This window comes from Pholcus phalangioides, unplaced genomic scaffold (genome assembly GCF_987345545.1).
Source record: "Pholcus phalangioides strain wild (caught in Gottingen) unplaced genomic scaffold, Ppha-v1.0 ptg000013l_1, whole genome shotgun sequence".
NCBI lineage: Eukaryota > Metazoa > Arthropoda > Arachnida > Araneae > Pholcidae > Pholcus > Pholcus phalangioides.
Genome location: NW_028301606.1, coordinates 6,376,251 through 6,520,429, shown reverse-complemented (window position 1 = coordinate 6,520,429; position 144,179 = coordinate 6,376,251). Strand labels below are relative to the sequence as shown.

The 144,179-nt window shown below is 35.9% G+C and overlaps 4 protein-coding genes across 4 annotated transcripts in view; 3 read left to right on the top strand and 1 right to left on the bottom strand.

Moving 5' to 3' along the window:
* LOC149078507 (uncharacterized) overlaps positions 1 to 851 on the top strand; it is a 15,954-nt gene extending 15,103 nt beyond the window's left edge. The window contains exon 2 of the mRNA XM_089240617.1: positions 1 to 851. This exon is cut by the window's left edge and continues 1,651 nt beyond it. The gene's annotated coding sequence lies outside the window, so the exon portion shown is untranslated.
* A 44,973-nt stretch (positions 852 to 45,824) lies between these two features.
* Positions 45,825 to 98,482, top strand: LOC149078506 (A disintegrin and metalloproteinase with thrombospondin motifs 16-like). Its single transcript, XM_089240616.1, has 23 exons — positions 45,825 to 45,919; positions 75,689 to 75,749; positions 77,811 to 78,163; positions 82,069 to 82,246; positions 87,272 to 87,483; positions 87,580 to 87,663; positions 87,761 to 87,920; positions 88,223 to 88,328; positions 89,297 to 89,437; positions 90,315 to 90,468; positions 90,727 to 90,825; positions 90,917 to 91,065; positions 91,330 to 91,393; positions 92,885 to 92,996; positions 93,084 to 93,214; positions 93,327 to 93,450; positions 93,963 to 94,207; positions 95,136 to 95,247; positions 95,356 to 95,479; positions 95,689 to 95,881; positions 96,674 to 96,856; positions 96,951 to 97,107; positions 98,254 to 98,482. The coding sequence occupies exons 1-23, from the start codon at positions 45,863 to 45,865 to the stop codon at positions 98,364 to 98,366; spliced, it is 3,312 nt and encodes a 1,103-aa protein (XP_089096742.1). The 5' UTR covers positions 45,825 to 45,862; the 3' UTR covers positions 98,367 to 98,482.
* A 1,747-nt stretch (positions 98,483 to 100,229) lies between these two features.
* On the bottom strand, positions 100,230 to 112,338 carry LOC149078505 (GMP reductase 2-like). Its single transcript, XM_089240615.1, has 7 exons — positions 112,184 to 112,338; positions 109,823 to 109,942; positions 106,745 to 106,828; positions 106,442 to 106,615; positions 105,265 to 105,453; positions 103,254 to 103,456; positions 100,230 to 100,989 (listed from the first exon to the last, which is right to left on the bottom strand). The coding sequence occupies exons 1-7, from the start codon at positions 112,268 to 112,270 to the stop codon at positions 100,791 to 100,793; spliced, it is 1,056 nt and encodes a 351-aa protein (XP_089096741.1). The 5' UTR covers positions 112,271 to 112,338; the 3' UTR covers positions 100,230 to 100,790.
* Positions 112,339 to 114,189: 1,851 nt separating this feature from the next.
* Positions 114,190 to 121,433, top strand: LOC149078504 (uncharacterized). Its single transcript, XM_089240614.1, has 2 exons — positions 114,190 to 114,302; positions 118,799 to 121,433. Exons 1-2 carry the CDS (start codon positions 114,236 to 114,238, stop codon positions 120,472 to 120,474), a joined length of 1,743 nt encoding a protein of 580 aa, XP_089096740.1. The 5' UTR covers positions 114,190 to 114,235; the 3' UTR covers positions 120,475 to 121,433.
* Positions 121,434 to 144,179: the final 22,746 nt, after the last annotated feature.

Genomic DNA, 144,179 nt, shown 5'->3' with positions numbered 1-144,179 from the left:
TTGAAACCAATAATATAGCATGGATATTCAACTCAAAAGTGTGTGAGAGTCCGCCTAATTATTTTATATTTAGTTTTCTGGGCTTTGAATCTCAAAGCGAACTCAAAACCATTCGCTACCTATTTCAAAAACCAAGAATTCAATTCAATTTTTAAAATTCTTGATCTGGCGGAAAACCCAATTAAATTTCCGCATTTCTAAAGTAAAATCGGCAATTTTAACATTGGTTTCTACGGGGGAATATCCTATGCCTATCCATTAAAGTGATGCTGATTATGACGTCTATGCCTAAAGTCTCATGGAAAGTGAACTATCTGTCATATTTTTTGAAATAAAGTTAGTTGTTGGTTTCACACACACACACAAACCGGTATGCACACACAGCATGAAAACGAACAATATATGTTATGATGCCATATGTTATAAATTTTCATGCTGCATACCGTTGTAAATATAATGCGCCTAAATATCTGTTAATATGTTTTTATGTTTAACGCTAGATTACTTTTTGAAAAGACCCAAAAGCACAGTAACTATTATTTTGGGGCAAAAAATTTACACTGGAATGAAAACTTACAATGGTAAAAAAATATAGTTTCATGCCACATGTTGTTCATTTTTACTCAGCATTAACCATTTTATTCTAAGAATTATGACAGATAGTTTTGTTTTTTATATTATAGGTGGCAACAGCTGTCCAAGCTTAACGCAGTTTTTCGTATTTGTAAGGGGTCGTTCAAGTATTACGTCATCATCGATGGGGGGGGGGTTTCCGATTTGCTGACTTTTGATAACAACCACCCTTTATGAAAATATGAGTTAGGATTCAGAGGGGCAGAGCTGATGACGAAATTTTGCTGACAAAGGGGGGGGGGGAGGGGGTCAGCGTTTTACTGACTTATGCTGACAAGGAGGGGGAGGGGGTCAAAAATGGCTAAAAATTTGCTTACGTAATACTTGAACGGCCCATAATAGCAAAGTATATATAAATATAAAAAAAATTTACTTAATTAGATCCAGTAGTAATATTTTTCGGGAACTCAAAATATTGTGATTCGGGCATCTAATTATTTTAATAAAGATTTGTCCAGCCCTGGTCCAAACCCGTAACAAGAAAACATTCAATTTCTCTTCCTGTGATTTTCTTTTTTTAGACATCTTTTTTTGTAACTTATCTGGAGGACGATACCACACCGAAAAGTCAATATTCCATATAAACTTTAGACAAAAAAAAAGTAGAGACTTTTTATATAATTTTTATACAAAAGATTTAGAATTTTTTATGTTATTTTAACTAACTGAATCTCAAGAAAATGATATCAAGTCATAGCTTATAAAAATGCTGAGCATCGATGACAAATATATTGCTCTTGCATGCATTTTATAAATGATGTTCGATCTTTTCTTATATTTTGGTTATTCTGAAGAATAATTGTTTCTTGCGAAATTTTGTCCACTTTTATATAGGTAGATCAGAAAGAAAAGAAAGGTTCCAAAGTATAATGTGGCGTTTGCGATAAGAAAAAATTGATGTGGTAATTTTTTTTTACAAATCACAATTTTCAAAGTATAAACGTGATCAATATCGTATATGTACAGTAGTGTATTTGTGGTAGGGGTAATTTCTCTGCAGCTTCTTTATATTCAGAAGCATAATTGCCTCATAACATCTCAAAGAGCAGCTTTAGCTTCTGCCTTATCTCAAGTACATTTGTGGGATGCATAAACATCACGAGGAGCAGCTTCTGTAGCCTCTTTATGTTTAATTGATTTATAAACATCGCAGAGAGCAGTTTCCGAACCTTCTTGATGCCATGTAGAATTGCTGCATAAACATTACGAAGTAAAAATGTTTAGCTCCTAAATGTTTAGACGTGTAATTGCTTCATATACATCATAAGGAACAGCTTCTGAAGCTTCTTGACGCTCAGAAGTAATTGCTTCATAAACATCACGAAGAGCAGCTTCTGTAGTCCCTTTATTATAAGCGTAATTGCTTTATAAGCATCGCAGAGAGCAGGTTCCAAAGCTTTTTAATGTCGAGTAAAAAGAATTAATGCATAAACATTTTACGAAGGGCTGCTCTTCAATGTTTAGAAGTGTAATTTCTTCATAAACATCATAAGAAGCAACTTCTGAAGCTTCTTGATGCTCAAAATTACAATATATAATTGCTTCAAAAACATTACGAAGAGGGCTGCTCAATGTTCAGAAGTAGAATTACTGCATAAACATCACAGGGAGCGGCTTCTGAATTTTCTTGAATGCCAAGCAGAATTGCTGCATAAGTTCAATAAAGATGAGAAACTTGCCGCTCCTCGATGTTAAAAAGTAGAATTTTAATATGAATATATCAAGTGCAACTTCTGCAGGTCCTCGATATCAGGTATAATTGCTGCATAAATATCGCGATCAGCAACATCTACAGCTCCTCGATGTTTTGAGTAGGATTGCTGCATGAACATCGCGAAGAGCAGCTTTTTTGATGCCCAGAAGTTAAATTGCTGAATAAAAATTACGAAGAGCATCTTCTTGATGTTTGGAAGTAAAACTGCTTCATAAATATTAAAATTGTTATGATTCTCTCTGCATCATCAATTTACTAACTTTGTTTTCTTCTTATAAGCATGAAGTTTACACATATAAAATATTTTCTGATTTACTCTTTTGTCTTGATCAATGCACCAAAGAAGTCATTAATGACTTCCGATTTTCAACTGCAAAGCCTGATATGGCGAGTATACGAAACCTCTAAGTGAATAAATAAACACGAATCGATATAAACTGTATAATATACAGTAAAACCTCTCTCTTGCAGTCACCGGCTGGGCAAAAAACATCATCCTTAAAACACGGGTGACCGTTAATCAGGGGTTTGAAATGCGTACTTTTATTATGCAAGGGGAAATTATTATTCACCGTAAAAGAGGGACGTCTGTAATGAGGGATTTTTACTGTAAAATCGATGTAAAGTGAAATAACTCTAATAAAATGAAAAACTTTTGTAAAAAACAACGAAATGAGAATGGAAACAAATAAATAAACACGTTCTGTATATCACTGTGATGAAGAAGAAATAAAAACGGGTTGAAATATTTCAACGAAGATGTCATTCATCGTGACAGGACGGTCTGGTCTCTTGGCCTAGCCGCCATTATTTATATCCTTTTTTTTAAATAGGAGTGACATGTCACACACAGAGATATCTTAGAAGGGGGAAAATAGTAAGAAACTGGGCACACTTGGGACTGACGAGCAAAGATTAATGTCCGCAAAGTGGAATGTGACAGCAAACGCGTGCCTCGGACTCCGCATCTATTTTCCATTATCAGCCGAAACCGATGGAAAGGATCGGCATCTTGTGAATATTCTTTTCTTTTGGGCGGGAAATTCCAAGACAACGTTTTAGTATGAAAATGAAAATTTCAATGATAAGTAAATGGTAATTTTATATATGCAAGATGTCCCGTAATTTCGTAAATAGTTTAAAAATGCATAAAAGCTGAAGCAATTTGTGTATTTCAATGTGGTTTGCGAAAAAGTTGTTCTCCCGAAGGGGGATTTTTATTTGGCACAGAGAAAAAATTTAGTGCAAATTCTCTGTCGATAGAGTGCACTGCACGAAAGCAAATCACTGGAAATGTGCAAATCAAAGCCCTATAATATACGAGGCGTACGATCCACAGTTCATTTTTGAATTTTCCTGTTACTGGCGCTTAGCGCTTATACATAGGGTTTTCAGTGTGATGTTGGCATCGGTGGATAAAGCATGGTTAGTGAAGTCGTTTTATCTCAGCCATGAATTGCCGGCTGAATCTTAACAAACGTTTCAGATACAGAAGAGATTGAAGAAAGGTTCAGAATCGAATCACTCTTGCCGTTCAGCGCTCTCTATCGATAAAAAGCTTGACTAATTTTTCTTTTCTGTTCAAAAAAATAATAAATAAATAAAATCCCCTGTTCGTGAGAACAACTTTTTTCGAAAAAAGATTCGAATATACCATTCCTTCAAATTTTATGTGATTTTTCAAACTATTTAAGATTTATTGGATACCCTGTATGCAAGTTAGCTAAATATGGGGAGAGGAGGGCACATCACTTCAATTTGCTGAATGGTCCGTGATTTTGAGACAGCCTTATTAATTTAAGAATTCATAAAAATTGAAGGAATTGGTTTTGAATGCGGTTTGCGAAAAAGTTATTCCCATTGGTGGAAAGATGAGATGAACAAAAAAGTTAAAATTTTTATCGATAGAGAGCGAGTTGCGAAGCAAATCATTGAATTTTTTACCTGGGCCTCTCTTCAATCTCTTCTGCGTCCGAAACGTTCGTAAATCTTTCGCCGGTGATTCATGGTTGAGGTAAACCAACTTTACCAACTGTATTTCATCCATCAATGGTCGAGATCACAATGAAAACCTTACGTAAGTGGCTATGAGAGGGAAAATACAGAAATTAGTTATTAATAGTTATAGTGACTATAGCTATATTAATAGTTATATTAGTTATAGTGACGGACTCGCGATGCGAGGATCCGGGTTCGAACCCCACAGTGGTGGTCGGCTGAAGTTGGTTTTCTGTGGTTCCCAACTTCAAGGCGCAAATGCGAGCCGATCTCCCTGTTAAAAAGTCTCGCCACAGAGAGCAACAGTCCTACAACGATAAATCATTCAATCATAACACTTCACTCATAGTTAGAAAAAAAACTGGTGGCAGATGGCAGCACTACACATAACAAACATTACATAGAAACAAACTTTACGTCAGGTTGCACTACACATACACGCACATTCCCGCATGTACAGGTTCGTTGGGGGGTTCCGTGGGGGGGTACATTTGGGGTGTAGCAGTAGTAGGTAGGGCCTCCAAAAAATGGCTCGGGGATCCATGATGTTCTTAAGTCAGCCACCTCGTTGGGCAATTTGCCTGTTGTGGCGTTGTATTTGTATTTGTATTTGTATTTGTAATTATTTGCGTATTCCCAGTAATTTGTTTTTGTGCTGCGCTCTCTATCGAAAAAAACTTAAACTAATTTTATTTTTCTCTTCCCAAAAACAATAAAAATAAAATTAAAAAATAAATTTTTCGCAAGTCGTATTCAAATATGCAAATTCCTTCATTTTTTATGAATAATTTACGTATTTATGGGATACCCTGTACTAGAAACTCGAACAAAGCAAATTGAATTTTAAAATATATCTATTGGTGTCGAAATTTCTTTAAATTTCATTTAAAAATGTTGAAAAAAAACACAAGGAAAAGGTTTTTTCTGATCTTACAATTCATAAAAAATGGAATAGAAATGAAGAAAAAAATCTTTAAAAAAAATTTTTACTTCATGATTTCTATAATTTCTTTACACGTATCTTCAATCTGTTGCTCATTCAAGCATCAAGTGCTCAAAAAGAAGAAAAAATGATAATAATTGCTTAAAAAAATTTATCATTAAAAAAACCGGAAAATTTTTGTTAAAAAAATTCATTAAAAATAAATTCCATCAAATTGTAATAAAACATATACGAAAACGCTTTCAAACGGTCCAATTCGAACATGCGTAATATATGAAGATGTATTATTGTATGGTAATATACATATTTGTATGATTTATTATGATTATATCCATAATCTCTATTTTATTTATTTATTTTATTTATTCAAATATATATCATTATAATATTCAAGATGCTTCCGGTTTTTACATTATTCTACTCAAATACGTCAACTGACGCTCATTGCATAAGCTTGCTATTATTTTGTCTATGCATTATATGGTTTTTATTGAATATCGATTATACATATATTTATTATACATAGATTTGTATGACAAACAGTAAATAAAATACTTTTTCACTTTATCAAAATAATTATTTTTGAGTTTTTTTCATTTATCAAAGACTTGCATGTTAAATAATGCCGTAATGAATCACAGCGAGACCTCGCTACAACGATACCGCTGCATCTATATAAATCCCTCTACAACAATATTTTTTCCAAATCTTGTGTGTGTGTGTGTGTGTTTGGAATCGCCTATTATCTGATGTTGTAACTCCCCTCAATACAACGATATTCTCTGCTATGATAAAATGATAAATCTCTCTATAATAATATTTTTTAAGATATGTATTTCGATACTAAAGAACGATATTTTTTGAAGATTTTTTCCGATTCCACAGCAGTGATATTTTTTGAAGATATTTTGACACCACAAAAACGATATCTTTTTTGAGTTTTTCGATACCACAACGATATATTTGAAGGTATTTCGATATCACAACAACGATTTTTTTGAAGATACAGCCCCCGCCACTTGATGCGATCACATCGGGACTTGGGGTTTCTAATAACAAAAACGAAATGATAACTATATCCGAAAAAAGTCCCGTTTGCAAGTACAGTGACCATACCTCCCGTTTAGTTGAACGGAACGTATTTTAAATGGAAATAGGTAAAACGGGACAACTCTGTTTTTTATTTTGCACATAATGTTGCGAAACAACGGGGTGGGTGGACTGGATACATCGGTTAAATGAAATACACTAATCACAAAAGGAAACGCACGTCCTCCATCATCACACTTTATTTACGGGAAACCATTAAACTTAACATGATGCCAAAGGGGGAACTACAATACTCTTCATGCTTTTGGCATAACCAGCCATTATAAAGGCTTCACATTAGTAGATCAGTTGTCGTGGGTTCGAATCCCGAAAGGTCACTAAAATAGTTTTTTTTCCAAATAAATAGGACCAACCGCGATTTTGAAAATATATCAGACATTTCCCAGGCGACAAGTAGTGTGGTTCGAGAGGTGCGAAATCCGGAAAAAAATGGAAGTCGGTCAAAAACGCGCGAAAAAAAAAAAAAAAAATATATATATATATATATATATGTATCTCTCGAAAGCAATTCCAGTGGCGCCATCTAGCGGCGGAAATTGGCACTTCCGGCGGTAAAGCGCCGCGTAGACTACTCACATTTATATCGTAACAATAATTGGTAACAAAAAATGGCCACTGACTCCTCATTATTCTATTTCTTTTATTCCATTCTAAAACAGGACTTTTTCCATTCAGCATTCCGGCAATTCCGTTGTTCAACCATTATGAGGCGTTAAAATGGATCTATCTAATGTGTATCACGAATTGAGATTTTTTTTTATGTACACAATACGTTTAAAAGATTCCCTTGAGAAATTGTCTCGAAAAAATAAATTTGATTCGGGTCAACTGAAAGACATTGATCAAAAACTGAACGAAAGAGCTTTTTTGTCATGCATTTGTCATGCTTCTCTATTGAAAAGCTATTGTAATATCAGCTCCACACGTACATGGATAACAGTGGGCATTGATCACTGCCGACCACAGACTAAGAATTTATATCTTTAGTCTATGCTATGGACTGATTAGCACATTGAGTACGGAAATTTTTTGTCAACAAGGGAGGGAAGGGGGAGGGAAGAACACCTTTTCTAGCCTCCTCTATATTCTTGCGGCCTGATAACAATAACTTACGGGGGGAAAGAAGTTTGGTTAAACTTCAGCTTCAGAATCGAATGAGCATAAAAAAACTATCGATGGAAAAAAAAAATCTGATAACATTATCTAAAGCAACGATAACTAAAACGAATTTTTTCTCATGATATGATATCGATTCGTTCCGTTCTTCGCAGAGATTATAACAATACCCGAATGATTACATTATAAATCATTATAATAAGTGGCGTGTCGACTGTGTATGTACACTCATGTCCATAAATTAATGATAATTCAGAATCACACGGAAATCGAAATCTAAAGTAAAAATTTCACCTGTAGAATTATCACACACATCTGCAAGAATGATATGCAAATTTCAGGAAGCCACCAGATGATGCCGATAGTACGTCACAATGACGAGAGTGTAGGGGGGGGGGTATAGAAGGAATGGTGGCAAAGAAGTGAAATTGTTCACAAGAGTTCTGTAAGGCGCTCAGTGCCATAAGCGAATAGTTATGACACAGAGGACGCATGTGGATGATTTTTTACGTGGTAGAATTATCGGCCGCCTGGAATGTGGGCGTACTCAGATGGAAGTATCCGAGGAACTTGGAATTGCCCAAAGTGTCATTTCTAGGCTTTGGCAACGATTCCAAGATAACGGAAATGTCAGCAGACGTTACACTACAGGTCGCCCCCGAGTTACAACGCCGAATGAAGACCGGTATGTGGCAGTAACTGCCAAAAGAAGCAGACGGAGCACAGCATCCGACCTGTCTCGTCAGCTATCCGCAGCCACGGGTACCACAGTTCCAAGGCAAACCGTGTACAGACGTTTGGGAGATATTGGTCTATATGCTCGCAGCCCTGTCAGATGTGTTCCGCTCACGGCAACTCACTGTCTGCAGCAATTAGCCTGGAGAACATGCAATGTGGACATCGTCACAGTGGGCTTGTGTGATGTTTCCCGACGAGTCCAGGTTTAGCTTGCAGTCTGATTCACGTCGGACGTTCATATGGGGAACGCCAGGTACACGTTACCAACAAGACGAGATCATTGAATGACACCGTTACGGTGGTGCAGCATTGCTCGTTTGGGGTGGAATTATAATGGGTTCCAGAACAGATCTGCATGTTCAAATCGGAACCATGAAAGCCCAAATTTATCGGGACATCATTCTGGAACAACATGTGCGTTTGTTTACGGGTGCCATGGGCGCAGAATTTGTGTTTATGGATGACAACGCCCGTCCTCACCGAGCAAACATCGTAAACGAATGCCTTGAATCTGAGGATATAACCCGTATGGAATGGCCAGCATTCTCACCTGACTTGAATCCGATAGAGCATGTGTGGGACATGCTTGGCCGACGAGTTGCAGCCCGTCAACCACCTCCTACATGTGTACCGGAACTTCGGAGAGCATTGCTTGCTGAGTGGACTGATCTTCCCCAAGATCAGATCGATAATTTGATACTCAGCATGCCTAGGCGTTGTACGGCCTGTATTTCATCGCATGGGAGACATACAATGTATCTATATGTATACAATGTATCTATCATACCAACCATGTAATAGTAAGTTTTTGTAAAGGAGATATTTTTTACAATTGCTCCAGGGAGCGAAAATCGTAGTTTTTATGAATGGTATCATACATACACCATCGTTTTTGTTCTTTATCTTTTGTTTAATAAATGGGCTTTATGAATAAGTAACGTTTGTTTTGTTTCTGAACCTTTATTTGCCAGAGCTGCCATTATCCTCAATTTATGGACATGAGTGTAGATACCGCAACAACAGTATTTTTTGAAGATATTTCGAAATTACAAGCAACGATATTTTTGCTCAAAAGTCACCTTCAATATATTTCTAAATTTCTCACCAGTTTTTGTTCTTTCGAGGATGATTACTAGGTGGGGGAAAACAAAGTTCTTCCCACAAATGATAGGTAGCGCCAGACGGGATTCAGTAGTCATGTTTACAGTCTAATTGCATAATCACGATAGTTTTGGAAACATTAAAGTGTGTTCTAGTAGTACGCAAAATTTTGTTCGCTGTTTGCAACTTTTAGGTGTAATACGGAACGTGTGAAACGTCTGTTGAGAAATCTAAAATACGTCACATCATTTGGTTAAACTGAAAATCTGAATTTGGTGCTTTCAGGACTGCAACCGCGATAAATTCCGTCTTAGGGCAGTCCACTGCAAGTGGACAGTAGGATACTGCTTCTACTATGGACATTCCCTTCGACAATCCAGCTGGAAATTGTCCGGCGCGAGAGCAAAAAAGGTCGCCAGCACACAAGAAGGTCGTATTGTTCGTCTGGAACAATCTTTTATGATTTTCTTCCGAAAAGATATTTCTTGCTTTTTTTCCTGTATCCTTTTTATCCAAACAATAAATTTCTGGTAAAAAGTTTGTTCCCCACCTAATATATTAACATCGGTATTTTTGCCCTATCTATCCTTCAGAAGGGTTCATTGAGTTGCCGTGAAGCTGCTTTTCGTGTGGTACAAAACAGTATTGTGTCGCAAACTACTAACAACTAACTTAATTATGCATATAGACATGCCCTCTCCACTTGTTAATGCAAGATTCATTGAAAAACTGGTTATTTCTGGTGATGAAGATCTTCATCCCCACAAATGAAGTCTTTCAACGAATCTTGTATTAACAAGTGGAGAGGACATTTCTATAATGCATTTGGCCATCTGGTGGCCTGTCATTCACGGTCTTTCAATGAATCTTGTATTTTATATATATATAACTTAATGATGTTATCAACTGCAGTATTTTTTTTTTTTTTTTGCTGCGAACAAAACTTATAAATGCATTTTATGTTGCTAACAACACCAATTCACAGAAGAGTTGCCAACATGAATCTGGCGAGGGCCTGATGACGATGCTACCTCTCGATATAACGAGATAATCCCTTCTACAACGATATTTTTTCTTGTTCCGCAGAGTATCGTTATATCGAGGTTTCATTGCAATGACATTCGAGTTCGGACTATTCTGGGTTGTTCGGATCGAATTACTGGTATACAATGGAAAGGTATCTTGATGAATGCGCGTCTGAGAATTCAATAACACGTACATCGCAACCTCTTTCGAAGATAATTTTTTTTTCTTCAATTTTATATGCTCCAGAAGAACGTGCGCAACCTGTAAGTACACGAGATGCCATTTCGGATGACTGTAAAATAAAGAAAGAAAGAAAAAATTGTACTAAATAGAAGTGATGTTATTTGGAGCAAGCACAAGGAGCAGCAGTTTGAATGTTTTGCGGTTTAATGGCAGGATGCCATCGCAATCATCCAAGAATAGCCGGAATGGCACGCAGTGAGTTGAACAAGTGGAAATGCGCGTCAGAAAAATAACAGGTGGTTGTGCGCCGTTGCCGAAAAAAAAAAATCGATGCTCTTAAAAGATTATACGCTTGATTATGGGATCAAAAATTTTCGAAACATCCTCTGCATGTCTTAAAAACTAAATCAAGAAGTCCCACGGATGGATGGAAGTCCATTTCATATCATCATCATCAACCATTTTCTATCCACTGCTGGATGTAGTTATCCTCTAAAGTTTTCCATTTTACTCTGTATGGGAGCTTTTGCCATCCCGTTGAATCCAGCCACTTTCCGGATCTCGTCGATCCATCTTGCGTTTGAACGCTTTCTCGGAATCCAGAATAGTTGTGGTCCATCTGGCGTCCTGTCTTCTTGCAATATGTCCAGCCCATTTTCATTTTAAACGCTTAATTCTTTCCATGGTATCATATACCTTTGTGTGGCTTCTTATCCAAGTGATTCGTTTTCTGTCTCGCCTTGGGACGCTTAATCCTTTGTGTTGTCTGTAGCCTTTGTATCGTCTTGCTTGTTTACTTGTGTGTGTGTGTTCATGTTTTAGATCCATGAGTCAGTGCTGGTAAACACTTTTAGAGGGGTTAGGAAACACTCGTTAAACACTTTTCTTTTCATTCATAATGGAATGTGGCTCTTCAGAATTACACACTTTTGCCAAAATTGCTCCATCTCCAATCCTGATCCTTCTGTTTATTTCATTAATGATTCCGTTGTCCATGTAATTTCTTGTCCCAGGTATGCATATCTTTGTACTTCTTCTATTTGTGTGTTGTTGAGCAAGATCTTCTTCAAAGCAATGAAGTTGAACATAACTTTAGTCTTTTGCAGAGTAATTTTCAAGCCCTCCTGAATACTGGCCTCCACAAGTTCTTGTATCTTGTTCTTTTTATCAGCCACCTCGTTGGGCATTTTGCCTGTTGTGACGTTGTTTTTGTATTTGTATTTATTTGTATTTGTATCATTTCTTCTAATTTGTCTGCATTACTGCTGATAATAACAATGTCGTCGGCAAAAAGCAAATGCTTCAGAGATTCTCCGTTTTTATTCCTTTCTCATCTCAATCCAGTTTTCTAAATACTTCTTCTAAAACAGCGGTAAACAACTTTGATGAGATAGCCCTATAGGACTTCTTTCCCAAGTTTAATCTTTTTGTTTGCTTTTTATCCATTTCACGTACAAATACATAAATAAATCTTATTAATGCAGGGAGTCCTGTAAGTTCTACCGTTCTAAAAGTAAGGTTGTCTTTTAAAAAAATGCTCAAAATGTGTTCAGAAATCACTCTCTACCAGTTTCAAGAGTGAAAATACAGTGTGTCACAAAATAAATGTAAATTTTTACACGATCCCCTGTTCTCAAACTTCTAATTAGAAAACTATTGCTCTGTCTCCCCTGTGGCCAACAAAAAAATTTCAAGTTTCTAAGTGCAACATTAGCCGAGATATTTGAATAAAAAAATCGAAAACAGTTTGGAAAGGTGAACGTAAGCAAACGGGAAACGCTGCTTTTCCTCATTTATGCTGTTCTTTGTCTACTTTTTCAAAATTTTCGAATTCAAATATCTCAGCGAATATTGCACTTAGAAAGATGAATTTTTTTTGTTGGCCTCAAGAGAAACAGGGTAACGACTTTCTAATTGGAAGTTAGAGGACAGGGTCGACCGATCAAAAAAAATTTTTTATTTTATTTTATTTTATTTTACGAAACGCTGTGTTTTTACACTCGAAACTGGTACAGAGTGATCTCTGAACACATTTCTAGCATTTTTTTGCAACTAGAACAATACCTCTATGACGGTAAAGGCTGAACAAGGGCTTTCAGGAGACCCGGTATATAACTATTTCCAATCGTTATGGACGGCCATTATTTTATTTTGAAATTAAAAAAATTGAAAAAAAAAAACTCATGAATATTTTTTTGTCATGCCATTCACACAAGATTGTGTTGAATGCTTTCCTGCAAAGCTTTGCGGTGATTATCGGGGATCGGATTTTTATGACGTGCCATATTTCCCTAGGAATCATATTTTATGAATTTTCGAGTAATAGCTTACTTTTTTGGTCACTCTATCGCTGAAAGTTTTAATCTGCCGTCATAGTAATATGCAGTAGTACGTACTTGCAATGAATTCTTGTCTTTCTCTCTCTTTCCTCTTTTTTTCCCCTGGAAACTGGAAAAGAACGTTTGCATTTCCAGGAACAATTTCTTTCTTTTCGGAGGATCCGCTTGCCATGTTTTTGAAGGGAAACTCTGTTGTTATTTATTCGGACACATGAAATCTTCACGTTCAATGCCTTTTTATCATGGCTAAACACAACAAATATTGACACTGTAGCACGGGGTAAGTTCCCATTTCGGCGTCCCCCTCCTCATAAGTTTAAACGAACAAAAAGCAAACTTGTGTTTCTTGCTGGTCCAGAAAGCGCCCGGAGTACCAGACTCTCCCTGCCCTCCCGTACTTACGACTCTGCCTACAACTGTACAAATATTCAAACATTACACTTCGCTCACGATTCGAAATATAGATGGCAGCACAAGCGTCACACACAACACTAGATGCGCACGTAGATTTTTGGGCTTATTATGCATCAGTTAGGTTTTGACATGCGCGCACACTTTTGGTACAAATCACTTATTTCTGAAAGGGGGTAAAACTGTTGTAAACTGCTTAATGACGGTAGGCCGAAGTCGGTTTAAAAGGACCCTATAGCGCTACTCTATCGTATATTGTTAAATGTGTTAAACTAGCAGCACAAAACCGATTTAATATGCAGCAATATTGTAATTCAGCTTAAGGAACAAGCAACAAGTTTGCAGGACTCAGATATCTGACAAGCCTTTTGAAAATATTTGGTATCCTTTTTTCAGCCACATCGATGGGCATTTTGTCTGTCGTGGCCTTTGTATTTGTACAGTCGAATTCCGTTATAATGAAGGCCAAGAGACCGGAGAAATCACTTCGTTAAAACGAAATTTCGTTATAAAGCAATTCCAGGTTACCTATAACATTGTTCTTACGTAAACGTATTTGGGGCATTAGAAAAGTGTTCGTTAAAACGAGAATTTTCGCTATAACGGTATTCGTTGAAACGGGATTCGACTGTATATGTTAGCCGTGGTTTCCATTCGAATTTGGTGAGAGAATTTTGACTAGGAAGGTAAATGGATGAACTTTTCTGTTAATTTTTTGACTTAATAAGATAAGAAGCAATAACAGGTGAAATAATTCAAGAGTTATAAGGCCATATTTTTAAATTTTAAGGTCATACGTCTATATTTTTAGGTCATGAAAATCCGAGCCGTAGTCATACAAAATTTATTGTCGAATTGAAAATTCAAAATAAATTTTAATTAACCAAAGAGTTTTTTTTTTCTTTTCTTGTTAATAAAATATTGCAAAAACTTTCCCAATTTCTAATCTTAAGATATTTTTCAGCTTTGATCATTTCGGAACTTGTCTCTTCTTATTTTATCCTTAAGAGCGTGTGTCTTCAATCGCATTTCTTACATATGTATGTATATATATATTTTTTCCTTTAACTTCTCCGAAGACATATGTTTTCACAACACGGAGGTTAAAGGGAAGGGTATCTCGAAATTTGATATAGCGGGGTGTGGAATACGGTCTCGATCCTCCCTTTAACGCAATAACAGCTTATCTATCTATAACGCACGAGCCAAGAAAACTTTAAAAAAAAAAAAAATTTACCGCTCGTGCTTTCTTAGTAAAGTGCTAGTTTTGCCGCCCATGGTGTCTTCTTATTTTTATTTCCTTCAGTACTAACTTGTTGATGACACGATGATCTTTTTTTTCTGCCTTTGCAACGTACAACCAACGAGACGAAATTGACTCGCCACGCTATCATCTTTATATAACGTCTTGATTCTCCCCAGAGAGGCTCAGGATCAACACGCGGTTCACTTTAAAAGATGCCCGGTGATTTTTTTATTTTAATGTTTATGGACACTTTCTCTGAGTTTTGACCACAGAGCATGTACTGAAATATTTATAACTCGACCCGTCGTTTCAGACATCACGCTAGATAACACTCGAAAGGATTTTACCGGGTTATTTGACAATTAACTGTTTTAGTTTAATTCGGTTATGTCATATCCATTCATGTCACGAGTCATTTACTATGTGAGCGTGGCTCATGTGTGCGAGAGATATATATGTGATTCTCAGTCTCCTAGTTGCTAAGGCTAGAAAGAAAGAGACGCTAATAAATTTTTGGATGACTATGGATAAGGCTGGGATTACAATATAAAAGTTTTATGAAAGTAATTTTATAAAACTTGAAAAATGCGACCAATGATTTGTCGTTATAATTCGAGAAAATGCAATACCGAGTAAGCTTATTGGTTGCATTTGTCAAGTTTTATAAAAGAAACTTCTATAAAACTTTTATAGTGTAATCTCGGCCTTTGGGTAGCAGGACCACACTTGTGATTCAAATAAAGAATTTATTCGTTTTTCTGTAATAATTGAACAATGAAAACCATGAATTTTTCAAAATTTGAATAGTAGAGTACTATATGAAGAGAAAAAAATTATAGGTGAATTTTTTTTTTTTTTTTTTTTTGCATAATTCGCACCGGATTAATCCTAATTTAATGCGGAAAAACCGTTTTACCCGAATTTAACGCTGTTCTTCCCCAAATTTCCTCCGTTTTTTGGAATTAGAATCTCTCTGCGAATATTGCACTTAGAAACATGGAATTCGTTCTGTTGGCATCAAGAGAGACAGGGCAACTTTCTAATTCGAAGTTAGAGCGCAGGGGGACCGTATAAAAATTTAGATTTTTTTTATTTTGTTACCCACTGCATTTTCACTCTCAAAACTGGTACAGGATAATTTTTTAACGCCTGTTGAGCATTTTTACAATTAGAATCATACCTCTATGAAGAACGATTGATCACATAAAGGCCATGGTAGCACTTACAGGACACCATGCATACATATGGAAAACGTCATCGAACTTGAACTACTGCTGTCACCTATGGAATAAAAAATACAACTAATGTGCTTCTTCGATTGAAATTAATACCGGTTTTTGATTAGCGTGCCGCGATAGAAAACTCAATGCAGTGTGATATTCACAAACATTTTCTGAACAATAATATTAGTCGAACTGTCAAATTTGCTGGAACATTTTTAACAGTTACTGTTTTTGTGCGGTAAATTAACGTTAGTAAGATGCTCATGGCCTTCCGCTATCGATGGTGTTGTTAGAACCCGCGTCAGCTGAAAGCAATTACAGGACTTTAGGGAAGAAAAAATATGGTTCAAAGTTTATGAGAGAAACAACACTCTTAGATAAATTATTAAATACCGTTTATTACTTCAATGTAAAAACCTGAGAATTAGAGAATTATGACAAAATATATGCATTTTTAATTTTAATTTTTTTCGTAAATTTTTAATTGATTTTTTTTTATCTTTTTTCCTCAATAAAATTTTTATTGATTTTTTTCATTACATTAATTATTGATTTTAATGTATATTTCTAATTCTTTTATAAAGACTTCTATTTATAATATCTGTCATTTTGATTTATACTTATTATTTTCATTTATAGAAACAGATATTTTCTGGATATTATACCGAGATGAACTCGGAAAGAAAAGTCATCTGGTCTCCACAGGAACTCGAATCCAGATCCTCTTGCAAACCAGGCTAGCATGCAACTATCTACACCTTTGAAGACACCTTAACTGCCTTAATTCATTTTGATTTATAATTAAAATTTTAATTTATATCATTTTAATTATATGCATTTTAATTATATGCATTTCATTTTTCACCCTTTACTATAATTTATATTTCTAATTTTAGTTCTTTTGGTCTCTGTAAACAAAATTTAACTTTAAATCAAACAGCTCTCGTTCTTCATACAAATGTACAAATTAGTAACAAGCTAATATACTGCATGCATCATCTTTGCATTGGTCAATTTTTTTGCAGTATTATTATATGTACTCCATTATACAATTCGAAACGACATTTATTGTCGAATCAATACGCACACATTCCAATAACAATAATAGCTCACGATATACCTGTATAAATAGAAAAATGTTGAACTTTTAGTCTTAAAATTCTTGTTGGTGGCATATGCTTTTTCGGATTTGGCAACATCGATTTTTGATTCGAAATGATTGGCTGACCACTCTGAATAAAAACTCGAAATAATGGTTGCTATTTTTATTTTTATGTGGTTTTTCATATCTTTTGATTGTTTACTGATTTTTTTTTTGTCATTTGGTCATAACAGGGAATAACAAAAGAGAAGATCAATATAGCTTCACCAGCTTTTTATGTCGAAAACAACAATTTCGAAACATACCTCTCTGTGTTTTGAATGGTACTTTACATTTTCCTATAAAAATTTTTTTCTCTCAAAAAGAGAAGAAACCTATCTTGTTTTCTTTGGATTCAAATAAAATATATGATTGCGACTTATTAGACTGAATTGATCTCTGTTTTCAAAATTTAAATTTTTTTAGAATTTTCAAATTCAAAAATTTTTATAATTCTGAGTGTATAAGCACACACACACACACACACACACACACACATTCGATTAAACACACGAATTATGTGTGTGTGAAAAACAATATTTCACTACTTTACAAAATTTAGGTTCCTCTAAATACTGCTTTGGAAAAAATCCTCAAATATAAAGTATATAAAAATTAATTATTTGAAATAATTACATGTGCGTATTCGCAGGGCGTAACTAGGAGTTTTGCCGCCCGAGGCAAACATTTATTTGCTCCCCCAACTTAAAAATTCAACAATTTTGTAACGGTGTTCTTTGTTTCCACCTAAAATTGCCACCCAGGGCAGTCCCCCCCCCCCCCCCAGTTATAGTCCTAATATATGTAATATATTTTCCTAGTGTTTTCAAACTACGAAGAAAAAAAACTTGATAATAAGAAATTATTAGAAATTTTACCTATGATTCTACGCGCTATTTATCATCTCATACGTGATTATATAATTTTTATCCCTACCTTTTTAATTTTTTACAATTCCATGTGAAAAGTAGTTTGTATTTCTTTAAATTTTGATTGTACTCCATGAGTAAATTATTTTATTCATCAATTTATTTTCTCCTGCAGTATTTATTTCATATAATTTCACAATCTATTTGGAAAACTGAAAAATTTTCTCAGATTAAATTACCGCAGAATACTTACTGCTTTGATTTTTTTCCCATCTAATTGAAAATTTATTATTTAACCTAATTGTTCAAAATGCATTTCCCTTCAGTTTTTAAACATTGATCATTGATAACTGAAATTTAGTTATTAGTGATTTTACCTGAAATTTTCTTAACATTGTTTGTTATCTTCCATTATTGTCATTTTTACTAATGCTTTTAAAAACTAGTGTATTTTTTCTAATTAATATTGATTACACTTTCAGTAGTCATTATACTTATTTATTTTCTTGCACTTATTTCGTATAATATAGCTATTGAGATGGAAAATAAAAATCCCATATTTTCAAGAATTCAGTAATGTAATCTAATATGATTCAAAAATAAATCAACAAAAAACTATTTAGTTTTAAATTTTTGTCTAATAATTGCATACCATTTTATTTTTTGTTAATACAGGGTGATTGTAATTAAAGTTCCCGTGTGTACGCTAAGTAATTTTTCTCAACAACTATTTATTTTTTGGCCTCAGAAGAGCGAAGGAGTTAGAGCGAAGTTAGAGGACAGGGAACAATATAAAAATTTAGTTTTTTTATTTTGTTACACACTGTATTTTCACTCTCAAAACTGGTGCAGAGAAATTTTTGAACGCCTTTTCAGCATTTTTTCAAATTGAAACTATACCTCTACGACGGACGGTTGATGAGATAAAGACCGCATTAGCACTTGCAGGACACCCTTTATATACCGGACTATACATAAATTTACTTAATAGACAAATTATTTTAATTAGAAAACTTAATAATTTTTCTTTCGAATTTAATTTTTTGTTTATGGCTTTTTTTTAAAATGGATAAATATAGTTTATACATATAGAACGAAGGAGAGTGATTATTGTATATTCTTAAGCATCGGATGTTACTATGCTCGTCATTGCCAAAAGCAGATGTGGAATTTCAAAGTTCGCCAGGCCAACCAATCCCATTGGCTTTTTGAGGATGTCAAGACCAGGGACGGAATAAACAGTTGATGAAAGAGATCTAGCAAATGTGCATAAACACTGAACATCCTGTGTTTCCATGTACTCGTGGACATTGCCTTCCATTTTCTTTGCCTCTTTTACTAGTGTGTATAGTAATTCTTCCCTTTTTAAAACATACTATTTTTTATTTTTATTTTACGATAAACAATTATCTCTTGAAAGGAGCAAGAACCACACGCATATCCGTTAGTTTTATTTTTTACCATGAAAACCCTCTTCTATACGGAGGCCGTTTACGGTAAATTGAAACTGGACAGACGGAATTTTTAAAGATAGAGAGGAAATGATAACTTGAAATTTTTTATCAATAGATTTTTATCTACATTGAGAAACGTTAGAATTATTTAGGAAACGGGTGCACGACCTTTTCAGTCCGCGGGCCAGATATGCGGTAATCATCGCCCCCCAACATCCTGAAGAAGGGCCCCCCCTAGGCCAGAATTTTACAGACACCCAACTGGCCCGCGGCACATTTGTAGATCACTTAAGTGACTTGCGGTGGTGCTCCAGATCACTTTAGTTGCCCCGGACACATTTTAAAACTAGTGAAGTGCCCCGCACTCTCTTTAATGTTGAGCACCATTGATTTAGGCCCCGAGCTCATTCAGACGGATCTATATACAACGAATGCCAACACATAAAATGGCATTGAACATTGAAAGAAGGACCGGACACACTTCGCTTATCTTAGAGAGATATCGAAGCGGTCCCTAAGGATGGGTGTATCCGGAATTTTGACCAGTCCATGGGTTAGAAATGCGGTAATTTTGCCTCTCGCGGGTTAGAAATTTGTACATGTAGAATGATCTCTGAATGATTTGTGCATGAATGAATGTATTTTATGGAATATTTCCGTAATTTTGGCTGCCCTAATTTTTTCATGAAATGTCCTGTTTTCTTCCTTATTTTCAACAAGGCTTGCCCGAATTTTTCGGATGAAGAATTTAAATTATTTTCATGACATAAATTAAATGTTTCAAATCCTTTTTTTTTTGCTTTAATTTGTAATTTTACTCGTCTTTGGCACTTTTCTTCGACTACAATTGGTGACTTTACTTACGTTTAAAATTTTTTTTTTCTGTAATTGACAACTTTGTTCGCCTTTGACAATTTTTTTTGGCTGCAATTGGGAACTTCACTTGCCTTTGTCAGTTTTTTGGCTGTAACTGAGAACTTTACTCACCTTTGACACTTTTTTGGCTGTAATTGTGTGACATATTTACTTGCTTTAACAATTTATTCGGTTGCAAATGCAAGATTTACTTGCTTTTGACAATTTATTCGACTGCAAATGCAAGATTTACTTGCCTTTGACATTTTTTTCTTCTCAAAATGGAAACTTCAATTGCCTATGACAATTTTGTGGCAATAATTGACAACTTTACGCGCCTTTGACAATTTTTTTGGTTGAAGTTGGCAACTTTACACTAGCCTTTGAAAATCTTTTGGTTGAAGTTGGCAACTTTACACTAGCCTTTGACAATTTCTTGATATGTAATTGGCAACTTTACTTAGTTTCACCAATTACAGCCAAAAAAATTGTCAATGTTACATGCCTTCGATAATTTTTTTGAGCTATAATTTTGGCAACTTTACTTGCCACCGATAATTTTTCGCCGATAAATAATTGGTGATAACCCGTATGGATCTCCATTTCTTCAATTTTTATGAAGGAAAAATATATGCCCAGCTTATAGTCATTTATCGTGCATTAATACTTTTCTACGACTTTGACGGACCTGATGGAACCCCTTGACGTTCCGCATTCGGCCCGGGGACCAGAGGTTATGTCGCCCTGCTGTACAAAATAAAACAAAGACCTTAATTCAAACGTGCTCTTGCTCAGAGCGTCAGTAGCATTCCTTTTCCAAAAAGTCTTACCCACTTTTAGGTGCATTCTTCGAAAGTGGGAGTCATGGGCCTCTCACTCTCTCTTCTAAATATAGAATAAATCCAAAGAAAGGATCCAACAAAGATCGGGAGAGGTTGATAGAACGTCATAAAGAAACGAACATGTTTTGCAAGATACAAAAAAAAAATGCAAAAAAGAGAAGCTGGAATAGGGTGCACGCGCACGAATGCAAAAACCTCATCTTGGCTACTTGTGGATTGAAGAAATCCTCATGACTCGAAATCTTGGCTATCATCCCAGTCTTTATTGTATAATTCGCTATTTTCAAACAAAGGCGAGTTCATGGTTCTACCGCGGTGCAAATTTTGCCGCTTTTCTTTCTATGTCAGTCTAATTTTGTAAAATCAGTGCTTTTGTAAAATCAATAGCCAAAATTTGCCGATTGGGAGGAGGGGGGACTTTGGCCTCTGCTCAGCTTCACTCCTTTCCCGTGAATACGCCTTTGAATCCATGCCGAATCAACTTCATTCCTCAGAGGGCCCGTTTACATGTACAAGATTGCGGGTCACTTTGGTGATTATTACCTGCATGGCAACTTTTTTCCTCATGGGAGAAAAAGGAGGGACGAAGATCCGTCGAATCCCATCTTTGTTGCGGAATAATGGTGGGTGACTCCGACATCCTTTCCCATAATTCTTTGTGCCGCGAAAACTGTAAGTTCCGTCAGCCATCTTGAACCAACCACTTCCGTTCAACCCACGTAACCAGTGATGACTTCCGGAAAGAAGAGCGGGGAAATACCGGCATAAATTGACTCCATGTAAACGGTTTGTAGCGAATCCTAGTCCCTGTTACGGGTAATTTCCCGGGATATTTTATTGCACATGTGAACGGGGCTTACATGTGCAATAATTGCGGTAGCAATGAGCAGGGCCGCAACTAGGGGGGGGGGAGCAGACCGGTTTCGTGTCCCGGGCGCTGGACCCGAGGGGGCGCAAATTTCATTCCGAAACCTCTCCTTTAACATTACAAGGGGGCGTAAAAATGCGCGCTTGCCCCGGGTGACCAAGCATCTAGTTGCGGCCCTGGCAATGAGAGTTCTAACACCCGCTTGACGACTTTTTTTCGGCTCGTAGGGAAAGAAATGGGGGGAGCAGGAATCGGCCCTTCTTTGTTGGGGATACTTGGGGAGTGTAACATCTTTTCTTTTGGGCGGTGAATTGAAGCGGCCGACCCACGGGACGTCTGACGACATCTAGAAAGTGGGGTGGAAGTGCCGGTCCGTGTAAACGGGTTTTAGTGAAAATCCTTGAAGCGGGTTTTAAATCAATTTCTTCCATTTCCTACGTAAACGGGGCTTCACCAAGTCAAAGCCCGTTTTTAATATGTTAATTAACAAACCATGAGCTTATTATTTCGTGACGCTGATCAAGCAATAATTAATAATTAATAATTGCAATCAAGCAATCATCATTAATTAATAATTGATTAATTAATTTGCTTCAACTGTAAAATACCGTTTTAATGAATTATTTTACCATCATGAATTAATTAGTTTCTGAAGTTCATTAATTAATTAATCGGTTAATAATTATAATTATTTAATATGATTTCATTAAAATGGGTTTTCAATGTTCGGAATTAATTAATTTCTCCGAATAATACGAATTTAAATCAATTTATTAATTCTATAATGATAATTGACTTCCTGAAGCTGAATAGGTCGATTACCATCATAAAATTAATATATTGATTTAAATTCGTATTATTCGAAGTAAATTAATTAATTTATTTATTCCGAACATTAAAAACCCATTTTAATGAAATCATATTAAATAATTATAATATTATATAATTATTTCCTGAAGCTGAATAAGTCAATTTTATGGTGGTTAAATAATTAATTAGCTAATTATGAATTAATTTGCAAATATTAAATAATTATAATTATTAATTAATTTATAACCGTCTGGAACTTACAAGTTCAACTAGTCTGAAATGAAAACGTTTACAAGCATATTTCGGGCTTTTATCAACTCGTTCTGGTAAAACATAGGTCTGAACGGTAAAAACGTAGGTCCTACCGGTCTTTTACCGCGACATATATTTGAATTTACAGTACATGGCAAATACAGCCAAACTCGGTTATAATGTCTTCGAAAATTTCATGGATTTCATCGTTATAACCGAGGTGCTCTTACAACCGAGGTTAACGTTTTTAAGACCTTTTTTTTTTGTCGAAGAATATAATCAGATGGACAATCAAATGCTGGGAATGTAATTTTCATTTATTTTTTTATTAAGGTGACCATATTTCATGGAAAAAAATACGGGACATCACTATTCTCCCCAAGCTTGTTTCGTAATTTTTCTTATAAATAATCCTTTGGCGAGTAATACAGAGCTACAGAAAGTTTTCTAAAATGTATTTCATGGGAAGAAAGAACTTTTCAAATATGTGAGCTGAATATTCATGGTCATATTCATAATGGGAAAAATTTATAAACTGTGCAAATTATCTCCATTCCTGATTCTAGTGAAGATTGGAAATTAAAGCGACCTTCGTAGTACAAACAAATACTGCCAAAGTGCGGCCAATTCGCGAATTGGCCGAGAAATATATATATATATATTAGCCAAAGTTCGATTTGCAGAAATGGTTCGGGCTTTGGCCGACCAGTTGGCGAATCGGCCGTAGATCCACTGGCCAAAGTTCGTTGTGCCGATCGATGTAAAACGGTCCGGTAGGCACCAAATCCAATTTTTTTCTCCGCCAACGTGTGACACATGGCTATATATATATAGTAACTATATTGGATTAGCTTCATGCAACAAGAGAAAAAAAAAATAAAATTGAGAAAAAAACTATAAAAAAATACATAGGTATAATAATATTTTTCCTGTCAAAGAAAAAAACATAATTACCGCATCGTGACTGCAGTTTGATGAGTTGCATAGTTATTTAACGGGAGTATAATTATCATGAAAAAAATACGCCAACCTGGCGACGACACCGAATCATGTATTTTGTTACCGGAATTTAGCTAGGGATCTCTGACCACTTCACACGAACTGGCTGGCCAAAGTTGGAAATTCGGGCATCGACCAGGTCAGTTTACGACGAAATTGGCCAATTTCGGGTTCTTGGCAGTAACATTATACAATTTACACTATTAATTCAGTACTTCTTTCTTTCATTTTGAAAGAAATTAACAGATTGACACGAAATATTTAGCATTTGACGTGCGATTCAATGAAACATTTTTTTAAAGCCATTTTATAAAAATCGACTTCAGCGGTCGTGGAATTTCTTAATCTTAAGAATTTCTTTGGAAAACGTCATTCAAAGGGAACCAAAAATGACGAAAAGTTTGTCATTACTTCGTAGGCGGTAGCCTATCATCGACATTATAAGCGAAGTTTATTAACATTGTTCTCTATATAAATCAGTTCGAACCACCAATTATTGACGTTATAGCCGAAGTCGTTAAGTTTGACTGTAGGCTACATGGTTAAAAAAGTCCTTTATGCCGTTGTCTCTTTTCTCAATATTGTTACTATTTATCTCATTTCAGTGCAAAACATAGCTATGTAAGTACAATACTGTTTTTCCTTGAAAGTGTCATTTTTCGAGAGCTGCTGAAATTTTAAGCGCTCAAAGATTTATAAAGTGGGTCGCTTTGGCGCTCTGGAACTGTGCTGTCGTGATGTGTGAATATGCCGCGGTGGGGGGGGGGGTCCTTTCATAATCGTTAAATATGTGCTGCAGGCTCAGTGGCATGCAAATTTACTGCAGACCTCTTAAATGTGATCTGGAACTCAGCCGCAGGACTCCTAAGTGATCTATAAATGTGACGCAAATAACTTCAGTGCCCTGGAACTCTGTTTCGGGTCGCTTTAGCGATCTGTTAGTGTGCCGAAGGTCGCTTTGATGATCTTGAAATCTGCCGCGAGCCGCTCGAGTTATCCGTAACTGTTCCGTGGGCCACTTAAGTGATCTGCAAAATTTGCACATTTAATGTCATCTTTACAAAACATACAAACATGACTCTGAGGGCCACGTTTGTCCCGCGGGTCGTTGGTTGAGCATGTATGATGGTATAGCGTATAGTTTCCTAAACGTTTTTGGTCCATCGCCCCCTTCTACAGAATTTTTTTTCTTTCATCGCCCCCTACTCTAGCGAACCCATCGATCCCATGTTAAACCAGTAGCTTCTATCGCTCCCCCAGGATCATTCCATCACCCACCAGGGGATAAACTGGTATTATAGTGCGTTTTTGACAATATAATTTGCCTTGTACAGTATATTCATATGAACCTTAGAAGGTTAAAGAAAAGCAAGCACCAAAAAAAGCAATTGTACCTACTCCCTTCCTCCGTTAGGAACATAACAAAAAAAATGGCAAAAATGAAAAATATAATTTTTTCTGTCCAGGAAATTATCAATAGTGCCATCTAGTGTATCATTATCCAGATTCAAATGACTTTTGTCTTCTCGATTTTCTTCCGTAATTCAAAGATGGCAGCACGATCGATATGTTTCAAAATGTGAAAGAATTTTTCTTTCTATTTTTGGTGAACAACATTTTTTCAATCCGCGGGCCAGATTTGCGGTAAATCTGCCGCTCGCGGGTCAAAGGCTTTTATACGTACGATCTCTGCATTTTACGGGATACTCCCGTAATTTTGATCATCTCAACTTTTTTTTTATAAAATATCCCGTTTTCTTGTTTATTTTCCACACGAGTTACGCGAATTTTTCAAATGAAGAATTACAATTATTTTCATAATTTATTCGTATAAATTAGAATATGATAATCAGGGCCGAATTTTGAATCCTGCGAGCTACGTGGCAGAAAAAGGTACCAACTGAAACTGACTGAATTTTTTGGGTACCAACAGTGCCGTCTTAACGCATGGGCCGGCCCGGCGTCGAGAGAAGAGGGCCTCACAAAAAATAAGATCCGGTTGAAATTTTTCAGAATTTATCAGGTAGGGCCTCAGAAAAACCACTTGGCCCGGGGCCCCATGATGCTCTTAAGGGGTTTGTTACCTGGGTACCAACTGAAAGGAAAGGGGAGATTTTTTATCACCGAAAAATATCATTGGCTTACGCTGAGGCTGACCATATTTGCTCGAGGAAAAATACGTGAAATTGAGCTTCGGAAACGTGAAAATATGGGACATTGCCAAGTATTGGCAAAAAGTAAGCAAAGTTGCCAACTCGTGCTAAAATCACAGAAAAGTCACCAATCGAGGGAAATTGAAGCGTCACTTCAAATTGCAGCGAATTAAAAAAAAAATATGACAAATTAACTTATGACGTGATTAACTTCACGTCAGGTTTCACTACACGTACACGCACATTCCCGCATGTACCGATTCGTTGGGGGGTTCCGGGGGGGTGTGGGTGGGGCGCATGTGTGGTGTAGTAGTAGTAGGTAGGGCCTCCAAAAAAATGGCTCGGGGATCCATGATGCTCTTAAGTCAGCCACCTCGTTGGGCAATTTGCCTGTTGTGGCGTTGTATTTGTATTTGTATGTGAAATAAATATTCTTATTTGTAGTCGTAAATATCGTTATGTATTAGCTGAGTTCTGAAGATGATTTTAGTTGTTGATTTGAAGAATAAAAGGGAAGTTACTCCGTTGAAAATAAGGAAAAACCAGGAGATTTCTACAAAAAAGTCTGGTTCTATTCTGAATTCTATTCTAATTCTGGTTTCAACAACAACCAGAAAAAAACTTGGACTTTCTCGGAAAATGCGGGACGTATGGTTGGTCACCCTACCTACACTTGAAAATTGTCTAGAATCGGCCCTGATGATAATTATGACTCATTTATTAATCTCACATACTTGTCAAACCTATTTTGTGAATTTACTCATTGCGAATTTCAGTAGCTTATTGCCATTGGCAGTTTTTTAAAAGCGTCTCCTAACACTAAACGATCTATCATCTGTATGAATGCGCATGCGGCAATCCGTATGATTGCTTTAAATGTTGCTTAGAATCTGACTTTTGATTGGCGCCAAGATTTTTCAGCAGGTAGAGGGCTTTTTTCCTCAGCCCAAGATATATAAAGGAAACATTTTATTTTCTGGATATTATGCTGAGGTGAACTCGGAAAGAAAAGTCATCTTGTCTCCGCCGGGACTCTCTCGAACCCAGGCCCTCTTGCATACCGGGCAAGCATGCTACCATCTACACCACCTATGTTTATACTGAAATTCAATTAACTGAACAGAACTGCGAATAAAGAAAACTAATAATTTAATAATTTAAGTAATTTTCCAATCGGCGGGATGCTTGAAACACAGTTGATGTATCAGAAAAATCCCTGGATTAGGGTATTTCTGAGCGTACCAAGAGGCAGAGTAGCAGCGACCAAGAGGATTAGCGACGAAAACGACAATAATTATATTGTTCTACACTGTACATACTCACGAGTACGAGCAGAAAGAGAGAAAGAGGCCACTCAATGGTGCGCGACTCGAACGAACCTGTTTGTTTTCACCTCGTTCTGCTGATCGGCCCGTTTCTCCCTCCCCCCCCCCTTTCTGCGGAGGGATCATCACACCCTTACATATTTCAGAACCCCTCCTCCTTTTCTATCTTCCTCCTCCTCCTTGACTATACGTGAAAAAGGACGTCTTTTTCTCCACCCCCTATGAAATATTTTCCTTCCTAGTCACAATTCTTGTATCACGCACCTGTTCGTTCCACTATGTGTTCGGTCCAAGTCAGACTTATTAATAGGGTTCGGATGACCTAACAATGATACGTCATTGCTGATAGGTTAGAAAACCAGAATTCCAAGTTTTTAACCGATCAGCAACGATGTTTCATCCTTAGATCATAAAAAATCCCAGCCCTACTTATTAGGCCAGGAAATAACGAGAAAAATTCTGTTCTGAGCTGTGACTTTGTTCTCGCGCGCCACGGAGTAGCTTTCAATTAAGCTCGCTTAGGCAATTAGATGGAGCGGCCATTTGTTGTAAGTGATTTATCAATCCATTACGGTACAAGACCCCCACTTTATTCTATACGATGTGTTCTTCAATAGCTGTTTAACACAGGGTGCACTACCTTCTCAGGCCGCGGGCCCATAGACTTGGAATTCTGGGGGGGGGGCACGATCATTATTGCTGGGGAGCACGATGATGACGATATCAATTCATATATACATATATACGTTAGATCAATCGACTCCACCTTTGAGCTGGGAGGGGGAATGTTCCCCATGGCCACCCCGTATCTCCGCGCATGCACGGGCCAGAAACTACGGCGAACAAATGACCAGTATTTTATGGAATATTTCCGTAATTTCGGCCGTCCAGATTTTTTTATAAATGTCCCGATTTTCAACGAATCTTATTCAAATTCCGATTTTTTACTGAAGTAATGGAGGTTATAAGATGTGTGATTATAATTATGACTGTAATTATCAAAATTATTTGTATATAGTCAGAAAAATATACATTTCACATAATTTTCAAACATATAGGCCTACACCTGTATGTATAAGGTAAACTGAGGCAATGGAACTGCTTTTTTCATCAACCTAGCACCTACATGAGAGAAGTCAATGAAGATTCTTGAAAATATGGCAGCAGGTTCTTTGAATCATTCTATTTTTAGGGCTAGGCCTTAACCACATTTTTTTTTTCAGTATCCCCTTTTTCAAGATTGATTTTTAGTGAAGAGTTGGCTCTACTTGCCTCCTTGAGGGGGGACAAATGGAACCTGACGCTGATTGTGCTTTATAAAACCATTCATAAAACGATTAATGACACCTGGAGTGCGCAGAAAGCTCGTAAAGTTGATAAATAACTTTGGGGCCGTTGAAGTATTACGCCATCATCGATGGGAGAGGGGATTTCTGATTGGCTGACTTTTGATGACAGGGAAGGGGGTGGGGGTTTGGATAATGCTTACGTCATCAACCACCTATTATTGAAAATATGAAATATTTTTAATGAAATCTTACTCGGTGCGCCAAAAACGAGGAAAACCTTTCGATAGTTTGTGGGCACTCGCAGAAACATTCCTCCTCCCCCCCCCCCATTTATAAGTGCCCCACAGAGCCACTTTAGTGATCTCTAAACTTTTCGCGGATCCAAGTGATCTTGAAATGTGTCCGGGCCATTTAAGTGCTCTGGAACTGTGCCACGTATCACTCAAGTGATCGGTAATTATATGCCACGGATCACTTAAATAATCTGAGAATGTGCCGCGGGTAACTTGAGTGATGTAGAACCGCATTGGGGGCCACTTAAGAGCTCTAAAACTACGTCACATGTCACTCAAGGGATCTCTAAATGTTTCACGGATCGCTTAAGTGTTATGGAACTGTGTCCCGGGTCATTTAAGTGATCTGAAAATGTGTCACGGGCCGTTTAAATGTTCTGGAATTGTACCACGGGACACTTGAGCGATCTGTAAATGTGCCGCTTAGTTCATTTTTACAAAATTAGGTTTGAGGAGGACAGGCCACATCAGATAACCTCTAGGGCCGTATTTGTTCCGCGGGCCAAGGGCCTTTATGCGATTTATCATTGTATGGCTTGGAGGGTGGGTCGCAATGAATTTGTTAAACATAAACTTTGAGTTCATAGCCTTCAAATAACATTGAAATTAACAGAAACTGATTATAACAACATATAAAGGGATTTTCTTCCGAAATTTCAATTACAAAACAATATTTTTTTGCATTACAAAAAATCAATTTTTTGATCGTCGGGGGGCGGGGGCGCGAACCCCCTATGCGCCCCCCCCCACCTGTGTACGTCTCTGATCCCACTAATATGCGTTAGTTTCCAGAGGGGCAGAGCTGATGACGAAACTTTGCTGACAGGGGGGGGGGGATCAAAAATGGCTAAAACTTTGCTTACGTAATACTTGAACGGTCCCTTTCGAATGTAGATAGATAGATAGAACCGCTCATGACCCCGCGGACTGATACAAAGAACTTACTTCCGTTACCTCATAAGAGTCAGAGTTGTGTCGGAAAAGTTAGCAGAGATTTATAGTGGTGACTTCGATTGTCCCGCGCGCGCGCAAGTATCGAATCACTCGCGTCGTTCTCCCAATGAAGACAGCCATAAACTCGACGCAACGCACAAGCCATTTGACTAAAATGTATAGCTGAACCCAATGATTAGGGAGAAAAGTTGCACGTGTGCCACTAGGGGCACGTGCAATTTTTCTCCCTAATCATTGGGTTCGAATGTAGATAACATCCTCCAGTCAAAGGTGAAACCGACTGATCTAATGTATATGCGTATATATATATGAATTGGTATCATCATCATGCTTCCCCCCCCCCCGAAACTTTCACGTCTATCCTGCCTATGGATTAGGCCATAGTCTAAGGTATTTTCAGGCATCTTCTGAGGTTACGTAGGTTTCTGCGACAGGCGAGATATATCCATCATTTTAATACAATTAAAATAACTTCCTCGCACAAATCACTCAAGAGGGACCCATTCCCAGATCATTTGAGTGGCCCAAGGCACATTTACAAACCACTTTAGTGACTTGCGGTATATTTACAGATCACTCAAGTGACCTGCAGCACACACATTTACAGATCCCCTAATTAAATGACTAGTTTTTTCAAATAAATGAAGTAGCCCCGCAGTCGCTTAGAGGTTGAACACCCTTGCTTTATAGTCTTTTCAACCAAAAATCTACTTATTCAGCTTGTTTTTATAATCAGAGAAGACGTGCGTGTATTTCGTACATTGCCAAATAACCAGGGGTTGATGGAACCGTGAAGAAGAACATTTGTTTCACTTCTTGCTAAGGTTGTCACGGCACGAGTCCAACAAAAGCAAGACAACTTTGTACACTTTCAATATGACATGAAAAGAGGAAATTGTCATTTATATCCCTAAATGAGCTCATTTCATGCGGTGTCACGTCTTGTCTTTGCCATCCCATTCCTTCTTGCACAAGCCGTTTGATTTTATTTCGCTAACGATTTCAGCGTGTCTTCCACAATTTGCAGGGGGGGGGGGGATCGTGCTGAAAATTATGTAGGGTATAAGTGTGTGTACGTCGAGAGACTAGTAAGCTAGTCTTCCCACGTGAGAAGGATACAGGGTGTCCTGTAAGTATTACGTCAGTATCGAGGTGGGGGAGGGGTTTTCGGATTTGCTGACTTTTGGTGACGGGGGGGGGGGAAAGGGGGGGTTTGAAGGTTGCTTACGTCATCAACCATCCCTTTTTGAAGATATGAAATATTCTCAGCCGCTGACGAAATTTTGCTGACAGGGGGGGGGGGTAAAAAATGGCTAAAAATCTGCTTACGTAATACTTGAAGACCCCTAAGTGCTAATACAGCATTTATCTCAAAAACCGTTCGTCGTAACGGTACTTGTTGTCCTGTCTTTCCTGAGTCCAACACTCAGATATTCGAATTCGAAAATCGGAGAAAATTTGGGAAAGGACAGCATAAATGAGGGAAAGCAGCGTTGTGTCAGTTAACTTTTGATGTTCATTCACATCTTTTCTGCGATTTTTCAATTCATGCATCTTAGCGAATGAATATTCCCCTTAGAAACATGGAATTATTTTATTGGCATGATACAGGGCAACAACTTTCTAATTGGAAGTTAGAGGACAAGGGGACCGTATGAAAATTTAGATTTTTTTTTTATTTTGTTGCAAACTGTAGTTTCCACTCGCAAAACTGGTACAGGTTTATTTTTGAACGCCTGCTGAACATTTTCAAAATTGGAATCATACCTCTACGACGGACGGTTGATGAGATAAAGGTCGTGCTAGCACTTACAGGACACCTTGCGTTGTAACTAATTATATTTTTCAGCCGTATATAAATGTTGTAATTTTTGGAAATCTTCCTGACGGGTTCGAAAAAATTAATTGATTACATTCGTTGGAAGGGATCGTCTATCATGTCCGTAGGCGGAGATAGACTTGGAAGTCTAGGGGGGCACGGTCATTATTACTGAGGGGGGGGGGCAAGATGATGATGATGATGTCAGTTCATATATACATATATCCATTAGATCAGTCGACTCCACCTTTGACGCTGGGGGGGGGCATTCTCCCCCCCCCCGTATCGCCGCCCATGATCATGTCTGATAGTGGTAGGAACCGAGAGAAACCCGGGCTCTTTCACACTCGTTGATGTAAGCACATTGTCCCTGGGTGCCTCCGGGAAACCTAACCATTTATTCAGCTTGAAAAAGAGATATATATATATATACATGGGCAGGTGCCATTATGCACATCGCCAGTACAAAATTCATGTTCGAAAAATGGTGATTGAGGTAAATAAATCACAATTGTGAATCACATAATCGTCTGCTAAGGGTGACGGTTGCGCATCTGACTCCCTATTGATGAGACATAGTTGATATTTAATTATGAGGTTATAAAGAAGATATATTTATACAGGTACATATTTACATTAGATTAAAACAGAGAAAGACGACGTGGATGCATCTCGTGTGAGAGCTGGAGATGATCTGGTGTTCTCACACACATTTTAAAGTTTTATCCGACATCAACCCATGCCTGTCAAAGGATGACTTATTGCCTGCTACCCCTGGTTGAAGCGTAAAAAGGCTTCCATCACACTCCGGAGTCTCAGACACCTGCATGGGCGACGTCCCTCCAAGCATCTGATTGCCCAGACCATTCCATCAGGTTGCCCAGTGGGTATTCCTCAGCTCACCTCTCGGCTGTACAACGGTCTCCCCAGGACTGTTTAGTGAATTAAAAATCGGTACATACAAAAATAGGCATCAGCTGAAACAGCACATCGCAGGACCTACGCAAATTCCAGATTATATGAAGATATTTACAAAGAATATAGGTATTGACTGTGTGGGGAGGATTTTTTTGTTGAGTATAATTCCTGTTGGTGGGGCCCATCCAGACACCAAGTTCTCACACACACACATGGTGCTTCGGACCCTTCAAATTGTTTCAGTAAGTTCAAAGTACAGAATGTACTAAGATTCTTTCACGTGACCAGAGCGTGCTTAGTATGAGATTAAGATTTTATATTCGAATTAAGATTTAATATGGAATATATAGGATTATATGCTCGATTTCCGATTGTATACGTAGATTGTGATCTCGCAACTGATTTTATACTTAGATTATGATTTTATAGTTGTGATTGTAATGTATGCTTTATATGAATAAATTGCCAGAGGTATCCAGTCCGTGAGGACCATGAGCCGATGTTGCCATATGGCGATGTGGCCTGGGTATCTTTCGGTTTGACGGTAAGAGAGCCAATGTGCAAAGTATAATAACAATAATACATAAAACAATATTGAGGCTTTACATGTCATAATCGAGAATAGTTCTTGGTAAAATTTGATCTTGCTTCTCTTCAGGGATTTTCATTGACACTTTTGATTGGTTGGTTGGTTGTTCCGTAGTACGTACTCAGTTGGGCAATAAGATGGACGTGGTCAGAAATCCGCGTTTGTTAGTGTTGTTTTGAACTTCCAGTTGAATAACCGCGAGTTTTTTTGTTTTGTTTTTTCCGGAATCGAACCCGATTTCAGATAAATAAAAATAAAAAATGAAGATTTGACGGCGCAGCAAAAATCATTTCGCGGATGCCGCTGAAACGAATGCCATTCGTTAAGCAAACAGAAATCGCTTCCCTGAAGCGTAAATTAATGGCGTTGAGTACGAGCCGCGATCGGTCATTTACGTGACCGATCAGCTCGTGATTAACGTGTTCAAAACAAAAATCGAATGTGATTTCTACACGTGTTAATGGCCGAGTTTGTTTCATTTACGCATTTATTTTTCATGAACGCATTCTACGTTATAGCGAATGATTCTGAATGTAGGTGTCATATGATAATTACGCTGTCAGCCATTTCGTAATCGATATTGTTGTTGTCTATTTAGTACATATGTTACGGTAAATGTGATAAGTTGGTTATTATGCATACTTATCAATCGTCTTGGTACTTGTGATAAATTTATTTCTTTTTACTGGTGAATATGTATAATACCCAAGCGTCGTTCGTAAATTTGATAAATATTAAAAACATTATCTCACTTTTATCGGTGATTATCCATAATAACCAAGTGTCGGTGGTAAATTTTATAGGTACATGAAATTTATCGTCTTTATCTGTGATTATGCAATATACCCTTGTGTAATTGGTGAACTGATAAATATTGAAAATATTCCAAATGAGTGTAGTATGTGTGATGAATACAGTGATTTATATCATGTTTACCAACGACGAGATGCTTGGGTATTATGCATAATCACCGGTAAAAGAGATAATTTTTTAGTACTTATTAAATTTACTGACGACGCTTGTGTGGGTCGCATGCGATGGTTATTATATATATATATGTGTGTAACAACAGAATTAGTCACTCTTACCATAACACATACATGCTGAATCCAGGGTTCGCGTGCTGAATATGATCCTCGGGCTCATCTGATGTGGCCGCGACCTCCTCAAACCTAATTTTGTAAAAATGAACACATTTACCTATCACTCAAGTTACTCACGGTGTAGTTCCACATCACTTGTTTCGCTGAACATTTACAGATCACTTGAGTAACCCACTGCACACTTCCAGATTACACAAGTGGCTTACAGTACATTAATAGATCACTTCAATGGAACTCGGTGCACGTCCAGATCACTTAAATGCCTCACGAATTATATTATTACGAATCACTTCAGTGATCCGTGGACCAGTTAGAGATCACTTAAGTGACCACAACATATTTACAGGTCACTTAAGTGACACACAGCATACATGCATTATATGCATACCACAGTGGCAGAGCACATGAGTGACCCGTGACACATTCAGCTTATTTAGGTGACCCGTGGCACAGTTCCAGGTAACTTAAGTGACCCGCAGCCTATTAAACAGACCACGCCATAAGTACATTTATAACCGGATAAGAGTACGACTCATATATTTAGAAAAAACACTCAGATACGGCTCTCATAGGCAGCTTCTGCAAATCGAATTTCGGTCGTGACGCATAGCTCAAGAATCCTTGGCTGTAAATGAATTCGTGCGACCCTTTTCGAAAGACCCTGCAAATCAAGTTTGTGTGGTGACCCATAGCTCAACCAATTGGTCGTGATCCAAACTTGAGTCTTAGACTCCGGAATAGGTCGTTCAAATTCCATTAACAACCAGGGGTTTTTGAGATTCGTCTAACTCAGTGTTTCTCAACCGGGGGCCATATGGCCCCCTTGTGGTACTGGGATACTTCAGGGGGGCCACGGAAGAAAATGGAAAAAGGGGCCATGACAGGTGGTTTGGAGAACTGAGGAGAAAAATTAAGGTGTGAAGAAATAAAGATTTTATATTAGTGACTAACACTTACAGTGAGAGAGAGAGAATCCAACAAAACCACTCATAAAACCAGGGCCTTCTTCAGGGCATGGAGCCACCCAGGCCTCACCGCCTACATTTTGCACCAAGTTCCTTAGGATGGGGTTTTCCTCAAGTCACCGGCTAAATTTTTTAGACCCCCTTTTCTATATGAAATTTATTGTATGAAAAACAAAAAAAATTATGAAAACCATATTAGGCCCCGGGCTGTAGCTTTGTCAGTCCCACTCTTGTAAGGGATCATGTCCAGGGGCGTCATGCCCATAAGTGACCCCACTTTATGATATTTTGTATAGTGCAATTAATTTTGAAAATAAGTAGGAACTATGTAGGCTGTTTATTTCCAGCTAAAGTATGGGACTACCATAGCATCACTTTGCCTAAGGTGGAGGCCCCATGATGTTGAGACGGTCCTGATAGAACTCGGACTAGCGGGGAGATCAATAAATTCTAGGCCAGTGGTCTGGAGGCCAATTTTCTTTGCAAAATTTTCGTTCAGTATAAATTCACTGAAAAAAATCATTTCAATACGTATAAAGTGTCTTGCTTCTAGATGAGAGTTGAAAACTCTGGGTAAGACAGGGGAGCCACGAGAAAAAAATATGGTTCAAAGGGGACCACGGGCAAAAAAAGGTTAAGAAACACTGGTCTAACTTAATCCCTCTTTTCTCCGGCACGATTACCCCCCCCCCCCCCGGGGTACTGAGCCTATAACGCAATAGTGACAGACAGAGTCTGGTCGTGCTCCGTTCAACAACAACAACCCAAGCTTGATTATCACGGGCTTTCGAGATGGGTCTTACAAATTCACTTACAGCCGGGGATTCTTGAGCTATGAACTTTGAATTAACCAAGTTTAACATCGAATTAACTAAGAGTTAGATGAGTCAACTGATGAACAATATGTAGACCACGGGTTCTTAACCTCTTTGTCAGTCGCAACCCAAAATCAACAAGTTCAGCTTCACGACATACGGGACTGCTTTTTTTTTTCGGAATTAGAGAAACCAGTGACGCAATAAGTACATTTATAACAGGACTGTGGATTTGTGTGACACATATAGGAAACCCACTCCCCCGTGATTCCAATTTGATTTGTGACCCATAGCTCAAGAACACTCGGCTGTAAGTGGGTTTGTACGACCCATCTAGGATGCCACTGCGAATCAAGTTCGGGTCGTAACCCATAGATTAAGGATCCTTGGCTGTGAATGGTTTTCTGCACCTATCTCGGATGTCCCTGCCAATCAAGTTTGGATCGTGACCCATAGCTCAAGAATCCTCAAATATTCAGTCATTACACTTCATTCACTTCACTTCTGAGATATAGATGGCAGCACTGAAAAATCATAGACAACACTAAATATGCACTCAGACTGTTAGGTACACATACTTACACTTCTGGCACAACTCACTAGGTAGTAAATTTCCCATGGCGATAGACCTGAGTTGTGCTCGGCTGGAAAAAAAACTCGAGAATCATTTGCCATAAATAGATTTTTATGACTCATTTTGAAAGCTCCCTATGAATAAATTTTAGGTCGTGCCCCATAGTTTGAAGAATAATCGACTGTAAGTGAGTTTACGTATATGACCCATCTCACATGGCCCTGCGAATCAAGTTTGAGACGTGACCCATAGCTCCAGAATTTTTCGATACTTTGATTATACACATCATCTTGAATCTTCCTGCCTCTGTCACACTCTTTTTTTTTTTACCCCGGCGGTGGCCTATCGGTTAGAAATTCTCCGGAATATGGACTGGGTCACCGTTTCGGTTAGTAAGTAAGCTCCAGAATCCCTTGCCATGAGTGGATTTTTATGACTCATTTTGCAAGGCCTGGCGAATCAATTTTGGTTCGTGACTAATAGGTCAAGAATATTCGGCTGTAAATGGGTTTATACAACTCATTTTGGAAATCAATTTTGAATCGTGACCCATAGCTCAAGAGTACGCGGCTATGAGTGGGTTTACACGACCCATCTGAAAACCCTTGTGACCCCAAGTTTGTGTTGCGACACGTAGGTTAAGAACCCAAGACGAGTCCCTGATTAGAAAGAGTCCCTCTATCACGAATTGTGTGGACCTACCTTCACTCTCCGCTTAGTCAACAACCAGCTGTTGTTTTCGAATCTTTGGTATCTACAATTCAGGTTAACGATCTCACATATTAGCCAGCAATGAAACTTTTCTCCATTCGTGGAATTCGTGCATTCCAACAGGTACCTGAGGCACCTTTGGACAAAGTACTATATGGCCCCTTTCGCCCCTCTCATTTGCCAGACAGGTATGAATGAAACTGATAACGAAGAGTCTGAGGATAAAAAACACCTTATCAGCGGATGTTAGTTAAGGCAAAGTACCACTTGAAAGAGGGACTTCCTCCCACCCTCGTGGGTTATAGTTCAGTCACTGGTACCACACACGGCATTTTTAAGTATCATTTCTAGGGCTAGGATTCTTTGACTTGTATACATATTAGGCTATTTTTACGTGGTAAAGCATTTATTCACGATTTTCAGCAATTTTAAAGCATATTTTCACGTTTCCCGAACACTTGTTTTCGTGTCTGGAAAATTTACCGCCGGAAAATTCACCTCTAAGAAAATTCATTGCTGGGAAAATTCATTGCTGGGAAAATTCACCGACAACAGTTCGCCATGAGTGAGTGAATGATCCAGTGAGCAATTGAACGAGCGAGTTAATGAATAATCGAGTGAGTGAAGGAGTGATTGAACGAGTGAATGAGTGAGTGAACAAACGGGTGAGGCCACTCACTTATATATACTCACCATGTCACTCACTCAAAATGTTGCTCACTATGTCACTCGATCAGTCTGTCAGTAGGTCGGTCACTGATTTGACCTCTAGGTCACTAATTTACTCTCACTTGGTCTAGAATCTAATCACTCACTATATAAATCATAGATATATCTAATCTGATATCTAAATCACTCACTTTGCCATTCTTTTACCAAGTCTTTTTTTTTTCGTTCTTTCACTGGGTTACTCACTTTGTCATTCTTTCACTAGGTCACTCATTCTATCATCAACTCACTAGGCTACTCACTCTGTTACATAATCAATCACGTTGTTGCTCACTCTGGTACATACTCAATCACGTAGTTGCTCACTCTGTCTCTTCCACATTCACTAACTAAATCGCATACTCTGTTACTCCCTCACTGAATCGTTCATTCTATCATCAACTCACCAGGTCACTCACTCTGCCACTCCCTCACCCACTTACCAACACTAGCCACTCTGGCACTCGCTCACTCACTCACCAACGCTAGCCGCTCTGTCACTCGATCATTCACTCACGAACACTAGTCGCTATGTCACTCGCTCACTAACTACTGTATCATTTACTTGACTCACTCACTCGGTCATTCCCCGCTCACTTACTACAGTAGCTCACTGACTCGTGTCGAATAGTCGTCGGTAAAATGATGATCGGTGAATTTCCCTAGTGGTGAATTACACAGCGGTGAATTGTTGTCCGTGAATTTTCTGTAAACAATTTATTTTGCGTGTTTCAGCATTTGCAATGAATTTTTTTCCCCAGAAAATATCTATTTCCTTGATATTTTGGGTTGAGAAAAAAATGTCGTCTATCTCCTTCTATCGCCCCACCTGGGGACCATTTGCTGAAATTAAGAGAGACCACTAATGTCTCTACTTCAGCGCCTCAAGCCAGAGTGTTTGAAATAAGGAATGCAGGATCATGTCTTCAGTGGTGTAGATAGTAACATGCTTTCCCGGTTTGCAAGAGGGCCCTGGGTTCGAGTCCAGGGAAAGACGAGGTGACTTTTCTTTCCGACTTCGCCTCGGCATGGTATCTAGAATATGTCTGTTTCCTTCATTAGTAGAAATAGTTGAAGAATAAATAAAATTCATTCAACTAATAATGAAAATAATGGAAAAATATCAATTAATAATGGTAGCTTCGGAATCAATAATGGAAACAATTTAGAATCAATGAAAAATAAGAATTATCAATGGAAAAAATTCAGAATTAATAATGAAAAAAATTCAGAATTAATAATGGAAAAAATTCAGAATTAATAATGAAAAAAATTCAGAATTAATAATGGAAAAAATTCGGAATTAATAATGGAAAAAATTCAGAATTAATAATGGAAAAAATTCAGAATCAATAAAAATTTAGAAATAATAATAAAAATAATTTAGAAATAATAATAAAAATAATTTAGAAATAATAATAAAAATATTTTAGAAATAATAATAAAAATAATTTAGAAATAATAATAAAAATAATTTAGAAATAATAATAAAAATAACTTAGAATTATTTTTATTATTATTTCTGAATTTTATAATTACAATTTAGAAATTCTGAATGAATAATAGAAACTTTTCTCAGAAAATTAATAAAAAAAATGAACTAAGAATTGATAAAATTTCAGAATTTTTTTTGTTAATAGAAATAATTTAGAATCAATGAAAATTTAGAATCAATGAAAATTTAGAATCAATGAAAATTTAGAATCAATGAAAATTTAGAATCAATGAAAATTTAGAATCAATGAAAATTTAGAATCAATGAAAATTTAGAATCAATGAAAATTCAGAATCAATAACGGAAATGTTTCAGAACAAATAATGGAAATGTTTCAGAACAAATAATGGAAATGTTTCAGAACAAATAATGGAAATGTTTCAGAATTAATAATGGAAAATTTCAGAATTAATAATGGAAAATTTCAGAATTAATAATGGAAAATTTCAGAATTAATAATGGAAAATTTCAGAATTAATAATGTAAGTTCATATTTAATAATGGAAATTCATAATTAATAATGACAAGGATTCAAATTTAATAAAATTTCAGAATTGCTAATAGAATCAATAATAGACGTAATTCAGAACCGCAGCAAAACCCATCTGTTTTTATGTCACACGACTTTCGTCCAGGAAACCCCATATACGGTCCCAAAGTCGAAGACTTCATCAACGTCAAAAAACAAATAAAAATCTCATATATAGAATGAGGAAAAAATTAATATTATGACATTTTGAACTACGTCTCATTCAATAATAATAATAATCAAAGTCTGGTTAGTGGCAAGATTAAGTAGAACTATATTAATATTGTTTGCTTTTCTTCTCCCAATTCAGGTTTCCCCATATTGCACTCTATATGCTAAGAAACTGAAGTTTTTTGTTTTTTTGAAGAGAACTTGATGTTTTTGTTTCTGGTATCGGGGAAAAAAAAGGGCCCTTAAAAAACAAAAAAACACACACACACACACTTCATATCATTTTTCGTTAATAGCCACATCTTGGCCTTTTAACCTCGTTTATACAGGGATTAACATTGTTTTTTCCCGAGATGTTGTTTGCTTCCACTTCTTTTATAATTTGCCAAGTGCCGACGTCACTTGAAAAAAGACAAATCGTTTTGGTGGTGAATTGTTCGGCACATTGGAGAGGAGGAGATCGTGAGATCGGATAAAAAGAGAGAGAAGCTTTCTGCTCACAGCTACTGAGCCCGTTTTTTGATTCTTGGGAGGACTTTCAACTATAGAAACATCAAGGTCCTGGTAAGAATACTACCGAGCGAAAAGAAACACCGTAGTAGAAAAATAAAGTGTTGTTGCTGCTGCTACTGCGAACGCTGGAATATAAAGAGAACATGGTTCGGCAACTATATAGTTCCAAAGCTCTGAAGTTTTCTGAAGGACACACACAAGAGGTTCCATGCAACATATAATACCGTACTCTACGCGAGAAGGAGAGTCCTCCTTTCTTTGCCTGATGGATAGGAAAAGCGCTTTGAACCGTCAACCAGTGTTCTTGCCGAATTAATTATTGTTAGATCATCCTCTCGTTCGAGAAATGAAACATGCCGACTCGACCTATTAAACGACGAGATCTGGGCCCCCGTTAACCGATACCACCGGGAGAAAAAACGGCCACGGGTGGAAATCAAGTGGAAGCGGACCCATCACCGGTAGTTAAGAGGGGCACAGAGAGCTGTGAAAAAAAATTTAGGTTTGAAAAATGTGCGCGAGAACTCGCGTGACAGAAGTGAAATTTACAGATAGAATTTGAAAAAAAACCTCATATTTTATTCTGTCTATCTTGGGTTTTTAAGTTGTGAAATGATGCAAGCAAAACATGATTTTCACGTCACCGATTAGATCACATTAATTGGGGGGGGGGGGGGTTCCCGTGTGAAATATGGGGCTCTGAAATTACTGAAAGTTTTCACTATATCTGAAATTATGTTTTGCATAAGTTCGCACATTTTCATCAATTTTAAAGGTACTTCTCTCATTGATTTCCGATTATTTTACAAATTACATATTAACACAATTTACAAATTACATATTATACATAAATAATTAAATATAAAGGAAAGAAGCTGCACACAAAATCAGCTTGCTAAAACAAATTATTTATATAATAAATATAAAAATTTAAAAATAAAATTTAAAAATTTATAAATAAAATTTAAAAATTTATAAATAAAATTTAAAAATTTATAAATAAAATTTAAAAATTTATAATAAAATTTAAAAATATATAATAAAATTTAAAAATTTGTTTTTCGTTCATGAATTATATTAAATTTATTTATTCATTGATTTTGGAGAATATACTAAAATTCAAAATTCATGGAAGAACAAAAAATTTGACATTACTTTCAGCCGGTCAAAATTTTCATCAGTTCTTAAGGTAATTTGAAATTTTCCTTAATTTTTGTTTTATTCGTTCATATTTTATGTGGCCGCAGTGTTTCGCTGATTGTGCTCGTGATAATCGATAGAACCTTCGCACTAATCGAACTTTGTTTATCTTCAAAAACCGTACGTGACCGGAGTTCCATAGACATCCCCTTCCCTACCATCACCAATCCAACGCAATTCCGTCTACGGAACCAGTTTTTGAATTAAAGGAAAGCTTACGTCATTTCCGTTTCTCCGTTTCACTTTTTGCCATTTGGGGGGGGGAGGTTACGTCATTTCCGTTTCACTTTTTCTGACGTGCATTTGAAAACAGGCTCCTCCCTAATGAATTTTCAAAAAAAAATTATATTGAAAATCAAAGCCTTTCAGTGAAATATGGTGAGAGAAGCGTAAGTACACCTTCAGTATTCTGCATAACTATCTGTAGAAAAAGCACTCAACGTGCATAAAGGGGACCTCATGTCAATACTTACATGATGAATTCTGGTTTTTGAAATCGGATTTTTCTGAATTTGAACTCACCGGAGTACGCGGCCCTCAGACCATCAGTTTGCTGGGGGTAGGTATGATTCTAAGACTGTCCAATTTGGGCATAGGACCTCCTCTCAAAGAAGGAAGCTGACTGAAATCTAGCGTCTAGCCCAGGGGTCCTGAGATCAATCTTATTTATACAATTTTTACTCACTGTTTGTTCAGAAAATGCATTCAATAAGTGAGAAGAGCCTCGTTCCTGGATGAACAATAGGTTCCTGGATAAGACTAGAAATCAAAACAGAAGAAAATATGGTTCAGGGAAGGGCATGAGCGAATAAAGGTTGAGGTCTAGAGCACTTTGCAAAGTTCGCAACTTTTCATCAAATTTTATTTATTTTTATTATTGTTCATTTATTTTTAATTTTTTATTAATGACTTTATTTTTTTTATTGAAAACTTTTCTGATGAAACTTCATCGGAAATTAACAATGAAATAAATGGAATTAAATTTCTGCATCAAAATAAGGCCGGGGTCATTTTGACGCATGGACCAATCCGGCATGACCTGGGTTGGGAACTTATATGAAGAGATTGATTTCAAAGATTAAGTATTTAAATATGTAAACACTGTAACTTTCAGCTAAGTACGCCCCCAACCCTAGTTGCCTGAATTGTTTAGACGGCAACAAGTAATCTCATTGAAATTTTTTCAGGGGGGGGGAGGGGAGACTTAAAAATTTGTAGAATTTTTGTTCACTTCAAATTTATCAAAAAACTCAATTATAAGCCTAAGATGCTGTTTAGATGCTGCTCTCAACATCATGGGCGCCCGTGAACGTGCCATTTTAGAGCACCCCAACTTAGTAGTGTGTCCAGTTTACATACTTACTCCCGCAAATCCTAACATCAAATGTCATCACGAGGCCTACCTGTGCACTTGAGGCATCAGGGCCGGGTGCTAAGACCCACGAAGATCCCAGTCTAGGGGCCCTGCCACCATTAAGGGGCAATGAAGACGATATCACGGGGTGGAAGACAAGCTACTAACCTTATTTATAAAATTTTTGTTCACTATAAATTTTCCGAAATATTTAATTGAATGATAGAAATTCCACTCTTAGAGAATAAGAAGCCTCGGAGAAGAAGGCAGGAGGCCACGAGAAGAAATTTTGTCCCAAAGAGGATTCCAATGGGTAAAAGAAGAATCAAGAAACAATGCTCTACAAAGCACTGGTTCCCAACCTGTGTACGCTTCTCCCTGCCGTTCGTTCAAAAAGTATGAAAACGAACTAAACAATAATAATAATTAGCAATGGCACAAGAAAGCCAGAACAATGGCACCGACCTTATCCCTGTGGTGGGACCATATGTAATTTCATACAGCATTGGGCGTGCATGTGCACGATATTTTCGTGTTAAATCATATTTATATAGTGAATTATATTGGGACACCGGATAAACTTCAAAAAGAGCGCGAACGATATTGTGTTTGAAGTAATTTGCATGTGAAAGAATTCGAACGTGCCTTAGCATTGAATTACAGTTAGCATTTTATGAGAAATCCACATCCATGAAATTGTGTAAAGTCTGGTCTCGTGAAACGGTTTACGGATGGATGGAGAATTATTCGAGCCTGATTTATGCACGGGCAAGAGGAGCGCACTTGCTATGGTTTTCTGTTTTCCCATGATTTCACGCAGGGACCAAATTTAAACAACATATTGACGTTGATTGAACAAACATCTTTGACCAAGCCATGTAGACAACCGTGTAGCCGTGCTTTGATATTTTGCGGCTTTCTAAAATATTTCGATACACACCTGTCTGAGTACCGCTTAGAGAAAAACCGAGAGAACTAAGGGCCTCTTCTTTTTTTGAGCTGGAGGGCCAACAACAAGCGATACTGCAGTGTCTAGATTCGCGCAGTGTTATTTTTTCATCAAGTATGACTTTTCTCATCGATTCTGGAATTATTTTTCCATTGAATACGAATTTTCCTTTGATTCTGAAACTATTTTTTCATCAAATATGGTTTTCCATTATAATTCTGAAATTATTTGTCATTATAAATATGAATATTCGTTAAAATATGAATTTTCGTTAATTTGCAATTATTTTTCCCGTCAAATATGCATTTCAACCGATTCCAAAATTATTTTTCATTAAATATGAATTTTCATTAATTCTGCAATTATTAGAGATAGATGGGTTTTTTTTTTCAGCTCAAGGAAACAGTTATTTTCCAGATATTATGCTGAGGTGAACCGGGGAAGGAAAGTCATCAGTGGTGTTGATGGTAGCATTCCTCCCCGGTATGCAAGAAGGCCTGGGTTCGAGTCCCGGCGGAAACGTGATGACTTTTCTTTCCGAGTTCCCTTCAGCCTAATATCCGGAAAATAACTGTTCTCTGCAATTATTGTTCATTAAATATTAAGTTTCATCATTTCTGCAATTAATTTTCATTAATTGTGGAGTTATTTCTCTTTAATTTTGAAATTATTTCTAATTAATTATGAAATTATTTATCATTAATTATGAAATTATTCCTCATTAATTATGAAATTATTCCTCATTAATTATGGAATTATTTCTCATTGATTATGAAATTATTTCTCATTAATTATGAAATTATTCCTCATTAATTATGAAATTATTCCTCATTAATTATGGAATTATTTCTCATTGATTATGAAATTATTCTTCATAAATTATGAAATTATTCCTCAAAATTATGGAATTAGTTCTGAAATTATTTCTCATTAATTCTCAAAGTATTACTTTCACACATTTTGGAGTGCATTTCTTCATCGAGGTTTTTTTTACAATATTTCTGTGAATTCTGTAACTTAAATTTCCGTTGGTGGGCCTCCGCAAAAACCTTGATACAATGAGGACCCCAGCCTTAAAAAGTAAAATTTCAATTTAATTTTTTTTCTTCATATCAGCAGGTGCTCGACCTCAAAGAAAACTCAGACAAACCCTGTTTAAGGGTGAAAAAAACAACCACTGGGGTTTTCCCAAAGTACATAAAGCGTCTGATTCCAGTCAAAACACAGACTCCTTCCAGACAAAATCCTACGATATATCTACGATCATCGCATCCAAAATTAGAGGTCATCCATCTATTTCTCGTGGGGCCCCGTAGTTAGTTTATAAGGTTGCATTTAAATAAATAAATAAATAAAATTTCTACTTTTTTTTTTTTTCTTTCCGGCTATTTTTTACCACAGAGCCCTACCGCTATTTATCTGATTTATTTGCTTTTATTCTCCCGCAGTTTAACGTACGCGCCGCTAGGTGTCGCTGCGGACTCTAATCCCCGCGAAATTCGCTCTCTTCTCTCTGTGTGTCCCCCATCCATTTCTTCCTCATTCATCTCTTGATCAGTGAAAGATGAGGAGCAGCGGAATTGTTTCTCTGTTTTATTTATGGATGCCCTGTTTGGCTCAGGTAAGCAGGAATTGTTTGTAAATAAATCGATTGTACAATTGATTGTTAATTAACCCTTTTAGGCGGCAATTAGAAATCTCTAAACACCCCTTTGAAAATGCCATGTTTTTTTTTTTTTTAATGAAGTAGGTTTTCTTTTGATTTTCAGAAAGTGCAAATTAAGGGGCTTAGGGAAAAGTTTTCCATTGAGAAATCTTTTTGCAAATTATCTGAGCTTGCCCATGTTAAAAGGCTTTTATAGAGGCGAGATATCTCGTCATTGCCGCTGAAATGGTTAGAGTAAATCCCAGTTTGTAAGTAAATCTATTATGGCACACACAGGGGTTAAACTTTTCCCAGCCACCATCCAAAATCATCAAAAAATATTGGAAAATTATCTTATTATCACTTGATTTTTTGTTATTAGGTTATCGCGAACCACATGGGACTGTTTTCCGAAATCAGATTTACAATTTTTCGAAAATTTTTTATCTGACTTATCTCGGAAGCGCCTGTGAATCAAGTTTGGGTTGGGACCAATAAATGAACAATTCCCGACTGAATGTGGATTTCTGTGACTCTTCTCGAAAAACCCCACTCGACCCATAGCTCAAGAATCCCTGGCTATATGTGGATTTTTTACGACCCATCTCGGAATCCCATGCGAATTAGGCCTACAGGAATCCCTGTAATTAGATTTGTACGACCTCCTCCCGGAATGGCCTGCGACCCTTGTTTGGGTCACGACCCATAGGTTAAGAACCCCTGTAACGATAAATGTGTTAAATCGATTATTATGCATCTCAAATAGTCTCGGTAAGGTGCATAAATTTATCACTTTTAGAGGTGAGTATACACAATACCCAAGCGTCGTTGTTTATAGTCGAGTTGTAGTTAAAGTTGTTAAATGAGAGTTCATTATATCGGGGTACAATGGTAAAAATTTGTTAAATAGGAGCTCGTTATATTGAGAATTCCTCAAAAAGGGCTTAATTTATCATAGCGGGGTCCAATTGTAGAATGAGTGGAGTTTGATATATTGAGTCATTAAGTAGGAGTTTGTTATATTCAATCTGATTGTATATATGCACAAAAACTTTTCAAAATTCGTTAAATCAGAAAGTTTGCTGAATGAGAGTTCGTTATAACAGGGTACAATCGTATAAGTTTTTTGTTAAATGCGATTTCATTATATCGGGGTACGATCGTGAAATTTGTTAAATCAAAAACCATGTCAATGTGAGATCATAAAATTTGTTAAATGATAGTCCGTTATATCGAAGTGCGATCGTAAAATTCATTAAATATGAGCTCGTTATATCGAGGTTCGATTAGAGTCTGTCAAATAGGAATTAATTCTGGGGGGTTCATATCCGGTTCATATCCTAGCACATACGTACGGTCATATAAATAATCTTATGACAATTAAGAACAATTTATCATATTTACCAATATAAGCTGGTGATTATGCATAATAACGGTCCAAAATGTGATTAATTTTTACAACTAATAATTTTAATTTGTATTTTATTAATTAATCTATATATATAAAATTGATTTTCTGTGTGTGTGTGTATGTTCTCTATACAAATCTTCAATTTTAGATCGATCGTCGCCAAATTTTGCATATATACCAAATGGGACCCGACTTGAACGATAGGCTACTTTAAAATTTCGTCAGACCAGGGCAAATGCCCCAAATGGGCAAAAAAACCGTAGGGCAACAATGGTTTTTGGGCCTCAACAATCACTTTCCGAACGTTTACTTTGGTTACCGTGGTTCCCTAGCAATGCGTTTAAGACGTGTATATGCCTTTGCAATGGTTTGCCGTTTCTTTAATGCTGTACGTATATGTATAATATTTATGCCTTTATAATGGTTTGCCACTTTATTCAATCCTCCCAGTAATGAGAGTTTTTTGAATAGACACCATCATCAGCATCACTTTGAGGGTAAGGCAAAGGATGATGCCCCACAGAAATCAGTGTTAAAATTGCCGATTTTACTGTAGAAATGCTGAAATTTTGTGGAGTTTTCTGTCACATACATAATTTTAAAAATTGTGTTGAATTCTAGATTTTGGAAATATCGAGTTTGATTAGAGATATACGAAGCCCAGGAGATCAAATATGAAGTAATTAGCCGGACCTACTTTTGAGTTGGACATTCATGCAATAACATTGATTTCAACTTTTTATTTATATCTTCTCAAGCGAAAATTAATGTCTCCGTAGTGTCTTTTGATATTCAACTGCATAAATTCATAGTTTAGGATGTTTTAAAATTAATTATGGGCCCGTAAAGTACATCGAAGAAATTCCACAGCTTCAATTAAGCATTTTTGAAAGCTGAAACAGGCAGATGGAGAACTTAAAGTTCGGGGGGGGGGGGGGTGATCGAAATACCTAGCACCCCTTAAAAAAGAAAAATATATATATTCGTTTCTATGTTCCTTTAAATCTAGATTTGTTCATGAAGTCACGCAGGAAGCCGCCATATTGGTTAACTTAGACACGGTTTGCATGTCCCTCAAAGAAAGAGGGAGATATCACGTGATCCAAAAAAGCCTCATTGAAGAAAACCCGGGCAACGCCGGGTATTATAGCTAGTCTTTAATAAAAGTGATAAATTCGGGGAGATTTATCAAACTTACCAAAATGATCAGCGATTATGCGTAATAACCGGATTTATCACATTTACTGTAAAATATCCATTAAAGCAGAGATTGTAGTAAATCTCAGGTCACCATGGTAACTAGAAAATTGGTATTAGCGCCTAAAATTTTCTATATGCGATTCCCAATTTAGAGTTTAAGGCTGACACAAAATTTTCTGATTTCATTACAGTGCATCTTTTAATAAGGGAAGAAGTTACAATGTCCCGGAGAAGTCGAAAAAAACGTTATTTAGGGCTCTTTTTCTTGAACAAAAACCATGCTTGGCTCTTAATAAATTTAGCGGACCCCTTTATATTTGTTCGTTTAAGCCAGGTTTTCCTAGAAGTAGGTTTCTACAGCGCTTGCAGCGTGAAAACTCTGATTGGTCAAAATAACCTGAATTTCCAGTTTTTAACCAATCAGCGTTTTAACGCTGCACACTGCGCAGATTTTCTACTCCTAGGAAAACCCGGCTTTAGCCCTGCATTGAAGTGCGTTCTCTTATGGTAGATAGGTTTGAAAACTTTTGTCGCGATCCATTACATTATATGTACGAAATCATAAGCTAAGATATATTTGAAGGTCTGGGTTTGCACGATAATGGTCTCAATACGTATACAGTCAAACTCGGTTATAACGACGACACCGAATGAATGAACGCCAGAACTTTGCCACTGAACTTATCACGTTGCCGAGATCTCTTCCAGCCCAGCTTCGTGGCAGAATCCGAAACACTTTATTGTGAGTCAAAAAAGGGGAAAAAACATACACAATTTTTACAATAATTGTGTAATTTCACCAGACAATTGGGTACTGTTGCGAAAACAAATTTTGTGGTGGTTAGAGACAAGATGGGGTTGGGAGTTGGAGAAAAGTTCATTGGTTTCGTTAAGAAGGGATGAATGTACGTACATATATTAGAATGAAGGTACATTTTAGAAGCAATTAATTTGCTCGGTGGTTCGAGTGGTTCCCGTCTGATGTTCCCTGTGTACACGCCCGTGAATATGTCACTTGTGCTGTTGGCGATCCTCTTGGCTAAGTGAGTCCGCCAGCCATGCAACAATAGAAAACGGCCATCAAAATTCTGATTAGGACGCTTGGCCATTCCACGTCCAAACTACATTCAATGGTAAAGGGTCAATTCTGGTTATAACAACACTAAAGATTCCACGGACGTTACAACCGAGATTGACGTTTTCAAGACCTTTTTAGGTATATGAAATATAATCAGATGATATATATATCAAAACGCTGTACGCGAAGTTGTTATTTCAGTATGAATTACATTCATTTATCGGAATGACCATACTTCAGGGAGAAAAAATACGGGATATTGCCAATTTTCAGGAAAATTGCAATTATTGCATATTAATTTTGCAACCCATGGGGGAAAATAAAATGCTGCAGCAAGTATGCGGTAACATAGAATGCATTTTATGACAGAAAATGAACACGACAGATATGGAATATGAACACTGTCATATTTCATTGTAAAAAATATAATTTCTAAATTATGTAAATTATCTCCCGATTTTAGTAAAGATCGTGAAAACACCCGTGTCCTTATCCTTTCCCCCCTCCAGGTTTTATCCCTTACTATAATTTAAAAAAAAAAAAATTCTGGGGCAGTGCAGCACTCGTCATTTTCAATGGAAAATGTGTATTTCTACTCGTAATTATCACTCTAAAATTTTCATCCTCAAGTTTTCGAGATATGTGACGATTCCTAAAACTTTTTCCACCACTTTATATACAGGGTGCATAGCAAACGGGGGGTAATGGCATTTTACTGGTGAGCCGTTGACCTGAGAGGTATACTTCCAGTTATGAAAAGTTTTAAAGAACGTTCAGTACACTCAGAGATACAAATACATAAATACAAATACAGCGCCACAACAGGCAAATTGCCCAACGAGGTGGCTGACTTAAGAACATCATGGATCCCCGAGCCCCTACTGCTACACCCCACATGCACCCCCCCCCGGAACCCCCCAACGAATCGGTACATGCGGGAATGTGCGTGTACGTGTAGTGCAACCTGACGTAAAGTTTGTTTCTGTGTAATGCTTGTTATGTGTAGTGCTGTCATCTGCCCCCAGTTTTACAAACTATGAGTGAAGTGTTATGGTTGAATGATTTACCGTTGTAGGACTGTTGCTCTCTGTGGCGAGACTTTTTAACGGGGAGATCGGCTCGCATTTGCGCCTTGAAGTTGGGAACCACAGAAAACCAACTTCAGCCGACCACCACTGTGGGGTTCGAACCCGGATCCTCGCATCACGAGTCCGGCACTATAACCACTCGACCACCACATGATGTCATTCATGTTTTAAGGGGTTGTATAGTTATTAAAATAAAAAATTTTAACTTTTTATAGTGTCTCCCAGTGCGAGCCAAAACCCAGTTAGAAAGTTGTTGCTCTTTCTCTCCTGATGCCAACGGAAAAAAAATCCCATGTTTTTAAGTGAATGTTCACTGAATTCGAAAAATAGACAAAATTTTGGGAAAAAACAAGGTTATATGAGGGGGGTAAAACGGGTTTTCCGTATTAGAGCTTTTTTTTCCTCCCCATGATTTTCTCTATTTTTTGAATTCGAGTATCAGTGAATTCACTAAGAAACATGAATTTTTTTGTTGGCATCAGGAGAGACAGGGCAACAACTTTCTAACTGGATTTCGGAGCACAGAGTCATTATAAAAAGTTAATTTTTTTTATTTTAATAACTATATAACCCCTTGCAACATGAATGACATATTTGGGTACTGCACGTTATTTGGATACTTTTTCTAATTGGAAGTATACCTCTAGCATCAACGGTTCGCTAGTAAAATGTCCTGCGCCCTGTATGTCCATAGCATTATTAATGAAAATTTACGGTACTAATGTTTTCCATCTTGTTTTGGGTAAATTTCGTGTTTTTAGCCGTCAAAGTTAATGAAATGAGTTCATTTTATTTGGATGAAAATGGTTCATCTCAACTGTATAGTGTTCTCGTCAGTATTTATATTATGGCCCAAAACAGTTATTTTCCTTGCAATATGGGTCCTGAAACCCAAAATCTCTCCTCAAACTTGGGTGATCGCCGTTGAACCACGTTCTAACTGCAGAGCAGCTTGGAGTCTCTCTCTCAATACTTCCCGTGAATGTTGCTTTTCTGTAAGGCATGGCGATCTTGCCGCTGATCCACTCTGTTCATGTCATTCACATTTTACTTAAAGTAAGATGAAATTATGGGTCAAAGGGTGAGCAAAAAAAGGGAATCTTGACAGGATTTGACGAATGAACAATCATAATCTCAGTGTGGTGTCTAACATTCGTACGTAATGGCAATAGCATTCGTAGGAAGGAAAAAAACCCTTCAAATGCCAAAACTTGAGGGGAAAATAAAGAATACTACCAGTGTGTGAGCTTTAAGGCTTTGTCATGATGAAAAATCTGCTCATTGTTCTCTGGCTTGTCTTGCTGATAATACTTTGATGCTCGTCTTCGTATCAACGAAGGAACCTTGTAACCTGACATTGGAAAATTGACCAGAAGGGTCACGATTATTTTTCTCTTGTTGGATTTTGTTTTGAAATTTACCTAAACGTTCATTTTTCTTTTCGCTCATGTCATTCAGTCACTTCCACAATATTTTTAGAAACAACAAAACCACTTGTTCGCAGTGACGTCTAAACGCAAGGGCATACCCGGTTACCCAGAGAACATGCATGTGTCCCTCGCTTTACGCGATTAATTGGTTCCGCAGAAAATAGTCGCATAAGACGAAATCAAGTAAAATGAGTTGAATTTTACATGGAAAAGATAAAGATGGGGGGGGGGGAAAGGTTATTTTCTTCAGAAGAATTAGACAACTGAACCCAACACCAAGGAACTTTCTTTAATGAATTAATTATTCAAACTCTCAAATGTGTGAATTAATTTAATTCATTCATATCGCCTAAAGTTAATACTTTTTTGTCTTCACTGCTTCTAATTGATTCTAGTGAGTGTGGATGTTTTCTTTCCTGAAAAACCTGTTGTTATAGCCTGATAAATCTTTTTAATGAAAGTGTGGATTCGGCTGAGGGGGGTCATTCAAGTATTACATCAACATCGAGGGGAGGGGGGGGAAAGGGGATTTCGGATTTGCTGACTTTTGATAAGAGGGGAGGGGGGTTTGAAGGTTGCTTACGTCATCAACCAACCCTTTTTGAAGATTTGAAATATTCTAAGCTGCTGACGGGGAGGGGGGTCAGTGTTTTGCTGACGGGGGGGGGGGCGTCAAAAATGGCTGAAAATCTGCTTACGTAATACTTGAATGGCCCCTGAGAAGCAGCATTTTTCGTCTCCTTATAAAAACTTTAGCAAAAATGTCGCATACATAATTTCGCATGTATAAAAATTCCAGTTTTATTTACTAGAATCGTTATTTTCGATCAAATCTCTCATGGCATTGTAAATGTGTTACCAAACGTTGTTCATTATTGAGATCTGGCGAGTTGTATCTGTGAATTTATCTTTCTCTCAGTCACATCATCAAATCCTATGTATTTCATCGTCAAAGGATTTAACTATGTTGTAAATCATTCAATCATAACACTTCACTCATAGTTAGAAAATCTGGGGGCAGATGACAGCACTACACGTACACGCACATTCCCGCATGTACCGATTCGTTGGGGGGTTCCGCGGGGGAGGGGGGTGCATGTGTGGTGTAGCAGTAGTAGGTGGGGCCTCCAAAAAATGGCTCGGGGATCCATGATGTTCTTAAGTCAGCCACCTCGTTGGGCGGTTTGCCTGTTGTGGCGTTGTATTTGTATTTGTATTTATCTTCAATTTGCAAGCTCATTTCCAGAATTAAAGTTAAACACCAGCCGAATTTTGCAGGTTGGAATTTAATATCAACTTTTAAAAATCACGTTATAGCGAAGGATACCTACACTAACAAACCTATACTTGTAACGACTATGGGGGAAATTAAAATCCCGTGCAATTAGTGAAAAAGGCAGCAATACTTTCTTGGAGGTAAAGATAAAGGCTAAATGATGGTTTTTGCCCTTTATCTGCCTTTCTATCTAACGTTTTTACAGTCTATACGGAAACGTCCCTTGAAATATGGATCATTTGTCACCCTAATAATTTACAGATAAACTCGGGAAATAATGTTTAGAGTGTCTCACCATCTCATGGAGTTGGAATAAGTTTCCGGTTTAAAAATTCAATATAAAAAATCCTACATATTTTATCATTGAACAGAAGAATGATTTGAAGAAAAAAAACTAGTGCAATGTCTTAGGAAAAAAAAGTAGAAGAAATATTGTTTCTCAGTTTAATCATCCAAATGGTCTGAGTTTGTCACAATTTTATCAAAAAAATAAATAAGGGGTCGTTCAAGTATTACGCCATCATCGATGGGGGGAGGGGGGTTTCCGATTTGCTGACTTTTGATGGGGGGGGGTTTGGATAATGCTTACGTAATCAACCACCCCTTATGAAAATATGACTTAGGATTCAGAGGGGCAGAGCTGATGACGAAATTTTGTTGACAAGTGGGGGGAGGGGGGTCAAAAATGGCTAAAAATTTGCTTACGTAATACTTGAACGTCCCCTAACAGCTGATATACAACTGCCACATCAGTATATAAGTTACAAGAAATTTTTTATTTTCCTTAGAAGCTCTCTGGGTTCCAGGATTTCTAGGGGGGTTCTATGACGTTTGATTCCACGAAACCCCCAAAAAAGCTCTCACTGTACCCCCAGGGTTCCACGGAACACCAGCTGGAAATCTATGTTCTACGAAAACATTATATCTCGGTTGATATAATGAGGAAAACGGGTTGGTTTTCAAGTTCTTGTTTCGTAGCCATTCATCATCTTAATTCAATTAAATAAAAATCATTGGAAGAAGCAGCAATAGTCCTCCCACGTATCTGTCTTTGTCAACCATTTTTCTTCTCTTCATAATGACTGAAGGCTTTCGGTTGGGTCAAAAACCGCTTTCCAAAGAATGGATAAGACTAGAAGGAGAGAGAGAAAAGAGGAAAACCTAAGGTATGTGGATTAGTTCTTGACATTTTATCTGATAAGAAAGCTTCGCGACGTTGCAGCAAATTGACAATACCTCGGAAGAAGAAGAGGAAAAGGTAATGTGAGGACCTGTTGGAAAAGTAACCTCGTCGCATGAATAATCCATCAAGAGCAAGAGCAATCTCTGCTATCTTTACACGAGTGAAAAGTGTCCTTTATGATTAGAGACAAGAAACGTGCTCGGAAATCGTATTATATCTGTATATACATTTAAAAAAAATTCCATGCTCTCCCTGATGACCTTTCTATAGAGAGAGAGGAGATGGACGTTTTACTCAATCAAAAACTCTCTCCTTATTTTTTCAAAGTCAAAGGCTCTCTCTGTTCAATGTCCCTTACACCTTATTTCCCCTCTTAATATATTTTCTTCCCTTAACACGAATGGATCTAAAACAGGTTTAGATGATTATTATTATTATATAGTGCTTTTTATACGCAGATGTGCAAAACTGACGAGTTTCATTATAGACCAGCAAAAATAGACGTGTGAAAATTCTATTATATAAGACGCGTTCATGTTCAAACCCCGTAATGTCCCCCCTTCCCCCAAGTAACTAGGTGAAGCTAATGGTTTATCCATTATGCATCCTGTATTATAATATGCTGACTCGCGACGACTGTCCGAATTCTGACGGGTTAGTGGTGAATGTTTTGCTGATGCAAATACAGGATGAACTGTGTGATGGCTATGTAGTTGATGCGGCAGCTTTCAGCAATTAAAGACGGAGAAACTTCGAAGAATTCTGGGCGATAGTACGGAATAAAGAGAATATACCGCCAAGTATCATTCGATGAATTGGATATTTAGAGAGGTTCCGAGAATAATCTTACGATTTCATTGCTGATGATGTGTTAGCAGGTTTCTAATTCTTTTTCTACATTATTCCTCTTATACTTCATCTTGCTACTTTTATGTGAGTACGTCTACTGAATCGGCTACCTGATCGAACTGGTTACATTTCCGAGACCTCTCTAAATGTCTACCAATATAATGATCAATTAGTAAACCTCTAACTTTACCCGACCCTTTTTCGCTGCAATGGTCGGGAACGTTGGGAATAGCCGTTTTAGAAGGGAGCCGTCGGTAAATGATACTGGAGCCATGGGGGTTCAGGTAAATGTTTGTGAAGTAAAGTAAAATCAAAGTAAATTGTGACAGCCATTATTAAAATAAGGCAAGCTGAGTAAACGATGACTATCCAATACCGCTGGTAAACGAGTAAGACTGGTGGTAAATGATGTCCACGAAAAACCGCTAACAAACGATAGCTGGATGTGGTGACTAGTAAATGATAGCAGAGTTAATGATGATCAAGGTAAGAAAGCTGCTAGTAAATGATCGCTAGGGCATGGAGGCAGCTGAGGCAAAAAGTTTGAAATCCACTGCCTTATGAGTAGAGTACCTCTTGGCTTCAAAGGCCTACTGCACGGTAACGACGTGCAAAAGACGTATTCTCGTTCAAACTTGCGGCAGTGATAATGAACCCTACCCCCGCCTCCAAATTTTTTATTTTTTTCGTTACGGAGCAACAAATATATTGTCCCACTTGCCTGACGAAGGCATATATATATATATATATGAAAAAATTTACACTTCCGTTTTTTACTTTTTTCATCGACGATAACGGAAGTGTTCCTACACCCAGGCGTGAAATTTCGCAGAAATGCTTTCTCGGCAGCTATGGTGCAAATATGTATTCAACGTATTTTGTGTGATCAATTTTCACGATCTTATATTCAGCAGCCCAGTGGGGTCCTGGGCCCTCATATACTGCAACTGGGCTGTTTGAAAACCAGACTTCCAGCGAAATAATATACCCTGATGGTATTCATGGAAGGACAGCAAAGACTTCATAGTTTGCATAAAAAATGTAAAAAGATATTTTTTTCAAAATTATATTATATACATATGGCTTATATACAGCAAATAATATAAAAGTATAGCCCATTACACTACACAACACACACACAGTATATAATGTTTCCAAAAGGGATGAATATTCTGCCATTGACTCTAAAAATTCAGAAAATATTTATGCTCATTTCTTCTTTACACAAAGATATGGGACCTCTACGTCCCCCCCTGTCAAATAAAAAGTAAACTGTTATAACTTTTTAAGTGAAGTAGGTTGTTAGTTTTATACCGGTACGCAGCATGTAAACGAATAAATACTATGAATATTATTTGTTTTAACGCTGCATGCCTGTGTAAATTTTACGCACCAAAATACCAGTTAATATATTTTTATATTTACCACTAAATTACTTTTTATAAACACTAAAAAGCATATTAACCGGTATTATGGCGTATAAAATATACACCGATATGCAGCATAGAAACAAAAATATAGTCCTACCACATGTTGTCCATTTTCATTCTGCACACACATTGGTTTGAAATCAACAACCATTTCTTTAAAGAATTATAGCAGATAGTTTTTTTTTTAATTCAATAGGTGACAACCGTGTTTTTCCTGCTTAACGTATTTTTTCCTGAAACATTATTTCTGTGAAACATAAAAAATCAAAAAAATTAGGAAATTTCCACCCAATATTTTTTTTTACCGGTTCGTAAATTATTTCTCCCGTTCATGTCAGTTAACGAAAATTTTCACTTAATTCTAGTGGTCTACAAATATGAAAAGGTTGAACACAATTAACTAAACCGTACAAAGCCCGGGCACTATAATGCCCTCTTGAAATTGTTTTTCGAGCTGTCCCGATTTTTTTTTATCGGGATTTCTCTCACTTTCTCAGTCGCATGATCTGGCCACCCTATTCTATGTCCGCTCCGACAGGACTAAGTCCTGTGCTATACCGTAAATCAGCTATGATTCTTTTAGTGAGGGGAATTGTAACAGTGACTTCTTTTTTCGACGCAGCACGAAAAATTATAATTAGCGATTTGACTAATTTTATATTCTTTCTTGTGACCATAATCAATTACACGACTTTCGATATTTTTTATGCAAATAAATCAATTTGTTTTTAAAATTAGTCGGACAATATTTTTCGGTCATGTAAAATTTTTGCTCCGGCATTTATTATTTAAAGTCATGTATCCGATCGGGCATGTAAATTTTTGAAGATTTGTCTTTTTTGTATATTTAAGCCATAAATATTTGAAGATTTAAGTGATAGATTGAAGATTTTTGAATGACATACAGTGCATGTTATACATGGATGTCAACTCCAAGTTCTAATTGGAGATCTAAAGAACAGTGTTTCATATCCCTTCCAGACCCGAGCAATCATTTTTTGGAAATTTTCAAAATGTTTTTGCATTTTTGATAGTCAAAAAATGCTTTAAAAATATAAATGTCAGTGAACTTTTATTTTTTTCAAATTTTCAATTTTATTCATTTGGTTTTTTTTTTTTGCGAAAAAAAAAATTCACTTCGTTCAAATTTTTTCAGCCAAGATGATCATTCATCTTCGCATACAATTTTTTTTTTCAGAATTTTATTGATATATTTTATGCAATAAATGAACTTTTCATGGAGGAATTTTCTCCTGGAAGCCATTTTAAAAAACCCCTTAAGTACTTATAAGTCTAAGTCATAGGCGTAGATAGACTTGGAAGTCTGGGGGGGGGGAGGCAAGATGATGTCAATTCATATATACATTAGATCAGTTGACTCCACCTTTGACGCTGGGGGGCAATGCCCCCCCCCCCGTATCTCCGCCCATGCTTAAAGTTCAACTTCAAGTGCCCTCTGGTGAAAGCCCCCCAAAGTTCATGCTCACCATATTTCAATACATTTCAAATTCAAACTTTACACAATCCTTAAGTGAGGGCTTGATTCCCTGAGGTTTGAAAAATAAATTTCTACAGTGGGAAAAGATAGCAACCACCACATATGTGCATGCAGGAGCTGAAAAGGATAAATTCGTTATCAAGAGAATCTTACTACATTTTATTTTCCGAAAAAGCCCAACACGTTACCGGATTCTCTGCCTCCCGTAACAAATGTACATAAAAACTCGCATAAACGGCCAATTATTTCAATTCCGTTGATAAATAAATAATAGTTGTCCTATGTTTTGTCAGAACTTTATTTTTAGAAACGTCACAATAGTTCCTCTCTTGATCTTTTCGTGCGGGGAAAAAACAACTGCCGATTGTGCTTCCAGAGCTGAATGAACTTGCTACAGACATTGTTTTTAAGTCAACGGAATAAAACTGTCCTTTCTTCTAGGCTCTTAGAATCGTCTTGAGAATTGCAATAAAACTTATAACATTATCTCCTACGTTGAGTTCCCCACCACCCCCGAATTCGTATTGTATGAAAGAATATAATGTTTGTCGAGGAATAAAAACTAGTCATTTACAATCTCGAAACTGAAATACGGGTGAGAGATTCTGTTTCGTGATGGATAAAAATTGATTATTCCAATAGGATTCGCTACGAAGAATTAAATGACGACGAATCTAATTTGATGTAGACGGGAATAGCTCTCAAAATATCGACTGTTAAATTCCTTCATTTCTTATGAGGGAGACCCTATTCAGTCAATTGTACCAGAAATTTATTCATTGGAACCCTTTCGAATTCATACCTACCTGGGTCACAGCTGCTAGACAAAAAAAATGTCTTTTTTTTTTCTTCCGTGCCCATATATTAACCCCTTAAAGGGTCTTCAACCCGTGTCCCTCCTACTATTTTTGAGAAAATAGCTACTTTACATAGAAAACTCTTAAATTACAAGGAAAAATCGTTAAATGGAGCTGGCACTTTAAAAAGTAATCACGGAATTTCAAAAAAAGCTGAAAAAACCTTAATGAAACAATAATTTTAGAATTACTAAAAAAAATAACTTCATAATTGATGAAAATATATAATTAATGAAAAAATAATTGCGTACTACTGTATTAGAACTACGAAAAGAAATAATTTAAGAATTATTGACAGAAATATATTTATATATATTGTGGTTTTTTTCTCCTTCTTTCTTAATAAACTATTCCATTCTAAATTTCCAAATGTTTAAAAGAAGTAATTCATGAAAAAAAATTAAGAGTTGGCGAAAGAATTAATTTCCTAGTTCATGAAAATTTATAATTAAAGAAGAAATAACTTCACACTGATCGGGACAAATTTCCGAATAAACAAAAGAAAATAATAAAAAATCGATGAATTTTTTCTTCAAATACATAAAAATTCAAATTTAATGAAAGAAATAATTTCACAATAAAAATTTTCAACAATTTGGGGAAACCGTGTCTAATAAGAAATAACATTTAGCAGGGAATCTAATAACTCCCTGTTAAATGTCGTACATTTTTTAATGAAGTGGGATTTCGTGAAATCAACTTTTCAATATATCTGAGCCTGTCAATGCTAAAATAAGAGGCTTCTTAAGGAGACGAGATAAATCGTCAATACCATTCAAAGGGTTAAATCAGTGTTCTTTAACGGACAAAGCAACTCGCTTTTCGCAAAGCAACTCACTACTAATGTATTTTTTCTTTGTAATAACTTCTTATCTTAATAATTCTTCTATCTTAATAATTCTTCTATCTTAATAATTCTTCTATCTTAATAATTCTTCTATCTTAATAATTCTTCTATCTTAATAATTCTTCTATCTTAATAATTCTTCTATCTTAATAATTCTTCTATCTTAATAATTTCCTTCGTAAATAACTTCTATTTATTGTTTCTTCTATTTCTCTATTTATTTTTTGCAAGGTCTGTAAATTCTTCCCACAATTAATTCTCTTATTTTTTTGCCGGTCCGCAAATCGCTTACATTTATTTATTATTTCTCTTCATTACTTATTTTTCGGATTCGCTAATTATCCTTACTACTGTATTTACTTTTTGCCGGTCTGAAAACTATTTCTCACATTACAATCCTAGTCTCCAAATTACATCTTTGGTTTCTGCCTGCCCGTGATTGGAAAAAAAAGCTTGTAAGAACGCAGATGATTCGCAGTAAAGAATCAAATCGAAACGAATCTGTTTTGCTGTAGAAAGGATTTAAAAAATATCGATTATTTTAATTATCTAATTTCTTAATGAAGAGATTATTCATTCATCGTACCACACATTTCACGGAATCTTCAATTGCCTATTGAAACACAACACTCTCAAAATTTCGAATTCCTTCGTGCCTAATATCCGGCTGCTGGACAATAAAACGGGACACTGCCGTTCTGTGGGAGTTTTCTACCGGTACGCGAAACATTTTGCCAAATTCATATAGCAACACTACATAATTTTAGATCTAATAAATAATACTGTATCCTGTATTTCTTTCTTATCCCGTCAGTCAGTCTCGAATTATTTCTCCCATTTCTTTTTGCTGGTACGTAAATAATTTATATTTTTTTCCTTCTACTTACTTGTATTTTGCCGGTTCACAGGTTATTCCTCCCCCCCCCCCAATTAATTTTTTGTCCGCAAATTATTTATTTTTTGCAGGCCGTAACATACCTCTACTTATTTTCCACTATTTATATATTTTTGCCGGTCCACAAATTATCTCCATTACTTGATATTTTTGCATTTTATGCCGGTCTGCAAATTATCTCCACTATTTACTGTTTCTGCTATTCATTTATTTTTTGCCGGTTCGCAAATATTTCCATTATTTACAGTTTCTCCTAATTATTTTTGTCCGTAGATTATCTCCACCGTTTATTGCTTCTCCCATTTATTTTTCCGGTCCGCAAATTATATCCACCATTTATTTTTCTCTTGTTTATTTTTTCCGGTCAGCAAATTATTATATCGGAACATTGCACTCGTAAAATTTTGAATTCATACCTGCCCGATATTCGCTGTGTGTGTGTGCTGGACAAATAATTTTTTTTTCTCTTTTCCATAACCATATCTCGAGAATCAGTGTTCTTTAATTGCTGGTCCATGAACCGGTGCCTGTCTCTGGAAATTTAAAACGGACTCTAGAAATATTTTACCCAGTATGTTCATGCAGCTTCACTACATAATTTTAGATCTAATAAATATTATACCGTATTCCTATATTGGTTTTTATTTCTGTCTCAGCAGGTCTGCAACTACTTCTCCCAAATATTTTTTTTTTGCCGGACCGCAAACTATTTTTTGCTGGTCCGCAAATTATCCCCCCATGTATTAATTTTTTTGTCGGTCCGCAAAGTATTTCTACAACTTATGCCGATTCGCAGTTGGAGAAAGGTTGATTCCCAATGAAGAATTAAATCACAACGAATATTATTTGCTGTAGCAAGGCTTATAAAAATATCGAGTGTTTTTTTTTTTCGAAGAACCTATTCATTGCACTAGAAATTTCATGGAATCTTCAATTACCTGCACTCATAAAATTTCGAACTTATACGTGCCTGATACCCGCTGTTGTACAAAAAATTGGCTTTTTTTTTGCTGTTCCGTGGCCATATCTTAAATGCTACGACATTTATCGTAAATTAGGGAAAGCAAAAGTAGTATTTATCGTGGGTTTTTCTTTCTCCCTCCCTCTCCTATTTGCCTTTTGTGTACATTTATACAATGATTTTTTTTCGGTGTAAAGCCGGTTTTACCCTATAAATTTACGAGCTCATAAAACACTTAAATTGTTCTCTGAACTTTGAGCTGGGGATGCAAAATTACGAGCTTCGTCGTTTCTAGGGAGAATTCCAGCCAGTTTTTTTTTTCTCCTTTTAACAGTATTATTCGAATTATTTGTGACTATTATTGAATAGAAAGAGGGAAGAGACAAAAAAAAAATAGCCATTTACGTAGATTTAGTAGATGGATTCTGGGGAACGGACATTACTCCCGATTGTTCATGCATCCGAATGATGTACAATACAACGAAATGATTCGCTTGTTATGAATAAAAATTTTATAAATTCGGAATAAATGAAATAAAAAATGATAATATACAAAATTAATGTTGATGCTGACTCATCAAAGCTGGATTTTCCAGCTGGAAAATGACAGCTTTTTTTTGTGACACAACTTGTAGCTGCTATTATTTATTCTTCCATGTCACACGTTGACGGTGATGAATAATATTTTTCTTTTATGGAAACGTACCAAAAAAAAAAGTATTTTTATTTCTTTTCATGTTCTCTGTCAACCCTTAGGTCTTGGAAATTCACCGTAGTGAATACAAGTGAAGATGTCTTTCAAATGAAAGAGAGCCGCTGCTCTTCTATACCTAAAAATATACCGACTAGACTTTGAAAAAACATGGGACATATGTTTTTGGTCATATCTAGTTTTTTTAAGTTATTTTTCTATCGTCTAATGACAGCGTTTCTGAACCCCAATAACTAGAAAAATTTCGCCGAAGCAACTTGCAGCATATCAAGGGTGATCACACGTGTCCCGTATTTTTCAATATTGACTTTTCTTTATCTTTTTCCAACGAAGCTTATTTGAATTCGTAATCTTTACTGAAATCATGAAGATAATTTTCATAACATATAACCATAATTATTTTTTCAAGTACAGTTCACGTCACTTAATGTGGTCATATCGGGACTCGAGGTTTCTGATAACAATAACCGAATGATAACTATATATACGATAAACATGTTGGAGTGAATCGACACGCTATTCATACGTATAAAAACATTTATGGATGGTTTATTCCAAGCATTGTATAACATTGTATCATTAGTCTCTAGTTTTTATGATTGCATTTTTAATGGGTTGCTCTGTATTAGAAATATGACATCCATATTTTGTTATGGGAGTCTTGGACATTTTGCCTGTTGCAACCTTGTATTTGTATTTCTGAACATTGTTCAGCGGTTGTCAAAAAATCGAATAGAATGCTTGGTCTCATTTTCAAAAAGGTCTCTTCGCGTTCTCCTAAAGTCATTCTTCCGCTTTTTCGAGGCTTAGTTCGTCCTGGACTGGAGTATGCTGTAAGGTTTTGGAGACCATACCTACAGAGGGACATAGACTTGGTTGAAGGGGTGCAGAGAAGAGCTACGCGTGTCCTTATTGGCACACAGGGCTTGAGTTATGAAGAAAGACTTCATTTTTTGAATATGTTTACATTGGATGAACGCAGGTGTCGAGGAGATATGATCGAAGTGTTCAAAATTTTCAATGGGATGGATAGGATGGACCATGAACTTTTAGTACACCGCCAATCGACTGCTTTTACAAGGGGACACCAGTATCGATTGGTGAGGGACAATGCAAGGTTATGGTGTCGCAGGGAATTTTTCTCCAATAGGGTTGTTAATAAATGGAATAGCTTACCCCCGGAGGTAGTAAATTGTAACACAATTGACACGTTTAAAAAGAAATACGATAAACATGTTGGGGTAAATCGGGAAGCTATCCATTCTTAGAATAAGACAACCATAAGTATTCTTTATGGGCATTGTATAATATTTTATCATGTGTATATATTGTTTGTAATTTGTGTTAATTACATTTTTAATTGGGTTGCTGTATTTTTGAAACATATGACATCTATATTTTTATGGGCATCTTTTTATCAGCCACCTCGTTGGGCATTTTGCCTGTTGTGGTGTTGTATTTGTATTTGTATTTGTATTATATCCGGGAAAAAGTCCCGTTTGCAAATACAGTGACCATATACATCCCGTTTGGTCGAACGGAACGTATGGTAAATGGGTATTGGTAAAATGGGACAACTGTTTTTTCTTCCCACAGGTTGCAAGAAATGTTCAATCTTTTCCTTTTTTTCGTCTATTCTAGAACGGGAATTATTTTTTTTCTCTCAAGCTAAAATTCTGCATTTTGTTATTTAGCCATTGTGAGGCGTTAGAATGGAACTATCTAATGTTTATCAAAAATTACGATGTACATATATATATTTTTAATGTACAAATCGTTTCATAGATCCCTTCATTTTCTTTTCCTCATTTTCCCGAGAAAGTCTCTCGGGGAAAGAAATTTGAATTCGGTCAACTGAAAGAAACTGATCAAAAAACTGAATTAAAGTGCTTTTTTTTCGTCATACATTTTCTCCAAAAGCCGCTCCACACGTACATTGATCACAGTGAAAGCACTATGGACTGAGGACGACATTAAGTACGAAAATGATTTTCAATGGGGGGGGGGGAACACTTCTACCCACCAATAATCTTGTAGCCTGATAACAACAAACTTACAGAAAAAAAAAGTTTGGTTAAATCTTAGCTTGAGAATCGAAAAAAAAAAACTTTCAACGGGAACAAAATTTGATAACATTCGAAGTCCCGGTAAATGTAAACGCATTTTTTCCCCATGTTATGATATTGGTCTGTTCCGTTCTTTGCAAAAGTGATAACAATACCCAAATGATAAAATTATCCGTGATTTTAATAGGCGACGTCGACTATAAGTAATTTATAGTCGACGTCAAGTGGAGTTCCTCAGGGAAGTGTCCTTGGCCCCATACTTTTTTCATTTTTTATCGACAAACTCGATCAGGGTATCGATGGAATTACTAGCAAATTCGCAGATGATGTGAAGCTAATGGGGGTAATCGGAAATGAAAGCGATAGGGAGTTGCTCCAGACCAACTTAAACAAGATTGCAGCATGGGCAAATGAATGGAGCATGACGTTTAGCGTAGATAAGTGCATGGTCGCTCATTTTGGTTCGAACAACCCACGGTTCTCTTACGAGTTGAATGGTGTCACTATCCCGGATGCAACTAGAGTCACCGATTTGGGAATTCTCATTGACGAGCGACTTAAGTTTTCTGAACATTGTTCAGCGGTTGTCAAAAAAGCGAATAGAATGCTTGGTCTCATTTTCAAAAAGGTCTCTTCGCGTTCTCCTAAAGTCATTCTTCCGCTTTTTCGAGGCTTAGTTCGCCCTGGACTGGAGTATGCTGTAAGGTTTTGGAGACCATACCTACAGAGGGACATAGACTTGGTTGAAGGGGTGCAGAGAAGAGCTACGCGTGTCCTTATTGACACACAGGGCTTGAGTTATGAAGAAAGACTTCATTTTTTGAATATGTTTACATTGGATGAACGCAGGTGTCGAGGAGATATGATCGAAGTGTTCAAAATTTTCAATGGGATGGATAGGATGGACCATGAACTTTTAGTACACCGCCAATCGACTGCTTTTACAAGGGGACACCAGTATCGATTGGTGAGGGACAATGCAAGGTTATGGTGTCGCAGGGAATTTTTCTCCAATAGGGTTGTTAATAAATGGAATAGCTTACCCCCGGAGGTAGTAAATTGTAACACAATTGACACGTTTAAAAAGAAATACGATAAACATGTTGGGGTAAATCGAGAAGCTATCCATTCTTAGAATAAGACAACCATAAGTATTCTTTATGGGCATTGTATAATATTTTATCATGTGTATATATTGTTTGTAATTTGTGTTAATTGCATTTTTAATTGGGTTGCTGTATTTTTGAAACGTATGACAACCATATTTTTATGGGCATCTTTTTATCAGCCACCTCGTTGGGCATTTTGCCTGTTGTGGCGTTGTATTTGTATTTGTATTTGTATTTTTATATTAGCAATTTTCCATAAGTATTTATCCCGCGTATTTTGTCATGTTCAACGTTTGTTTTTCGTGCACTTTAATTCACTGCAATTTCTAATGGGACCTTAATTTCCCATCCGTAGGTAATTTTTCAGAAATATCAGCAACAATATGTTAGTGATTTTGACGACTTACGACAAAAGTTTTTGACTGTTGGCGATGTCCCGTATTTTGCCGTATTTAAAATCCCAATTTCCCTCAATGAAATACGGTCACTTTGCCATGAATGTTTTTCCTCGTGAAATAAATAAATAAATTTTTGATTATTGCGATTTTTTCAGTAGCTTTTTTACCCATCCCATTTAGCAAATTGTTTGGTTACATTTAGCGATATCCCGTATTTAGGGTCACAGGAACCGTATTTTTCTCGATGAGATATGGCGATATTCACCCATTTTTGACCGCTCTTTTAATTATTGACAGAATTTCACAATTTATATACAGGGTAACCCATAAATTCGTAAATAGTTTGAAAATACATAGAAATTGAAAGAATTAGTTATTTTTTTGAATAGGAGTCTGATTTGCATATTTCGTTATTTGCTGTCTTGCAGTGCTTTCTATCGACAAAAATTTGAACTTTTTTTTTTTTTTTTTCTGTACCAGAAAAATTTCCGTTCGGGAGAATAATTTTTTTTTCGCCAACCACATTTAAGTAAACTAATTCCTTCAATTTCTATGGATTTTCAAACTATTTACGAATTTATGGACCACTCTCTCACCCCCCCCCCCCCCTTGAATAAAATATTAGAGAAGAGTCTCAAAAGTTGCACTTTCATTTAACATTGCTTTTCTTTCTAATTAATGTTGCTTTAAAATTAATGTAAATTGGATTAAATAATTTGTAATTATGGTTTCGGGGAATAATTTTTCAATTCAGCAGAATTAAATTATCAAGTCTGTCTGCGGACAATGCATTGAGAAACGCTGATTTATCACATTAAAAAAAAAAATATTTTTAGTTATTTCTAGTAAAATACGCTCACCAATAAATTAAGTCCATTTAATCGATTGCGATTGATCATTGAGTTACGTAAACACAGCATTTTCTAAAACGATTTTTATTGTCATTAATTACTATTTCGAAAAAAGCTGGAACCCATGTTTTTACCCATAATTACTTTTCCTCCCTTGTTAAGTAAAAAATAATAATAATGCTTAGGTGTGGAGCTGTGGATCGTAAAAGAATTGTGTGTGGTCTTACAATCCAGTCTTGCGCTTGACAAATAGACTCTCAGCAAGGGACAAGGCAGTAAACTAGATGAAGTAGAAGAAAAAGCGTAGAGATAAAAACGTGATGAGAAAACAGAAATATATTTTTCTGTTCCAAAACAAGACTCATAAGGCACTAGCTCCATGAAAAAAAACAAAAAACCTCAGAATAATAACCCATTTCGAACCTCCAAAACAAACATGATAGAAGATTGATCGGATCCTATCTACAATCATGAACCCCGTCATCGATAACATGAATATAATAGTTTCCTTTCTTTTGAATAATAATTATGTATAAACAAAAATATATATTCAGACGAGAGATTTTTGCCGCTTCTTTGAATGGATGGGGTTGTTTACAAAAAAGTAGGCTTTGACCCGTCATTCGAAATTCAGGTAAAATGAAATGTATCGATACGAAGCGTTCGGGGAAATTATTCAAGGTTCTTTTATCTTAATGAAAATTGATTGCGATTCAAGATTATTGCATACTGAATAGCTCTAGATTTATTTTTGGATACTGCGAGTTTTTCTAAATATCGTCAGACTGAAACAATTCCAAACAAAAGAGGGATAAGACAGACCAAAATATATATATATATATATACACACACACACACGGTCAGAGCCGTCTTAAGGGCATCGGGTTTCCGGGGGGCCAAGTGATTTTTCTGAGGCCCTCCTTACCTGGCCAATTTTCGAAAATTTTAACCGGTTCTCGTTTTTGTGAGGCCTCCCTTCTCTTGAGGCCCCAAGCGTTAAGACGGCACTGTATACGGTAGATGTAACTTATAAGAATCATGGATAATACCAACCTCTCGGTGAGTAAGAAAAAAGGTGCCGTTCGGAATCGGCAATAAATTGTAGGTCCCGGTCTGCCCTCGTGTGCAGAAAATGACCGTGGTGTGACAGAAATGATTATGTTATCATTTGGGTATTGTTATCATTTCACTAAGTACGGAACGGACCAATATCATAACATTGTAAGAAAATTCGTTTACAATTATCAGGACTTCCGTTTTTGCTATCAATTTTTTTTTCTTCAAGTTTCGAAGGTAAGGTTGAACCAGACTCACTTTTTCTATATAAGTTATCGTAAGCAATGTGCAAGATTATGTAAGAGGTCAGAAAGCTTCCTTATTGGCAAACTTTTTGGTACTATGTTCACAACGTTCTAATCGGAACTGGTAAGGGGGGAAAGAAAAGCAATTGGTTAAACAGGACATATGGTAAAAAATTAGTACCGGAACTTTTTCGGGTATAGTTATCAATCGGTTATTTTTATCGAAAACCACGGGTCCCGATGTGATGACATGGAGCGGCGCACACTGTACCTCTTTAATCCATGTATTGAGGCGTCTCGAAAGTTCTGAGTGATTCTTTTAGTTGTTGAGCGCAGGAAAAAAATATTTTTTGTTTTATTTTTGTTCTTCCCCTCTAGGTTATTTTCTGACACTTTTAAAGTTCTTGTAGAAATTCATTTGGTTTGGAGGCCAAGAAAACCATCTACATTTATATGGCTTATGACAGTATCTACATCAGAGCATGATGATAGATGAATGCTGAGACAAATAAAGGCGTAGTGATTCATTATCTCCGCAGATTTTATTTATAAATTATACATAAAGTTATAAATTATACATAAAGTTATAAATTGTACATAAAGTTATAAATTGTACATAAAGTTATAAATTATACATAAAGTTATAAATTATACATAAAGTTATAAATTATACATAAAGTTATAAATTATACATAAAGTTATAAATTATACAATAAGAGAAAAATCACCCACATTGATAAAATAATAATAATCAAGTGTTAAAATTGTGTGATTATTTTCCATCCATATTGAAGGTTCTGAAAAATTATTCAAAATGTACTAAATTTTTACGACACATGACGAACTGAACTTTAGGGATTGGACCGTAGGCTTTCAATTTTCCCTTGAAGCCACAAAATCTTCATTTTAATATTATAAAAGCAACCAGCAGCTCCATATGCGGCTGAAATACGTATATCTCTAGTTATAGACAATTTATTTCAATCAAGTTTTTTTTTAACAGGGATGTGAATTAATGTGATAGATTATCCTCGGGTGTTTATCCTCGATTTCGTTCGGATGGGATCCATCTAAATAAGAGAGGGGTCTGGGAGGTTTACGATAGTCTTAGGTCAGGTTTTTTACTCCCAGACCACGTAGTCGGGAATGCGGGTTAGTTAATGATAATCACAACAGTACTGACGGGGAATTACCCACCTCTGACTTGGATGGCTTCTCGATTGACAACAAACCACCGGGCAAATTAAAATGTGTGTTAATAAATGCCAGGAGCTTGGGTAATAAGAAAGATTTTTTAGAAACTATGATAGTTGTGGAGGACTTGGATCTTATAGCCATTACAGAATCTTGGGCAAACGATGGGGATGAATCTTTCTTACACATCTCCGGATACGATAATTTTTTGAGAAATAGATCTGATAGGAAAGGGGGTGGAGTGTTGATATACGTGAAATCATGTTTCAAGGCTAGAGAGTGTAACGTGCAGAGAAGTGATATTGAAACCATATGGGTTGAACTTGAGAACAAAAGACGTCATAAGCTTATTGTTGGGGTTTGTTACAATCCACCGAATAGGGATCAAAACTATATCGCCAAAATGCATGATGAAATTTCCTACAGGTGTAAGCGAAAGAGGGTTCTCATACTAGGGGATTTCAATTACCCGGGTATTGATTGGGAGAACCTTTCATCTGGAAATCAGTATGAAAGAGACTTTCTTAAGTTGGTGCTCGAAAATTTTTTGTATCAGCATGTATCAGAAGCCACTAGGGGTACTGCTATTTTGGATTTAGTTCTTACTAGTTCTGAGGATCTAGTTGAACATGTTTCGGTGGGGGAAGAGTTTTCTTCCAGTGATCATCGTATCGTCAGATTTCACTGTAACTTTTCCTCGGGTAAGGTTGATAACAAAAGACTGGTTCCTTGTTTTCGGAGAACTAACTTTGATGTTTTGCGAAGAAGGTTAGCGGAAGTTTTCAAAGACCGGTTGGAATCAGTAGGGGTGGTAAGTCAATGGGAAGAATTTAGTACGAAGCTGTCCTCTGTTTTGCACGACGTCATACCCTTTGTTCGAAAAAAGCGTGTTTGTACATCACACCCTCTATGGTTCACGGATAGCGTGCGGAACCTTTATCTTGAAAAGAAAAGAGCATTCAGAGAGTATAAAAGTGGACGAGGTGACCTATCATTGTTTACTGATAAAAGAAGACTGTTGAAGAAAGCGATAAGGGATAGTAAAAAGCAAGTTGAATCTAGGTTGGCAGATAACATTGGCTCTGACCCAAAATCATTTTTTCGATACGTCAATAATGGATGTAAGGGGACAGTTGGCCCCCTCTCGATAGGAGGCTCAAAAGTAGAGAGCAATGTAGGCATGTGTAGTGCTTTCAATGACTTTTTCGCGTCGGTTTTTAATGGAGATAATGATATTCGATATACGGGTGTTGCATGGGGTAATAAAACGCTCAACGATATTCAAGTTGAAGACGTGGAGGTCCTAAATCTTCTAAGAAATGTATGTGCAAGCAAAGCACCAGGACCAGATGATATCTATCCCAGGGTTCTCAGGGAAGGTGCTAATGAATTGTTGGGGCCAGTCGCACAGATATACAGGAGTAGTGTTGCTGAGGGTATCGTCCCGAGAGATTGGAAACTGGCTAACGTTGTTCCGATATTTAAGAAGGGTAGTAGAGAAGTGGTGTCTAATTATCGTCCAGTGAGTTTGACGAGCTCCCTCTCGAAAATTTTGGAAATTATCATCAAAAGGCAGTTTGTGAAGTGGATAGACGAGAATAATGTATTGTCGGATAATCAGCATGGGTTCAGGAAGGGGAAGTCATGTGTAACTAACCTCCTTTGCTTCTATGATTACGTGACTAAGGCTTTGGGTAAGAGCAAAAATGTCGACGTTGTTTACCTTGATTTCCAGAAGGCATTCGATCGGGTCCAACATGGCAAACTCTTGAAGCGTTTACACGAGATTGGAATAGGGGGCAACTTGCTGAATTGGATAGAATCGTGGTTAAGAGATAGGTCGCAACGAGTTATGGTGAACGGGGAATTCTCTGGTTGGACAGACGTCACAAGTGGAGTTCCTCAGGGAAGTGTCCTTGGCCCCATACTTTTTTCACTTTTTATCGACAAACTCGATCAGGGTATCGATGGAATTACTAGCAAATTCGCAGATGATGTGAAGCTAATGGGGGTAATCGGAAATGAAAGCGATAGGGAGTTGCTCCAGACCAACTTAAACAAGATTGCAGCATGGGCAAATGAATGGAGCATGACGTTTAGCGTAGATAAGTGCATGGTCGCTCATTTTGGTTCGAACAACCCACGGTTCTCTTACGAGTTGAATGGTGTCACTATCCCGGATGCAACTAGAGTCACCGATTTGGGAATTCTCATTGACGAGCGACTTAAGTTTTCTGAACATTGTTCAGCGGTTGTCAAAAAAGCGAATAGAATGCTTGGTCTCATTTTCAAAAAGGTCTCTTCGCGTTCTCCTAAAGTCATTCTTCCGCTTTTTCGAGGCTTAGTTCGTCCTGGACTGGAGTATGCTGTAAGGTTTTGGAGACCATACCTACAGAGGGACATAGACTTGGTTGGAGGGGTGCAGAGAAGAGCTACGCGTGTCCTTATTGGCACACGGGGCTTGAGGTATGAAGAGAGACTTCATTTTTTGAATATGTTTACACTGGATGAACGCAGGTGTCGAGGAGATATGATCGAAGTGTTCAAAATTTTCAATGGGATGGATAGGATGGACCATGAACTTTTAGTACACCGCCAATCGACTGCTTTTACAAGGGGACACCAGTATCGATTGGTGAGGGACAATGCAAGGTTATGGTGTCGCAGGGAATTTTTCTCCAATAGGGTTGTTAATAAATGGAATAGCTTACCCCCGGAGGTAGTAAATTGTAACACAATTGACACGTTTAAAAAGAAATACGATAAACATGTTGGGGTAAATCGAGAAGCTATCCATTCTTAGAATAAGACAACCATAAGTATTCTTTATGGGCATTGTATAATATTTTATCATGTGTATATATTGTTTGTAATTTGTGTTAATTGCATTTTTAATTGGGTTGCTGTATTTTTGAAACATATGACAACCATATTTTTATGGGCATCTTTTTATCAGCCACCTCGTTGGGCATTTTGCCTGTTGTGGCGTTGTATTTGTATTTGTATTTGTATTTGTTGTGAATTCTACCACAATTGACACGTTCAAAAACAAATGCAGTATTTATGTTAAGATAAATCGAGAACCTACCCACATTTAGATTGAAGACAACTATAATTTTCATTGACAGTGTATTTTGTTTTTTATAGTTTTTAGTTTTATCGAGAAAACTGCTTTCAATCCGAGTTGCTGCATTCTTAGATATATTTGGCATATCTCTCTATATTTTTATTTTTTATGAGCTAACTCGTCGGAAATTTTTCCTGTGGTGTGGAATTAGAATTTCTATTCAACTTTCTGACGTGAATTGGGTTTTTTTTTTGGACAACTGGAAAATATTTTTCTATTTCGTCTTTTGGTTCAATGAAATATAAATGTCAAACATTTTTTTTTTCTCAAAAAATACATCTCGGTGCTGAAATTCTGAAACTATTCCAATTGACATAATTTGGAATGAAGGCAAATATTCAACTTGTGCACAAATTTAATTTGAATTGAACTTTTGAATTTAAAAGTTTTATCGTTCCCTGATCATATGAGAAATATAAAGCAATATTATAATAATTCAAATACGCAATAATTTACTGCCATTAGTTCCACAGGCAGTCAGAAATTACAACGGCACGTGCATATACTAACAAAGCGAATCAAGTTGAGCTCGCACAATTAATCGCAATGGAACAATCACTGCAATTTATCGAAAAAAAATTTTAATGCAGTATACAGTTTCATTTGGTATCATTCCCCAAAAAAGAATGGGGGTGGGAAAATCGAACAGCTAGTGAACCAGGGTAGAAAGGGTTAAGTAAAAGAAATTTTTTAAGGGAATTTTATGTTTTATATTTGTCTTCTACCTCTGAATTTTTAGATTTCATCCTATTAGGTTGATTTTAGCAAAAAAGTATCTTTAACCGTGAAGTTAATTCCACAATTGTAATTGCATAATGTGCAATGCAATCAACTAAAATGATCTCGTTAAAGAGAACAGATATCTCTTATCACTTCCCTAAGAAAAGCCAAACAAACTCGTTCCGTCAAATAAATTCAGATCTTTTTCCCCACTTATCCTCATGTTTCAAACCAGAAAGGGTTTCTTCAAGCCATAACAAGATTCTGATGTAGAAACAGAGCAATAACTTTCGTAAAACTGACGCTTTCTGGAGCCTTTGTTAGTAAGTAGATAGACATAGAAACGATACATCATTTTTCTTACGTAGAAGAAAACACAGGAGGTTATAGTACGTAAGAGAATTTTCTTTTAGTTTTTTTTTTGTGATGTAATTTGTTAGGTTTTAGATCTGCAAAGCGAGTAAATCTCGTTATCTCTATTGGCCAGTTATTTTCTTCTATCTCGAGATGAAGATCATTTATTTCTTTTAAATTTGAACGCTTGATCACGTTTTCCCTCCACAGACGAGGTGCGGTGGTTTTGCTCATTATTATTATCCTATCTGTGAAACCTTTTATTCGTGCCTGCTTCTTAACAACGGCAACATTTCAAAGGTGCTCGAAATTGTAACACGTTTTTTCGCCGAGGCTGTTCAGTATTATTATTATGAGGAAAGGACCCGAATTATATAAATTATAGCTCTTCACAGCTCATCTCGTTTCTCGCCATTTTTGATGTCTTATTAGAAAAGCAGCCGCTGGAGAGAAAGGAGAAGAATTCCTTTTATTTTGCGTGGTTTCCTAGCTGTTACAGCGTTTTATATTCGAAGCACGTTCTAATGCAGAAGCTGTAAGTATAGGGAGAATTGCACGTGGAAAAAATTTAAATCAGAAATGTTATTTTTTTTTTTACCAAATCTCAACTGTGTAGGTCCAATCAAATTTTACTTCGATTTAGATTCGTAAATAATACTTCTAATATCTTAATTGCAAAAGTACACTTTATACAAAGTGCGCTTACATGGGGAATATGGTTGTTCCTACCAGATGGATACGATGTCGTAAGACAGTGTTTCTCAACGTGTATTTCGCGATTATGATACTTGATAATTTAACCCAGCCCCATAAAAACGCTTAGAAATTTTTTCCTAAATACATGAGGGAATTTGGTGTTGTTGGCATATTTTTAATTGAAACAATACATCAACATAGCAATTTAATTAGAGTGGATTTTTTAAGGCGACTGCCTGCCTTCGAGGTAGTTTTCAAAAAGGTCATTGTTGGTAAAACGAATGTGGTTTTGTTTTGATATGTTATAAAAAATAAAAATATTCAGGAAATAATATTTTTTTTATTTATCAAAAAAAAAAATTATTTATTATATTATTAGAATTATATATGCTAATTTTACATATATATATATTAGCATATTTTCAGAACTTCTACTAGACATTGTACACTAGAAACTATTGCTTGTATCAACATGTTCCTCACATGGATGCTTGCTATGATATTGTTCTGTACAATCAGCTAAAAGTTTTAGAAAACTATAAAACTTATTCAAAAAACGCATTCATTTTCAGATTAAGAACATTAAATTCGTTTAACTTAATTTGTAATGACTTTGCTTCTAGATATTGTAAAGTTGAAAATGAAACAATTTTGGATTCTAGAACAACTGCTCTTTCGAATGAACACACAAAAATTATTTGAAATGTTTTTGTGAAATTCATCAATTGTAGGTAGGCAGTCACCTTAATTAGCTAAAATGGTTAATTCAGGGTTGAATATATAGTTTTTCCTTTGTTTTTCTGTTGCTATATACAGAAAATCTTGCCTAGCTGAGTTGGATAGCTATTACCTTGAATTTTATTTTCAATACCCTGAATTAGGTAAAATTTCAGCAGCTCTCAAAAAGTACTACAAAAGTACTTACGTAGCCGTATTTTCTACTGAAATGACACCAAAAATGTACTTTCTAAAGCACCAAAGCAATTTATATAAGAAATTTGTATAACAGGTTTTTGTCCATGCATTTGCCATGTATGTTCAAATACACGCGGAACCAGAGGGTAAATAATTCTAACTGAATAAGAAACTATTCAATTGTTGTAATATTATATTACGCTATTGCGATATGTTTGTAATTTTATTTTTGTAGTAGTAATTGTAATTCATAAAAAATTATTGATTCTTACATAAATAAAACTTTGTTATTTCTGTAGATATCAGTTGAAGCTCAAGCGTCAAGCTCCACTATATACGAAAAACAGCCACAGTTCGATGGTATAAGGATTTTTGTGATATTTTATCTGCATCGAAAATTTTAACATTTTAAGTAATTTCGTGTTATTAAATGTGAACTATGATCTGTACAAAATGTTGTTAATTAACACTTACTCGAAGTTTCCTTGATAAAAAGCAAAATTGAACAAGAACTCCGCCATATAGTAACCATGCGACAGAAATGTATACTTATAGATTAAAAATTCTGCAATTCCAGGTCAAAATTCAAGTAAACTATAAAAAAAATTATCAGGGAAAAAAATAATGTGATGAAATTAAATTTCTATACAGAATAAAAATATTGGCAACTCGTAAAAATTTCCAGCTCTATTTTGCGGATCCAGCTCATTTTACTTTGTAACACAGTTCAGTGAAATCCTCGATTTTTATCACTTTTCAAAGTCCTGAAATTTTTGTAAATTTATTATGGTAAACAAGAATTTTAATCATTTTGCAAAAATAATTGAATTTCAAAAATTTCAAGACTACGAAAAGTGACGCAAATTGAAAATTTCGATCACCGATATATCCCGGTGAATTTTCACTCCATGATTTCGGAGTAATTTTTTTCCGTTAAAACAGAGAGGCACTTGAACCATTTTTTTACTAGTTGTCACCTTTTTTTCCATCAAATGTCGAATAAAAATTTTGTGATTTTTGTATCCCTCCCAAATAATTTTAAAGGAGTTCAACTACGAGAATCGCGGCATTTATACTCCTCTTGGACACCTTTGCTGAAACACCCTGAATATGAATTTAACTTAATTTCTGCGAAGTAATGAAACTCTTTATGTGTACCGTAAGACGCCCGTTGCGGACTCCTAAGAATCCCCGGATTATTTTCCGGAAACCATTAATCTATGTCGGAGCTGGTAATAATTTTTGGGGTGATTACACGGTTCCTGCCACCAGAACCTATTTTTACAAAAAGTCTCAGACAAAACTGACACATTTCTATTTTTTATTTATCTACAGACAAATTCGTAAATAGCTGAAAAAACGATAAAAATTAAAGAAATTGGTATATATTTTAATAAGGTTTGAAGCAAAAAGTTATTCTCATGAAGGGGTATTCTTTTGGTACAGATGGGGTCATTCTTTGGGTCAGGTTTTTGTCGATATTAGAAACAGCTTACACCCAAGCTTACAAACACTCGCTGTACAAAAAGATAATCTGGACTGATGAGACCTGAACCTTTTTCTGATCTCTATTGTGTCCAAAACTATTCAGTCGGGTTCGTGGTTGAGGTAAAACAACTTTACCAATAGTGCTTTATCCACCAATGTCAGCATGGCAATGAAAACCTTATGTGATCGCCAGTAACAAGCTGTCAATCGTACACCCTGCATTTTATAGGGCTCTAATTTGTATATTTTCAGTGATTTCATCAGTGCAGCAACCTCTATCGACAAAAATTTAAACTTAATTTTTTTTCTCCTATACCAAGAAGATCTTCGTGAGAATAACTTTTTCACAAACCCCATTCAGATTTCCTAATTCCTTCAATTTTTAGGAACTTTTGAACTATTTGCGAATTTGTGCGACACCCAGTACATGTATATCCCTAAAAAATAATACTAAGCTCTCAAATTCCATTTCCGCCATGAATCTAATCTTTTCATGAATTTATTCGTCCACCTCCCCCCCCCCCTCCTAATCTGCTCCAAACATATTTGCTTGAATAGATAAATTTTACGGTTTATACAATTCTTTGAGGCAGATCTTTATCGGGTCGTTCACCCTAATCTCAAGTAAGAATCATCAAAGTGAATGTTACTTTTTGTTTTCGGTGACGAGAAGATCACCCCTAATGCGCGCCCCTAAGCGAAACATTACTGACACTGGGACAGACAGTATTTACATTTTATAAAGACTTATGAGTCCTTAAGAACCCTAATTTGTATCTATCTATGTTGTCTACGCTTTCCAGTCGGTCAGTAATTGCGTTTGAGTAAACTCGTTTTTATAAATTTATGAGTTATTTTATTTCTGTTATTGTCTACACACGAGCGTGCTTTTTATGTTTATATATGTTAGTCATGATTTCGGGTCATTCACAGAGGAATTCGTGACGCCGTTGGAAGTTGACTCCTTTGGCAAACCTTTAGGCAGAATCCGAAGTAAACGGAGTCCTTACTCGAATTCCCACAGCACTGACGCAAGGTATTATTCGCTGGAAGGCTTCGGCGAGAAGTTCCATTTGGAAGTGAGACCAAATACCGAACTCTTGGCACCGGGTTTCAAGGTTTATCACAGGAAAGCCTCTGAAGATGATAATGGTGTCGCCCCGTCTGCTCAAGAACTATCAAAAACCACGATTGATAAATTCGATAACAACAACGAATGTTTCTATACTGGAAGATCGACGCTACACGACGAATCATCAGTCGCTTTACATCTGTGCGATGACATGGTAATTATAACATACACGCTACAACAAAATTGAATTCCTATTCCTTAGAGCCAGAGGAACGCAAACACAAAAGCCTGATTTTAAAAGAACCGAATGACATTAAATCCCCCCTCCTCCCCCCCCAATATGCGTAGCTTTGCACATGCGTAAAACTTTTTTTAAACTCCTACTGCTGATATCACAAATTTAAATTTATAACTTTATGTATATTTTTGTGAAAAATTTAAAAAAAGGGAAGCATTATGATATAACACTAATATGTATTTATGTATTTTAATGTTACAAAAATATACAAGTTCGTGTTTTAACCCTTAAAAAAAACAACATAAAATATAACTCAAGTATTCGACGATTGAGGCCACTTCAGTTTAGTCTTTTATGCTGCAAGAAATAGCGATATTTATACTCGATGGCATTGATAAAACGTATAAAACCAAGCGATTTAATGTAAAATACGGGAAAAAATTGTTAAAATATCAATTTGACTACATTTCTCTGGCTCTGAGAATATTGTTTTAAAAATCGTATTTAGTTACTCGAACTCTGCTATTGGCAGAAAAAGGTAAAATAAAGTTGAAAAATTCATGGTCGTCATCGAAACATCAAAACTTATCTAAGAGAGAGACTGCATCCTTTATATAGTTTTTTTTTTTCATCCAGCTCTATCAAGAGTACAAAAATGATTACGTTCTCTATTCAGTATTCATAAATCATACCGTCCGTACCATATGAATATTTTGGACTAATGTGCCTTTAATAATTATTCATCCGTATGTCATGTTAATTAATAATCATATAAATCATCAAAGGAAATATAGTAACTGTTTATATTGTCTTAGGCCGGTATTACACTATAAAAGTTTAATAAAATCCCTTTTATAAAACTTAAAAAATCTAACCAATAAGGTTATTGGTTACATTCTAGAAAATGCAACCGGTGATCTTATTGGCTGAATTTTTCAAGTTTTATAAAAGGACTTTTACCAAACCTTTTATAGTGTAACACCGCCCTTAGGAACGAGTAAAATTTTCATGACAGATAGAGATCGACTCTCAGGAATTTATTTACCGGGTTGTGGTCTCAAAAATGATGAGAACCACTGCTCTAAGTGGAATTCCTCCTCTTTAGGGTAATAAAAATTAATTGAATATTTCTGATCGTAACATGGAATTTAAATTCTGAAACACGTGGTCTGAATCTCATTGGACACCGAACTAAGATTTTATTATCAATCATATATATCCAAACGTATGTTCCCAATATCCACGGTCTTTAAGAACACGATTCACGAAAAATATTTTCAGGATTAATGAAAGTTTTCAAATTATATTTAATGAAAAATAATTTCAGGATTGAAATAAATATTTAGTAAAAAAAAGTATTTCAGAACAAAAGATCCATATTTAATGAAAAAATAATTTCGGAATAAATTTCTCAAATAATATAGGGCCTCTGTTTGACTCAAAAGGTGCTGGGGTCACCTGTTAAGACGTCACCGCGTGAATCTAGATACCGCGTTATGACTTGTTGGCCCTTGGACAGGACTTTTTTTTTTGGGCACGCAATGTCTAAAATGTCGAATACCTCGCTCTGAGTGGAAAAAAGTTCGATAATAGTTGCTCTTTAATACAGGGAATGCCTACATTAAGTTTATTTAGGCGTTTATTTATTTAATTCTGGATCAAAAAAGTGTCCCTTCAGAAAGTCATTTAATAAAGCCATGAAACCGTCAACGGGTATGTCGAGTTCCGAGTCAGCATTTCTTTATCGAAACGGTAGCTGTTAAAAACACTCTCCTAGAGCTTCTGTTTTAGACGATTTTGGCTCTCTAATAGTGATATTTTTTCCATTTTATTTCGAACTCTCTCTCCGCAGAGTACATACCACAGACTAAATTCTTTGTCCTAGACGTTAGATTTATTTTTCAATGCCCCAAACTGATTGGAAAAGTTCCAGAGACAAAAGTGAGACAAACAGAACAGATAAATCGCATTTAACATCAGTAATTCCGGAATCTGTGAAATCCTCCTCTCGCAAAAAGAAGAGACTGTTTAACTAGATACTATCATCACCAGTGTGACTTTCACCCTGCAGGGTGAATCACCATCGAGCTACTAATTACATTGCTTCTAGTTCTCTCCCACTCACTATTTCTCTCTCTTTCTCCCAGTTGTTGGCTGCGAGTGATAAGAACAGCATGAAAAATGACGTTTAACCTTCTTGAAAGGTTTTTAAGGTTTCTGGCTTGGTATAATCTCTTTCAGAAATGTTTATAAATAGGTCCATGGTGGAGGTTGGTGATCGGATTTAAAAAATTTTGGAGCTCCTCGGTCCGTAATGACAGCTAAATTCATGGGCGTGACGGGAGTAACCAAGGTCCCGTCCATATTCAATTACCGCATTCCTCTATTAGCTCTATTTTTTAAGTGTAGGTCTCGCCAGAACACGAGGAATACAGGTGAAAATCGGGGCCAGATTTTGACTTGAATGAGCCCGGGAGGAGGGGGAGCTTTAGTGTAGGGGGTTCTGTCAATAAAAGCTTTAGAATACTATGAAAACTTTTTGAAATATGCTATGTGAAAAAATAGATTGTCCTATGCGAGATTTATGCCGGTCATTTTAAGAGTTTGGGTCATGTGGAGAGCTGAGGATGCTGGGTCAGGCAACTCTCGAGCCTTTGGGCTTCTGAGTGCCTTGAACCTCTGTATCCGTGGATTGGAGCAGGGCATCATTGGCTCTTTTGACTTATGCCCCGCGTAATTTGTACTTAGCCCTTGTTGTCCTTAGTCCTAGAGCCCTGATGGCATTGTAACAGGAGCTAGCTTATAACCCCTTCCTGTTAATCTGAAACCAAAATTATCGTTGTTTGAGACATTGTCCGATGGCATGCCACCCACAAATCCCGACAGGCATAGGCGTAAACTTGTATCTCACCTATAGGCCCGAGTCACCCCCACCCCAATATTTGTCAGCATTTCTATAATACCTATAGAAATATTGGATTTGAGGGCCCCTCCAACATTTACAATAACTTTACGCCCATGAGCAGAGGGAGCTTCCTGTTTCATTTGAGAAAATTCTGTTTTGTTTTTCGAGGGCAGACAGCGCCTTTGACAAGGCATTGCCTTAAGAGCCTCCCACGCCATCCAAATGTAGTAGCCGGACGCGATCTCCCATGTGGCATGTAAGCTCATCACATTGCATTAAGAGACGCACTCTCTTCAGCATAGCCCAACCTCATAATGTTGTTGACTTACATCACATTATGAGGTTGGGCTCTGCTGGAGAGAGAGTGAGCTCAGAATGCTGGTTTGGGGGAACTCTCGAGCCACCAGCCCTTTGAGTGCTCTGGCTTCGCTTGAACCGCAGTATCCATGTATTGTAGGAAACCTCTAGACTCTTTGGTCTGTGCCCCGCGTCAGTCACTCTTAGCTCTTCCTCAATTGTATTGCAGCGGAGCTCATTCATCTCCCACCCGGAGATCCGACCCTAAAACTAGCTTTGCTCCATGGCAGGGCTACCGAAGTGCATCCAGTTCATACATAGGCGGAATAGACTTGGAAGTCTGGGGGGGGGGGGCATGGTCATTATTGATAGGGGGGGGGGGCAAGATGATGATGTTGATTCATCTATACATATATGCATTAGATCAGTCGACTTAACTTTTGATGCTGGGGGGGGGGGGGGGGCTCCAGCTTATAATGTACAGAGAAATTTGGTCTCTTTTTCTGTTGGACCCCCACTTCACAGTAAGAAACACTACAATACCTCAATTTTAATTGAATCTTTCAGCTTTGCTCCTGCTCTTAATGTCAGTGTATACTCCTTTTTTTCGCTTTAATGCCAAACTGACATGATGTTAATTAAGAGGAAAATAAATATACTTATGTAGCTCCCTTTCTAGACAGGTCTGATAAAGACTCAAAGAGGAGACTTTCTCATAGAGAGATCTACGGATCCGACACACCCATCAAAGACCCACGTACTACGTAAAAGGTCAACAACGTCCGGTCCACCAGACATTACGAGACACAAGGTGAAAGGAGACGTGCAGACGCACTTCTGTGGAAGGAAACGGAAATGTAAGAATTCAGTTTTTCTACGTGCAATAATTTTTCTTAAAAATATTTTAGGAGTGTTTACGAATGTTATTTTCATTAAACGGGTTTAGTATTATTTGAATACGTCTTGAATATTCGAAAGAAGCTGCTAAACGATGGAAACGGGAAAAATCCATTCAATTTTTCTCATCCGAATAGCTAGTGTGTTAATCTCTAGTTCAAAGCCCAGCTTGGGCACGAAAATGTCGGAGCAACCAAGTCGAATTGAGGTTCTGATATAATCAAGCCTATTAATTACGGCATACATGCTCAACCCATGGCCCGCTGACCAAATAATACCCTCCGAGTCTGCCCCTAAGCTGGTTCGTAACGTGCTTTCTCATGGGCAGACTTTTCCCTTGCACCTCCCCCTCCTTGAAAGTGTTATTTTGCAAAATAAGTGTAAAATTCCTAGTCATGCCATTTGAAAGTAAGGGAATCCATTCTCCGAAACACCGTGTATCTTGAATGAATTAAAAACCCTCGAAATAACCGTTGATGTCATATAATTGATTTTTCATTAATTACATTGATGACCAGAACTACTTAACCGCACATTCACTCCGTAAACATTCCTGTGTGGAATATTTAACCAATCGATATATGCTGGAATGTGCTTTCTAAGTATATGTGAGGTTTTTCTAACGTTTTATGTTGTCGGAGATGTGCTTGTCTCGTGTTCCTCTGGGGGAAAGAAATGGCGCAGAACGTCTGAAAAAGCAAAAAAAAAAAAAATTCAGTATCTGAAAAAGGCAAAAAATAGGATAGAAAAACAAAGAGGGGAAAAATTTCGAAAGGGACAGATAATCTGCAAAATTTGAAATATGCAGGGGAGGGCAGAAATTCAGAAAAATGCACGTATCTACTGAAATGATTTTAAGACTTTTTTTTTCTTCTTATTGACCAAATCCCAAAAGCCCATCCTCTTCATGAATTTATATTCTTTTACAAAGTGTTCTTGTTCATTTACTCTTCCAATCAATATTTACGTATATAAACATCTCGTGCTAGTATGTGTAAATATTTATACATTATTTTTGAAAATTTGGAAATATTGAATATTTTAATTTTTCCCCTAATTGTGATCTTTCAGAGCGCGCATACTGCATTTGTACTTTAGACATGACGTTGGACTTGATTTTTCTTTACTCTACACGCTCACACACACACACACACGCTTTACACGTATATGCACAAACTTGTCTTTCTTCTTAACAACGCCTCAGAAAGGCAATTTGTAAATCAACAGATAGTCTCATTGGTCTGGAAAACGACGAAATAAATGATATCCTGTTCCCCTCATCCTCTTCAAACCTGAGCTAAAAGTAACCATTAAAAAATTTTTTTTGATTGATTTGTGTTTGTTGTATGTGAAAATGCCATTTAATAAAATTAATTAATTTGGAATATTTTTTTAATTGCAAAACAGCACACATAAATACATTGATACAAAATACAAATAATATACAAAATAAAATAAATAAAGACAACAGAATACAAAAGACAAAACATACACTATGCAGCTCTTAGGGACCCATTTGATCCGTCGTAGAGCTTGAAAAATACTATATATGTAATAAAACGCCACGCTCGTAAATATTTATTAATATTTATTAATATTTTTACTGGAACATTTGAGTTAGGTACCCTTACGCATACTTCAAGTCTGAACTTGAAAAAAAGTACTATTAAAACCGTTAAAACTGAAGGTACGCCGGGGCCGAAGAGGATAAACGTGACTGATAAAATATAGACTCAAGATGAGACGACTTTATTGCGTAGGTGATAAATAATCGAAACCACAAGGGCAAATGTCCCTTGAAAAAATTAGGGGCAAATCATCCCCTTTATTCCCCTATTCCTTGACTGATCTTCGATTTTTGGGAAAGAACTTGTGTACTAATAACACAAACCTTTAATTATTGTGGCTGACGTGCCACAGAAGCCTATTAATAGTATATTTAAAGAAGAAATGCGTTTAAAGGAAATGAAGGTCCTCAATTAATTTTGACTCTGTCGCCAGTGGTGCACACAAAAGCAAAATTGCATCATCTTCTAATGAAAGAAAATCGTAACTCTTTGCGTCCCTTTTCCTCCCCGTTCACCCGAATGCGGAGATTAGATGTGATAAGATTTTTTGCAACAAAAATGTGCAAGACCAAAATCAATTTATTGGGTTTTTACCATCGCTAAATAGCATAGCGTTCCGACTGCTCAATGTGTATGTCGTTGGGCAAGCGAAAATTAGGCGTCTTACAGACTGAAATGATTATCCACTCTTAGGGAGAGAATTATGATACTCACCATCACGTATTCCAGTCATAGTTCTAGTTTCCACAAGGATTATTTAGACATACAGAAGAAAGAATCGGAGAGAAATTGACAATCGAAATCACGCACAAAAATGATGAAAAATTGTTCCCGCATTTCTTGAATTTAATTGTAAATAGCTTTGGCTTTGAAATACAGAAATGTGATTTTAAAAATACAGTGATACCTCAGCTAACGAAGGCTTTTTTCGTGAATCTTCTACCTCTGCTAACGAATACGGATTCGACTAACGAACGTTTTTGTTGATATGTGGATGCAACATAAAACAGCCTCGTTGCGAGCTGAACTTTGGCGCCAATCATCAGAATTACTGTCACTTGAGTCCGATTAACTCATGTCCACCTCAAAATCTCTTCATAGATGTAGCTCCACTTCTTTTTACGAAATTTTCTGGCATTTCATGTGAATTAAAAGGTAAAAATGATGTAAAATAATGATAATGCTAATAGAAAATGCATTAAAAAAAGGGGGGGAGCTATGTTTTCAGAGCACCCGTTTTTTCTCAGAACAAATTCTGAACAGTTTGGGCACTTGTGTTTTCTATCTTCGTGTATCAGACACAGAAATAAGTTGACAAAACCAAATCACAAAGGGATTGGGACTCTTACGAACTCGACTGAGTTGTGCCAACGCCAGCGAAAGCTGGCACTGGTTGTGTCTATAATGTAAAATAAAAATATCCTCAGAATCTGATCTGTCTGTATGTTCTCATTTCCCCAATTTTGAAAGCACTTCATTTTAGCCTTCGGTCAGTTTATCTTTTTTATAGCACCCCTTGTGTTTTAAAAACTCGTCTTCAAGTTTTGGTAAATACCTGGAGCGAATTTAACTATTTCCGTAGAAAACAATGAAAATCACGCTTCGGCTTACGAAGATTTTGACTAACGAACGGTTTCCGGAACGAATTATCTTCATTAGCGGAGGTATCACTGAATTAAAAACGGACGCAATGTTCACTCGTAAAAATAGAAACAAAAATTCCTGTGGTATTTTAAGGCATATGCTTAAATACTTTTATGTTGTGATATTAAGAAAATTTTCTTCGTAAGTGATCATTTTTGTTAATGAAATTCAATCACTGTCAGCCGTGTACTACAGTAAATGTTTGTTTAAAAAAATTAGAACGTTCCAAAAACTCCAAGCGCAGTTTATAAAACGCTCAAATATCAAATCACAAATTCATAGTATGGCTATAATTTTGCATTTCCATCTTCTAAAAGGTTTTTCTCCGCAGCATATCATTGGTAAAAAAAATGCATAATGTAGAGTTGTAAACAATGGCTCAAAATATCAAACAGAAAATGAAAAAAAAGATTTAACTCTAGCGACATCTGCTGTTGATTTAAAACACTAATTTCTGAATTGGATATTTTAACTGTATCTTTATCGCATTTTTTTCAGAAAAAAGTCAGTTTTTAAGTGTTATATATTTAAATTTATTGAAATTGAGCTTAATGAGAGTGAAATTTGATGCAGTTTAATATCGGTTGAAAAAGTTTAGTTATTTTGTTTTGATGAACCTAAATCACTGTAATCGCTCCGTTTAAGTTTCGGTTTCGTTAACTACGCGTTCCAAACAAAATTAGGTTTCACTAGGGACATCTATTGTCAATTATAGGTATTTTATGTGAAGTTGAAGCGCATTTTTATTTTCTCTTTTAAAACAATTTGTTTTTTCGAACGTGTACTGTAATTTAAACAATACTTAAGAAAGTTGATCCCACTTACAACAAACTTGGGTGTACTAAAATATCGGTTAATATGATTTTCTCTTCGAATTCCGTGAACCTCTAACCATGAAACGTGCCGAGATAAATTGGTTTTGCGTTGTAGCGTTATCTATCTTTGACTTTAAATGACATTTTCTGATTTTCCACGTATGAATTTTAGTGAAATATTTTAATTTTCTTCCGTCTTTTATCCGAGAAATTAACTTTTAAAAAATTTACAGAATGCTTGATTATTTCGGTATAATCTGTTAATATATGTCTCTTCTGCCATCATGAGCTACACCATTGAAAAAACGTTTTAAAATTTGATGCCCGTTTCAATGTATTTCGTACTGCCTATCGTGTTTTGAACGTAGGAACAAAGGCTAGACGAATCTATTATTGTCTGACATGCCCGGTTCACGTAAAAATTTTAAACCGGGCGTAAATTATTTTTATATACCTTTCACTGAAAAATATCTTGGATGAACCCCTAAACTTAATGTACTTTATCTTAACGTGAAATATCTTAGATGAAATCAATTCACATAATAAAGAGAGAGGGTCTAGCTGCAAAGAAAAACTATAGTCCGAAAGGTCCATTGGGCGTAAAAAGGTTAAAGAACACTTATTTTGGGTTGGTCTCTTTCTTTTGTAAAGGGGAATTATGTAATATATGAAAGGAAGGGAAAAGGCCACAATTTCGGGATAAAAAAACAATTTCAATTTTTTAATTTTCAAAGGGTTTGCAGTACAAATAAAAGTCAATGGTGTCATCTGATAGGCATTTCCGAGACAAATCTTATGATGACACTTCGATATTAATACCTCTTCCAGTCTACAATTCTATTATGTCAGTATCTATCGTGCAAACTTAGCACAATTTTTTTTCCATAGTTGGAACTCGCGAGATGAGTCACAGCATTTCCAATGATTAAAAAGTTTTACGTGACAATATTTCTTGCAGATATGCCTCACGTACCGCATAAAAACCATTGGCTTCCCGACGAGTTCCCTCTTGTCTCGAACAAAACCAGAACTAAAAGATCTTTCGGCGTTGACGATGAGGACGAAGACCCAGCGAGGAGTGTCGAAACTCTCGTCGTTGCTGACCGTGATATGGTACTAAAACACGGCACCGACAACGTCACGACTTACATCCTAACTGTGTTCAATATGGTGAGTCAGTGGCCTACTATTGAAAACATTTTTCAATTCTCATCCACCACCCGCGAATTACGAAATGATTGTGCTCTTATTTTCTGTCGTTTTAAGGTATCGATGTTGTACCAGGACTCGGCGATCGGAAATAACGTCAGCGTGGTTCTCGTTGGTCTAGTCCTGTTGGAAGGAGACGAGGTATGTAGCGAGCGATTCCTGATGGAAAGACTCTTCACGCATAGTGCGAATGCGGCAGTTAACTCTTATTGGTTTATGAAGTGCTTATTTTCTTCAGCCAGGTCTGAGTCTGTCTCACAGTGCGGAACAGTCCCTGAACAGCTTCTGCCAGTGGCAATCGACTATCCACACCAGTCGTGGTACTCACCACGACCACGCTGTACTCGTCACTGGTAAGGACATATGTTCTTGGAAAGAAGGACCTTGCGACACCCTCGGTGAGCACTTAACTAGTTCGATTATTTCTATTTTTTTCTTTTTTTTTTACAATTGCATGGACCTGTTCCCCTTCGTGGCATGAAAATACATGAAATGCGTAGGGCATTGTTTCTCAAAGTTTTAAGAAACATGAAATTTTTTAAAAAAAATGAAATTTCTATCTGACTTCCAATCAAAAAAATGTCAATTAGTAAAATTTTCTCCTTTGTACCGAAAAAAAGTGCTCATGTGAAATTTTACATGGACTGAAAGTTTTCAAGTCTTGCTTCAAAACTTCCAAGTAATCTTTATATGTTTTCAGGTTACGCCCCCATCAGCGGAATGTGTAGCAAGTACAGAAGCTGTACTGTCAATGAAGATTCGGGTCTAGTTTTGGCTTTCACGATAGCGCACGAAATCGGTCATAAGTAAGTATTGTATGTCTTGCGATTCCTTAATTATATAAGAGGGTGCTCAGGGGTTTTTAGGAGAGTGCGGGCCACTTCTTTGGTTTGAGAACGTATCGCGGGCCACTTAAGTGATCTGTAATGTGCCGCTTCAGCCATGTGAATGAATGAATGCACGCCAGAACTCTGTCACCGGGCTTATAACGTTGACGAGATCTCTTCCAGCCCAGCTTCGTGGCAAAGTCTGGAAGAACGCTATAGTCATTTGGAACTGCACACCGCGGGTGATATTTAAATATAACGCGAAACACTTAAGTAACTTGGGAATGTGTCGCGAGCCACTTAAGCCATGTGGAAATGTATCATGGGCCGCTTGAGTTATGTGGAACTGAGCCGCGGGTAACTTAAGTGATCTATAAATGTGCCGTGGGTCAATTAAGTGATCCGTAAATATGCTGCGGGGCACTCAAGCAGGGACGTAGCGGACTTTTTCGGGAGGGGGGGCCCGGGCAGACTTCTCGGGGCCATTTGTAGAGGTTACAAAATAATTCGAGTGTATACTTTTTGTAAGACCCCCCATCCATTCGGTTCGGTTTCCCGTTTGTCCCAGCCTAGTTACGGGCCGGCACTCAAGTGAGCCGATCCTGCGCTCGTGCCGCTTAGTCTATTTTTCCAAAACTAGATTTGAGTTCGTGAGCCACAGGCAAATATGCTTCAATCCTTGATGAGCGCACACAGAAGTATTGGGAAGTTTTTCCCTTAAAAACAGTTTGCATAATGGTTAAATGTGAAGGAGGCGACAGTATTTCACCTTCAATTTCTATCTGTACAGATCTTATCACATTATCTTCAGTTCTCTAGATTCGAATGAAAATTTCAGCAAGGGCAATGCAAATAAATACTCATAATAACCTCCAACCAATTGTAATTAATCACTTATTTCTAAATCGTATGGAAAAAACATTTGATAAAACTCGTTTTTCTCGTAGCTTTGGCATGGTACACGATGGTCAAAGCAACTCTCCTTGCAAGAAATCGAAAGGGACAATAATGTCACCTTCCTTATCCGGACTGGATTCTGCTTACTTGTGGTCGTCTTGCAGTAGGAAAGAGTTATCTAAATTTCTGAGGTATAGTATGGGGTTTTTTTATGTCCAAAAGTCTCTCGGCAGACCTTCAATACGATACTTACATAACATGCAAGTATCATTACATTAACATGCAAGTATCTTACATTACAAATTCAAGCATTTATAATGTTCACTTCAAAATATGAAAACAAGATGGCAGCACGAACAAAACACGAAACAAGTGTACAACTCTGACAACATAAATACGTTAGGGCCACCAGAGCCGCCCTTAGAGGTCCCGTGGATTTGTGTGGGGGGCGCACTCACGGTAATAGAAGGGGAAAACATTCATGCATCAAGTATATTTTTTTATAGTAAACAAGGTGTCTGAGCTTCAGCTGATTTCGTTCTCGAATTTTCATCGATTCTAGAATTTTTTTCCATTAAGTTTGAATTTTTTTCAATTCTGGGATTTTTTTTCTCATTAATTCTAATTTCCATCAATTCTGGGATATTTTTCTCATTTATTCTCAATCTCCATTACTTCTGAGATTTTTCTCTCAATAGCTCTGCATTTTCATCAATTCTGTGAATTTTTCCCCACATTGATTGAATTTTCATAAATTCTCGGTTTTTTTTTATTGTTTCTGAATTTTCATTGGTGAGTTGATATTTTTCAGCATTTTCTGTATATTTTTTGATAATGCATGAATCGTTGCATGCCCGATCCCCTCCACAAAATATATAACATCGAGGCTAAGGAGAATGAAATTTTCGAACCGGGCCCCGCGTTTAATAAGGGCTGCTCTGAGGGTCAAACGTAAGATACTCTGCAGAGTGTACGAGGTGCTTATACGATTACACAGTAGCAGTATATTTGAAAACTATCCCTAAAGAGAAATGGTCTTCATCATCTTTGATTTGCCATTGCTTTTAGGTCTCCCAGATCTACATGCCTGATGAACAAACCCGACTTTTCTGATGAACTTCAGTTCCCCGACAGACTACCTGGTCAACTTTATGATGGTGACATGCAGTGCAAATTCCAGTTTGGAAGAAAATCAAGACTGTGCAAACATTACTCATTAAAAGTTAGTTCGAATTTACTATTCTTGCAGAAATAAGGTGAAATCTTTGACGATTTATTTAGTAATTTTTTTTTTTTTAATTTTATATAATTATATTGGATTTTCTTTTTTACATCAAGTTCTTATTTCAGAAGCTGTAGAAATATTATAATAATTTTAAATGAAAAAGTCCTTGACATCCATTCAATCAATAACAGACTTGACAATAGATGTTATGTTATACTATTTTCGTAATTTTTTAAAATATCAAGTTTTATTCAGGGAGAAATATGTAAGGCTCTTTGGTGCGAAAGAAATGGCCGAAAATGTGAGACCAAGTTTTTACCAGCTGCTGAGGGCACTTCATGCGGGAAGAATAAGGTATTAAAATGTGTGAATAGAGTTCCATATAAAACGCACATTCTACATTTTAGAACACTGGAGTTTTTCATTTGTTTTCTTTTTCTTGTAGTGGTGCCGCAAAGGTATTTGTGTTGATCAAGAAAAAGAAGAACTGGAACCAGTGGATGGTGGTTGGGGTACATACTCCAAATGGTCCAACTGTTCCAGTAATTGTGGAGGCGGACTGATGACACGAGAAAGAAGATGCAACAATCCAATGTTGGTATATCTTTAGTTTTCTTTTGCAATTTCCGAACAAGTTGAAATTTTGTATTTAAATTCTTTTCACTCCAAGCTAATTTTTTCACCAAGAAAATTTGCATCGCAAAATCGTATCAAATGAGCAAAGTGAATTTGTATTGAAATTGTACATTTAATTTGTATTGAATATCTAAATCTGATCAATTTTCAGATGCAAAATTTCAGATTTGTGATACAATACTTATGGATTTTTGTCATTCATAAAAAATTTCTTCTTAACAGACCAAAGAATGGAGGAACATATTGTAAAGGAAGAAGCAAAGAATACAAGATATGCAACATTGAAGTGAGTAATAGAAAACGAATATAGGCAGCAATACCCCCATCGCACACTTTCATCGTTACTCTGCCGTTTCAGTACCAGAATTGCGCTGTCTCATGATTGTTTTTAGATGTTAACTTTTTCCTGTAATCGAATATTACGATCAACTGTAAATTTAACTTATATATTAACCGCTTTGCTTACAAGGTACTGGCGAGAAATTCGGATGATCTTTATTTGACGAATGGGCGAAATATATGGTAACCGCGGCGTAACCTAACCGCGCGTTAGAAAAAGGTGAAGTTGAAGGGGAAAAAAGCATGCGAAAACAGTATAATACATAAGTGCAGATAAGAGAGTAGTTATACGAAGTAGATCTCTTTTGCTCCTATACGTATATAGTAGAAGGTAAAGTTTTAAAGTTTCCCCCCACATATATATGATGTGGGGGAAAAGGTCCTAATAATCGTATAGTCATAAAAGGAAGGTAAAGAGAATACAACTTCGTGGGGTTACAACAAAGCCTCACGGTGCTGAAAAGGGAGATAAAAAACAGCTTGTTTTTGACTTACATTTGAACGCAATATTACGTAGATTTCTTGGTCGTAAAGTGGTTAACCACTGTGTACATAATATTTTTATTAAATAAAGTATTTGAAAGTTATGACATATATTGCCAGTTAAGACAAAAAAACAAAAAAATTGGGCATAAGTTGTGTGTTTTCAGTACGTACATTTTTAATTAATTTGTCTTACTTTTGTTCTCTATAAATCCAATAGAGAGAGCTAAAATTTTCAGTAAAAGCGAAGTTCTCAAAAAAAAAGTGCACAAAATGCAATGGCTTTGTGAAATATTTTAAAATTGGGAAAATGATCGCGAAAAGAAAGGATTTCTGTTCGTTCAATTAAAGTTTTGGATACAATAAAAAGAAAATTCCTCTATCAGCGTATACCTCAATCACGTATACACGGGACGTCGGGTCATCAGGACCCTATCTCGATGTTTTATTCATTTTGGCACCTTTGCGTAGAAGTCGTGTGATAATATTTTCGTAATACATTGAAAGTTTGCAATTTTATACTGTAATTTCTCAAAAAAAATAGTTCTAAAATGTCCCGGTATTTACTAAGGCGCGTATACATAAGCGCGTCGATCTTGCAACGCTCAACCCCTTGCAATGGTTCTAATACGCTCGTGGGTACACAAACTTCCTTTGTGTTCCTTTCTTTCCGTTGAAAAAACCGATTCCAGGTCCAGTGAAAACGGCTCAAGAATCGCTCACAATACTGTACAAATTACTGAACAACCAATTGCGAATGCGTTAATTGCATGATCCATGTGCTGATGAATACGTGCCTTTAATGGATTCCGTGTTTTGTCCCGGTTTTTATCTAGGGATTCTGGGATTTGTCTCCTTTGAGTTGTTTCTCAGGAACCTCATCTAGCCACCCCACCCTCGGATATACTTAAATGAATATTTTCTCCAAAAATGAATCGCTTCATTATTTTTTCAGGACTGTTACCCATCTGAAAAATCCACAGATCAAGATTATTGTGCAACATTCAATCACAGAACTGTGAAGTCTAAACAATACAGGTGGAAGCCATATGAAAAAGATCTTGGGGGTAAGAAATGCGCCAATAACTAGAGAATATCTTAACAAAATTTACCTTATAATTAGATTTACATATTCTTTTTCCTCCCCTGCGCAGCTCTTGCCCGTTGCAGGATATACTGCACCCCGGACAAAGAAGACACTTACTTAGTACTATCCACAAAATTGCCCGATGGTAAATCCTGTCTTGGGAATTTCTCGAGTGTTTGTGCTGAAGGAGATTGCAGGGTTTGTATATATACAACGATTTTTTATAGCGTACTGCAACTCTAATGATCTGTGTATTTATGCAATTTCTATTATAAATTTACTATTTTTTTTACGTGAATATTCCAAATAGCCAGTTGGATGTGATGGGAAAGTTGACTCTAATGTCTTACCAGACAGATGTGGTGTATGCAATGGGACAAATTCGACATGTAAAGAAGTCGCCGGTGTTTACTATGTAGCTAATTTCACGACAGGTAACATTTTCTTCCATCTTCAATTCAAAGTGGTGATATGAAAATACAGTCCATTCCGCTTAACGCGATCACATCGGAACTCTTTCATTTCTTATAATAACGGAATGATAACTATATCCGAAAAAGTCCCGTTTGCAAGTACGGTGAACATGCATCTCGTTTGGTCGAACGCCTTTTATCCCCCTACATAGTCTTGCAACGTAATAACGATAACTTAGTGAAAAAAATACGTTTAGTTATACCTTTGCCTTTCAGAATGAGCAAAAAATAAACTTTCAACGGAAAAAAAAATTATAACATTATCCAAAGTCTTGATAACTATAAACGAATTTTCTCCTATGTTATGATATTGGTTCTATCCCGCTTCTTGCAAAAGTGATAACAAACGAATGAGAATATTATCCCTAATTATAATAAGCGGCGTCGACTATTTTTGAATGATTTCAAATGCACATACCTAGGTCTATTTCCAGTTCTATCAACCTATATCTCAGATACATTAATCATTTCAGGATACCATCATGTGGTAAAAATACCAATGGGTTCTCGACATATACATGTCACAGAAACCAGCGATTCATCTACATATCTGGCTCTGCGAAATGAACAGAATCATTATTATTTGACAGGAGGGTGGGCCATAGACTGGCCTGGGAGATACTTAGTAGCTGGTGCAGTTTTCAGTTACAGAAGGTGGCCGGGCCAACCTGAAAGCTTTGTTTCTAAAGGGCCAATTAATGAAGACTTGTACGTTGAGGTAAGAACAATTTCAATCAAAACATGATTATATGTACAACGACTCAGACTTACAAATGTTGCACTTATGGACGTTTTAACCCTTTACCGATTGTTGAAGGATACTCGGAGATACGTGAAAATATCTTATTTTTGCTCTCTTTAATGGACTCGTCCAAACTTTTACTGCTGACCTAACCTCCATCCTTTCTTACTATTCAGTTTTTATATTGTATTGTTACAAAACAATAGTGAACTTCATTGTGGAGCTTTTAAAATTCAATTGATGGGGCATCTATGCTTGTCTTTCTTGTTCCTGCCCCTGATAAGAGGGGTTAATTATCTCTCGCTCTGCCCTTTTACAATAATCTCTTATGAACCCATACCCCTTCATTTCGGCTGTTTGCTTGTAGAGCCGTCTACGGCCGTTATGGCCGGTAAAGAACTGAAATTTTTTGCACTCTTGATGAATCCTAAATTGACCTTAGCGATATTGTTTGCAAAAATGGTTCAACCAGCCTTCCTTCCTCTGCTTCAGTCACTGTCCTGATTGCAGACTCTAAAAATAAATAAAATGTATATAAAATTTCTGTACCGTGTATGCAACGTGCATTATGATATCGTCCGGTGTTCAAGCAGAAGTCACCAACTCCTACAGTAGGTTTACTAATTTCTAGATAACTGGTTCATATCGTGAAATAATTGGAAACATTTTCTAATCAATTGCAGTAGTACGTCAAATGTTTTTTTTACTTTTTTGTGCTCGAAAGCTGACGATATGCGTGCTGTACGTATTACATTTTAGGATTCTGTTTTGAGCGGGACTATACCTCATGTTCATGAATTCAAATCGCCACCAAATAGGCGGAGGTTTTGATACTTGTACAATGAAGCTCATCCTATTGGCAGAAAATGAATCTTTTTGTGAAACCTATTTTTTTGTTTTGAAGGTCCTTGTACAAGATGTAGTGCCGGCAACAATAAATTATGATTTTGTCGTATCTTCTCCAAACCATTCATGGAAGTATTTCAACTCAACTTGCTCAAAATCTTGTGGAAATGGTAAAAAAAAAATGTTTCAGTAGTTTTTTTTTCGTGCTAATATAAGTATCTTGGTGGTGATGTTTGTAATTGGTAACATTAACTCATCACATCATTCATTTCTTTCAGGAGTAATAATTTCAACTCCAAAATGCATGGATACATCTGGGAATATTTTAAAAAATGTAATGTGCTCTGCTCCTCAACCATCTAACATAACTTACATGTGCATGAAGACGTCTTGCTCACCACAGTAAGCCATTTTTTCTGATTAGAATTGTCTTTGAATTTGCCAATACAAATTTTATAACTAATACATTAATTCAATGCGGTAAATATCAACAAATTGTTTAATGAGTACTAACTTTGTATCGTTATCGAAATGACTTCCTCTTTTTCCATGCTTAATAAAATACTCTTTAACTACATCTTGTTTTTAAACATTTCACTTATATAAACAAGATGGAAAACTGGAGAGTGGTCATCCTGTAGAGATGGTTGTAACCCTGGATGGAGCTACAGAGATGTGTCTTGTGTGAGCGATGATGGAGAAGTTCATGAAAGTAAATGTATTAATACTGTCAAACCTCCAAACAGAATGCAATGTCCTGAGCAGAGCTGTGATCCAAAATGGGTTGTAGGATCATGGTCAGCGGTAAGTATGGAACACAATTGTATACAAGAATGTATAGATAGAAGTAACATGTTATTCTAGCAAACCAGATTTGCTTTTCAAGACATATATTGTAACATGTTCTTTTATTCAAATGTATTAACACCCTCTGTTTTTATCTACTTATTTCAATTGCTACCCTGACTTAACCCACGAGCACTCACACTGGGCCTTAGCAGCCTAGTTGCTTTACATAAAAAGATCCCTTTCAAAGTGAAATTCATCATCTCCTGGGTAGCAGTGGTTAAACGTCACCTTAAATAGTAAGAGTAAATTTTTAAGAAACACTGACTCCTTCAAATTCATTACAGCACGTTGGGAATGTTGCTTATCCAGTCAAAATGCCTCATAATTTAACTTATGAACAAAAAAAAAGTTTACGGTTTTTGACATTACTATAAGAAATATCCACTATTAAGAGACAAATGAAAAAAAAATTTCAGCAATGAATAGACTAGTGATCACAACTTGTCATCCGAGGTTGAAATGCAATCAGATCAAGACTACTGATTGCTGGAGCTTGTTTTTCATTTGTTAGTTTTTCCATATTTTTATGAACATAAAAGCATTAATGTTATTAAAAAACCTCAACATTCATTAACCCTTCAAAATAATGAATCTGTTGACACAACTGAAGAAAAAAATAAGGCTCTGGCACGAGTGCTAGTGTTTGTCATGTTAGCACAAGTGCTCGCTGGTTAATATTCTCAGCTGTGCAGAATAAAACTATTTTTTTAAAGTTTGTAATTTGTATTGTTTGTATTCAACTTGCAGTGCACAGAAACTTGCCCCTACGGCATACAAAAGAGAAATGTGAATTGTGAAAAAGACATTCCAGTGCCAAGTTCAATGTGCGATCAAAACTCTCGTCCTCAAAGTCTTCGCAAATGCGGTCATCATAAATGTACAAAAAGTACAACAGTGACTGGAACATGGTCTGCTGGACCATGGAGTAAGGTATAATATTTTCATGAGGTTTTTTGAATATCTAAGACATGCATAGCGTATGTATGGATATATAACTTAACATTTTACATTTTTCCCCCAACAGTGCAATGTAAAATGTGGCAGAGGCATTCAGACAAGAAATGTATCATGCATTCCAATAAATTCAACCAATGTGATCAAATCAGTATGCAATGAAAAATCAAAACCTATTCAAAATTTAGCATGTACAGGAATGGATTGCAGGAGCATCACAACTCGAGGTATATAAAATTAACATTTGTAACTCATTATTGAAACACTGAATGTTCTTCACCATAAGCTAACAGAAAATTTTCCTGGCATGCTGGGAAAAGCAAGGTTAATTAAGAATCACAGACTACACTTAAAATAAAATATTGATTTAATAAGTAAATAAAAATATAGTTTTTTTTAACTATTTGTAACATGTTGCCCAAAAATTTTAAATTTACATTCACTGCAGTAATTTAGTGATCATGCTAATATGAAATAATTTGCTATCAGCCATATGACTTTTTACTATATTCACTTTCTTTGTTAGGTAGTCCTGACTTGCCATCACACATAACATCAGCAGCACAATTTTCAACCACTTTGAAAAAAAAAATCTTGTGGAAAACAATTTACCCAATTTCTCCCCCGTATATAATAAGCCCCATAGGAACATATTTGCTGCATGCCAGGAAAGTTGTAAAATATATTTGTGAGTGTAACATAAGTGTCCCGATCAGCATATCAGTGGAACCTTATAGAGATATTTAATTTCCATGTAATTCCTATTTTATATTCCATAAACAAATGTTTGCTGATAATGTTTTAGCTCATAATAGATTCTGAACAGTTTATATCTGACTTACACAATGATTCTCATGTTAAATTAAGATTGTGATTTGTAACATAAAAATCAATGATAGCACTTCAGCAGGTAGGCCCAGAACAATAAAAGCAAATATAGTAATCACTTAAGTTTCTTTCAGTTATAACACAATTTTCTGCACTCCTGGTCAAAGATATGGCATAGTAATGCTATTCACTTATAAGCATCTCTCACTTACGTGTCTGCCTGTCAGTATTGTTTCCCTGCACTGATGAATAAGTAGATCATTGTAATAATAACCATGAAATACTCATTTCCCATTCAATTCCTTTTTTTTATTTTAGAGCTGTTCCCTCCATAAACATTTGATTTAATATTTGTTTGACAGGATTTCTAATATTTCACCAGTGCTCTGCAGTTTTACTTGAAAATTCTTTTCCTATGCTTTATAAATTGATCAAATTATCATCGGAATATTTTATTAATTTATCATTTCATGCATTACTTGCTAAGGTAATTTCTTACTTCACAATTCACTTTCTTGCTTATTATACTCTGAATTGGCTTTCAGCTTCAAGTTGCCAAGACCAACACCGCTGGTGTGTTGCTTTCACAGCCCAGAAAGCTTGCCAATATAAAATGTATGCTACAAAATGTTGCAAGACGTGCAGCAAATTATTGTGATATTCCATACAATCATCAGAATCTCATCTCTTTCAACTTTGTAAGTATCATAAATAAGATGATGGAAAAAAACATCATTTTGTTAAAAAAATTTCAATTAAATATTCATTACTTTTAAAATCCATTTTGATTTATTGAAGTGTTCATAGAAATTATTTTTTGATGCCAGCAGAGGTTTAAAATTTCAAATTTATTCACAAGTATAGGAAAATATCATTTAAGAAATACTTAATGAGAATGTATGTATGGGGTAGATAGAAAAGTACTGTGGAATTGAAATAAATTTCAAATTGAAAGATAACTATAGAGAAGCAGCTTAGATAATCATGCAGTAAAGTGATTATGTCTGAACAAAGATGTAAAAAACAAAGAAAAAAAACAAAAGCAAGTAGAATATTTTGGAGAACGGGGTTACAAAATTTGTTTATATAGCCACCCAATCCAAATTTTCAATTAGAAAATTTGCATCACTCTATTCTAAACCAATAGAAATTTGCTGAGAAAACAAAGAAAAAAATCTTGAAGTTCATTCACTGATATCTCAATGAATTGGCACATTTTAGATATTTGGGGAGGGGGGGGGGAGGGAAAAGGCATATACTAATTTTGATTATTTGGTAATCAGATTATTTTAATCACTGCTGTTCTTTTACATCTGGCCCTTTTACTATGAAGCTATTTCGGTTATATAGCTGTAGTTCTCTCTATTTGTGAGTTATTTCAAGTGAAAAACATCATTAATGATGTATAAAAATATGGACTAATTTATGTAATGTAAATTAACTAAAGCTAAATAATCTATTTAGTAAGACTCATATAAAAGGTTAGTCGCAGTAAAAAATGTTTTAATGGAAGCTTTTAAAATAATAATCATTATTTGGCTATAAAAGAGGAGTGAATGTATCTATGGGTTGTTTGTTAAGTTTTCACTGTATTTTCAAAAAAGATCTATACAATGAAACGCTGTTTAGTGGTACATTTTTCCAAATTGCTGTTACACATTTTTGCACTGTCAAAGTAAACAATGTAGGACCCATGTTGTTCATTTCTCACAATTGTAAGCAGACTTCTGATTGCACAAACATAAGCTGAAGCGGGGGGGGGGTGTTAATTTTCCAAACAAAAAAATTAAGGGAATTATCTTGAATTATATAGTCTAGCTTCAAAGTTCCATACACAATCGAACATTTTGTGGAACAATTATGTTTGCCAAACGTTGCCCATACAGGATGAAATGGTGAATTTCAAACTTTGGTCTATTAGAAGCAATCCTTCGTATTGTCAAACTGTGCTTGTGCAAAGATATTGAAGATGTCTTTGCACAAACATGAAGTTTGCACATAAAATTTGACCATGTGCATGGGACCCTTAACTTTTTCAGCAGTTTTTAGAAATCTCTGATCCATATGACAGTCACAGAGAAAAACTAAATCCTCTGTAAAATGCCACCCCCTTTCAAAAAGTTTTTTTTCTTATCTCGTGCAGCTGATAAGAGCTTTCCCCCAAACATTGAGAATAATTATTTGATATTTCTCCTCATATGCATATTCCTGCACTATCTCAAAGGGAAAGAAAAAACTGTCCCCTCTCCTTCTGTTATCAAACTTTGAATAAAAGCTGACTTGGCCCACTGGCAGTTGATCTGACAGATTAATGGGGATGGAAAATATGTTATGGTAAAAAAATTGCAATGAAGTAGCCAAGCTCATCATTGCTAAAAAAAAAAGGGTTTTAAGGAGGTGGGATATGTTTTGCAATTGCTGAAATAAAAGGCATCAAGTTAGGTGAGATATCTCGTCATTGCTGCTGTAAAAGTTAAAAAATCAGACAAACGATGTTATTAAAAAACACTTCAAAATTGAATCTTGTTAAATAAAATTAGCGATTTATTAATCACAGCTCCAGAAAATAAGACTAAGACTTTTCTGGAAAACCATAAGTTTCAGCTCTTATTGCATGTAACAATTTTGCATGTCTAACAATAAATAATATTGAAATTGGGACATCAACTGACTAGCATTCCATGCATGTTTTAATCTTGACTAGCAAAATGTGAGTCAGATTGATAAAATTTCTAGGAAATAAATTTATCAATGACAAGGAACAATTTAATTTTTTTTCTCTTGTGCAATAGAGATTGCAACAACTTATTTAAAAAAACAAAACAAATATAGGAAAGTATAACAGAATTGTTTACACAAAATCACAAGTAAAACAATTACAACAAGACTAAATACAGGCTGTAATAAAAATCTTGATTATTTATGTTGTTAAGTAGGCATTCTTTTTAATTTGACTGTATTCCTAAAATTTTTCTTTTGGTATGGACAATTTTGAATGAACAAAAAATACTTTCATTGCACATCTTAGAAAAATATTCCTCAAGGACAAGAATAAATTATAGTAGGATCATAAATATATAACTTAATTTTTCAGTTCATTATGGAAAAATATCTCATTTGTCTGTTGAGTTACTCTCACAAAAGTCGTACGTCTCGGTAGTTCTTTGAGTTTGCCAGCTCCTGTGTATGTACAAGCACTGCGAAGGCCACCCAGTACATCTAAGACAGTTTTTTCTATGTCCCCACGATATGGAACTTCAACAGTTTTACCTTCAGAAGCCCTGAAAAATAAATTGAGAAATCTTAGTGGAAATTATTTCTTTCTGTGCAAGATATGAAAATAAGATACTTGGTGTGTTAATGTGAGGAAATATTTATAGCCAGATCTAAATGTCTTTTTTAAAAACTTAGAATGGAGTTTCTCTCTCAGAACACAGATACATCTTTTAGTAATTTCCAAAAAAAAAAAACTGGTTACTTGTGTATTGAATGTTAACATTTATATTATAGGTGTTAAATTTAAATATTTAATTTCATTAGATGTAATAACTGAAATTAAAATTTGTCAAATTCCAAATGCTAATTATTGCAAATAGTCCATTTCAAATACACTATGTGAAAAAAAAACTCACGGTAAATAACTATCAAATGTAAAAATGTTAATGCTAAACAGTCGGTGTGAGAATAGGAAAACATGATGGATAGTAATTTCGCTTATGAGTAATGAAGGAGTATAATGTTATTACTACTCATGATGCCACTGAATTTTCCCTTTTGCGATAAAGTTCACAGTACAGTTGACGATCGTTATAACAACCCCCAAGTTATAGCGATCATTCCATTACTACAACCGATAGGATAAGTCCCATAGAACGACTACCATATATGTTTTAGTTTTGATATAATGACCCTCCTAATATAATGTATGGATGAAGGGAGTCATATATATGAAGATACACTCTAAGGTTTTCAAATGTAAGAGACGTTTCTACTTTAATGATTTTTTTCAATGCTTTGGCTGAAATTTTTCTATACAGATTCAGAAATCTCCAATATGAAATTTGTATTGAGAATTATGATTTCCTAACTATTTATGAAAGAACTTCAATCTCTATCCACTTAAAGTTTTTTTTTTTTGCCTAATTAAGTTCATTATAGGGTGTGCAAAAATACAGTTGGTCCTGCTTAATCAGATAAACGATTCCAGCACACAATATCGGATTAAGCAGGGAACAATTCAATTGCTATTTTATAACATTAGTATAGTTTGTATATTGAAAACTGAAGTTCCTAGAATAAGTAGGACATCAAAAATTAAATGAAAATTATATTTAATTATAATGATCACAATGCCCAAGATTTTCACTTTTCATTAGGCGAGTTAGTGTCCTCTACTGGCTCCACAGTGAGCAAAAATAAAATTAAATGTATGTATTGAAGACAACTTGAATACTTCAGTACCTACTATTAATTTTTTTAAATCTTAGTAATATATTTTTCATTAATTCCAAATGTTTCATCCAATAAAAACATTGTGTATAGTAATTGATGTGTATTAACAGTTGACATGAAGTATAATACTTAATTATGTATGGATTTTCCACACATAAAAGTTAAAGTGTAGGGAATAAAATCCTTATGCAAAAAACAGGTGAAATTCGAGGCCAAAACTTCAATGGTGATCTAAAAAATATATATATTGTGTTCAATCAGAAACGATGTGAACAAACATTCTGCGTGAATGACCCCAAAATCATAGGAAGATGAAGGAAAAAAAGCGTCAATTTTTGAAGAACACTGACTTTTTGTGACACTTGCTTGATGTGTTTTTAATTTCACATGGGTGATGATGTCGATCTTTACACCATGATCGATGTCTATGTAAGACAACTTGTACAAAAAGTCTGTCCTTTTCTGGAACATTTGATGAAATTCATCAGGGAATAAGTATCTTTAAAATTAAAATTTTTTCCTATCGGTATTCATGTCTTGTTATTGCATGTACGTAACTTCAACAAAAGAGGAAATTTTTATCACATGCGCGTCACCATAATCTTCAATTATTATCCAGGACTATGGGCTGCTATAAAAAAAAACTATTTCCCTGCACGATAAGGCAAACAACTTTTCTTGTTACCATCAGAGGGTTTGTAAAACTTCCTTAAAAAAGGAATTCCCCACTCTTCCTCCATTTACGACGTGTGATGTAATTTCGAAAGGGGAAAAAACAGAGGCAAAAGACTTTTTGCCCCTCAGGGATTGTTTTCAGATGAAGTTGGGAATTTTTAGGAACAATGTGATTTTCGTAAAAATTCGGGAGATTTAAGAACTTTTCGGAAGGTCGAGAGACGAAGCTAAAATTCAGGAGATTCCTAGAAAATTCGGGAGACTTGGCAGCTATGCCCATAGACACAGAGGATTTTATCCATTTAAGCTATAAGTATCTGTTATCTGGACCGACTGTATGTTTTGATTTGATGCAAGCTATGGATAATAAGATGTTATAATGTGCAAATTTTGATTTAGTATGCAAATTTTTTTTCACCTATATTCTGCAACGCCACCATGATATATTTTCATTGCAGTAGCAGAACTCATTCCATAAAAAAGCTTTACTTTCCGTCCATTTTTTTCCATGATTTCCCCTCCCGACTGATCATGGCCAGCAAACATTCCTCCAAGCATGACAAAGTCAGCACCAGCACCAAATGCTTTGGCTACATCTCCTGGACAAGTGCAGCCTCCATCCTTTTCAAAATGAACAATTTATTCATCAATAATTACTGAAATAATCACTAAAGAAGTAACTTTCTAGATTTTTACCCGAAATCATCGTGCAAGTTGCACCCACTGTACTCATTTTAATACAGGCATCCCTTGCTTTAAAAGGTTAAATGGTTTCATGAAATAGTTGTGTAAAACAAAATTGCATAGAAATACAATGCCACAACAGGCAAAATGCCCAACGAGGTGGCTGAGAAAAAGATGCCCATATATGGATGTCATATTTCAAAAATACAGCAAACGAATTAAAAACAATTGTATAATATTTCATCATGCATATATATGCCCATAAGAATACTTATGGTTGTCTAATTCTAAGACAATGCATAAAGTGAGTTGAATTTAACGGATTACAAATTGTTTTACTCAACAAGGATTTTTTTAATAAATTAATTTAACCTTATGAATAAATCCATGGGAGAGATATTGCCCCCCCCCCCCCTTAGCGTCAGAGGTGGAGTCGACAGCTGATCATACGTGTGTATATGAATTGGCATCATCATGCCAACTTCCAAGTCTATCTTCATCTATGAATAAATCCCATGAATTTAGGTAATATGAATGAATTAAATTAATACTTTTTAGTCTTCACTACTTCTGATTGACTCTAGAGCAGTGGTTCTCAACCTTTGGAAGTCAGCAGCCCAGTTTTCTTTTATGTAAGTGGGAGGTCTGGTCATACGCATGCCTAATGGGATAAAAATGAATGGCGAGCTATTCACGGCCCGGTTTGACTGATGTCAGGGCCCAGTGGTTAAGAAACACTGCTCTAGAGGGTTTGGATGTTTTTTTTTCCTTAAAGAGCATGGAACTCTGTATATTTTACTCACGTAGATAGATGAAAAACCTACTCAATGATTGGTATTGATAAATTCTGGAGAAGCCATTTCTGGTTTAGAAATGAGCTCTTGAAATTGGTGAATTTTATTATCTTATGGGTACTTTTGTTTTCTACCTTATATTACCAGCATTATGTTGTCATTTTCATGTGATTTTAATTAATTATTTAGATTAGCTTTATGTGAATGAATAACACAATTCAATTTCATTTCACTGCAACTTTTTTTTTCAAATATGTCATTTTGCTGTCCTCGATTGAGGACACTTGCCGTCCATTGTCATACTTCCTGTTTATTTATTTAGCATTTCTCTTGGAACATTCTTAATTGGTGGGATTTCAACAAAATACTGCAATAATGAAATGAAATTCAAAGAGCATCAAGGTGAAATCATAAATAGGTTAACAGAGTTTGAAATAAGAATATTTTAAATATGTCTCACTCATAAAATTTCAATATATATTTATAATATATTTGTAACCAAAATCTACATGTAATACAAAAAATATAACATTTAATTAACTAAATGTTTAACTTTAGATTCATAATTTTTTCGAACAGTTTTTTCAATCCAATCTAGATTGAAAAATTATTTAATCAACAGTCTAACCCAGATTCAAAATATCACACCAGATAAAACCCTGAAATTCGTTTGTTAGATTAAAAAAATAATTAAATTGGAGGTTTTGTTAAATTGGAATTCTTCTACACATATCTACACTTGTGTTCCTCGAATACTAGGCAAATACTATGAATTTTTCAGAAATTTTACATCATGTATTCAATTTTGAGCAGTAGCTATAATCCTGAAAATAAAAGCATCTACTCATGATTGCAAATGCTAGAGGTAATCTTATGCATAGGTACATAACCAAATTATTATATTACAGCTGATATATACAACCATTGCTCTATCAAAGAGTAAGTACTCACTGATATAATATGCCCTCCTAAACCATGAGCAGCATCAGCACATTCAAGCACTGCACTCAGTTGTGGATAGCCTACACCAGTCTTTTTTCTGGTAGTACAAACCGAACCTGGTCCAATACCAACTTTAATAACATCTGCCCCTGACAGAATCAGCTCTTCCACCATTTCACCAGTGACGACATTTCCTGCCTGTTGAAATATTATATGTTTATTCAATTCATGACATGCATTTTTAAAAACTTTAATTGGTAATCTCACACATACATAGTAAGAAAAAAAAAATTCTGATTTCATTGCTTCCTGTGCATAATAAAATATGCATGAATTGCTTTTAATTCAATAATACTCTAATGGGTATGTAGTAGGCTTTAGATATTCTGAAACTAGTTAAGTAATTGGTGAAATCTGGTATGGTATATCTGAAAATGTACTAGATGGAAATAAAATACAAAAAATAATAGTTATAGGAAAATAATTATTGATAGAATTAAAACTAAAAAATTATTTTTTAATGACATTTTATTCATGCTTTTATTATTCAAATCCCATTACAACAAACTTCATGGGACCAAACATTTGGTCTTCTATAGGCTGATCTAATGAGAGAACATCCTATGGGACAAGACCAAACTTTTGTTCATTTTAAAATTTGTTCATCAGGTTTATTATAGCGAGGTTCAACCGTATTCTATTTATACTAACAGTTTAATTATCGTGACCTCAAAATTACTACTGGTAATGTTTTCCTGATTATATGAATGTCTGAATTTTCTGACATATCTGGTGTCCTGTGTGATTGTCAGATAATCTGGAGGCAACAGTAAAACCAATTATGTTAATAAAAATGTTATATGTTAGCCACACAAGCTATTCTAATGGAATTTATTTCAGTACCTTTAATACCAGGATTAACAGAGAAAATTATTGCTAGCTGTAATTGAATTCATTGATCTCAGTTAGTAGAATTGGGAAAAAATTACCAGAAATATACAAAATGAAAAATACAGTGAAACTCTTTTATAACAATGCTCAAAGAATGCACACTAGAGAAAAGTATCATCATAAATGGAATACATCTACACTATGGAAAAATGTGCTGAGACTGGAAAATAACATCTGTATTATATGGCTATTGTTATAAAAGATTTTCACTGCAGAGGATGTATAATATATGTACCATTATCGTACGAGATGGGAAAGCTTTTCGAACTTGTTTCACCAAATCAACAAAATGCTCTGAATAACCATTTGCCACATCCAAGCATATGTACTCAATGTCTGGAATTTCTTTCAGGACCTCACATAAATTTTCAAAATCACCTTGAGCTGTACCAATACTAACAGCAACATTCTATACATTACAAAAAAAAAGAAATATGATCAATGTTCAATTAGTCAACAATTTTTATGATGCATTCACATTTTATGTACAGTACACAGAAATATGATAAACAGCAATAACTGATACAATCAACATTACCTTCAAAACTTTTGGATTTTCTTCTGAAAATTTCTTCCATTGATCCACACTGTAATGCTTGTGAATACAAGTGAATAAACCATGCTGAAATGATCAAATAATAAGCATTGAGAAAAGTTATATTGAGGAACTAAAAATGAAATTACTACACTGAGTATCACTGCTAATGTGCAGTGATACTCAGCAGTACCCTCTAATTTATTTAAATTATTAATTTTAAATTTAAATAAACTGTACCCTCTGTTTTTCAGTGTGCAGTCTGAAAATAAAAATTAGACTCTTTTTTCTGCATACAGTTTGAAAATATGCCAAATACTAGGCCACAACGTACAATATGCCTAATAAGTTGTCTGAAAAAAGATGCCTATAAGAATGTCATATATTTCTGAAATACAGTACCCAATTAAAAGTGCAATTATGAAAACTACAAGTTATATATACTTGATAAAAATGTCCATAAAAATATTTATGGTTGTCTTATCTGAGAATAGAGAAGCTTTTTTTATTTCTTTTTAAATGTGTCAATTGTGTTAGCTTAACCCTGGAATAGTGAATTCTATTCCGTTTATTTAAAACCCTATTAGAGAAAAATTCCCTGTGACACCACAACCTTGAATTGTCCCTTACCATTCAATACTTGTCCCCTTGTCCAAACAGTCAACTGACAGCATATTCCATCCCATTAAAAATTTTAAACACTTTTATCATGTTCCACCCCCTGTTGTCTGCGATCTTCCAATATAATAAACTAACGACATATATCTTATTTTGTGACAAGTTTTTATTTTTTTATCAGGTATTTTTGCATGCATATGCAGACAACTCAGAATACTGAACTGGAAATTCGTGCCTAGTACCAAAACTGACCAGTAACAAACTCTTTCAGACTAAAAGTCCACAGAGGAAGTGCATGTATAGTCAAGTAGTAATATTTTTATTTATATTGAAGCATATTTGAGATTTGAAAAATATTTTAAAACATACCATTTTATTAATTTAACTATTAGCATATAACCTAAAACACAATTTATTTGTAATCACAAAATAATTGAAATTCTGGGAACAAAATTTAATTAGATATCTGAGCATGATGTACAATATTTTATTCCTTGAAAGGTTGACCTTTGAACATACATATTCTTGAGTCTTCTCTCAAGGAATCCAGCTCAGTTCTCATTTTAAAAATATTTTTTTATAATTTAATATTGTTCATTACAACACAACAGGATTCACACAATGAAAATAAGTATGTATTATACTTTTTATTTGTAATACAGTATTTTGAATCCCTATACGAGTTAAAACAATAACAAACAAAATAGAAAATATCCTATCACTTTTTAATGGTGTTTCTTTCATTGAAAAAAAAAAACCAATTTGAATCTTTGCAAACAATTGATTTTGGTTTATACACTTGTTGATATAAAATTTGAGTTTAATATGTTTTAGCCTTCTTAATACAATCTTCTCTTTTTTTTAATAAAATAATTTAGTTAATTTTCTTTAAAATTTTTTGTAGCACAACTATGAACTTCTCATGACACACTCTCGTAGAAGGAAAGCCCTGCTATAAGGGATCATCAAAAGTATTGTTCACAACTAAAAAGGCCTCAAAGGCAGATTTTTTTTTTAATGCGGTGAACAATAGGTGGATGGGATGTATTGAGACTGAATTCTCATCCAAAAGCAACAAGTACCAAAGCATCAGACCTGTATCCAGAGAGGGACCAAAGAGGTAGAACAAAGACAGAACAATTTCCCCCTTTTTTTCAGTCATTTCTCACATGTCTGAGGGGGCAGATCCCCAAGTCCCAAGAATGATAGCTAGCATAATTTCTACCTTACCAGATTTATTTTTTTCCAAGCACAACACAGTAGAACCTTGATAACTCGAGTACCCCGACAACTTGATAATTCTTATTTTCATGACTGCGAATAAGAATAATTCTTATTTGCATAATACTAAATTTAATGGAGAGAAACCTGTTTAACTCAATACAAAATAACAAAATCGCGCTGAAGTTGGCTACAATTCGTGATGTAGTATCACAATTAATTTTTCAACATTTCCTGTAGATTGGCCAGTTAATAAATTTTCACAACATCCTCTTGTATATTTCACCAGTTTTTTTTTTTTTGTCATATTGAACTCGAAAGAACTTCCTTGGAGGGTAAGGTCACTTTCAATTTTTTGGAGCCGGGAAACTTGACCTGTGTATCACAAAAGTCACGAATGATATTTGAAATTTTTCAGCTGGTTGAACAAGCTAAAAAACAAGTCTTTTTTTTTAAATCAATATTTCAAAGTTAAATAAAATCAAAGTTTTTCCTAATTTAGGCAATTGCACTGCTCATTATTAAATAATATATTGTTTTTTTCACCATAATTCGGAAATATCCTGAAACTTTTTGTAAAAAATTGCAGATAATTTTTTTCCATATTAATTTATAGATGAAATGGAATTGTTCTACTACGCATAAGTACATGTACAGGGCATAAATGACTTTTAAAAATTGGGAGGGAGAGATCAAATGAAACCTTGCTAACTTGACATCCACAACCACTCAAGTTGGCATGCTCATGGATACTACCCAAAAGTTCCTGCCAAGAAATGTGCAATACCTCTAGATTAAGAGCAATCTGATAGATATGCTATTTTCTGATTGGTCAATAGGGGTCATGTGTTACTTCTGGATATTCATCAAAACGTGGGAACGAGACAGAAGATAAAATGTTTATAATGGTTATAATGTGGCGGCAGTCGCCAAATGAAAAATACAAGTCTGTGTATATGAACTTCTAAAGGTTTCACCAAAGATAAGAAGTAAAGAGAGGCCTCAACCAAAAAGAGACAAAAGAAGTGTTCAATTATGATCCATTGAAAGGAATTAAAAATACTTATATGGGGGGAAAATGCTCTCACGACAAGTTGAGGTTCTACTGTATTTAAATGGGAAAAATTCATTTCTTCATGGTGGTCACAAATATTTTTACAAATTTTTGTCCATTGCAAAAAATAAAACTTTATAAAAGCTGTTTAAAAGTTAAAAAATATATATATTATTTTGGATACTTACTTTTGCCAAGGCTTTAGCAACTTCAAATGTTCCTGTGGTGTCCATGTTTGAAGATATTATAGGTATTCCATTGAACTGATTTCCAGAGTTTCGAAACTTGAAGGTTCTGTATAAATCAACCTTTAAATAAAGAAAAGAATAGACACAGAATTTTCTTTTTTTTACTCTGTTTTGTAAATGCAATGTTTTATAATAAGAAAGGAAAATAATGTCTTCCTATTAGAAAGTTATCCACAAGTTAAAATCACAATATAAGATAAAAAGGTGAACCTGTTTTCATTTCTGATTCTTAATATTTAATTTCATAACATTTTAATATTCAAATCTTTTGACCTGCATTAAAAAAATATTACAATAGACACTCCTCAAATGCGAACACCTTCCATTAATGGGCTTTTTTTTTCACACAAGACATTTCAGTGTATTTAACTACCTATTAACAGACACTCCCTATTATAGGATGAAATTTTCAGTCCCAAGGATTTCGTTATTGAGACATTCCACTGTATTAATAAAAGATTCAAAGATTGAAGTGCGGAGGCCTGTATTAAACAAAGTTCCTAGACTATGAAAAATAGTGATATAGGCCTACTTATAGAAACAGTTAAATGAGTGACCATTCACAGTCACAGGTGGAAAAGAAGAGTCATCAAGGGTCTCTCTCTGTCCAGACTTTTTTTGTAGGTTCCTGTTTTAGTGAGAATTTCCCTTATTTTTGTGAAAAGGGTCATTAGTTTTGTGAGAAGCAAAACTAATTAATTAATCGCAAAAGAAATGAAAAATTTATGATTTCATTTATTTGAATTTTGTGAAGGGTCCGTTTTTCAGATCCAAAATTTTGGTTGTACATATTCCTGGTCATCTCGATCTCTTCCAGCAGTTATGAAAGTGCAAGCCACACTTTCTAGGAACAGAGTTTGACAAATCAAATGAAAAATTAGGTGCCAGGTAAATTTTTCTTGGAAGCCAAGCATATTTTTTATATAAAAAAAAAAGAAATAGTCCGAAGTAGTATTTTTTACTTTTACAGAACTTGAAGAGCCTTTTACATACTGGCTTGCAAAAAATTCAAGAAATTTTATGTCGACTTCTGACTAGAAAATTTTAGGTGTCATTACAAATTTTAGTGTTCTCAAACACTGCCTATGAGCATCACCAAACTTTGTTAAATGTAAAGCTGCTAGCTAATGGTATGTAACTGCTCAGTGCTTTGAAGCTCTACAATACAGCACACAAATACAAACCCCTTACATCAGGAGTCTTCAATGCATGGCCACCAAGGTTTTTGTCAAAGCCAAGATTTTAAGTGAGCCATCTACATTATTTTTTTTTCACCATTAAATTTAATAAAAAAAATTCTTAATTTTTTTTCGAATTTTAATGGAGTAGTTTGTAGGCCCACCAACTTCATAAGTGGATACAGGCTGCTCCAATGGGGCAGGAGCAACAGCAAATCAGAGTTTGTGTATAGTGAAGGGGGCGAATGTCCACCTCTCTACCCTTCTATGCTAATACATATATTTTTTACTGAATGGGAGGGCCTCCCATTTGTATTCGCCTGCGGCCAGTCTGTTTCTTGTGGAAACAATGCATTCAGGTGGGACCCCCTGTATAGTTAATTCATAGTAAAAATGAAAAAAAAAGTTATATAAAAAAACCATCCAGGGCAAAGTTACAAAGCCTTAAAAGGTGGATATTTCTATCCAGGTAGGAGGCCTGAAAAAAAATAACTTCAGTGTGGGGGGGGGGGTGTCATGGTTCTCTTAAAGGCGCGTATACACTAGCGAGCCAATCTTGCAACGCACGACCCGCTGCAGCGATTCTAATCCGCTCGTGGGTACCCAAACTTCCTTTGTGTTCGTTGAGAAAACCGATTCCAGGTGGGTCCAGTTAAAACAGCTCAAGAATCGTTCACAACACCGTGCAAATTACTGAACAACCAATTGCGAATGCGTTCATTGCATGATCCGCGCGCTAGTGTATACCGGCCTTAAGATAGCCCTGATTGTTGCGGTTGCGGGCATTTATTGCAGCGATAAAATACCTAAAGTTCCCCCCCCCCCCCTTAAGAGGGACCGCAACTGGGGGGGGGGCAGGTAGGTCTGGTGCCCCGGGCGCTGAACCAGAAAGGGACACCGAATTCACCCTTTAACTGATTTTTCTACACTATAAGGGGCACTAAAGAGCCGGGTGACAAAGTAACTAGTTGCGGCACTGCCCCTAAGTACACGTAGTATTTAGGAGTGATTTTGGAAGTTTCAAGTAAAGAAAACCATTTACAATAACTTAAATAACAATAAAACACAGCGAACATATTCAAGGGCGCAATAAAATAATGAACATAAAATTTGCGGCTCGTACATCATTTCTACTTTTCAAGGTGCTTCGCTTCGGCCTGAGCAAGACATCTTTGAAATCCAATTTAATTTCTCCTTCGATATGCGGCATGTTTTCGGTTAACTTGCGTCGGAAATGAGACACTCGGATGTAAATTGAAACGGCCTTGACAAAAATAGCAGAAACTATTTATCGAAACCGTTGCCAGATTTGTAGAACCACATCCTTTCCCAGGATTGTGTTTAGCGTGACGTCACGTGAGTGTTCCTAAGACTCTACAGCTTGGCCTGACCTCAAGACCATACGACTCTGAATATATGGAATATTTTGTATTTTTCCTAGATTTGGGGATTGGTTTTGTTTTATGAATGAAACCGGTATTCTTCATGATTAAAAAGACAGTCATTTTATGCAGGTGGGAAAGAAAACTGAGTCAATTTTTTTTTATATAAGTTTACTCAAGAACAAATTCGCACTACAAGATCGTCCTTGGGCCGTGCCTCCACGATCAGTGTCATTTTATCACATTTTATTTCCAAGAGGTATTTATAATTCAGTGGGCTACGAACTCTAAAGACCGCCCTGCTTAGGAGAGGACACAAAGAAAATTTTCCAGAGAAAGTTTGCGTTCCTAACCTTTAAAAAGCATTTCCAACTAACAGAAATTAATAAGGTCTGCTTCTTTCAACATTTTAATATTGTTTTACAAAAATATTTTATTTCTATTTTCTATCGTCTCGGGGTGCATGGAGACAGGGGCGTAGGCAGAAATTTCGTTCAGGGGGGGGGGCAAATTGACAGAAAAATAAATTTGGCCATCTTTTCCCTTTTTTCAGTCACTTTTTCACATTTCGAAGTGGACTAGACTCCCAAGTCCCCCGCAACGCCCTTGCATGGGAACCTACTTTGCCTTTCTCTGAGTCACCCCTGCTTCAGAGTGTCATGAAATAACCTGGCCTGAGGCCCACCAAAAAAATCTCAGCTGAGGGCCTAATGCACGATAGTGCCTTTGCAGTACCCCCCCCCCCCCCTCAAAGAACCTAGGGGTTGTTGGCATGACTCAATCCTTGAAAGAAAGGTTGCGATGGTGTTGAGGCCTCAAGCTAGAAGAAAGCCGGCTTTCTGCTGTGGGTGGAGAGGGGATGTTGGTCTTGTTCAGTTCAAAAAGAAGAGGGAAAATGTCTAGGGGCATATAGAGAGTGGCTCAAGAAAAATCTTGGTCTGAGGTCCACCTTAAATCCGGGAAAAGGGTTTGGTTTGCGATAGAGCCCGGGCCTTGCCAATACCTTCTAAAGCAGAAGTTGCTGCTCTAGAAGTGGTTGCTCTAGAACAGTGTTTCTCAACCGCCTGCCGCGGCCCGGTACTGGGCCGTGACTGATCTGCCGTTTCCTTTTCCCCCATTCATGTTCCGTTAATCACGTGTTTGACCGGGCCAACCACTTACAAAAATAAATGAAATCGGGCCGCGGACTTTCAAAGGTTGAGAACCACTGCTCTAGAAGGTGTTGGCCGTGCCAACATTCCCAAAGAAGACGTCTTCTTCACGGGATGGTGAATCATTCCTTGGAAGAGAAGTTGGTGTTGAGGCTTTCTTCTTTATGGGGAGGGGGGGGGGGATTTGTTGGCCTTGTTGGGTTCAAGAGGAAAAGAGGAAAGTCTAGGGGCCTGCCTCCATGAATTGGGGAGGGAGGGGGGGGGGCCCTGGATTCAATACATAATTCGTCCATAATTTCAAATATTATTAAGTTATTAAAAAATTACATTAAAAATAAGTAATTTTGGTGTTCACCATCTCTTTTTTATGATCTGCTGAAAAAAAAAGAATTTATACTTTCATATTTTTGTTGCATCAGAGCTTTGTTTATGGTTATGATTTATGTTGGTTTTTACATTTTCCTCCGTCTCCCATAAACACATCTGTCACGGAATCTTGACCAATCACAACTCAGTTATCATTTACAAATATGAAATAAAATTATCAAACCTTCTGTTATTGGACCGTCTGGTGAAGCTGTCAGGCGGCCGCGTCTTCTCAGAAATAGCCTTTGTTTTGGCATAGACGGTTGGGGGGGAAAAATGGCTTCAACAACACCAGAACAAGTAGTGTGTACCCCGACTTTTGTGTTTCCCGCGGCCTTCCCAGGTTTGTTTTTCACGTTTATCATTGTTTTAGCGCATTTTAATGATCATTGCATGTTGCATGACATGAACGGAATAAAAAAAAAATGCTCCGGATGATCATGTTTCCTTTGTGCGTAACAAGGCTTAACATGCGGCTGTCCATTGTTTCCGTCCCCCATCCTCCCGTTTTCTCCAATATAAACAAAGATTTTCCGTCGCACATTTCAACATTCTACACCCGTAAACATGAATTAAACATAGGGTTATGATTCCAAGGAATGGACATGGCTACGCTATATGGGTAGCTACCCGTTATCCCCATGCTTGTTCTCCGTGGGGGGTAAACCGTTATTTCTCTATTAAAACTTGACTATAATTAGACTAGTCTAGTAAACACACATTTGATATTTATTATTCATTTGAATACAATTCATGTGAATCCTCACAATTCATAGGAGGGCATGCAAAATGTGTTCATAAAATTTTTAGTGTAAGTAATAGAGCTACCAAGTTGTTGGGGGAAATGGGGAGGGGGGTTGAAGGTCACTGGTGAATATCCTTCAAATGTTTAGCATGCTTTGAAAGCAAAATTCCTCAAGAGAAGATTCAAGATAGAATGTACCGAAAATTTTGATGTACATCGCAGAACAATCTTAGGAAAAAACTATGAAAAGAAAGAAAGAAAAAAAGCTTATATATAGAAAACCCTATAAATTCGTGTTTAGACCCACTGCATTAAGTGTTCGAGATAAGCAGCGAAAAAGCTACGGCCAGTAAAAGCATTATTGCCAACCCAAGTATTTCATGGAGACCTTTGGTACTATGTCATAGATAATTCCTTTTGGTCGGTCAGAGCAACCCCATTCCTGTTTCCATTATTCAAGCATATGCTTCTGAAAACGCGCTTTTGCTGATGGCCGTGCTATGCTGGTGTCACACTCTTTTCTCGTTGTTAACATAACAAGTTTGTCAGCCAATTTGCTTTCCCTTTTGTACCCTTATCCAGGCCACACTTGGATTTTTGGATTCTTGTGAAAAACTGTCCTAGCTTTTCTCATTTTCTTGCCATACTGAGCAATGTAAGTGTATTATCTATAGTGTACTATAGACTAAAGCTATCACAATAAATAGCTATTGTGGTATTCAAAGTGTCCGTTTTCTTTATTGCTTTCCTCAAACTGAAAGATACTTAGGCCACATCATCATGTAGCAATATCTGCTCATTGTCCTCTCAGACTGGGTATCTTTCGCAATTTACTTATGAAAACATTACATTACGAAGTACATTATAATCATAACAAGTATAAAGTAACAAGTATGAAATTACCGTGCTGCTTCCAGCAAAGCCATTAGTTCTATCTGAAACATGCTGTTTTCATGTTACAATTTAGTTGATCATTTTCACATGGCTTACCTATTTGAAGATACTATGTAAGCTGCCGCTGTCCAGATGACATACGGGACCCATCGTTATGAATTTTCAGTTCTGCACTGATGGTTTTATACCGCCTGACAATCTTTGAGTCCTCCAATTCTTCAGCTTAAATGCATTGAGTATCCTATTGTCTTCTCCATGTAGTTACGTGGGTGTCACTTATCATAGTATCTTTTCTAAGTCTCAGTAGTCCTCCTAACTGTGCCTTGTACTCCAACCAGAAATAGAGTGGTGGAATACAGAGATGCCGCTGTACTCTAATTTAGCTGGGTCCCGGTTTATTCGAAAAATCTGGGTCCTTTTTTGAGTGAAAGTGGGGTCCCTCTCAAAAAAAATTTATGCCCTCCCATAATTATCTGGTATCTATGAATTTTCTTCCAGCATGCCCCAGGTCTTTGATCACCTGCTCATATTTCTTCGTTGAGACTGAGCGGTGGGCCATGTTCTGGGTAATAGAAGAAGATATCTGCGAATCAAGTAGAATTCATTTCTAAAAACATGTTCTATCCAAAGGTTCATTTACTTTCATTGTCTACTGGTAGGAAAAGCTTGCAAAGAAGCTCATTAGCAGTCAGAATTTAACGTATGGAATTCCACACATGTAATAAATCTAAAACAAATATACAGTTGATCCCGCTTATAGCATTTCCCTCATTTAGAACTTTTTTCCACTTAGTAAAACTTATTTTATTTTCGTGGTCCTAACAATAAATAATTCTCATTAAGATTTCCCGTTTAAAGTATTTTCCTAAACGTTTTTCATGACGGTTTTTTGAAAAACGTTATTTTATTAGCAGGATCCACTTTAATTAACAGTTGGAGGCACACATTTATATATTTACTAATAAATAATTGTATAAGTTCCTTTCTTATTGATTTTACATTTCGTTAAAAAAATCTTAGCATTTTCAATATCTTCTGATCAAATTTAAAACAAATTAGATTCTCTCGTTCTCCTCCCTCAGATACTTATCTTCTGATTCCCTATTCATACTTTGGTTTTCCTGTTAAAATGATTTTATTTTCCCTCCCTGATGGCCCACCCTTCTGATCTGTCGCCATTTAACTTGCCACATATTTTCACACCTGAATATTGGAGCTATGTCAGATTTGTGTTGGAGAAACTTAACCGTGTGCTTATGTATGTGTGCTCCAGAGTCCGGAACACTAGACCCACCTGTCCCTACCCCCCTCCCTGTTTCAGCCCTGCATCTATCTTCCAAACTGGTAATGCGTGCATTGGAAGTTTAATGTATACATATTTGTGTTGTAGGCCTGTGTGATTGCAGTGGCAACCAGAAGTTTTTTCAAAGGAATATTAAACTCAAAATTTGAAAACCTTAGAAAATCACACTTTTAGCCGATTACCATTGTGCAATCGTGGGTTCCAAATCTGGATATTTACCAAAAACAAAAATTGGAAGTGGGTTACTTGTGAGGGGCCTCTTCCCTCCCCCACCCTCGAAGATAAAAAATTGAAAATATTTTTGTAGAAAATTAAAATATTGGAATAAAATAATTTCTTTCACACTATTCTATTAATTTGAAATTGTTTTCGAGTGTTAGTGACCCAAACATTCTGTGAAGAATCAGATCATTGTTCCCCTCCAAAAGCCGATTCTTCGTACACACCCGTGATTTTCGCTATGCGAAACGACGACTACCATATAGCAGCTAGATGACAAAACTGAGGATATCCAATACTCGAGTTTTTACAGATTCGCTTTTTCCCCATGATTTCTGGAATTTTTTTACAATTTGAACGGGCATTCCGATCCTTTGCGATTAAAAAAAAAAAGGGCATTTGCAATATTGTAGTAACTAGGTGAATTTACGGCATGTAGACACTGTCTTTGAATGCTGGCGGATAGCTGCAAAAGTACCGTAATTTGCAGTATGTGATTGGAAGGGAGAAAATCCGCAGAGGAATAAAAACTCCAAAATTTGATAACTATGCTGCCCCTTATTTAGAGAAGCAACTAGATATCCCTCGTCTTATTCTTCAACGATCCTATATCAATACAGTATAGTGTACAAAGTAGTAAAACCACTTTTTCAAGGTCGTGTGACCATGATAGATGGTAAAAAGAAAAAAAAGAAATGGAAAAAACTTGGGGAGGTTTTTCTTTTTTCTTAGAACAGGAAATGAAATTTGTATGCGTCCTTTTCTGAAATTCCGGTTATTTGACGGGTTATAGCGCTAATGTCATCTCTTGAATACCATTTATAACCTGCAGAGCGTTGGTTTGCCCCATACTGTAAGTCCTTCACATATATAATAATAATCCTTGTTCTTCTGAATAAACCTTCCTCCATAAGTTTTCATTGGTCTTTGAAACAAAATGGGTGTCCTATATGCCATCATTGCCAATACAGTATGGAAAAATACTCATAATGTCGAAAAATAAATAATTTATCGGTCAGTCCCTGTTTCCTGTCATAAGCAGCTGCTGAAACTTTGCATTAACTATTATCTTCAACTTCTTAACATGATCATTCTACTTTAGTTCCCCATCAAGAACACTCTGTTATGAGCTTATGACAGATAGATGCCGGGTTTTTAGATGATATCCAAAGGAAGGTAGTCTTCACAGCAGACATAACTAAGTGTGATTCTCCTCCACCTATGTTGACACAATCTGTAATGCTTTGGCAGCTTGCCGTGCTGTTCATTTATGAGCCAATCTCCCTATCTCAGGTCAACCAAAACGGTGATCCTAAAGTGTTGTTTTTTTTTTCAAAAACTTTCGAATTTGTGATTTGACTCTCACCCTAATATAGAAATGCAATATAAATTTTTGAACAAAAACTCATCATACATAAGCCATATTTGTTTCTGATAAATAGCTTATACATAAGACTTGGCTGGTTTTTTGCTGGTTATTTGCTATCATCTCGATAATGGACTGGTATCTTTTTTACTTGTTGCAATTGTGATAAAAATAGCCTTTCTAGATGTTATATTAGTTCATATTTCTAACAGAACATCAGTGTAATTAGTGGTAAACTGTGGTGATTATATTATTTAGTCCTTGGTAATGTTAGCCTCGTTTGATTTTGGATTTATTTATTTTATTTTACAGGATTTGACCCTAGGACTCATCTTGCAAATTTTCATACTGTTGGACCAGCCCCAGCGCCCACTCCTATACAATTCACAGATGACTCTTCAAAGCACAAGAGCCTTTCACGCATGTCGGCTATCAAAGTTGAGGCTGCAGGTCTTCCGCCAGAGCTTGCAGCCTGTAGGAATTTATTGGTGGCTGCAGCGTCCACATCTACCGCATTTCCAGGAATTGATCCGATGAATAAACTGCCACCCCCGCCCCCAACATCGCATGTTCAACAAGCATCAGAAAATGGTAAGCTGGAAGAAAAAGAGAAATCATGGCCTTGTCCATCATGTAAGGTGCCATTCAAAAACGCTTCTGAACTTCAAGTGCACCTTTCAGCTCACACTAAAACAGAAAAAACAGTTCCTTGTGATGTATGCGGTAAAATGTTCGCTACGGCCGAGAGGGTTAGAGTTCATGTTCGATCAGCCCACGGGGAGAAATCTTGCTCTTGTGATATTTGTGGGAGTGGATTTAGTTACCGCTGTAAGTTACTTGATCATATGAGGACTCATACAGGAGACAAACCATTCCATTGTGAGGTTTGCGGACGTCGTTTTTCTCAGAAGAATCACCTGACCAGACATAACATGATCCACACTGGTGAAAGGCCCTTTCCATGTGATTTTTGTGGTCGAGGCTTCTATAGGAAGGACAAGCTGACAAGACATCGCAGAATACATACAGGGGAAAAGCCGTATGCGTGTCTTGCATGTGGCAAAGCTTTTTATAGAAGAGATAAGTTGACTCGCCACATCAAAATGCACAGTGGAGAGAAGCCTTTCGCATGTCCTCTTTGTGGCAAGCGGTTCGTGGAAGATAGAGATTTAAAAAGGCACAAGTGTTCAAGACATGCTCAGAATCAGAACAATACAAACAAGATTCAGGCAACACAAACTACGGGTTTCTTACAGTTGCAGCAACTACATTACCAATTGCAGCAGCATCAGTTGCAACAACAAGGTCCTCCCCAGCAGCAGCAGACTCATACACAAACGCATTCCCAACAACCACATCCACAGCAAACTCACACCCAAGCTACTCATCAGCAAGCACATACTCAGACTCCTCATCAACCAACTCAGACGCAGCACCAGCAAGCTCACACGCAAACACACCAGCAGCAACCAGAGCATCATAGTCAACATCCTCAGCAGCAAGGACAACCTCATGTGCAGCAGCAGCAACAAACTCAGCAGCAACAGTCTCAGCAAAACCACTTGCAACAAACCGCTCAGCAACCATCTCACCTCCAGCAACAAGCGGCTCCACCTCATGTTCAACAGCAAGGTCCTCCTGCTTCCCAGCAGCAAGCTCAAGCTCCCAATCAGCAACAGCCAACTGCACCTTCGCAGCAGCACCAGAACCAGATGCCGCAGAACCAGCCTCCACCGCAACAAGCGATAGGTCATCACCAGCAGACATCTCAGCAGCAGCAGCAGCAACAACAGCAACCACCTCAGCATGCTCCCCAAAATCACCAAATACACCATCAGAGTCGTCATCACCAGCCACCGCAGCAGCAGCAGTCTCCTTCGCCACCACAGTTAACTCATGCATCACCTCATCCACAGCACCATCACGGACCTCCAGCTCAACCAATCGTCCAGCCTCATCCTTTTCAAGCACTAAACCTGCAGACTTGACTGGCGGGGTGCACCGTGTGGGGTGCACTGAACCAGGTTCCGGCTTTCAGTAGCTATCATTAGGCATGAGTCCTGGTCCAATCAGAAACAGCTTCAGAGCAAGGATCTGGCGATGAAGACGTGACAATATAGTTATCAAGAGGAGGCATTTTCGCCTCTGCGTTTCTCAGGTGAACTAACTAAAGATCTTTTTCCCCCTCCTATCATTGTTTTACTCCAGAACAATGACACGCTTTACAACCAAGAGCCAGTATTTGTTTATTTTACCCGTTTGTGTGTGTGCGTGTGTTTTTTGTTTCCCTTATAGATTTTTTTTTTGTATTTACAATACTATGAAAATAAGGTGTCTGTGATTTGCTCCAAAATGTGCTTTCATTACGTATATTTGTACTGAAGATAACCTGTTAAAATATTAACGAGGAAAGAAAAAAGGTGTTTTAATGACGATTTGGTTGTTTGACAGTTGAACTATGTTATGATGCTAGCTATTGTATTGATAGCACGAAGAATGTTATTGTGACCACAATCAAGTTTATTTTGTCCTCTTTTAATTATGTTATAATGACAGTTCAAAGAGTATAACTGGTGTACTGTTATTTTTTTTGGCAGAGGATACATATACATAGCCGGAGCTTTATTCGGTATATGGCAGACTTGCTGTAACATCATACTCCTTGCCTGATCTTTTAGAGACATGACATTGGGCTTTTATTCAATGTACAGCAGATTTGATCAAGTCATGTGTCATCAGATCTGCCCCATATTTGAAAATGATAAAACTAATAATTATCACATCTAAGTTATGTTACAATTATCATGATGTAATTTCGCTTTTATTTTCCATGACGGTTTGCACGGGGCATGCTTAACTCTGTTCCGCCACCCCATGTAACAAATACATCATGACCCTCAATTTTCACTCATCCAAAAAATCTATGTAAGAGAAAATAATTGAAGATAAAAGTAAAAGAAGGGAGAAAAAAATATATATACTAGAGTTACGAGCAGGATTCGAACCATTAACCCTCATGCTTCCAGTTCTATACCAGGATTTAAGCTATTGTCACATTTTGTGAAAAAATGTGAAAGAAAATCGCAGAATGGGAAAGAAGTAGTAGCCACTTTCGCAAAAATGCATGCAGGAGGTACGAAATGAGAAGACATCCAACCTTAAATCATTAGCATTGTAGTATTTTGCTAAAGCTTTTCCCCCATTTTCAATTTTTTGCTAAAGCTTTTCCCCCATTTTCAATTTTTTGCTAAAGCTTTTCCCCCATTTTCAATTTTTTGCTAAAGGAATTTCTTATCTAACTTAAACCCTGTTCTACACTCTATCAAATGGGCTAACAGCGTGACAGCCAATGTTAGTCGTAGTCATAATTTATCAATTCTTGAACACCCATTCACTCTCAGAATGGGCATACAAAAGAGACGTCACTTGTTCCATCGATTCCGCTGTTGGCCGAATATACATCTGGCTCTGTATACATATCCACAGCATTTTTTTTTTTCATGTAATAATTTTTGCTCATGTTAGTATAATTTGCTCACATTTAGTATTTTTAAATTTTGACTAAGTCTTTCTTATGACTGTGATTGTTAGCCACCTTTTTAAGCGTTATTTTTTGTGAAGAATGATTTTACTATTTTTTATTGAATACTTTCGCATGGAAGTACAAAATGACAGCCTTTTTTTTTACTCGTGTGGTGATCAGGTCCATATCAATCCAAATGATTTTTTTTTCTCTATGATTGATAAGCTTCGTAGGTATCACAATTTTTCTTATGTCCTCAGTGATTTAGTTTTTATATAGTTTTTCTTCTTTTTCCTCCCGATGTAATTATCTCTGAAAGCTTGCATGCTTTGGCTCGCAGAAACAGATTGAAAAGAGTTTGAGATTCCTTGAAGTGATTTTATCATTCAAGCTTGGATTTGATGATAATCTGTTGTGTGCAGTGCCATTTCGATGAAGTCTTGTTTTAATGCCAATAAAATTACCAAGCTAATCCATTCATTTGAAAAGTGGCTTACTCTCCTAGTCTTGGATTCCATGCTCATTATCACTAGTTTATTCTGTGTTTAATTTCTCCTTCATGACTTTGATAGTATATGTATGTACGTCAAATATTCATATTCTATTAAATGCTGTATCAGTATGAGAAATTTGATCTTTCATAATGCATTACTCGTATAAAACGCTATAGGTGAGGTAGGCCCACATATAGATAAAACATCTGCCTAATGTACCAAAAGGTTTCTTGAGATTCATGAGCTTGAAAACGGGTCATTGTCAGGTTATTTCCTAACCAGAGGTGCAAATTTCACTAGCAGAAACGAGTGTGTCTGGTTCCTCGATGTTCAATGTAGAAGATACAGAGGCAGAGAGCAAGCACCACAAGGCCATGGCATAGCTTATGGCTGGTTTTTTTTTTTCAAACTGAGCACAACTCTGGTGCATCACCATTGGAAATTTACTACGTAGTGAGTTGTGCTGGAAGTGTAAGTGTGTGCACCAAACAGTCTGAGTGCATATCTAGTGTTGTTTGATTTTTCAGTGCTGACATCTATATTTCAGAAGTGAAGAGAGTGAAGTACACTTATTGCTGACCACCACTGTAGCGACGGTAGGGTTCGAACCCAGACCCGTGATGTGAGTCCGTCACTTTGACCACTCGACCCCCACAGCGGCAGCTTATGGCTTCTGTAAGAAATGCTTACATGGTACAGTTGATACATTCAAATCTCTTCCTTAAAGAATTGAAAAAAAAGGCATTCACTAGGCTTTTGATTGTAGGTCCTGGTAGCATCGGAAATTAAACCTTGGGAGGAAATGATAGTGAGGCTAGAATTTATTCCAAACACTGATAATTACAAAGATGGTGTCAAAAATGACACACTTTACAACCAAGAGCCAGTATTTGTTTATTTTACCCATTTGGGTGTTGGCAAAGTTTATAAGTTATGTAATATGGTCTTTCATTACTAACCCTAAAGCAGAATGTTTTGCATTGTTCTGTAACAGTCCCTCAGGGCTGACTGAAAATATTCTGCGGTAGAAATTAATTCAGAGAGTTCTCCATATGCAAAAAAAAAGCTCTTTTCTAAAGAGGCATGAAATAATTTTTTTTTTGTATGGATATCAAATGGGAAAAGCCCTTTTTTTCAGCAGCTTTTTAAATTTTTTTAAACTTTTCTTTGTGGTGCAGGACTATTATACTAATGAAAATTTCCCACTTATTTCAATTCATTAATTGCATCGGAATAAGATATTTAATTTGATCCAGAAAAATTCACATTTTTAGTCAGAAATGTAGTTCTTTCATTTCTCAAATTACATTATTAAAAATTTTGTTTCAAGATATCACTCATTAGCTCAAGAAATTCGAGAACAAACTTTTTGTTTTTTGCCCTGTTGTATGTATAGTTTGTATTATATGTGAATTTAAACCTGGAATTTTTATCTTGTTTTTTCGTATCTCATGCTTTTTATTGTGATTATTTCTTAAGAACTTCGACTATTAGAATTTTATTCTGGTTTGTGTATGAATATCAAAAAGTCAAGCTGGTTGATTATAGAAGTGATTTTCTGTATGTGTTGCTGGATACTGCTGCTTGAAGAATTGTGTGGTAGTTGAAAATAAGGTCTGCGTGTTTTCTTTATTTCACTGTTTTCGATATACTCCCATATATCTTTAATTTCATTTTTTAAAGAACCCTGTTATGGTTTGAAAGCATGATGATGACTTAGATTATTATTTGCTTTGTGGGTTTGGATTTGCTAGGAGGTTGTATTCCCCTGCGAGCTCCTAGCAGACCTCCACAATTGATATTGTGCCACATTAATGTGCCTGTTTGAAATGAGTATCTAGCATTTTTCCATGTAATGGCCCATACATTGTCACTTTCGTTTTTGAAACTTATCTGATGTACTGAGGTGCCTGAACATTTTTTATACCCTTTGATGACATTAGCAGTCGCGATGAACTGAGAGCTCTTGCTACACTGAGGTAAGTATGGGTGCAAACATGGAAAAATGGCTATTATATGTGTGTGTATATGTCTTTCTTTGCTAAATATGTTTGCCAGTGTGATAAATGATTCTAAAACAGGCAGTGTTTGTATGTTTATTATTATTCTAACTTTGGTTTTGTGTGTCACTATTTTTTCCCAGTTATATAATAAGTACATGTATATATAGATACAGACATATTCAAGTGTAGATTGTGACAAATTGTTGATACAGTTTTCGATATAACACGCGACTTGTTAATGCTATCAAAGGGTATAATGGGTACTTCAGCTCATCAGATATTTATATAAATATGTATGTATTGTGTATGATTTTATTAAATTTTACTCATTTATTGTAGTCGCCATGTAACAGTTTGGCATGTCTTCTAAAACATATACTTGTATTGTGTATATGATGTGAGAACTTATGGGATAAAAAAATCTGTATGGAATTGAGGAAAACAGTTGTTAATTTTTTTTTTTTCACGTCATTGGAGTATGCAACAGTGTCAATTTTTTCAATTGCTATTACAGTTCAAACATATTATCCTTTTTTAATACTTCCTTCATTTACTATTTTTCTTTAAAAAGAAAAGCATATGTACTGTTCCATGTCAACCCAGTTACGATAAGAAAATTTAAATTAATCTATGAAAGTTGGTGCTGCAGACATTGTATATCTGTTTATCTGATGTTTGCGTTGGAATTAGTATTTAAAGGGAAATATCTATGATAAATTTTTGAATATATTTTTCGGCCATGAACCGAGCACTAGCTATCATTTCTAAGATAAAACTAATGATATTTAGAGATAAGAGTTAAAAAGAAAGACTTTATAAAATATGTAAGTCGTTTGTACATAAGAAATAAATATCCTATGTATTTATCCATCTCTTTTTAACAGTTTAAAATTGACAGTTTTTCTCTGATTTAGTCCATTTTATACCAGAAATTATAATTGCTGAAACAGTATCTCAGAGGTTTGATGAGAGTTGTATATTATATAAGTTTGCTATATTATAATAATGAAAAGAATATAATAAAAGAAATTGAAATGTATCAAGAAGGATGTTCAGCATTCAAGACCATAAAAAAGATTCCATTATGTTTTGATGTGAAATACCTGCTTTTTTATTGTGCACCATGTTTGAAATATTTATCTTTTCTGTTTTTATTTATTATATTAGAATTGGTGCTCATTCAATAGTTATACAGATCAGGGGTCTGTCTATAGCTGAATTTTGTATCTTTCCAGACCCTTCACAAAATACAAATGAAAGAAACCATAAATTTGACTTCTTTTTTTGTGATTGATCAACTAGATTGTTTCACTTTCCTACAAAATCACTCTTTTCAGTGGAAAGTTTTCACAAAATCAATAACCATTTTTGTTCACAAATAAGGAAAATTCCCACAAAAACAGGACCTTATACAAAAAAGTCTAGACAGACCCCTGCAGATTCCCTGTTATTGTACAATTTTAAGATTTGGGGGGGGATCACTAGGAACTTTTTTCCAAATTAGGCTCCTTTGAAATGAAAAAAAAACCATCACATTCACTGTGAAAAGTAGATTATTAGGTTTTTAAAATGTGTTTTTTTTTTGTACAAGTGAATTAAGATTTTATATTTCCTGATTACTTGTTATGATTTTTTTTCCTTCAGTAAGAAAGCATAGGTTAAGCTAACTTTTCAATGTTCTATGTACAAGGCATCAGTCTGAAATCCATAAAAGTTGTATATTTACCATAAATGATAAGAAAAAGCATAAAACAGAAAACAATTCACATTTCTATCATGTAAATTTTTATATTGTAATTATATATAATAAAAAATATATATTTTCAAGGTTGAATCTTTAATAGATAATATTTCTCTTTTCAAAATAAAACATCAAAGTTGGAAGAACTTAACAAATAATTCATTCATCTTAACAGGTTTTTGAAAATTTTCCACCTGTGAGCATAATTTCAAAACTGCATCCAGGTGTTATCAAGTCGATAGATTTTAATTATTCACCATGAACTGGAAGATGTCAAATACTTTATTAAGAATTTATATGTTAAACTGATTTAGCTACTTTTTCAGCACTATTTGTACAACTTTTTAAATTGATAAAAGTTATAACATGTATTGATCCCCATTCTGATCACTCTATTTTACTTTTTACTGACAAGAACAATTTTCCTTTTTTATATTGTCATTGTTTTGGCGCAGTTTGACCAAATTGGTCCTTGCGCCAATATGTTTAAAATCTAATCTAATTTATTTAAAAAAAATTATCAATTGGTTTACTTAAGTTTGCTTTGAATTTGTCCTCTGTAGGGTTTTCCCATAATTTGAGGTAGTTTGTTACATAGACACACACACTAAGATATGAATCTGCCCCTATGAGTGGAGTAATTACTTGCGTCCAAGTGCTAAATGAGATCAAAATATTGAGTGCCTCCATAATTAGTCTACTTTACCTAAAAATAATTAGATTAATCTTAAAAAAAAAAGAAGAAATTGTTAAACTGGTTCAGATTACTTTGATTTGTACAAATTCTGAGTATTATCTTAAAGCTTTTCTCGGTGATACATAGACATCCATAAGTTCAGCTTGCTTAGAGCTATGACTTGTGGATATAAGCTCTTCGTATGATGCAAGGAATAGTCCACCTGCTTTGCCCCAGCTTATGTGAATAGGATTTCCCCTCTCTGTTACCTATGATTCACATATCTACAGATTGGTATTGACTGTAATTTTTTGTTCTCTGTATACTTCTGTCAGACATCCATATGAATGCTAGTCTTGACAATTAGTATTCCGAATGAGAACATAGAGTAATTTAATATAGTATGTAAACATAATTAAAATTAATAAATTATATTTATTTTCTTAAACCTTCCAATACAACTTTTTGTTGCCGTAAATCAAGAAAAAAGAAATACGAAACCTGGCATTTACCATAATTTTCCATGATAAATCCATGGCTAGCTTTGAAAATTAATTTTTATCTCTTGTGACTATTGCAAAGCTGAAGTTTACTAATAATGTTTTTTTTTCCCTGTCACACACATTCTGACTTTGAAGAGATTTCAATGAATTCTTATTAGTATTTTTTTTAATGTGTCTCTTTTTAATTCCAGTTAAAAAATTTATACTCAAGAATAATGTCTAATGTCATGTAATACGTGGACTTGACAAAAGAAAGAACTATTTTGGCGCCAGCCAAATTTCTTTGGAGTCAAGCATGGTTTTTTGAATAAGAAAGAAAAATGGTCCTGAATAATGTTTTTTTCAACTTTTAAAAATCTTGCAGTAATGAAAGTAGTAAAAGACTTATAAAATCAGAAAATTTTGTGTAATACACAGAGTAATTTCACATTAAAAAAAAATGTAGGTGTCAATGCCAATTTTCCTTGCTGCCATGGCAACGTGGTGCCTGGGATTTGTCAAGCCCTGATAATATTTTAATATTTAAATTCTCAAAGAAAACTTGAACAGTTAAGTTTAACTTTCTACATTTAATTTTATTTCAATGTTAGTAAAAGTTTTTAAGTTCTTGAATGAAAAATATGTGGGGCTTATGCAATGCTGTTGCGTGTAAATGACGTTTCTTATTAAAAAAGAATTTCAGTAATTTTTACTTTGACTTTACGAGAAATTACAGAAATTTGTGGAGTACAAAATCTGGTCTTTTTGATTGAAAAAATTCGTCAAAAATGTTTGAGCTCAATATTAAACCCAAACATTTTTTAAAATGAATTCACTGTGATTCTTCTAAATTGGTCCTTTTGTTTGTAGTTCCATTGTCATTTCAACTTTGTTTTTTAGCATGTGTAGGAGTCAATTTCCCTTTATAAGTAGTCAAAAAAATTATACATACAAAAAAATTGTAAATTTTCTGCAAGAAAATAGATGCTTTGATTATATTCAGTGTTGCTGCAATTACACATGTATTAAAAATAATTACTTACCGAGCTGTTTGGCCATGGTATTCTATTTTGAAATAGACGATCACAGCGTAACAGCCTGGTAAATCCTTATTTTTTTAATTAGACGCTGGCTGTGAAAGCCTAAGCCAACGTATTACATATGTATTCCTTCATTTATGTGTGACGCAAGTTATCGCGAAACGAAAAAAACAATGTGCCATTAATTCATTTTTATGAAATTTGTGTTCTAACTTTTTATGGGCGGTGGTGGAACTTTTTTTTTTTTGTGTTACTACTTTTGGTGATATATCATTGTTTTAGACATTATTGATGTGATGTTTACTTTATATATATGTGTATATTTTTTGTTGTATCAGCATATTCTTGTCTGATGGATGGATGTTTGTTTATGTGATTGTTGAGCAGAAGAAGAAAAAATAAAAAATTAAACCGAAATGTCATATTTGTGTGCCATTACACTCTAGTTAATGCCAATGTTGGTTGATGGTAGTCCATTTTATAGACTGCCAGTTTTCTGTATCCAGGATTTGAAATTAGAATTTTTGGAAGTCATGCCGCGCTTTATATTTTACTTTTTTTTTTTGTTTATTCCATAGATATATCAATTATGTGCCACTCATCTTAATGCGTAAATTTTTTTTTAGTAAAGATCCAAAATTTTTGTAACTCCACACTTTTTTGAATGCTTATATCAATCACGTATAACAAAATTTCTGAATTTTTTTTTGTATTTCTAATGTAAGTTTGTGGCATTTGAAACACATAAATGAAGTAAAACAAAGTATGAAATCATGCTTATAATAATAAAAATCACAATTTGTAAAATTAACATAAAAAAAAATAAGGTACTACTTAAAATAATTTTTATGTATGTATTTTCTTGTTTTTTATTGGAATTTAATGGCGAATTCTTTCTAAAAATACAAAAATTGCATTCAGCTTAGTGAAAATGACGTATCTTTATTTGGCATCCACCTATTAGGGTATATTTCATTTCAGCTTTTTTAACGATTCCATTAATCTTGGATTAAGATATAAAATGAAACCAAAATTAATATACTGGATGTAAGTAGGCCTAAACCGTTTAAAAATATTGGGGGGTACCTATCAAGACGAATAATGGTCAAAATCCATTCTGCGTCAGAAAAGTGAAACTTGGAAACCATTTCTTCTGAAACCATTTCTGCTCTTTTTGGAGAAGCCTGTTCCACTCACTACACAGAGGGCATGTGGTTTTTGAATGATAGAGACCATTGACAGATCTACTGTCTGGGATATCTGGCATTCAGGACAAGCAAGACGCAGTGCTAAAGTAGAGCTTACTTTAGCACTGCGCCTTGCTTGTCCTGAATGCCAGATATCCCAGATGGTAGATTGGATGTGGTGGACCTGTGGCGTGGTAGCCATGCGCACTATTTCATCACACGGCAACTCCCGCCATATCACTACTACAATTTACTGCAGTTAAGGAGTTGGGGTGGAAATGAAGGCATCATCTCTTGGTGGTTGCTTCAAGCTGATTATTTAAAATATCTTGTTATCTATATTCTTCTCCTAGGTCAAACGTGCGACCTGAGAGCAACCGTGGTAGACAAGCATCCACTTGGGCACTCCTCCATCACTGGACTTGAAGCCACTGAACTTCTTGGGGGGGGAGCACACGAAAGCATCAGTGTATGAGACATCTGTAGACTTTGTGGGAGATCTCATTGCAAGAGAGTCGTGGTTGCAGAGGGTGAGATCAATACAAAACAAGAGTCTGCAAGAGCTAGTCTTGCTAGCCGATTTGAACTGTATAATGGCACCCTTGGACACACTTTGAGCATCTCCTTTGAGTCTTTTGCTGATCAGCACGAGCTTGTGCAACTAAAAACTTCGTTATGCCATTTTATTTCATTGTTGAAATTTTAACATGGACTTTACACTTTTCTAACACTTAAGTAGAATGTGACCATAGGTTCTATTGTAAATATTATTTGTTTTGATGGGTACTATCACCCCCTCAAGTTTTCTAAACAGTTTACGAACACCCTTTATATATATTTTTGCAAAGAATAAAATTTCAATGCATAGTATCTGCGCAACATGTTACATTGAAATTAGTTGAATATATTGAAGAGGGAAAAAAGTTATTGTCGTAATTTGGCATGTATAACATAACAAGAGACTGATGAAAAGTAGCTAATAGTGCTTTAGAGCATAATTTCCAAAACTTTTTGTTTTGTTCCATCGCCCCCCCCTTTCAGAAATTGTTTTTCTCTAATCGTCCCCCAAACTCCTACTCATAAGATCTTATGTTATACCCACAGAGCTTCTATCACTTCCCCCCCCCCCCGTACAATGCCATCGTCCACTGGGGGTATTGCCACTTTGGAAAAACTGCTTTAGAGGAAAGTTAAGCTTTGGGAGATCTACATCTATGGTCATCGCAATGTGGTTAATGCACCAAAATAAGGTTTTAAACCCGCTTCTATTTCCCATGTGAACGGGGCTTCTGCGAATAAATTTGAATCTACCATTTAGTTTTTTTTATGTTTCATACTCATTTCATAATGTCACTACTTTTTTTAATATTGAAGTATTTCACCATTTGTGTGTGTGAGTGAGAGAGAGAGAGAGAAAAAAATAGGTTACTATTGACAATGTTGTCCAAAATCTGAATCTTGATCACATCATATGTACAATATAATCTATCCTAATTTCTTTTCCCATTCCTGGGTTTAGTTTGAAACTTAATACTGCACAATATTCCAATATATGAACATTTATTCCATCAATTATGTAAAATTTTGAGGTTTGGCATTTTCAATTTTGATAATGCTTTTTTTTGCATAAGTAAATTCTAAAAACTGAAATTCACGTGCAATTTTTTTTGATGGAATAATTTTGTTGTAATGGTAAATGAAACATGATAAATTGTTTCACAACAAATGTATACTTATTTTGTTTTTTACTGAGAAAAATCACATTTCAGGGAGGAAAACATTCATTTCCACGCTTAAAAAGTGAAGAAATCACCGATTTTTGATTTCACAACCCTGCTCTAAAATTTCTAATGTGGTGTTTATTGTATTAATTTGAAGACAAAAACATGTGCTTATAGTATAGCAAATTTTTATAACTGTCTCGAAATTGATTCATATCCTGAAGTGACCAAAATAATGTTATAATGGCCGTGCATGTTGCCATTGAGTTAAAAAAAAGATTCTTGTTGAATTGTATGCCATTTCAATTTTGTGAGGTTTGCAGTAGATTTTGAATATTAAAATAATTTTGTTTTTTCAAAGCCTTTTGTATGATGTGGAATTATTTTTATGGCTTATTTCAACTTTTAAAATTCGTTAGTAGGTTACAGAGTTGCCGACGAATTTACCCCGGCAATGCCGGATTTCACGACATTCTCAGGACTTCCTGATTATGAATTTATATTGCCGGTTTTTTCAATTACTGCCACCTAAAAAATATTAAAAAGGAAGAAATAAGAGTTTTTGCATTTTGTGTGCCGTTTTCTTTTTCACCACCAGGTATGAGGCATTTTGGATCACGTGATATTTCCCTTTTTTTTGAGGGACATACAAGGTAACCAGTATGTGGCGACTTCCTGTGCGATTCATGAAAGAAACTTCACGTTATCGATCTGCCTGTTTTTCCTTCAAAAAATGCTTGATTAAAGCTGCGGTTCTGCGATGTAATTTATATGGGCCCATAATTAATTTAAAAACATGCTAAACTATATGGATTGATGCAATTGGATAATATAAGACAATACGGAGACATTAATTCTCATTTTCCCGCTTGAGAAGATATAAATAAAAATTTGAAATCAATGTTATTGCATGAATATCCACCTCAAAAGTGGGTCTGGCTCATTATTTTATATTGAATTTTCTAGGCTTCGTATCTCTAAGCGAGCTCAATATTTCGAAAACCAAAGATTCAATTTTCAAAATTATTGATGTGGCGGAAAACCACTAAATTTCCGCATTTCTACGCTAAAATCGGCAATTTTAACATTGATCCCTATCGGCCGTATTCACCAACACAGTTTAAACTGCAATCGCAGGTTTAAGGATTAGCGATTGACACGGATTGGTTAAAATCCTCAATTTAACCAATCCGTTTCGATCTTCAATCCTTTCATTTGCAATTGCAGTTGAAACTGTGTTGGTGAATACGGATCATCCAGTGTATGTCCCTCAGGAGTGATCATGATTATGACGTCTATTCGAAAAGCGCAAAAGCCTCATGGTAGCCTGTAGGAAAGGTGGTCAAAGCCATCTAAATCTATGAACGTAATCAAACAGATAGCCTGTTGGAGAATCGAAAAATGGCGGCTTATTCGTCACGCGTTTGAGGTCGGCTTTTTCTTCCTGTTTGCTAAATTTTCAGGGTTTTTTTTTTCTCTGTTTCGCTTAATTCTTCGCTTTTGTCGTCTTTTTTTCAGTGTTCAAACGTATATATAATATTTTTTTTGCTCTTTTTGGCCAACTAGTTAGTATCTGGGGTGTTTCTTCAGTGACGTAGGTGTAGATACTTCTAATACTGCATTGTTCTCTCCCAATGAATACCATCAATCATTGAATTCTCTATCCTCTAATATGTTTTCTCCCATGGAGACATTGAATGACTTACCTTCTACATCGGCGGAAAAATAATCTCTGGGTTTCGGACATCGGCCCCAAGGACATTATTCAAAATCTATCTGGATAAAACTTACAGTTCACCGTCAAGGTTGTTGGAGATACGACCATCCCTAAATCAAAGCCCAAGGAATTACGTATGTGCCTTGAACAAAAATTCCTGAATGCAAAACTCATCGATGAAATCCGATTCGCAAGAAATGGTGACCTACTTCTCACTTCAGCATCACCTGAAGTTGTATTGGAGGCCCTATCGCTGTCCTCTATTGGAAATATTCGGGTCAGAGCGACTCTACTTACTGATACATTATCTTCAAAACTGCTTCTGAGAGATATTCCATGTTCCGAAAAGCTGAGTGATGTGGCGTTAGAGCTGATGGACAATGGTTTGGTTCCATTGTGCATTAGACGTTTTGTGAAAAATAACATACCCACAAATACTTTGTTAATTACCATCTTGGGCAGTTCCATTCCTGCTGATCTCAAATTATGGTTCCAAATCTTCCATCCTCAAGAGTTTATAGAAAAACCAAGCCAATGCACTCGTTGCTTCAAATTTACCCATCGTACTAAATTTTGTCCAGTTACGAACACTATCTGTAGGACCTGTGGTGATCATCATGATACAGAATCATGTTCAAATGCTCCTAAATGTATAAACTGCGCTCAAGGTCATGATCCCATGGACAAGAAGTGCCCAACATATATTAAAGAGGCAGAAATAATCAAGTACAAAACAATCAAGCGGATTCCAATTCATCAAGCTCGCAAATTCTTCCAAGATAAATCGCCAACTTTTGCTGACAGAGCAAGTATAAATTGTGTGCCATCAACTATCACAGACGTAAAAATCGATATCCAAAATTTGGTCCGTAAAGAAATCGAATCAATGCATGAAAAAATAATTGAAGATGTGAAAATCTCCATGCATGCACTGATCACTGAAGCTATTCAGTCAATTGTTCCAGATCTGATATCTCAAGTCATGAAGCTGTACCACTATTGTCATCTGCACTTAACAGTGAGCTGATCGCATCCGCATTCACCAGTGAACTGCCTCATAAGAAAAATAAAGTACAAGTTCCTCTTTCAAAGGATACTCCTGCGCAGCAGCCATTGCTAGAGTCCTCTACAGTCACACTAAAGCGAAACTGTTCAAACCATCATAATCAATGATAACTTTTTTTGTTTTTCTTTTTCCCCTCTCTTATTTCAGTACAAGTCAGTACTGTTTTTGTGTTCAACTGCTAGATTTGCAGATATGTTCATTTTCAATTTTACTTCATTGAATAAGCTATTCATGGTTTTCAAAATTTTGTTCTTTCTACTTTAGTCAAGATTATTCAATTTTCTGTATGTTTACATCATTGAAGGTGCTTCAATGGAACTTGCGCAGCATCAATAACAAGAGATTACACCTTCTTCGTTTTCAAAAAGATTATGATGTACTTTGTCTCCAGGAGACATTCCTTACATGTAATGACCGTTTCCACTTACCAAACTTTATAATATACAGATGTGACCGAGACAACAGCTCAGGCAGAGGTGGTGTTCTCACTGCTGTTCGCTCTACATACCCTTCACACGTTATTCATAAATTCTGTCTTCAAGGCGTTGAAGTAATCATTATCAAGATTCATTTCCATAACAAGTACATTCATATAGCAAACACCTATTTGGCTGACACTTCCGAAATCCCTACAGTCATGAATACTATTCTTTCTAAAATCTCATCTCCATTCATCATTGTTGGTGATTTTAATTCGTCCCATTCTTCTTGGAACAGTCCTCGGACAGACACAGCTGGCAGAAATCTTTTTTTGTGGCTTCAACAAAACCCAGTTTGTCTGATCCAACCCAAGTGTGCCACTCATTTTTTAAGCAATTCGTCGAACACAATAGATTTATGTTTTTGTTCTTCAAACTTAATGGGTAAAATTAACTGGTACAGCAGTGACTCCCTTTACGACAGTGATCATCTGCCTATTTGTCTCGACATCAATCTTCGGGTAAATAAATTTTCTCGCAAAATAGCCATCACAAACTGGGATGTTTTCAAGGAAAAGTTGACATCATTTGACAATACTTGCTCTTTTTCTGATCATGTAGAAAAATCCTGCATATCAGCTACAAAAAAGGTGCAATCACATCCTCACCAGTATAATGAGTATTTTGATTCATCCTTAAGATCATTGCTCATCTGCAAGAAAAGGTCATTCAGACAATATCTGAGATGCCCTTGTCCTCCGTGTTGGATCATCTTTAAGAAAAATAATGCAAAATTCAAGAAGGAGCTCAACCTCCGAAAAAGGGAATTTATGTCAGAAAATATTTTTACTCATGCCACTTATCCTAAGATTTTTACAATTCTTAGAAAACTCAAACTCATCCAGTCTAAACTCCAAGTGGATCGTCATCTTGTGTTCCAGGTCAACAATTTAGAAGTGGTGGACCCTATGGATCAGCTAAATCTTCTTCAGTCATCTCTTATAAATAATTACACTCACAAGGTCTTTGACTGTTTCAGTGGCCCCCATCAAGACTTCTCTAGTTTGATGAATGTTCCGATTACCATTGGAGAGCTCAAATCTGCAATTCGTCGTACTCCAAACACATCGCCAGGTCCTGATGGTATCAACGCTAAATCATACTCTTTAATTCCTGACTAACAAATTCATCTCTTGTGTGCTGAATACAATAAAATTTGGCTCTCTGGAACTATTCCAGTGGATTGGAAGTATGGAAAAGTAATTTTTTTACTCAAACCTAATAAAAACCCAAGTTGTCCTAAGTCTTATCGTCCACTGACATTAACAAACGTAAAACTGAAGATTTTGGAACGAATAATTCTGTACAGACTCAACTGGATCTCATTAAAATACAAACTCTTCCCAGCGAACATTTATGCCTTTAAACCACGTTCTGGATCTCAAAACCTTCTTAATGACTTAAAATGCTTTATTTCTAATACTTTCAGGCTCAAAGAATTTGGCGTCATTGTTTCTCTTGATATTAAAGGCGCCTATGACTCTGTCATCTATTCTGCTCTTTTATACAAGCTCAAATCTTTTGGGTTTCATGGTACTTTCGTTAAATGGATGGAGAATTTTTTGATGGACAGAAGATGCATCATTAGTTGGAGAAACCATCAGTCAGATTGGATTGACTTAAAAAGGGGATTGCCTCAAGGATGTGTTACTTCTCCATGGCTATTTAATATTTATATTTCTGACATTCTTTCTCACCTTCCCAACTCCATTCATCCCTTCATTTATGCTGATGACATTTTTCTTTGGATCAGTAAATCAGACTTGAATGTTGTTACAGACGAATTGAATTCTGCCTTAAACCTTGTTTCAAACTGGATGGATCAGTGGGGATTTGTTCTGTCTACTGAAAAATGCAGTTACAGCATTTTTACGAAAAAAAATGTTCCTTTTCTCCCAAATATCCAAATCAACGGTGCTCAGATAAATTACGAGGAAAATATCAAGATTCTTGGAGTTATTTGGGATCAAAAGCTGAGTTGGAGCCCCCAGATCAATCACATTTCCAAAAAAGCCATTAACATTTGTAATATCATGAAGTTGATTGCAGGCAGGCTTCGTGGAGCTAAAGGGCATAAACTTTTGGCTATCTGTTCTAACATTACTTCAAGCTTCATGAATTACAGTTCATTCTTGTGGCATAATAGCTCCAAGAAAAATATTCAAAAGTGTTCTGCTATCTATCACCAATCTCTTCGCATTGCTACTGGTCTTCCAATCTCAACACCGATTCCTCTGTTACTCAGCATCTGTGGAAAACCTCCATTTTCACTGTTTTTGTTAAAAAATGCTACTAATCATATTATCAAAGCAAGAGCTTCCCATTACAGCTCTGTGTTCAAACATATCTGTTCTAATTTCAGTTTTGACCGTCAAGGCTTACATACTAAAATTTTGGATCCTTCTATTATTCAATTCATCAAGGACAACAATTTACTTATTCCTCTTCAACCTCTGTTTTTTGCGAATCCTCCTTGGCTTATCACCAATATTGATTTCACAACCAGTTCTCTTCCATTTCAAACATCATCAAATGATCTCCTCACAAAGCAACTTTTTTATGAACATGAACAAAAATTCTGGTCTTGTTCTACTATTATAGCTACAGATGCCTCAAAAGGAGCTCATACCTCTATTGGAATTTTCTGTGCAAAAACTCCTAATTCATTTCAAGCAGCGCTCCATGATTGCTCATCTGTCTTCACTGGAGAATGTGTTGCAATAATGATCGCAGCACTAAAATTCATTGTCAGTAATGAAAACTACATAATTTTATCCGATAGCAAATCAGCTATTCAAGCAATCGCCAACATCAACCCAAAATCACATTCCGTGGTTTTAGCAACTTTTTATGCCTTATATTTAGCATCATTGCAGGCGACAAGAATCTCATTAGTTTGGTGTCCAGGCCACAAGGGGGTCTTCTACAATGAGCTTGCAGATCATCTAGCACGTACAGCAGTTGATTCCGAAAATCCAGTTTTCCCTACATATGCTTACTTCGAGGATGTGATTAATCTTTCACACAAAAATTGGCAATCATCAATTCATCAATATTTTTGTAATCAACCCCTTTATCCAGTTGCAGATCGTTTCTTCGATGCTGTTAAAAAATTTTCGTTCTATTTTACTAGCCGCAAGTTTGAATCACTCTTTTATCGTCTCATGACCCACAGAGCACCTACCAATGGTTACCTTCACAGAATTCATCAAATAAGTTCACCTAACTGTATCTGTGGCAACAATTGTGAATCTAACAATCATTTCTTATTTACGTGTCCTAAATGCTCAATTTTTAGGGAATGCTTTCTGCAGAATGTAGGCCTTGGTAATAATCAGATATCTGACTGGCACACACTCATTGAAGTGACTCCGAGCACTTTGATCAAGGAATTTGAAATTTTCATGGGAAAATGTAACCGTTTTTAACATTGGCTGCTTTCATTTTTCTAGAAGCTGAGATTTTTGTGGTTTTTTTTTTCTTTGCATCATCTACCGGTTTGTTTGTTGTTTTTTTTTGCTAAGTCTGTTTCTTCATTGTACTTTGTTCCCCACAGTTCTGTTGTTCCTGTTCATCTTCGCAAATGTTTTTATACAAGATTGCACTCTGACGTTTTGAACTAAAGCTGTCCTAGAGCCCTAAGCAGGCATAGAGGACGTTAATCTATCTGTATCTGTATCTGTAGCCTGTTCACATTACAAAATTTTTTTAATATGTGTTTAATTGTAAATTGTTTTGTAGAGAGAGATGATTTAATTGACCGCATTTTCTCTGTGTATTACGGCGCTGACAGTATTTCATAGCGGAAATTACAAAAAATCGGGATCGATGTACCGTAAAATATGGGACATCGCAAGTTGTGGGCAAAATTATTAATTTATTGCTGAAAATTATAGATGGGTGGAAAATTGAGGGCTTCTGCACAAACTTTGGTCAATTATAATGATTTCACGAAAAAAAGTTTAACTAATTCATGGAATCATAGGTGAAAAAACGACATTTGTTTAGAATTATTTGGACACCAAATGTGTGTGTGAGTGTGATAACTAAAAATACGGCCATGTTTCCTAAAAATATGGATAACATGGGTCACCTTTTCCTATCGCTTCTTATTGTGATTCTTATTATGGACGCATACAAAAAATTTTAAATGTTCATAGGTACATTTGCCGGATTTTTAAGTAAATTACCGGGGATATTTTTTCATGAAAGATGCAGGATTTTTACCTTCTGGAGGTTGGCAGGTCTGACGTTATATAGGCTTTCTTTTGTGAATTTCCTGTTTGGGAATCGGAAATGGAATGTATGTAATCAAAGCCGTAACTAAGATTTTTGGTGCTTCCCCCCCTCAACTATAAAATTCACTAATTTTATACGTGGTGTTCTTTGTTCCCACCTAAAATTGCCGCTTCCTAAATTTTGCCGTCGGGGGTAATTGTCCTCCTATAGTCTATTTCCTGTGTTACATGAAAGATACACTATATTAAAGTGCATTCACCCAAGCAGCACAGGATAATCACCAAACCCACTTCAAAATACAGGGTGCTTCAAAAAGAATCACCCGATTTGAAATGCATACATAACGAAAAATATTAAACACATAGACACTTAAGATTAATTTTATATCACATGGCTAATCAAAGTTTTTTTACAAACCAAATTAAAGCTCAATATGTCCACCTTGGGATGCACGGCATGTGTCTATATGGTAGTCAAATTCATCCCAAACATTCGCGGGCATGTTTGCATCCACTGCTGCTGTTATGAGTATCTTCAGTTCGGCTAACGTAGCTGGAATTGGAGGCACATAGACGTAGTCTTTTATAAACCCCCCACAAGAATAACTTTCACATTGTTAGGTCCGGCGATCTTGGAGACCAGTGATGTTTGACTGAATCTCGTAAGGTCCCGTACGGCCGCTCCATCGTTTAGAAATTCTCGAACCTCCAAGCTCCAGTGTGACGGTGTCCCGTCCTACTGGAAAATGAAGTCATCCGAATCGGTTTCTAAATTTGGGAAAAGCCAATCTTGACAAACACTGAAGTGGTGGCCGAAGGAAGAGCGTTAGCGCTACCTGTCGGCAACTGCGTGAAAAACTCTCCCTGCGGGAGATTTCCCTCTTTATACCTATGCATTATTCGATTAAAACGGATTAAAAAATGAATAGGGTTTTTTTTAATTGGATGATTCTTTTTGAAACACCCTGCATATCTTTTTTTAATGAAGGGAAGTTTCTTACGATTTTCAGTAGGTGCAAAGCAGGGAAAAGTGTTTCATTCATAAATCAACTTTATAAAATATCTGGACTTGTCACAATGCTAAAATGACAGGCTTTTACGGAGACGAGATATCCCGTCAATAAAGCTTAAAGAGTTAAAAATAAACAAAAACACTGGGATGTTGATTAATCGAAGTTTCAAAAATCGTGTAGCATATATATACAGTAGAAGGGGCCTCATGATAAAATCGTACAGTAGAATCTCTCGATAACAGACACCTATGGGACCAAAACTTTTGTCTGCTAACGAGGAGTGTTCGCTATTGGGGAAATACGATATACGGTAGAGCTTCGTTTATATGACTTTCACATTTATACGACGTTTGAGTTTGGTCGCAATTGGTTCCTACATGTTACTGTGTGTAAAAAAGATACACCGGTGGTTATGCATAATTATCAATCTTCTCGATAAAGAAAGTTTCATTAAATTTCACTACATTTATCACTTACTGGCGATTATGCATAATTCCCAAAAAAAGTTATAAAGTCTGATACATATGGAGAAATTTATAACCTTTCTTCTCTGCATTAAACCAATTAATTATTTTTACTCGTATATGAAACCTGCACTACACATATTTTGCAAAAAAATTAAATTGAAATAGGTTGTGAGGAAGATAAAAACATTCATAACATTATTAGTCATCAACATGTGCAAACAAAACTAGTATTACCATTCGGAATCAGCATCCTGGACCATAGTTATGCTCAGTTAATCAAGTAGGCTAATTAATTTGACAGATTATAATATTTACCACTACGAGCTTGGGATTATACATAATCACCGTTGAATATGATAAATTTTCGATTTATGAACAAAAATTCACAAATTCGAATTTGAAAAAAAATAGTTTGCCTGTTTTACTGTTCGCTATCGAGAGTGTCCACTAACGGGGAGTGAAATACATTAAACCCTATTCCAAGTTACCGGAGTTCAGAAAAATATCCGCTAATGGGAGTGTGTCCGTTAAGGGAGGTTCCACTGTATTACAAAATTTTCGAGATTAAGAGTGTGATTTGCTACGCGGGTATTTCTACTAGTTCTAGCCAGCAAATAGACACCCTAAAAAAAAAACTGCTTTGCCGGAGGCTTATGATGCTCTTAAGACGGGGGGTTCTAGCTTAAGTGCTGTGAAGTGCGTTTTCTGTATTAAGCACAATAAAATTTGAAGCTAGTAGAAATGTGCAGCGTGTGTATTTCCAGCCCTCGGAGGATTTAGAAAATACAGGGTGGAGAAGTCCGGGACACATTTCAAAAATTAATAAAAATCAACCATTTCACACAAAAAGGTGCGGTTTGCACTAAAATATTTACCATGGCCTAAAATTTTTTTGGAAAACCAAGAAAAAAGTTCAAATTTTACTTACAAGCTGTAAAATGGAAACTCGAAACAACACAAAATGCAGCACACAAATTTGAGTTTATAACAATATTTGTGTTACATAAAGCTACTATACTTCATCATGAGCACCCTTTCAACCGCTTAGATGTATTCCGAGCTAAAAAGGGAAAGGTGTAACGCCAATTGCTTATATTGAAATGTGTAACGCAAATTATCATAAACATTGATTATACTCTGTTGGTGTTGCATTATGTGTTGCATATGTGTTTTGTCGAGTTTTTCGTTTTACAACATCAATATAAGTGATAGTCGCGCTTCTTTTTCAATTTATAAAAAAAACTATATAGTCCATGATAAGTATTTTAGTGCACACCGCACTCTTTCTATGTCAGTTAATGGAGAGTTTTTTTTTTCATTTTTAAAATGTGTGCCCAGGACATCTCATAACGCCTAGATCAAAAACATTTTTTATGCAGTATCTTCTAAAACTCCTTACTCAGTAAAACCTAAATTTATAGCGAGTATCAGGAGTGATGTACATACATGACAAGTCTCCTCTCTCTCTTGTCGCCAATTCCAAAATAAATTTTTGGCATCAGCGCAACATCTAAGACTTTAAAATTTACACAAAGCTTTTTTTTTAAAATATTTAATTTTGGTAATATTTAATTATTTAAACCTGATTGAACTTCGTACAGGGTGATCTAAACGCCACTAAAAAAAAATAAAAATTTGATAATTTTAAAATACGTGGACAGCTACATAAATGTGCAGATGACCACATCGGGCCGCTAAAGATTAGGAGCCTCAAATCGGAATGAAAACGGTTTGATTAAATTTTGACTTCAACTTCTTAACTATGCAATAACTTAAATTTTTTTCCTAGACTTCTAACATTCAGACACGTGTTTCTCTGAAATAGGGTTTTGACAGTAAACCTCCTCCATAACCCAGGGAAAAGGATGCAGGTGTAAATTAATTTATTGTGTCATCTATCGTATGTGTGTAAAGAGCATTCATTCATTTAAAATGAATAAATAGAATGGAATGAATAGAACGGTAGACCGAGCACAACTCCGGTCTATCGCCATGGACAATTTACTACCGATTCAGTTGTGCCGGAAGTATGTGTATAGATACCTAATAGAACGAGTGCGTTCTAGCGTCATAGTTTTTTGATTCTTCAATGCTGCCATCTATGAGTGAAGTGTAAATGATTGAATACTTGTATTGTTGTAGGCCTGTTGCTCTCTGTGGCGAGACTTTTTAACGGGAAGATCGGATCTCATTTGCACCTCGAAATTGGGAATCACAGAAAACCAACCTCAGTCGACCTTTCCATTGTGGTGACGGTGGGGTTCGAACCCGTGTCCCCGCTTAGCAAATGCGACAATAAAATAAAAAACAATTCGATGAAGTGCTCGCGTTTCACTACCCCATTATCTCTGTTCATCTGGATGCATTATTAGGACCATTTTAAGAAACGGGGGGGGGGGGAGACGATAAACACATTTTGGGGCTCTTCATTTCATTATATTTAGAGGAAAAAGTCGGCATTAAAAAAAGCATACATAATAGAACACAATTTACAGAAATGCTTCAAAACCACTTGTGAAAAATTAATTTCAGAAATTTTAGAAGAAAAGGGTTTTATATAATTATTGAGAGAAATAATATCAGAATCATTTCAAGTACCCACAGCACAGCACAGTATTTAATAGAGAACAAGTTTGAGCAACCCGAGAATACATTAACAAATGGGAATTTCCAGCGTAAAGCTCAAGTTGAGCACCCACAGGTCTAAAATACTTCCCATGCTTATGGATGAACACATATATATTCATACATCGGTAATGCAATTAGGATGTTATAGGTGCATTGGTCAAAGGCCAAAAAAAAAAGTAGTTGTGTGGTTGCGTGGTTTTTTTGGTTGGAGAAATAATTGTTGATTTCAAGTATAGTAGCGCCATCTTTTGCAAACAGAAGTGAGTGGATTGTTACCGAGAAGACAAGAGCATGCGTCCTCATTTCGTAGTTTCCAAATCAAGACACCCTAAATCCAAAGAACAAAGATAAGTTAAAATTTTTTACTCATAAAAAAGTAAATTTTCTTGAAGGTATTTAATTATATAGTAAAAAATTTTCTAATAAGCATTTTAAATCAATTTCTAAAAAAAAAGAAATTATAAGCCTTTTCGTTGATTCATTTGAAAAGTTTATACGGCCATCTGTTGATAGAAATCACAATTTCGAGAATATGGAAACATCTTGGATGAAAGACAAGGTTTGTGCTGCCATCTAGCAGCAGATAAAATATTAAAGTTTCTTCAAAACGCCGACAGACGGCAATACAAGTTACAATTCAATCACTATTCCTTAATTTAAAACTTAGTGATCGTTAAAAGTACTATTTATTAAATTTTCTTTAAAACGCACAGAATGTTTTAATTAATTGATATGTTCATGACCCACAAATTTATAAAACATTAATTTTTTATTTGTTAAGTTATCATCTGCAAAAAGCTGCAACTTCTCACCCATTGCGGGCCACGAATTCATATTGTGGCATTTGCCGTGAGTGTACATGGTCCTCCAATATTACTTGAATTCGTCTATTTACTTGAAATTTCATGATTATATTATACATTTTCAAATAACTTCCTTTGACTGCTTAATTCATTCTTTTTAATCAATTGTTTTCTATTCAATCTGAAATTTTAGACAGTTATGAAATTATTTTTTTTAATTTTCATTAATTATGAAATTATATCTTTCGAAAATTCTTAATTTTTTAACGGGCCACATTTGGCCCACGGGGTATGGGTCGAAGACTCCCCGTCTTAAAACGTACATGATCGACCACAGACCCGCGGAGTCATCTAATGTGACCCACGACCCCAAACTCAATTTTTGAATGAACTTAGCCAGGTATCTTCAACCCTT

What these genes read in the sequence shown, in the direction of transcription:
- LOC149078506 (XM_089240616.1), top strand. Translation starts at nt 45,863, where the DNA reads ATGAGGAGCAGCGGAATTGTTTCTCTGTTTTATTTATGGATGCCCTGT. An exon ending in AAAACAGCCACAGTTCGATG is followed by an intron (nt 75,750 to 77,810) that starts GTATAAGGATTT and finishes GGTCATTCACAG; the next exon opens with AGGAATTCGTGACGCCGTTG. An exon ending in AAGACGTCTTGCTCACCACA is followed by an intron (nt 95,480 to 95,688) that starts GTAAGCCATTTT and finishes TATATAAACAAG; the next exon opens with ATGGAAAACTGGAGAGTGGT.
- LOC149078505 (XM_089240615.1), bottom strand. Translation starts at nt 112,270, where the DNA reads ATGCCGCATATCGAAGGAGAAATTAAATTGGATTTCAAAGATGTCTTG. An exon ending in AAAATCCAAAAGTTTTGAAG is followed by an intron (nt 106,616 to 106,744) that starts GTAATGTTGATT and finishes TGTAATGTATAG; the next exon opens with AATGTTGCTGTTAGTATTGG. An exon ending in TAGGAGGGCATATTATATCA is followed by an intron (nt 103,457 to 105,264) that starts GTGAGTACTTAC and finishes CATTTTGAAAAG; the next exon opens with GATGGAGGCTGCACTTGTCC.
- LOC149078504 (XM_089240614.1), top strand. Translation starts at nt 114,236, where the DNA reads ATGGCTTCAACAACACCAGAACAAGTAGTGTGTACCCCGACTTTTGTG. An exon ending in GTTTCCCGCGGCCTTCCCAG is followed by an intron (nt 114,303 to 118,798) that starts GTTTGTTTTTCA and finishes TTTATTTTACAG; the next exon opens with GATTTGACCCTAGGACTCAT.